The 127,402-nt window shown below is 37.8% G+C and overlaps 2 protein-coding genes across 5 annotated transcripts; one reads left to right on the top strand and one right to left on the bottom strand.

Annotated features, from left to right (window-relative positions):
* Positions 1–14,609: 14,609 nt before the first annotated feature.
* CEP63 (centrosomal protein 63) lies at positions 14,610–67,450 on the bottom strand. Of its 4 annotated transcripts, XM_027845218.1 has the most exons (15): positions 67,276–67,450; positions 61,377–61,445; positions 55,442–55,619; positions 45,323–45,418; positions 44,749–44,871; positions 41,965–42,078; positions 32,510–32,743; positions 31,283–31,425; positions 29,206–29,343; positions 25,627–25,741; positions 25,136–25,333; positions 24,022–24,108; positions 18,785–18,990; positions 17,860–18,148; positions 14,610–15,134 (listed from the first exon to the last, which is right to left on the bottom strand). In XM_027845218.1, the coding sequence occupies exons 1-15, from the start codon at positions 67,278–67,280 to the stop codon at positions 14,976–14,978; spliced, it is 2,154 nt and encodes a 717-aa protein (XP_027701019.1). In that variant the 5' UTR covers positions 67,281–67,450; the 3' UTR covers positions 14,610–14,975. The 4 variants fall into 4 exon arrangements, with proteins under 4 accessions (XP_027701019.1, XP_027701016.1, XP_027701017.1 ...); XM_027845215.1 differs by lacking the exons at positions 17,860–18,148; positions 18,785–18,990; XM_027845216.1 differs by lacking the exons at positions 17,860–18,148; positions 18,785–18,990; positions 67,276–67,450 and adding an exon at positions 67,158–67,243.
* Positions 67,451–67,547: 97 nt separating this feature from the next.
* On the top strand, positions 67,548–74,487 carry ANAPC13 (anaphase promoting complex subunit 13). The gene is made up of 3 exons (XM_027845219.1): positions 67,548–67,751; positions 68,897–69,058; positions 71,598–74,487. The coding sequence occupies exons 2-3, from the start codon at positions 68,960–68,962 to the stop codon at positions 71,721–71,723; spliced, it is 225 nt and encodes a 74-aa protein (XP_027701020.1). The 5' UTR covers positions 67,548–67,751; positions 68,897–68,959; the 3' UTR covers positions 71,724–74,487.
* The last annotated feature ends 52,915 nt before the right edge of the window (positions 74,488–127,402 follow it).

Here is a 127,402-nt window from a genome sequence, read left to right as displayed (position 1 = left end):
CCTTCCTTCCTTCCTTCCTTCCTTCCTTCCTTCCTTCCTTCCTTCCTCCCTTCCTCCCTCCCTTCCTCCCTTCCTCCCTCCCTTCCTCCCTTCCTCCCTTCCTCCCTTCCTTCCTTCCTTCCTCCCTTCCTTCTTCTGTCCACATGAGGAATCCACATTGTGCATTTACATGTGGGTACCCTGCCCAAAGTAAAGTGGATTTCTTGAAATATGGCTCTGGAAGAAATAGGCTTTGTTAAGACCCATAGAAATTCAAATGGAGCTACTTGAGTATTCCTAAAACTCAAATCACTCTGGCTCTCAATGACTGGCCAATAATAGGTCCTAGTCCAAGCCTCACTTGCTCATTGTTTGGGTTTTGATGGCTCAGATTAAGCGTAAATAGCAATTGTTTCTGTTCTGGCCAGAAACCCCGAGGGTCTTCTCCTAAGAGATTGATTTTTTTTTTAGTAGGTAAAAGAGGTGGTCTTTTGCCTCATTTCCTACTTAATCACTAAATTGGTGTTACCTCAGACAAAGTGAGACCTGAAAAGACCTTAACTTTAAAAAAAAAAAGACCCAGCTTTAAAAGGCCAAGGTCTCCCACTGCATCCAGTGCCATCTCCAGTCGTCCTGATCTATGTCTTGCTACTAGACCTGAAGAGGTTTACCTACAATTCCCAGAAAAACCTTAAAACTTTTAGCTTCCTTGTAGACTCACTTATCTCTCTTTGACAAAAAGAACCTGGCTTCAGTTTTGTTTACTGGTCCCAGGAAACCCTTAAAGTTTTAGAAACTGCCTTATTTCCCTTTGAAAGCAAACTTCCCCTCCCAGCTCCCTTCATTATCTATTCTCATCATCTGTTCAAATCACTCAGACATTCCAAGCTGGGGTCCACCTCCCCCATCAACTGGCTTTCCCATTGTTTTGCCTTCCTGGCCATTCCCACCCTTAATCCTAGCTAGGCCAGTGTTCCATTCACCCCAGCTTGCAGGCCACCCCCATCCAGATCTCCCTAGACTCCTCCTCCCCTCACCCCAAACTGCTTGGCCACTCCTCGGACCCCTCCTTCCACCACTCCAAGCTGCTTGGCCCCCTCCCCAGTCTGTACTAAAGGCTCACCTTTCCCCCATTCTGATGCTGAGTTGTTCTCAAGCTTAGAAGCTGAGACCCCTCGTGCCTGCCCTAATGGGCGTCACCCGGCCTGACCACCCTAGCCCCAGCCCCCACTCAGACGCTGAGCTTTCTAGACTGCCTCACGCTGCTCTTTCTTGTGAGCGTCACCTGACCACCTTGAACCCTATTTAGATCACTGATGTTTGGGTTCCTTTGGAGTCTGGCCTATTTACTTATCTTTAATAAACTTTTTCTCTGGCTGGAAGAAGATCTGAGTTGAATTCATTCAGGCAGATCCGCGCCGTGATTTGGGCTTTTCCCCACGATCTTGGGGTGCCTCTGTGCGTCTAAGAGCACCCCAAAACCCCCACCCTTTTCAGACCCAGATGACTCTGGAGGAGAGAGTGGGGCTGGTGACTTTGCACAGGTTAAATCCAATTCACTTGCAAGTCAAGACATCACCTTCCTGATGTCATTTTGTGTGTGTGTCTATGTATGTAGGTATATACATACCTACATACATGCATACATACATACATACATACATAGAGAGCATTTAAACCATCGCCACTTTTTAGGATGTTATTTAGCATTTCATAATGCCTAGATGACAGCCACCTTTGCTCTAGAATAGTATAACTGGAGGTCCTCAACCCAGGGATCCCCCTCTCTGTTGGTATGTGTAGGGACATGAGAGATGCCCACCCAAAGGTTAATAGTGATATACTCGTGAATCTAGAAACCCCTGAACCAGGGAACTCTGTAACTAACCAATTCCAAGGAAAGGCTGATGTCTTTTGAATGCTCTTTTCCTCTTTGTTCCACCTGCCTTTCAAATGAAGTTATTTCTCTGGGAAATGTAATCATATCAACCTTAACACTACTTATGGAAAGACTATTTACTGTTCCAGTCACAACCCCCAAGACTTCTCAGACCAAAACAGCCTTTTCTGGTTACTAATTCCCTTAAGTATGTTTTCCCCTAATTAAAATGTAAATTCCTTGAGGGCAAGAACTGTTTCACTTTTGAATTTTTATTCCTAGAATTTAGCGAAGTGCCTTGCATACACTAAGTGATTAACAACTGTTTTTTCACTTACTCATTCCTTCTGCATACATCCTGATATTCCTTTTTAAAAACAATTGCTAACATTTATATAGATTTACGGTTTGAAAAACTCTTTATGTACACTATCTCATTTGATCTTCATGAAACTCTGTGAGGTAGATACTATCATTATCCTCATTTTACAGATGTGGAAACTGAGGCTGAGAGAGTTTAAGTCAAATCAACAAGCATTTATTAAGTACCTACTATGTGCCAGTGCTAAATTTGGGGGATTAAAAAAATTCCCTGCTTTCTCAAGGAATTCACAGTCTAATTGGGGGAGGGGGGAGAATAATACAAACAACTATGTACAAATTTTATATATTACATATATATACATATATATGTAGTATTGGGGATAATCTTAGAGGAAAGGCATTGGCATTAACAATTAAGGGGAACTAGGAAAGCCATATTGTGGAAGGCAGGATTTTAGCTGGTACTTGAAGAAAGCTAGAAGATGGAGCTGAGGAGAGAATTTCAGACATAAGTGACAGCCAGTGAAAAAATCTGCAGTTGAGAGATGGAGTGAGTGTCAACAAGAAAAAGGGACCAATGTCACTAGACTGCACAGTAGTGGGCTAGTAAGGTGGAAAAAGACTAGAAAGGTAGGGACAGCCAGGGCCAACATCATACAACTAATGAGCATCTCAATCAGGCTTGGAACTTAGGTCTTTCCGACTGCAAGTCCAGAGCTCTATCCACAATTCCACCTCGCTGCAACTTGTTCTGATACTCTTGCAAAATCCTAAACTTAGCCAGCATTGTCTAGTAATCAACTCAACTACGTGAAGCTGGATACCTGTACTACAGACTGTAGAGAGCTTTTAGAGGGCATTGCCAAGAAAATGAGATTCCCTTAGTGCCCCAGAGGAAAGGGACCAGATCAGATAAGGTGCTAATGATGGACCCCTAAAAGGCCCTAGACTTTCCCTCATGGCCCAGGTCCCTGGGGTTCACCTGGGGCACCTGGCCCTTCCCAGTTAATAATCCTTTCAACTGTCCTTGCATTGTGGCTTTGACCCTGCCCCAATCTCCAATTCTCTGTTACCTCTAATTTAGCACAGCCTTTCATTGTCTGTTACCTCTGGATTGCTCACCTGGCCACTTCCTGCCCTTAATTCCCTCTAGACCCCTCCACGTGGCCCAGGTCCCTGGCATTCACCTGGAGCACCTCAACCTTCTCGGTTCTTCTCTGTCACCTCCCAGTCACCCCAGGCTACCAGGCTACTTACTCCTAGATCACATCCTGATCTGTATGTAAGTGTCCAGCTTGCCCCCATTAAAGATTTCTTCAGAGTATGGCCCAGTTGTCAATACAAGTCCCACAAATCTCAGATTCTTAAAATCTTGCCCACCTCAATCGGTGTTTTAATAAACCTTGTCTCTAACTGGAAGAAGGCCTGAGTCAAATTCATTCAAGGCAGGACCTGCATCTTTTGCCCTTGAATTTCTGGGTTCCCAGCACTCCTAGACCTCAACAGATTCAAATGGGAATTTTTATTTTTTTTTTATGAATTTCAGCTTTAGATATTGCTGAAAATAGGATTCTGCCTCACTTTCTGATCAATGAATGCCAATGCTCTGTAACTGCTTTGATAAGCTCAAGCCCCAGTGTAAAGCTTTTGGACACAAGCAAAGTAAAGCTGGTGAGATGTCATGTATGACTTCAGTGATTGCTTATGTGGCTAATATCCAAGAACTAGTCATCTATCAGGGTTCAGAGAGGCCCATCATCAAGGTGGCTGAAGCCTGAGACATCTCGACTACAATAACTCTCAAAAACTGTCTCCAAGCTCACGGACGTATTACAGTAAGGAGATGACATACTGCTGAAATTACAGATGCTTACAGAATTAAAAATATATATTCATACTTGACATCGTTCAATGGTATTACTCATGGGCTGTAGAAAGCTACTGAAATAACTAATCCAAGACTCTGGGTCCCTTTCATGCTATCTGCATATGAATTTGTACAGTATCAATCCTTATACCTCTCTGAGCTGTCTCAACTTCTTCCTGAATGAATGAATGAATGAAAAGTGGGGGGGGGGGGCCTAAATCACCTTCCTCTGTGAAAAGCAGAGATTGGGTTTGGTTTTCTCTAAGATTCTTTTCAGCTATTAAAGTCTATGACTATGACATAAAGAGTTCACATATCATTAACTCAAACAGACCTGAATTGTTGAAGAGTCTTAGCTCAAGCCAAAGGAGAAAACTTTCAGGATAAGAGTTATGAGATGTAATCATTCACAACCACCAGAAATGATTTAGGCATAGGCCTTTCTAGAGGAAGAGGGATCAAATCAATGATTTCTGAAGGTCTTTTACGTCCCTACTCTACAAAGAGAATGATCCCTATTCAACATTGCCACTACCCTCATTGAGACCCTCACCAGTTCTCACCCGGATTATTATTGTATTACCTCTTCACACAGATTCCAAAATCATCTTCCAAATGTGCAGATGTTACCATGGCACTCTGTATTGTCTAGGGGATTAAATAAAAATTCCTTTGTCTGACATTTAAAGCCCCCTGTAGTCTGGTTCCAACCTCTTTTTCCAGACTTATTTCACTCCATTGCCTTACCTTTTAGCCAGATTTTATTATTACCATATGTTTTCTGAACACAGGATTATAATGGACAGTGGTTCTATTAATAATGGAAAGAAGGGGTCTGTGATTCCCAGTGCTGCCCCTCCCAGTTAATGTAGTTACAAAATGTAGTTCCACATAATGAGGTTTTAATGTGTATACAAGATGTGTCTATCCTTGATCCTTTTAGGAGATGCAAATTCTTCTCTAAAATTGGTTCAGGTCCCAACCATTTAAAGTCCCCAGAGGTTTGAGAACCTGCTTTCTTAGCCAATCATTGTTTCCCTCATAGCCCAATCAAAGAAGTCTTAGTACCTCATAAAAGGATCAGAATATAGATGCATCTTGTTTAAAAATTAAAACTTCATGTGTGTAACTATATTCTGTGAACTTTCAACTGGGGAATGGGGAGAGTGAATAACATCCTCTTAAGCCTCTCCATGACATATTATTGATCTGTAAATAAGCTTTGTTGTTATTCAATAGTTTTCAGTCATGTCCAACTCTTCGTGACTGCATTTGGGGTTTTCTTGGCAAAGACAGTGGAGTGGTTTGCCATTTCCCTTTTCAGTTCATTTTACAGATGAGGAAACTGAGGCAAACAGGGTTAAGTGACTTGCCCAGGGTCACACAGCTATTAAGTGTCTGAGGGCAGATTTGAACTCAGGAAGATGAATCTTCCCGACTTTAGGTCCGTGCTTCATCTACTGTGCCACCTAAATAAGATAGAAAGGCCTAAATTCTTTTTTTTTTCCTGGTGAGGCAATCTGGGTTAAGTGACTTGCCTAGGGTCACATAGCTAGTAAGTGTCAAGTGTCTGAGGTTGAATTTGAACTCAGATCATCCTGATTCCAAGGCCAGAGCTCTATCCACTGCGCCACCTAGCTTCCTGAAAGGCCTAAATTCTGTAGGGACTGGGCACCTACTATACGACAGACAGATGTTTGCATTTGCTTTTGGCTTTTCTACTGAATTCTGTTTCATAGAAATTAACTTTTCTCAGTCTCTGGCTTTTCCTCTGGCCTTCCCCTAGTGGGAAAATGTAATTTCTCCTAGTCTACGGTTTACCTATTTTTCAAGGTCCTATAGTAAGGCCAGCAAAGTAGAATTTTATCTTAAAATAGTAATAAAACCCCAAGTCCAGGGTCCCAGTTTTCCTGTGGGAACTAGCCTCAGTGGGAAAAATAAACAAATAACTTTCAATACTTTACAACCTAGGCACTGAGCTATATAAAACTGTCCCCTAACAGAAGCAGATCTCAAACTATACTACAAAAGAGCAATCAATTGAAAAAAAAAAAGGGGGTACTGATTAAGAAATAGAGAAGTCAATCAACGGAATAGATTAGGCATATATTATATAGAAGCAAACTAGCTCAGTAGCCTAGTGTTTGATAAACCCAAAAATCTAGGATCTGGGGGTAAGAATTCACTATTAGACAAAAACTGCTGGGAAAAACAAAAAACAAAAACAAACAACTAAGGGCAGCTAGGTGACGTAGTGGGTAGAGCACCAGATCTGGAATCAGGAAGACCTAAATTCAAATCCAGCCTCAGATACTTAATAGCTATGTGACCCTGGGCAAGTTATTTAATCCTGTTTGCCTCAATTGCATCATCTGTAAAATGAGCTGGAAAAGGAATGGCAAACCACTCCAGTATCTTTGCCAAGAAAACCCCAAATGAGGTCACAGAGAATTGGACATGACTGAAATGACTGACCAACAAAACCAAGCTGGGAAAACTGGAAAGTCATCTGCTAAAAATGGGGTATAGGCCTTCTCAGGCCGACATCATATACCTAGGTAAGAGCCAAATTGATACATGTCTTAGACATAAAGGGTGACATCACAAACTATCTGGGGATAGAAAAAGAGTTAATGAACAAACACAGAAGAGACAGGATCATGGAAGACAACATGAATAATTTTGATTGTTTAAATTAAAAAATCTTTGCATAAACAAAACTAATGCATCTCAAATTAGAAGCAAAGCAGATAACTTGGGGAAACATCTTTTTAGTAAGTTTTTTGTTTTTCTTTTCAATAAAAGCCTCCTTTCCAAAATATATAGGGAACAGATTCAAATTTATAAGAATAAGATCCGGGGCAGCTAGGTGGAACAGTGGATAGAGCACTGGCCCTGGAGACAGGAGAACCTGAACTCAAATCTGACCTCAGACACATAACACTTACTAGCTGTGTGAGTCTGGGCAAGTCACTTAACCCCAATTGCCTTAAAAAAAAGAAAAAGAATAAGATCCATACTCCAATTGATAAATGGTCAAAGGATATGACCAGGCATTTTCAGAGGAAGAAATCCAATCTGTTGACCTAAGCATTTTCCATTTCCATGATTTTGCCCTGGCTGTCCCCATGCTCTCCCTTATCAACTCCACATCTTAAAGTTCCTAGTTTTCTGCAAGACCCTTTTCAAGCATCATCTTTTGCAGGAGTCCTTTCCCCGTCTTAACCTTAGGAGGTTAGATTTCAAAGAATCTATAAACTTGGATGGGAAAAAAAAATTACATCTTTATTTTCATTAATCTCTAATTTAAATTTTGAGAAGGGGTCCATAGGCTTCACCAGACTGCCAATGGAGACCATGGAGCAAGAAAGATTTAGAACCCCTGGCATAAGGGAAAAATCACTGGAAGCCTATCAAGTGGTCTGAATCTGAGTCTTTGCTTTACAATTTACCAGATGTGTAACTTTAGGTCATGTAATATTTAAGATTCACTTCCCTAGTCCTCAATATTTTGCTTGTATAGATAAAACTAAAAGCATTAGATACCTTATGGCTCTTCAAGACAATTTATAAAAAGTACCTCACAATAGTAAGGACTACATAAATGTGAACTATTATTATAATTATTGGTTCATTTTTAAAAAATGAGTCTATTGACTAATAAGCACTAGTTTCACAGAAAAGGGTGGATTACTTCATGTTAGAATGGCTAGTCAGATTAGAGATGAAGGTATTTTATCTGCCTATTTCCTATTACCAATGGAATGAAACAGAGTCCTGGTTTTATTCAATCAATTTTACTCAGTTATGCTTGTGGATATGAAGAACTTGGTTGCTAGTGTTAGAATACATTTTCAATGCTCAATTTCCACATTTCCACTTCGATGGATTGAAAGTTTCTCTTTAAAAAAAAAAAGTTCTTTAGCTACTCCTTCAAGACTTCCAGTATGGTACAGGAGAAAAAACCAAGGATTTGAAGTTAGAGGTCCTGGGTTCAAATCTCAGATACTGTGTGATCCTTCATGTCTCTGGGCTTCAGTTTCTCATCTGTAAAATGAGGGAGTTGGACCAGATGGCCACTAAGGTCCTTTCCATTTTCATATGTATAATATATATTTCCCTAATATTGATTTCAAAACATATGATTTCATTGATGTGGATACTTCTTCCTCTGATTCAGATAGTAACTCCCTCAATGTCTTAAGAAAACATATTCTGAGCTTAATGTGACAGCATTTGGGGGTGGAGGAGTGTCATAAAATCCAAACAGTTTATTTTACAGATGGGGAAACTGAGGCCCAGCAAGGTGAAATAATTTGCCCAAGATCTTCTAGCTAGTAAGTGTCTGAAGTGGGATTTGAACCCAGGACTTCCTGACTCCAATTTCAGTGCCTTTTTTGCCACACCGTGATGTCTTTATGAGTTGCTCTGGCCAAAACATCCACATCCTAATGGACAACTAAGCCTTTAGCTCAGCTGGTCCTTAAACAACAGACACACAATCCATCACCAGGTCCATTCTTGAACCCTTTCCAGCTTAGTAGGACCTGTCAGAGCACAAACTTCAAAAACTCAGGGTCACCTACACACCAAAAGAAATATGCAGCAGCTTTTGAATTCATTTTGCCATCAATCATCACAATATTGCTGGAAGCTCACTCCTATGTCACATGTCACAGAGCGAATTCCGCCAACAGTCCAAAACATTCCCGCAATAGTGATAATGCATTTAGGTATATTGGCAGTACTTCTAAAAAATATTTGCCTTTGGACAGGTGTTCACACAGAGTAGATGTCCTCTGAATATTTGTGACGTGAGTTTATTTTAAACAAGGAACTTTAAAATGGTGTTGTTTTTACAGAAAAAGATATAATCAGGGAACAAGCAAATGCAAGAATTCTCTCCATTCAGTTATGTAATAATGAGAATCAGTCAGCCATTTCCCTCTTCCCTCCCTGCCACAATGTTGAAAAAGGAGAACTCTTCAACAATCCCAACGGTTGGCAGGAGCTCCCAGCATCTAGATAGAATGTCTTATTCTATGGGAGATGTTGGAGTAAGAAGAAAACCACTTGATGGTGTTGACAGAATTATGGTGACAGACTGTTCTATTAATATTCAGCATAAATAAACACAGTCCTAATAGCTATGTGTTATCAGTACTCAGTGTGGGAGAAACTTGGGGTTTATCTGGTTGGTTGGCTTTTGTTTTTTTAGTTTTTTGGCAGTCAAAGATAGTTTTATTTTTGTTTGTTTTTTTTGAAGTTGGGTTGAAATTTTTTTTTATTTGTGGTGAGGCAGTTGGGGTTAAATGACTTGCCCATAGTCACACGCCTAGCAAGTGTTATGTGTCTGAGGCCAGATTTGAACTCAAGACCTCCTGACTCCAGGGCCAGTGCTCTATCCACTGGGCCACTTAGCTGCTTCAGGTTGAAATATTTTGAAGACCATGAAGCAAGGAGGCAGGACCTCTAATGAGGTAGCAGCTGTAGCTATGATTATAATGGTTAAGAGGACTGGACTTGGAGTCTTGAAAGACTTCAAATCCCACCTTTAATCCTTACTAGCTGTTTGACCCTGGTCAAGTCATAGTCTTTCTGAGCCTCAGTTCCTAATCACTAAAATTAGGTGGTTGGCAGAGGTATCAAACTCACTGGCAGCCTGGGGACCACAAAAGGCAGAGTACAGCTGAACCAGATTCAAATGTAATTGGGAACTATTTAAGAAAATAAAGACCCAATGTAATATAGGTAATGTTAATTTGTGGTTTTCTAAGTCAATATGTGACCCAGAGGGATCCATTTCTTTTTGCATTTGACACCAATAAACTATGACCTTTAAGGTCCCTTTTAGCTCTCATATCCTGTGATAAATAACAGTAATAAAATCCAACATATACACAGCAGTTCACAGAATACTTTTTAAAAAACAATCTAGAGAAGCATATTGTTGAAACATTCTGATCCTCATGTTCCTGAGGAAGAGGAAATTGGACTTCAGAAAAATAAAGGAACTCACCTCATATCAGAGTTAGTAAACTTGAAAGGCAGGATTAGAACTCAGGTTTCATGGCTTCCATGCTAGTACTCTTTCCTTTACTTTCTCAAATAGAATGGAAGAAATAGCAACAATCATCAGTTTTTCTAGATCCAAAAAATTCAAGAACTGTTGCTTAGGATGAATACATAGATGGAAGGGAGAGAGAAAAATGGGAGACCATGTGTTGCAGTGGAAAAAAAAAGCTGTACTTTAAACAAGGAGAAACTTGAGTTTGACTCCCACCCCTGCGTGATCATAAGCAGGTCTTATTAGCCTGACAGACGAGCAGATCAGTGGTTCTGGTTCAAATTACAAGGTGCTAGAAGTGACTTTCATGGAAGAAGGGCACGGCTAGAAATGTTAATGAATATTCAAGGATCAAGCGAAAATCAGAAGCCCTACAGTTCAGTCCCACCTCCCTTGATGTGGCAGCACTGTTTTAGTACACATATTCTATGGGGTTCCACTAGTCCAGAATTCAGGGTGAGAAATTAATTGCTTGCATCAAGGAAGAGGTTTTCCTACCCCAAAGAAGAGCTTGTTGGAAAAATACTAGCAAGTACACTTGTAACTTATTTCTAGGGACAATCTTGGGCAAGGTACCTCTAACGGGGGCAGAGAAATGGGAAAAACATGACATGAAGGATGAGTTATCTCTGGGAGGGATTTGAAAAAGCAGAGAATGAATGTGTGGCTCTGATGTTGTTAAACAGTCCATTGACCTCTAATTTTCAGCAGTCTTTGGTAACAAGTCACTCAATTTCTGAGTTTCAGTTTCTCCATTGGCAAATTGGGGATAACTATGCTTCTATAGCTATCTCACAGGGTTGTTGTGAGAACCAGCTGAGATAATTAATGTGTGTAAAGTGCTTTGTAAACCTTAAAGTACTGAATAAATTTCAGTATTAAATGTAACATCTAGACCAGGGCTTACCCTCCCAAACCCGATTAGATTATTAGATTGAGTCCCTAGAAAGTGGCTCCTACTTATCCCCCAGGACAACCCCTCCACCCCCCAAGAGTTGTGAGTTTTCAAATATTTAAACTTCTATCCACTGAGTTCCCCCCAATATCTCCCCACTATCAAGGTACAGCAAGGACTTAAAGTACAACATCCTGAAATGGGGGGTACTCTATCACATCAGTTCCTGGGGACAGTAGGCTCAAATTTAAAAGTGATTGCTAAAAAAAAGTTTCCCCCCATAAGGTTCAGTTCTCAGTGTGGCATAGCCAACGAATGAGTCACTGCCTTGTTTTCAGGTCGTAGGGTTTCAGCTGCCAGGTCATTCCTCAGGGCTGGCTCCTCCATGGACTTGGCTACTGATGCTACTGGCCCTTTTTGCTAAAGGGCATCCACGATTATGCTTCTACCTTTTAGAGGCTCCTAAGTTCATAACTGGGTTCATTTTGTCTGATATTCATTCACCTAAGATCAGGATAGAATACAACTCAATAGAAACAGATTGGCCATGTGTTCACAGCCACATGGCAGCTGGGTGGGGGTGCCCACAACAACCACTACTACCTCCCCTCCTGCCCCACTCCCACCTGGAAGTCCACAGCATTTCTCTTCTGTCCTCACTTGAAAGCTGCCAGCAAACAGAACAGTTCAACTGCTTGTGTCATTTGTAGGCACATTCAATTCTGTCTCAGCAGCAAGTAAAATGGTTTTTCATTATCACATAGTAAGCAGATAGAGGTTAGAGGATACCTGCACAGCAGGCCCACCAAGCCTCCCTGCAGATATCACAGCAGGCTGAACATAGAGCGAGTCCTCTCCAGATGCTCATTGGTCAATGTCCCCATTAAACAAGGAAGAATTATTCCATTTTCATCTTGCTTCTGTTTTCTCTACTAAGGAGAACATTCTCCAGACCAGGAAGGAAAGAACAAAAATGACTAATAAGTTGAAATTGATGAAAAACAATGAGATGATAGGGAAAAAAGTGGCTGTCAGTGAAGTCAGCCCACCAAGCCAGAGTGAATTGCATTCCAGGATGCTTAGAGAACTAGTCAATATGACTGCTGAGCCAACCACTGTCAGTGACCTTGGAAAAATCATGGAGGTTTACTAATGGGCTGAAGTCAACAACCTGATCTTTTGGTTTGTGGTTAATGATTAGTTCATAAAAATTTATGGACACCAGAATAATTTTTATGACCTCTTGTTTTATTTGTTCACTTTTCTTATTTTTTATGTTTTTACTTATATGTTCAATACTTGTATTTGTTGGTGAAAGTTAAAGTAAAATTGATAATGAAATGAAGAGGAGAACAAAGAAAAATAATGGAAAATAGGAGAGGTGCTGTCAAACTGGAGATAGGCAAATGTCCCAATTTTCCATCCCAATGGAAAAAAATAAATTCTTTAAGCTATATATCAGTGAGTTTGAGTTTGATTCCTGGCCAGATTCTAGAATATGTTATTAAGGAATGGTTTATGAGTATTTTTTAAAGTAAATACTATTCTATAAATCAGCATGGGTCATGCCAAATTAAATTTAAACTAGCATCACATACAATTATTTCCCCTACATAAAAGAAATGATAAAAAAACAAAAGGTTCTCAAACACATTTTGATAAAAGGTGTGCTTGTCTCTTTCTTCTTTCTTTTCAAAAAGAAATTTTGAAGAATTTTGAGGAATTTTCCTATTCACTGAAACTTCTTGGAATCTTAACCTCCACAAACTACATAACAAAGCAAAGCCCATCTACATATGTTTACTTCCTCCATTTAACACCATCTTATGTTAAATAATATCCCCTAACTGTAGGTCTTTCCCAAGTGTCCTAGGCCCTTTATTCCCTCTCAAGAGTCCTTGACCTGGGTGGGGGGGAAGGGGGACAATGAACCTAAAAAGAAAAAACTGAATTTTTTTTCAATATAATTGGTTTCCTTTGTAATCCATATATTTTATTTTATGCATTTAAAAACATCATTCTGAGTATGGGTTCATCAGCTTCACCAGTCAAAAGGATCCATCACATACACACACACCACACAGTTAAGAGAACCCCACACTCTATAATGTCTCTCAGTAACCTCATCAGATCTCATGGGTCTAACTATTATCTCTCTGCAGATAACTCCCAGATCTACATACACCCAGCTCCAAAGTCTACCCTGAACTTTAGTCCCTCATCGCCAATTGCCTATTAGACATTTCAAATAAGATGTCCCCTCTTCCAAACTCCCATATTTCTGCCAAAAGAACTACCACCCTTCTAGTCTCCCAGGTTTGTCATTTCAGCATTATTCTTGACTCCTCTCTCTTTCACTCCACAAATCCAATCAGTCTTTAAATCTTGCTATTCTTTATTTTCACATCTCACCTCTAACCCTTTCTCTACTCCCCATGACCACCTTTGTTCAGGCCCTCACCACCTCTCACCTAAATTATTGTCTTCCTGCCTCAAGTCTCTCACTATTCCCCAGTCCTTCCAAGTAATTTTCCTTAAGCAGAGTTCCGACCACATGACTATCCTACTCAACCAGCTCAAGTGGGCTTACTACTGCCTCCAGGATTAAATGTTAATCTCACACAACCTGCTCCCAATCTATTTTTCCAGCCTCACTGGACGTTCCCCTTCCCACGCTTATCTGAGCCAGCCAAATTGGGCTAATCTCCGTTACTCATTCTGGACACTCCATCTCCTATCTCTATGAGTTTGCACTGGCTGGGCCCTGTGCCTGGAATGCACTTCCTTGTTACTTCTGCCTCACAGAAGCCCTTTCTTTTAAGATACAGCTCAAGTACCATCTTCTTCATGAGGCCTTTTCTGATCCCACTAACTGATAATGTCCTCCCTCTCAAATTACTTTGTATTTAAATACTTTGCATATATTTGTATTTATTCATTAATCTTGTATTTATGCTGAATAAATTTTTATATGTACTCTTTGTCTCCCCCATTAGAATAAAAGCTCATATGGTACAGTAGGCAATTCATTCTTTGCACTTATATTTGCAGTACCTAGCACAGAACCTAGCATATAGCAGGTTCTTGTAAATAATTTTTATTAATTGATGATGTTCCATACCCATACTAATCATACTTGATTAGATACTTGATTTGCTTTTGTGTCCTACAGCCTTGGTATTTTCTAATTTTGGAAGCTATAAGATCACTGCAACATCAAAATAGAACTTTAGTCCAGTGGAAGCCTAAATCAAAGATTACTTACATGGGGCAGCTAGGTGGCGCAGTGGATAGAGCACTGGCCCTGAAGTCAGGAGGACCAGAGTTCAAATCTGGCTCAGACACATAACACTTACTAGCTGTGTGACCCTGGGCAAGTCACTTAACCCCAACTGCCAAAAAAAAAAAGATTGCTTATAGAAATATCTTAATTGCTACACAAGCAATATTTTGCCAATGGCATAGAAAAATAAGCTTTTCCAAATATTTTCTTCAAATACACTATATAAAATAACAGCAAAATTAGACTGGATCATTTCCTTGAACTCCCATAATACCTAACTTTCCATTTTTTTCTTAAAGAAAACATTTCCCTAAATAGAATATACATTATGAAATCTTTATTTTAAATTAACACACAGACATATTCACATTTGAATCAACACCTAGACAGCATCACAATCTCTGTGACAATAAATATACATGTGACAGAAAAGACTAGCAAAGAGGTCTAGCCTGGTGAGCAAATGCTATCAGAAGTCCTCCAGACAGAAAGCACACTCTAATCGTCAGTCCCAAAGGAGGGATCATCCTTTTCAGGAGAAGGGTTGTTTCTTCACTGCTTTCACTGGGGCAATCAGTCACTATCGTCTTCATGTGTTGTTCACATTTTGGGAAGCCCCACTAATGGAGAAGACATTCACTCTTCGGAGTCACGATATTTGGAGAATCCTGACATTACAAGTTACTTTAGATTTGTGAACTGTCTCACTGTCCTTTCACTCTCTCTTTTCAGCTCGGCGATGTGGGCATCAAGACGCTGCAGGATATGATGAGACCGTAGTTCCTCTTCTTCCAAAAATCTTGTAGCTATTGAACTAATGGGAGATGTTGGCAGGGGACGCTAAAAATGAAACAAAAACATTAATGTCAACTTTCGGATATAGGAATGAATTCCCAGTATGACCCATTCATCAGATTGAGTTTTAAAAAGAGTTGTCTTAGTATACAGTTTATTTTCTGAAGGCATACTTATTCCTCAATTTTTATCCAAAGAGTAAGAGAAATCAATAAAAAGTCTCTTCACCAAAAAGCAGAATAAGTCTCTCCTTACCCTGATGCTGAAAGATAATGGCTTTTACTATGGAAGCATAAAATTATTGGTCTGAAATGGACCTCAAAAGATTTAGCTGCATAACCTGCATACACGATTCATGTTGTTTCCCATCAGGAGTGTATTTTATGGCTACTGCCCTTTCAAAACCCTCAAAAGAAGAATAACAGTTATATTCATTTAAAAGTACAAAAACCCTCTGAATTGTAAAGCACAGATTAGATAAATTGAAAAATAGCCAGAATGGGGCAGCTAGATGGCATAGTGGATAGAGCTCCAGCCTTGGAGCCAGGAGGACCCGAGTTCAAATCCGATCTCAGACACATAAGACTTACTAGTTGTGTGACCCTGGGCAAGTCACTTAACCTCATTGCCTCATCAAAAAATAAATAAATAAATAAAAATTAAAGAAAAAAAAAAGAAAAACAGCCAGAAGTAGGGGCTAGAGGGTTGGCCTGAGAGCCAAAAAAATTCTGGGTTCAAGGCCTGCCTCTCCCATATACTAGCTCTGTGATCACTCAAGTCTCCTCGAGAGCAAGGTAACTCTCTGATAGTAAATTACAAATAAGTTAAGTTGCCAATCTGCATTCATAGAGGGAGCTGTCCACACTGGAAACTGTCCACAATGTTGAAATCACAAATCCATACTCAAAAAACAAAAACAAACCTTAGGCCAATGTTTTTCCTTCTTCAAAATACATCTCCACAAAACATCATGTGCCCTTTTTTGAAAACCAAAAGGGGATAAGCAAGCCAAAAATACATTCAGGGACTTCCTGACATATTAAAAAGTACAATGATTATTCTTTGAATTTTACATTTCTAAGATATGGTCTTCTGATCATCAACTAAGTCATAACATGGAGCAAAAGGAATCAAAAGGGCAAATGGAGGACAAGAAGTACATCTACTTGCCTCAAATATTACAAAGCCATAGTTTCTGCAATGTTATTTTTTCCCTAAAAATTTCAGCAGACATGCGAAAAAATCAGTTAGGTTGTAGTAACAGAAGCATACTATCCCAAGCCAGGGAGACAACAATCTTAACTATACTCTGCCCTACCCTGACCACATTTGGGTTAACGTATTCATTTTGGAAGCCATATCTTAGGAAGGCCATTGGCAAAATGAAACACATTAGGAGAAAAAGGAACAATCGGATGACAAGATTTGAAACATACAAAGACTAGATGGAAGAATGATATTTATCTTGGAAAAGACTTGAGGCTTGAAGAGGTACACATGATGACTAACTTCAAGCAGCTACAGGAAGGACTGTCAGGGAGAAAGATCAGACTAGTTTTACTTGGTCCCAGAGACTGGAACTAGGAGCATCTAGGAATAAGTTTGGGAGAAGTAGCAGATTTTAGCTCAACATGGCAGTTTAGTTGTATGTTATACAGTGCTGCACTTGAAATCAGAAAGATCTAGGTTCAGATCTCATTTTGGATACTTAGTAGCTGTCTGACTCTAGGCAAGTCACTTAGTATCTCCAAATCTCAGTTTCCTCATCTGTAATATGAGGATATTAATAGTACTTACCTCATAGAGTTGTTGTGAGAATCAAATGAGATACTCTATATAAAATGCTTTTGCAAAACCTTAAAGCACTAAATTAATGTAAACTATATTATTAATAAGTTATTAATGATAATAAAAAAGAAATTTCCCTAACATCTGATACAGCCCCAAGGCAGAATAGATCACCTTGGCAGGGAATGAGTTTCTTCTCATGAGTCTTCGAGTGAGGGCTACATGATAACTCATTAGGGATATTGTAAAGGGATTCTTGTTCAGATAGGGTTTGGCCTCTCAACTTAGATTCTGTGAAATAGATGGGCCCTGCTCAGTTATGATAAATTCTACATTAAGAGTAGTTAAACCGTGGCACTGGTGCCATAGATGGCATGTTAGATGTTCAAGACTAGTGCTTCCACCATTCCCTATGTGTGTTTTCTTTTCTCTCTTCTTCCTTTCTACCTTCTGCTTAGGCCTCAGTTTCCTCAACTATTAAAGGTGGAAAATAATACCTGTAGTGCTCCCTCACCTGATGGTTGTAAAACCAAAACAAGATAAGAGATGTAAAGTGTTAAGCAAACTTGAAAATATTATACAAACACTAGCTGTTATTACTACTGTTATTATTACTACTATTATCAGGTGCTCAGTGGCTTAACTTAAACCCATTCCTCAAATTCAAGGCCACCAACTTCTCTATACCTCCCAAAATCTGAAAGAGAAAAATGGTTTGAATCATTTATAGGAACTAGTACTCTGGTTTTAAAAGTTTGCCTTTTATTTTACCCCTTTATTGATCAATACTTCAATACAATAAAACACAAAAGAACTCTATGTTCTTTGTTTCACAGAGCTTAATAAAAGGCCATTTGTTCCAAGTAAGCAATTCAAATGTATCTAAAACTACAGCAATTTAACACTGTAAAGATCACTCTAATCCACCTCGACTATATCAGTTTCCATCTTTCAGTAGAAAGTTCATGGAAAGCTTCCATACCAAAGGTAAAAATTCTTCTTGATGACTTATAGCAGCATCTGACTCTGACATAGAATCAGAAAAGTTGGCCTCGTTTACATCTATTGCCATAGGCATAAAGAAGTCAGAGGTCAATGAGAAGGCAGAGCTGTAAGTGCTGATTTGGGGACTCAATCCAATAAGTGCACTGGACACATGGTTCATTCCGACAGACAGATGTGGAACGTTAAGAACTCCCAGCTCGCCCTTGTAGTGGTTCTGCAGTTTTTCAGTTTCTTCATGCTGACTATGCTGCAATTCCTGTGTTCTCCTGGATGGTGGATTAAAAAACACAATTGGGCATTACAGCAATTTTGCTCTTTTCTAATAAAACTTTAGTGGGCCCATTTTTTAAAACCTAACAAATCACCCAATTAGTCTGTAATTTATAAGAAGTGTAGCAATTCACACTGGGTATTATCATTATTTCTGTAAAGCAGAAATGAAATTAGGGGTTTTTCCATCACATACATGTCTTCTTATAGTGGTAGCCTACAATGAATTAGCCAGAGGCACAGGTTTTCTATAAAAAGCCTGCTCCTCATGGGAAAAGCAATGGATTTAGGAAGGGAGACCAGGGGAAGAGAAAATGGAAATGGTTGGCTGATAGTTCAGTTAATCTGCTGTGAACCCTACACTGTGGAATACTGTAGACATCATCATCAATCAGGATATGCTTTATTAAAAAGCACAGCACTGCTGCGAAATTTCCAAATAGTTAATGGGCTATATAACTTAATTTTAACATAAAAGTAAGTTTTCTACATATTGCAGAATAAAATGAAAAGCTGCATTTTAGTGTAAATTAAACTTCTAGGACTAAAAAAAAATGTTGCTGAAATGTAATTTTAAAATCTACTTTGGGGGGGTTGCTTTTAAAAAAAACTTTTTTAACAAATCACTTTACCTGTACTCTGAATTCCTGAGCTCAGGCAATATTCTGTGTGTCTCATTAAAAACACGCTCATAGTTATCTTGGCTCACATGAGCAGAGCCTTCCAGCCTAGACTTGGTCTCTATCAAGTCCCTCTTTAGCTGTTGGTTTTCAGTTGCTAAATTATTAATTGCCTTGATGTAACTATCTCGGATTTCTGTTAGAGGAATTTCCATCTCCTAATAAAATGACACAGGCAACAGTCATTTAGAATTTGTACTTTTTGGTATTTGAATAGAGTGCTAACGATTTATGTCTAGGCATAAATTTTTGGACTCGGCCAATGTGGGAATTTGTTTTGCTCAACTATGCATTTTGTTACAAAGGTTTCAACTTTTTCCCCCAGAGACAGAGAGGAGTTGGGAGAGAAAACAAATTTTTACTTAAAATTAAGTAAAGAAATAAAGTCAAAGAAATTGTGGAGGGGGGGATTGCATGATTATGACTGGGGAAATCCATCTTAGAATTTGTATCCATAATTCCAATGCTTCATTTTTAAAAATTCAAGGTTCTATTACAGCCCTTTTAAAAGACTAAAAGACAGTTGAGGGGAAAAAACCTTGCTTTGAACTGTGGAAATTGTCCCTCACATTCTGTAATTTAAACGTGATGACATACGTGAAAATACTTTCTATAACCTATAATACGCTGTATACGCCCAAACTATTACTAGATGAAGGATACCTCAAGTACAAGAAGATCTACTTCTACAGCCACAGTAATGCTATTCCCAAAATATTCCCACGTTCATAGAAAATTCCCATGGGAAGTCAGTGGCCCTATATATGCCTCTTGCTATGCCTGAAGGAAACCTATAAAGCCTGAACTTGAATAGAACTGAGATGAAAGGAAGTTAAATGATGAGAAGCAGAAATTGTGCAGGTGGGAAAACAGGAGCTAAAGAGTTATTTTATTTTTCAAGAAAGAGACTGAGGCACTAGATCAATGGACACTCAGCCTGTGGGAGAGAAGGGCTGAGTTAAACTCCTTATTCTAGAAAGAATGTACCCAAAGTTCTGTTCTTTGGACAAAATGAGATATTTCTGAAAGAATTCTCTGTTTTACAGGGAAGACCTTTGGATACACTATGACTTTTAAAATTCCTACATTAGTTTGAGGCCTACCCTTTCTATATGTAATCAATTGACACATTACTTCCATGACTACAAATTTCATTGTTCTTGAACTTTGGATACTGTGGTTAGGAAGTTTTCCTAACAATTTCTGATAATGAGCCAGGTATATCTTCCCTCTTCTCCCCCACCCCCCTGCAAAAAGACTGAATATTTTCTGTTCATAAATACCATGTTAAATTAGGGTAGTCCCTATTTGGTAACCTCATTTTACTGTGGGTTTTACTTTGGTATTTTCTATTTTTTGAACTAGAATTATATTTCAAAGGTGCACAGTGATCTTCTGGAGTCTAACTATGAGCAGATGGAAAATTAATCAAAACAAAAATGCTTTTCATTTTCTTTGATGCTTGTGAACTTTTAAAAATCTACCTGTGAACCACCTGCACATGCTAATGATGACAAGCCTCCATGATAAGTGATTCACTCAATGTCTTTCATCAAGTTGGCCATATGAAACATGTTCTCAAAGAAAAACATCTACTAGATAGGTGACATCTAGCTGTAGCAGAAAAGTTAACTGCAACTAGCTTTGGGAATTTTAGGATTACCCTGCTCCATCAAAGTTCTGAGTTTGACTATATACACAGCGATTTCGAATATCTCCGGTCTTGCTTGAGCTTTCTGCAGTTTCTGACACTGAATGTTCACCCAGGTCCCACCTACTAACCAGGGGTGCCTTACAGGGTTCAGTCCCGAGCCCTCTTCTCCTTCTATGCTACTTCACTTGGTGATCTCATCAGCTCCCACGGGTTCAATTATCAACTATAGGCAGATAATTCTAATAACATAAGATCTACTTATCCAGCCCTAACCTCTCTCTTGCCCTCCAGTCTTTCATCTCCAGTTGTCTACTGGACATCTTCAATTGGAAGTCCCCTGGACATCTTAAACACAACATATCCAAAACTGAGCTAATTTACCATTCTCTCTAATTTTCCTATTACTTTGGAGTAATTATCCATTATCCTCCCAGTCACCCAGGCTTACATTCTAGGCACGATCCTCTACTTTTCATCCCAATCACTTGTCGAGTCCTGTCAGTCCTAATTTTGTAACATCTCTAATAAACACTCCCCCCCGCCTCCCACCTCTCTGACATGTCACCACTCTGGTGCAGACCTCTATCACGCTCACACCTGGACCACTACACTGGACTTCTGGTTAGTTTCCTCACCTCAAGTCTTTCCCCACTCCAGTCTATCCTCCACTAAACTGTCAAATTGATCTTCCTAAAGTATAAGAATGACCATGTCACCCCTTTATTCAATAAACTCTAGTGGCTGCCTATCACTTCCAGGATCAAATAGAAAACCCTTCTACTTGGTGTTCAAAGCCCTTCACAACTCAGCACCTTCAATCCAATTCCCTTTCTAGCCTTCTTATACCTCACACCCACCTTCCCATGCACTGTGATCCAGTGGCACCGGCCCACGGGCTGCTCCTTGTACAAGACTCTCCATCTTCCAAGTCTTCATTTTCATGGGCTGTCTCCAACACTTGGAGTTCTCCCCCTCATCTTCTTCTGACTTCCTTGGCTTCCTTCAAGTCTCAGCTAAAATTCCACCTTCTATAAGAAGCTGTTTCCTGACTCCCTCATGCCCCCTCTAATGCTAGTACTAATGCTTAACGCTAATGCCCTCTGAAAGCATCTCCAAGTTATCCTGAACCCTTCTTGTTTGTACATAGTTACCTGTACGTTGTCTCCCCCATTAGACTGTGAGCTCCTAGAAAGCAGGGACAGGTTTTTGTCTTTCTTTGTATCCCCAGCTCTTAGCACAGTGTCTGACACATAGTAGGTGCTTAATAAATGATTGCCTTAACCTCACCAATTTAACTTTGTGTGTGTGTGTGTGTGTGTGTGTCTGGAGGTTGCATGATGACAGAAAGATAGCACTTTCTAACACTTCTTTCTGACAAGATTTATAGCTTAAATCATTTTACATTATGTTGTAGGGAAACCTACACTACTTGAATGATTTAGAGTAATTATTTTTCCTTCATCTCATCCTAGCACCCCATACATTGGATGCATAGAATGCAGAAACTGGGAGCCTGCATGACCATCTAAATCCAAAATTTTATAAGTAAAGAAATTTTACTTCTGCAGAAGTAAAATGATTTGTCTGATATGATACAGTGAAAGAATGTCAGAGGCAGGATGAAAACCCAGGTCTTCCAAGTTCTGATGCTGTGCTATGTCTACTGTACCATACTGCCTCAGGCTGGATCATCACTCCAAGGTCATGCTATAGGTAAAACTGCCACTATCTCAATTACTTTAGAGAACAAAGATTAAAAGCAAAATTATAATGATTTAATCCCCTTCCACAACTAAGCAGATAAAAATATGGGATAATCAATATATGTGTAAACATATACCATGCAGTCACTTAACTTCTGAAGATTAGATAGGCAAGAGCAACTAAATAGGCTTTAAGAATTTCATTTACAATCTAAACAGTTGCCAAATCTGATCGACTCTACTACATCCTCTCTTTCATTCATTCCTTTTCCTCCACGTACACGCACACTATCCTGGTTCAGGCTTTGTCACTCCAAAGAGCTGGCTAACACGATATTCCTAAAGCACAACGACCATGTCACTCTGCTGCTCAAACTCCAGTGGCTCCCCAGTACCTCCAGTATTAAATACAAATTCTTCTGTTTGGGCCTAAAGCCCTTCACAATGTGGCTCCATCCTGTGAGAGGCCGCACAGCCAAATGGACGGGGCGCAGGACTCGGAACCAGGAAGACCTAGGTTCAAGTGTCACCTTGGACACTTAATAGCTAGTCACCACCTCCCTAAGTCTCAGTTTCTTCATCCATAAAATGAATCTACGATACTGTGCCTTTTTAGATTATCTCTCCAGGGATCAGTGCACCCTAACGAGCCTCCTTACTGTTCCTTCCACATAACATTCCATTTCCCATCTTCATGCCTCGGCACAGGTGCTTTGCCAAGTCTGGAATGGCATCTCTCCGTACCACCACCTCTTAGAATTCCTAGTTTCCTTAAAAGCTCAGTTTAAATACCATCTCCTACAAAAGTTCTCTTCTGATTGCTCTAGCTGCTGTTAAGTGACCCTCCCCAACTATCTTGTATTTATTTGTATACATTTTGTATACCTATATGTTATTTGTATGCTTATATATAAATGTTGTTTCCTCCTACACAGTATCAGCTCATTAGGATGGGATTTACTGTTATCTTTAGATCCTCAGCTCCCAGCACAATGCCTGACATACAGCATAAAATTAAATACCTGTGGATTGACTGACACAAGAAAAGGTCAAAATCAGAATAAGCAATTTTATAAGAGTTAAAAGAAATTTCCACAGTCAGTGATGAGATATAGAAAGAAAGGATTTAACTAATTCTGATTTTTCAAGCATATTGTGGAATAGGGCTGAAACCCTCTCTGACAGCTCACTGAGTCAAGGTGATAGTTCTGACATTTTTAGGTCCTACAAGCAGAGTGCAACCCTGAGAAGTTTCTACCATGATGGAAAGACTTCAAGTATAGGACCAATGCCAGAGGGAGTGCCTGTTAAGGAAACTTGGAAGGGGTTTTGGTTGCAGCAACTCATGAAGACCATTTATGATATCTTTAGTAAACCTGTATCCACCAAAAGCATGCCCACACCAATGAAATCTCCAGTGAGGCATTGTAGGACAATTTTATACTTAATAATGTGAAATGGCTTATACTAGAAACTGTGAGCCTTTTGCATCACAGCATATGATAGTTTCTATGCAAGGATGAAGAACATTTTCCACTTTTACTACTGCTACTATTTTCTTATTGTTGAAAAAATTAAGTGTAAAATGCTAATTACATTGTTTTCCTCCCTATTTCCTGTCAGATGATTCCACATAGCTATTTTAAAACTTTAGAAAGTAAATACAAGGGGTAGCTAGGGGTCATTGTATATAGTGCTCCGGCCTTGGAGTCAGGAGGACCTAAGTTCAAATTCAGCCTCAGACTTAGTAGCTGTGTGACCCAGGGCAAGTCACTTAATCCCGATTGGCTCACAAAAAAAAAAAAAGTAAATATAAGTATTTATTTACATACCCCTATTGGACCAGATTCCATATTCACCAAGGTCTCAGAAAGTTGTTTATTTTCTAACCTAAGTGCTTCCAGTTGTATCAAAATATCCTAGGTGAAAGCAAAATAAATGAATCAATAAGGATACAAACAGAAAGTTCAAACCCACCATACCCCAAAATCAATTTTATGACACTATTCCTATGTGATGACTCTGGTCTACGAGAAATTTCAGAATGCTCTTTCTGCTGTTGGTGCTTTTGTGGGCAGCAAGCACGAATCTTTCCAAATTTTCCCCCTCCCATTGGGCTGCTAGGCATTACATAAGATTGGTTCCCTTACTAACTGCTGCATCACGCAAGCTTTTTAAACATGGGAACACAAAACCTATTTTCACAGAACTGGGTTTTAGAAAGTCATTTCAAAAAAATGAAATGTTTAAATGTAGCTATAAAGTGATTTATTCCTTAGTAACTATAACAAGGTCATACATAAGAAGGATTTAACTATAATGTAGAACCTCTGTAACTAATTTGGTAGGTAGGTAGGTAGCTTGGTAGTGGTTATTAAGGTGGCAAATTTCAGTTCAAGGTCACAAAGAAGTTAACAGGTACAGCTGGTCTAATAAGGGCATAGGCTATTCCTTGTGGCAGTGATTTCTTTGTTACTGGGAGTATTTAAACAATTAATGACTAGATGCAAGGAATGGCAAGGAATCCTACATGGGGAAGGAACTCTATCTAGGTTGAATGCTAGATACCCTCTAAACTTGCTTTCAACTCTGATTTTATTAACTGGATTTAAAGATGAAGAAATCTGTAAGTTCGACCAAAAAGTTGCACCTATGTAACATTGGTCAAAATAGAAACAATTCAGCTTTTCTGTCTCCTAACCCATTGTCAAAATGTTTTCTTTAAATGAAACAAAGATACTAGCTATTTAAAGATTTTATTTGCTTTTAGTAATGGGACCATTCAAGTAGTTCTTCATATGAAATGATTAGACTCATATCACCTGCAAAGGGTAAAATATACTACAGAAAACCTATTTAACGTAGAAAACGACGGTTTTTCTAGCTCCGACTTCAGGTAAAGGGACATAAATAGTCCCATGCAGAGAAAGATCACTGCAGGTTTACCCTGTGGTCCACAGCTTTGGTTTCTGCTTTTTCCAGCTCTGATCTGAGGGACTGTTCCACTTCAGAGCTAGATTCACTGACTGAAGCAATGGCTATGTCACGCTGATGCAACTCCCGTGTCAGTCTGGAGATTTCCATTTTCATTCCTTCTAAAGCACAGTTGTAAGTCTGTTCATTCTGTAACATCTGTTCTTTTAGCTACAAAGAAAAAAGTACTATAATTAAAAAAAAAGTTTAAGCAGGAATAAATGGCTAATGCAAATATTTATCCTGACTAAAAATAAACTTATAAACTTACATTTTCTAGATTTCTTCTGCAGAAATGATCAATTTTACTTAATTGCCTAGATAACCTGAGATCCCCTGAACGTCAGCTAACTAGAACTCTACTCAGGTCTGAGCTCTGCCATTTATTGGCTATGCGACCTCAATATCTCTGAGCCCATTAAATACAGATTGATTTTGCCACAGATAGATAAGTAGAGCATTACTTTTTTAATCTCCATCTTGTACTGGTTGTTAGAGTCTTCCATCACCTTTAGATCTCCGTATTTTTCTACTAGCTCTTGGCTCAGCTGTTTACATGTTGCACTCACAGATCCCAAGCTAGATGACAGGAGAAAAAAGAAAAAGAGTTCAAGTTTAGGAGCACTTGAATCTTGCTAGCAGCAAAATGGTTTTAACACTCTTGCTGAGGATGATTTCCAAATCCTCACCTCTACCCTTATCTGCTCACCCTCTTTCCAATTCACTAACCTTGAACTGACTCAAGAACGACTCTCTACTTGGATAGTCTATTGATAGAATTATTAAAAAATTAAAAGCCTTCAGTTCAGAATCCTCCCAGTAAAAAAAAAACAAAAAAAAAAAACTAGCACCTATTGCCAGTTTCTTTATTACCATCAAAGGCACCATCATTCTACCTAACCTCAAGGCTTAAAAACTCAAGTTATTTTTGATTCCTGTTTCTCCTTCATAAGAACTGCAAATCACCACCCAAAAAATCCAAACAATGTTTACAAGCCCCAATGTTTACAAGCTTCCTCTCTTTAGTCTCTTAAAAGTCATCCAATTCTCTCTAGTTGTCCACCTACTGCTCTGGTCTCAGTTCTTGTCACTTTACTACACATTAGCTTTCCAACTAACTAGTTAACAGAGGGGATAGAGCATTGTACCTAGAGTCAGGAAGGCATGACCAAGTTCATGAGCCCCAGGGTAAGAACCTCTTAGAGAAATATCAAATTTAACCATTCTTACTTAACACTCAAAATCTGAAATACTTCTGCAAGCTTCATTCATCATCCTTTTACATTATGAATTCTCTGACTCAAAGTGTGTGCTGACTGCCACGGACTTTCTAACTCCAACTTCTATTCTTTATATGTATCATTTTTCCCTTACCTAAAAGATGCTCACCCACCATCATCCATAATTCTCCCTTCAAGATACTCAAATCTTATTTCCCATCAGTAAGATTCCCCTAACTAATCTTTTTTCTTATGAACATTCACAAATTGGTGTGTGTGTATATATATACATTTATAAAAATAAAGTGTTGACCACATCATAACTGTAAGATTGGCTAACATGACTAAACAGGAAAATTATAAATGCTGGAGAAAATGTGGGGAAAAAATGGAACACTAATGCATTGTTGGTAGAGTTGTGAACTGATCCAATCATTCTGGAGAGCAATTTGGAACTATGCCCAAAGGGCTATAAAACTGCATACCCTTTGACCCAGCAATACCACTTCTAGGTCTGTATCCCAAAGAGATCATACAAATGGGAAAAGGACCCACATGCACAAAATCTTTGTAGCAGCTCCTTTTGTGGTGGCAAAAAATTGGAAATTGAGAGGATGCCTATCAGTTGGGGAATGGCTGAACAAGTTGTGGTATATGAATGTAATGGAATACCATTGTGCTGTAAGAAATGATGAGCAGGCAGACTTGAGAAAAATCTTGAAAGACTTGAATGAACTGATACTGAGTGAAGTGAGCAGAACCAGGAGAACATCGTACACAGTAACAGCCACAATGTGTGATGGCAAACTTTGACAGACTCATCTCTTCTTAGCAATGCAAGGACCCAAGACAACTTCAAAGGACTCATGATGAAAAATGCTGTCCACATCCAGAAAAAGAACTATGGAGTTTGAATGCAGATCAAAGCATATTATTTGCTCTCTCTCTCTTTTCTTTCTTTTGCTTGTTTGTTTCTTCTTTCTCGCAGTTTCTTTGATTGGTTCTAATAATTTTTTACAGCATGACTAATGTGAAAATAGGTTCAACATGAATGTATATGTAGAGCCTATATTAAACTGCATTCCATCTTGGGATGGGGGGAGGGGAGAGATGGAGAGAAAATTTGGAACTCAAAAGCTTATAGAAGTGAATGCTGAAAACTAAAAATACATAAATTTAAAAAAAGGAAAAGAAAAGGAAGTGGCAAACCTTAAAAAAATGGGATGAATTCTCAAATTGCTAAAATTTAAGAGGATGCAGTTATCCTTTTAAAAGCACCTGTCACCACAACATAGAGAGAATAATGTCAATTCGAATATGTTTAATTACTAATAGCTGAAGAAAAAAGTGTTTGATAAGTTTAAAACAACACCTACCTCTGTGATTTAAATTAGAGATGACATATCTGAATTTTAATTAAAATCAGACTTAAAGCCAATGGACAGCAAATAAAGCGAGTACGTCCCTGAGGCAGTTCCAAGTCTGCCTTCTAATCTATAAAATTTAGATAATAAATTAAACAAAGCAAAAAAAAAAGAGTGTTGTGTTTGTGTATTTGTAAACACATCATTAAGCTGATTATAACTATTCTCAAATGTTTCATATCTAAGTTTTGACTCATTCAACTATACTATAAACTTCTGAAGAAAAGTTATGACATCCAGTTCATATCCTCTTCTTACCTGTTTCATTTATGACTATACTCTAGGCTATATAACAAACACTAATCAACAAGATCCTTGGTGTCTACAGTGACCCAGCCAATTTCCAAGATAAATAATCATTCAAAATTGCTAGGTGTGCTCAATAAAATCAAGAGACTAATTCTAGAAAAACAGCAAATCTCTCAATTTCTTGACTTTTCTGAAGGTTTTATTTACAATCTTAATTAATTACCTAAACAAAACACCACTTAAATATTATGCCAAAAATGACTGCAAATACTTGTACTAGTAGATTCTTTATTTGCCTTTTGAATTTAAAAAAAAGTAAAATCATTATCATTTTTTATACTAACTTGTGCCACAACTAACAAATTGCCCATTTGTAACTATCCCTATCATAAAATCAAGTCTCAGGAACCTAATAAAAGTTTAATAAAATGAGGATTACAGACTAAAAGCAAAACCATTGAAGAAAGTATGACAAGATCTTAAATTTCAGCTTGAAGAGATTTTCTGTTTCATAAAAGGTAAACTGACAGATGCTTCAAAATAATTTGTGACCGAAGACTATCACAAATATTCCAAGACTAAAAAAGGAAAAGGAAAAATAGAGAAATTATATGGGAAATTAGAAATTGTATAAGATAGATTTATTAAAAATACTGATTACAATGAAATCCTATTATTGGATTTCTTATATACTCACACTATCCCTGACACTAACGATAATAATCCTCTAAGAGTAAATTATGTAAGCTTTTCAAGAAATTAAAAATTATCATGGACTACCATCTCCACTCAGAGACATTTGACTCTTTAAATATATGAAATATATTTAATTGCCCAAAGATTAAATTATAACTATTGTAGGGCAAACCCCAATCTACAATAGCTCCCTTTCTATTCATTCCTAACCAACAAACATGGCTCACTTGGCTCTCCCACTTCTTTATTATCTACTGACAATCAATTATCTCTTGTTTCTGGTTTCTATCTGTAATGATATTAACTCTATAAAGGATCTTACATGTTTTTAAAACAATTAACTATTTTGAGCTATGACTATCACAGCAGAGCTTACAAAAATCTAATGACTTAAAATATTTAATGTCAGTATGGACAAACTCGGTCAAACATTTTTCCATATAATTTCATCTACCTGCCTTCAAGACGAGATACCTCTGCCTGCAGAAGTTCTTCACTGGTCTGTGGAAAATCCAACTGTGAAAAAACATTCTCTAGGTCCATCTGGCCTTTACAGGACGAAACGTTTTCTTGAAGGCTGACCTCCAGTGACCTATACAAAAACACAGGATCATTCCAGAAGGCCTTTGCATACAAGCAAGGCACAACTTGGATAATTTAAAATATATATATCTATATCTATTTTTTTTTTGGTTAGGCAATGGGATTAAAAGTGACTTGCCCAGAGTCACACAGCTAGTAAATGGTATGTGTCTGAGGTCGGATTTGAACTCAGGTCCTCCTGAATCCAGGGCTGGTGCTCTATCCACTGAGCCACCCAGCTGCCCCCCAAATATTCATTTTTTGATGGTCAAAACTCTGTCTGGAACTTTGGACTTTCAGCTCTACAATTCCAATATTCCTAAAATGTACATTTGGTAAATTCTTTTTCACAATGCACTCCTTGCAACCCTGATAGGTTAAAATGAAATTTCAAAAAGTTAATAGTTTACTCACCTTTCCTTAGTGACTAGGTTTAATGTTTTTTAAGAGATTAAAAACAAACAAATAAATTGAGTGAGGACATCCTCTTTAATTAACACCTATTTTCTTTTTCTCCAAAAATCCTTCTATCCCCAAATGAGTTGTAAAAGAACAGAGTTCTCTACCAGGAAAATCACTTTTTAAAAACTGCATTTAAGTGAAGAAAAAGAGTAATCCCATTAGAAGCATCTAATAACTTTCTAGCAATATGTACCAGGACTAGTTTTCAGAATAAAAATGAATACGTAAAATTTTACCTACACATTGAGGTACTTATAAAGTAGGAATTATCTCGGTTTGCTTCAGACCACGCGTGATCTTTTGGCCATTCTGTAACAAACTAAAGGTAACCGCAAGGACCAGATGGACAAACAATGAGCACAGAAGCCTCTTCTTGCTGGGAACCAGGTTTGACTATCAAATTCATCATCTTTTATTGATCTGCCCCTCAAAAAACTGGAGGTCTAGTTCACTGTTTCAAACACCATTACTTATTAATCTCATAGCCTACTGTCTATACTATAACTACTTGCCACAGTGCTTCTTCCATCATTCCCTGCTCTGCATAATTAGATGCTAATTTCTATTTCTCATTCCCATGGTTATCTCCTATACTGAGCAAAGAGGAGGAAAAATTAATAGTTCAGACCACCTCAAACTCTTTTATATTTCTACTCCATTAGTTACATTACAGTTCATGTACGAGGTAGCATATGATCCCAAAGATCAAGCACAGGGACTAATTTCTCACTAGCCACTGTATCTCAGAGCCCATTGTTAATTTTCACTAATAGCCAATCAAGGTTAGGCCACATTCCAGCTACAGAGATGGTCTTATATGGGAGATTTAACTTCCCAAATGAAAGGCTCTTCCAATCACAGGCAGCCATTTTCAGCTACTTCCTGCTTCTGCTTCAAGAGCAAAGTCAACTCACACCTAGCTGAAGCAAAATGCTGTTAAGTACTTCCCCCACTCCATTCCTTGTTTTAGTTTTATTCCTTGATTAGTTTTTATTAATAACTCACATTTAAATGGGACTTCAAAATTGGCAAAGCATTTTCTTCACAATAACCCTGAGAGTGAGATAGCCCCATTTTATAGACAACCAAAACTGAGGCTCAGGAAAGTTAAATGACTTGTACAAGACTCTTCAGCTAGCCAGTGTCAAAGCCAAGACTTCAATTCAGCTCTCTTGCCTTCCAGTCCAGTGCTCTTTCCACTATACCACTCTGCAATATTGATTGTGCAGCTAACACTGTTATTTAGCTTCCATAAAACAGAAGCCAAACTATACTTGTTCCTTGGCTCAGGAGAAGAAGAACATATTTCCTGGTGTCTCTAATCCTAATCCTTTTACCTATGCTGGGTTTCATTTGTCCCTATCTCCCAGATGCCCTCCAGTGATCACCTACAACACACTAACTCACCTATTAAGGATGACTCTCAGGTGCTATAAATAACAGCCTACCACTGACAAATACTGAATCACTGAGATAATAAAATGTACCTGATAAAGTCTGTAGAATGTAAATTTTTAGCTACATTTGTAAGTTTATTCTGTAATTTCTCCTTCTGAATTATTGAACCATTGATGAAATCCTCTTGAGACTGAACAGTCACCTCCAACTCCCTTTTTTCTCCTTGTAGAACCTACAGAAAGAATAGTTATTAATTATACCAGAAAAGTCACCTAACTGGACATATTCTTTGACCCAGTGACATTGCTGGGCAAGTCAAAAACAAAGGGAAAGGTCCCATACGTATATCAAAATATTCATAATGGCACTTTTGTAGTAGCAAAGAAACTGGAAGAAAAGTGGGTGTCCATCACCTGGAGAATGTCTGAACAAACTGACATATAGTAATGGCATAGGAAATAATGAATACTTATAAACTTGGAAAGACTTATATGAATTCATTCAGAATAAGGTAAGCAGAATTAAAAGAATAATTTACATTATGACCACAACAACATAAAGGAAAATTACACTCAAAAACTTCAGAACTCTGATCAAAACAGTGATCAACTGTGACTTCAGAGGAAAGACAATGAAGCATGCCTCTTGCCACATGTCAGAGAGATGGTAGATTATAGGTGTAGGACAAGGCATACGTTGCTAGACATAGCTAATACGATAATTTGTTTTACTTAAGATTTATTACAAAGGAAGGTTCTGTTGTGGGAGCAGATAAGGGAAAATGGTAGAGTTACTGAGAAGTGACAGCAATGTTGAAAAACCCTCAAAAAACATTTAAAAACTGATATTATTTACACTGTCCCAAGTAATAGGTTTAGACAGTTTTATAACTCATCAAAAAAGATAGAAAAAATAAAACTACATGCAGTGGTGTTTAATTAAATATTTATTATCTTTCCTGGGGAAAAATGCATATATGACATATTTTAATATACATTATTAACATTTTCATCATCACTTTCTTAAGTCTGGACAATCAAAACAATAACTCAAGTAACGATTTGTAGGGTTTGCCAATTTCCGAGGTGTAAATGATCAGACTTAAAATTTAACAATCAGTTCTTATGAGCCAATTCAAGCAGGATCCAGTATATCCCGAGCTACACACCCATGCAGCAGGCATGGATTCAGTCACTTTATCAACAACAGGGTAGGGGAAGACAAAGAAGAGTTTTAAGAACTAAAGTATGACTTCTTTTTCCCTATTTACTGAAAACAAAGTTAAGTTATTGTCCAACTGCAGTAATTACACAGACCTTTAATAGTTTTTCAGTGTGCCTCAGTTCTTCTTCAAGTCGTTGCTGTTCCTTCAGTAGAGTCATGTTGCTTCCAACCAAATCATTTACCCTCATGTTGAGACGCTCTATTTCCAATTCATTGGCGCATATGGTATCATTGGCCCTTTCTAGCTTACTGGTTAAATGCTGAATTTCAGACTGGCTGGAAATCTCCACAGATTCCAGCTTCTGTTTCCGATTGGTGAGCTGAGCCTAGAAACATGGGACTATTGATGAGTAAAAGTGAAATAGTCAAAACCAAAATTCTAATATGAAGCTAGCCCACTCTCTGACAAAGAGGTGGCCCTTCTTGCTAAGGCCAACCCCTCTGGTTCCATCCCTTCCCTCTTCTCCAGCAGATTGTCCCAACTATTATCACCTCTTGTTCTCTACTCTTTAATCTCTATCTACTGGTTCCTTTCCGGTTGCCTATAAATATGCCCAAATTTCCCCTATTGATCAACCCTCACTAGATTTTACTTCCCGGCTACTATCCTCTTTGTTCTCTACATTTCCTCAACCAAACTCCTGGAAAAAGCTATCTATGCTCACAGCTTCCACTGCCTCTTTTCTATCTTCTAAATCTGCTCATTTATAAACCCCATTCAATTCAAACTGCTCTCCAATTTACCAAAGATCTCTTAATTGCCAATTCAGTTCAAAAAAACTTTTTAAAGCACCTTCTATGTGCCAGGCACTATGCTAAATCTCATGGCTTTTTCTTAATCCTCATTCTTTTCAACATCTCTCCAGAATTTGACACTGCTGACAACCCTTTCCTCTTGGATACTCACTCCTCTTTGGGTTTCTGGAATATAATTTTCTTGGCTCTCCTAACTACACGATTATTCCTTCTAAATTTTCTTTGTTGGTTCATTATTCATGTCATGCCTACTAACTATGGGTATACCCCAATTCTTTGTCCTGAGCCCTCTTCTCTTTTCTCTCTCCACTCTCTCACTTGGTGACTTCATCCGCTCCCATGGGTTCAATTATCATCACTATGCAGATGATTCCTAGATCTGTAGGAGCCCTCATCTTTCTCCCAAGATCCAGTCTGGCATCATCAACTGCCTTCTAGATATTTCATTTTGTTGTTGTTGTTGTTGTTGCTAGGCAATGGGGTTAAATGACTTGCCCAGGGTCACACATATAGTAAGTGTCTGAGGCCACATTTGAACTCGGGTCCTCCTGACTCCAGGGCTGGTGCTCTATCTACTGCGCCACCTAGCTGCCCTTAGATATTTCAAACTGGATATCCCATAGCCACCTCAAATTCAACATGTCCAAATAGGACTCATTCTTTTTCCATCCCAAACACAGCCCTCTTCTGAATTTCTCTATTACTATCAAGGGCACCATCATCCTCTCGGCCACCAAGGTACATAAACTCAGTATTGTCCTTGACTCTTCACTCTCTCTTCACCCAAAGTGAGAGACAATCAGTTATCAAATCTCGTCACTTCTCTCTCCTTATCATTTCCATATATGACCCCTTCTCTAATTCAGGGTATTTCTTCTTTGGATTATTGCGAAGGTCTCCTAATTGATCTCACTACCTCAAATCTCCAATCCATTCTTCACACAGCTACCAGTTACTTTCCTAACGTGCAGATTTAACCATGTTACCTGGCCCCATTCAATAAACTCCAGTGGCTCTCTGTTCCCTCTAGAATCAAATATAAACACCATTTTGCCTTTAAAGATCTTCATAATCACACTCAATCCTATCTTTCCAGCATTCTTACATCTTTCTCCCCTCCACACATTTTCCAGTTCAGTCAAACTGGCTTACTTACTGTTCTTCACATACATTTCACTTCCCATTTCCATGTCTTTGCACTACCCATTTCCCATGTCTGAAATACTTTCCTTCTTACTCTCCTCCCACCTCTTGAAATCCTTGGTGTCATTCACTCAGCTCAGGCACCACCTTCTCCATAAGGCCTTTCCTGCTCTCCTACCCCTAAGAGTTAATGTCTTCCCCTCCTGTATCTGTTATGCATAGGTTTTGTATATGCTGATATACAATGATAAACTGTATGTACACATACATACACACATACATACACACTCACATCTCACCCACTAGAATGTAAATTCTGTGAGAGAAAAGCCTTTCACTTTTGCCTTCTTAAAAAAAAAAATTCCTACTATGCCCAAAGGGCTATAAAACTGTGCATATCCTTTGACCCAGCAACACTACTTCTAGGTCTATATCCTAGAGATCATACAAATGGGAAAAGGACCCATATGTGCAACAATCTTTATAGTAGCTCTTTCTGTGATGGCAAAGCATTGGAAATTGAGAGGATGCCCATCAGTTGGGGAACAGCTAAACAAGTTGTGGTGTATGAATGTAATGATGAGCAGGCAGACTTCAGAAAAACCTGTAAAGACTTATATGGACTGACGATGAATGAAGTGAACAGAACCAGGAGAATGTTATACATAGTAATAGCAACATTGTGCGATGATCAATTATGATAATTAGCTCTTCTCAGTGATACAAGGATTTAAGACAATTCCAAAAGACTCATGACAGAAAATGCTATCCGTATCCAGAGAAAGAACTATGGAGTCTGAATGCAGATTGAAGCATACTATATTCACTTTTGTTTTTTCCTTCTCCTGGTTTTCCCTTTTGTTCTGATTCTTCTTTCACAACATGACCAATGTGGAAATATGTTTAACATGATTGTACAAGTATAACCTATATCACATTGTTTGCTGTCTTGGGGGGGAGTGGGAAGGGAGGGAGAAAAATCTGGAACTCAAATTTTTAAAAAAAAATGAATGTTGAAAATTATCTTTACATGTAAGTGGGAAAAAATGAAAGACTATTAAGTGGGAAAAAAAAGATCCTTAGCACATGGCACAGAGTTCTAATGCACAGTGCAGGGGCTCTTAACCTGGAGTCCATGAACTTTTAAAAAAACATTTTGATAACTGCTGTATTGTATGTTATGCATTTGAAAACATTCTGAGAAGGAATACGTGTACGTGTATATGAATATATTCAAATCTGCCATGAGATACTGTTTCAATTCAAACACATTCAAACACAAAATTCAAGTCAAACACATAATAGTTTTTTACCAAACGCACTTGCACAGTAGTAAGGGCTTTTGCGGTGACACATATGAGAGACTGAGCTAAATATAGCCTATCAAGATGGTGTTTTCCATGTACAACTGCCCTGAATTTAGTACCTATACAAGAAATCACATCATGTAAATACAGCAAAGCAAAGGAGAGTGTTGCACTTAAGTCTGGAAGACCTCGATACAAATCTTACTGCTGACCCCTCACTATGTGACCCTGAGGAAATTATGTGACTTCTACATTCTCCAGGCAACTTCTTAGGACTTATGTATTATATAACAGATGAATTTCAAAATGGAAGGAGCTCCAACAATAGAATTTCATCACAGTGAAGAAATAACATCCTTTGTAAATTCATGTTAAATAGGTCACATACTACTGTAGAAGCATTTAAACCAAATCTATACAAACTCACACTATTTATTTGGATTATATTGACTAAATTACTCAGCAATATAGGCTTTAGCTCCTGAAGATTTTATTGAATTACAAGTTCTTTGTGGGTTAGGACTGTTTCTAAAGGCCCAAATATTTGATAGCATTTTTGCTCTAAGGAACAGATCAGGCACCCACAAATTCTGCATAAAAGGATGAATTTAACATTCAAGTTAGTATGTGAAACTGTCATTCATGTATCAGTATGGTCTCTACTTATTTGCTTTATATTCTTGCTGCTTTGACTCTTGGTTTATCCTGATGATTCCTCAATATAACTTCTGTTCTTGGATACTGCATGTTGCCCTAATCGATTTTCTTGATGTTCTAACTTCCATCCTTTCCAATAGAAATGACACTTCACATGATCCTAGATCTGCCTGCAGCAGCCAGACAAAATAAATCTAAATGTGCTTCCACATGACAGACCTTCAAGTATTGGAAGATGGCTATTATGTCTTACCAAGTTTTTTTCTTTTCCTGGCTAACTACCTAACTGCCCCTTCAAATAATCTTCATATGACATAGTTTTAAGATGCCTCACCCACCTGGCTACTCACCAGTTAGTTAAGTAATGTTCTACTAAATATTGTGCCCAGAATAAACACCTAAGTCTAGCTAGGGTCTGAATAGAAAAGTCCAACGAAATAATTTCTCCCTTCATTTCTGGATACCATTCATCTATTAGCGTCCTTTATGACTTTTATGGTACCTACTCTGTACTGCTGACTCACATTTAACTTACAGTCAGTTATTATCTTGACATGATTCTTTATCTAGTCATGTCTCTCCTATTATGTATCTGATGTATCTGAATAGTTCTCTTTTCTACCTAAATTCAGGATTTTATGTTCATCCTTAATAAGTTTCATTTTGTTAAATTCTGACAGTTATTCCAGATGGCATATATTCTTAAGATTAAGTTACTAACACACTGATTTAACAGAAATGCTTAATTCTATTATCTTTCATTAGCACATTTAAAAATGAGAATGACACATAAAATGTTCAGTTCACTTTAAAAGTTAAACATTTACCACCAATAGACTTTTTTTTTAAACTAGAAATCAGAAATGTTATCTGTTGTCTGGCCAGCCTGTATGATATTGGCTTCAGAAGGGGATCGATTAAAAGAACACCTTTATAGCAGTATAACAATCAGAAGAGACAGTGACTTAAAGGAAGAGGAAAGCAGAAAAGTAAAACACAAGATGGGAGAAAAAGAGACAAAAGTTGAAGGTTGAGGAGCTAAAAGCAGCAAAGGAGGTAAGAGGGAGAATACAAGACGTGAGGCATTTTTTGTATTCTTTATTTTGTGTGGTCCCAAATGCACAAAAATGTGAAAGCTAGGTCATCAAGGGCACCATGACACAAGCAACAAGGACTTGCCTTAAGAGATTCCCAGTATAAATCAATGGCCCTTGCCAGCATCAACTCTTCACAAAGTCTCCATCAGTGTCAGCTCCAATTCCATCAGTACAAACTACCTCTTTGCAGGAGTTTCTACTCAGCAATAGCTTCAGGAACCCATTAACAGTAAAATTCTCAGCAAGAATCTGCCAGTGTCTGTTCTGATAAGAGTCAATATGAGCTACTACCAATATTGTAGTCACTTCAATTAACGCTATTACATTAATACTAACAAAATTAAAAAAAAATTTTTAAGTCAAAACTACTGCTTGATTCATTTCCAAATCTTAAAAGAAGGTTGTGATTTGAGTAAGATGCTTTTAAAATGCACACAATTAGCGATGAATTTAGAATTTGTTCCTGAATGGTTAAAAATGGCTTGTCAGCTAAGTATTTCAAAAGAAATGTTCTAAACTCTTTAATGTTCTAATTTTAGGAGGTAAAGATTTTGTGTTTTGTGGCAATGATCTTGGTTTTTAAAATATTTCTTAAATTTTCCCCAAATATTTCAATGTATAGTATTTGCATCCTTCTTATTCTCTCCCTACTACCATTTAGTTTACTGATTCAAACTGAACCTGTATTTTGGAATTGTCACCAATTTGAATGGAGTTTGTTTTATCTTAGACACAGGTAAAATGTCTGACGTAGTAACTGCTTAATAAATACTTGTGGATCAATTCTCATCAATTCAGGAAAATATTCACTTATAAAATACACACACACTTCTCAATTAACCATATTAATCAGAAAAACAGTGTGTTAAAAGTTATTCGTACATTTATATTTAGCTCAGAAAGTGAGATATTTGAATATAAGTAAAAACAAGGCTCCTTTTCCCACATTCCCTGCAAATACCCAATTTCCTGAGAGATAGGGAACATAAAAGGCTACAACTAATTACCCAGTATTTATTAATAGACAGTGGTCCAACTCTCTATACTGGAGCATTTGGCTGGACAACTGAAGGCAAATGCCCTTCATACATAAAGAATCTGCCCCTTATTCTCCAACCATGTATGTCTATGTCTGGACATATCCCTTTACTCACTTTTCAAATAGCCTATTACGAGCACATGATACTCTTCCTAATGTCTGCCCAAAGAAGGATATATAAGAAGATCCACTGGGCCCAGTTACAGTTGATTAGTTGAGTAGAGAACATATATCACACGTAATCATTCCCTGTTACTCAATTCCCTATCCTTAAAATGACAGTTTTAAATCTCAGATACTTTGGTTCTCTATAGTGCTGTGTATAGTGCTCTGTAGTGCTCTGTTTGCCTTACTGAAATGAATGAAACAATCACATTCTTCAGTGTGAGGTTGGGGACCTTAAAATAGACCTTTCTGGCCAAGAATCTCAAAGAAAATAATGAAAAATGTGGTAAGGAGAGAGGCCTAGCAGTACCAGATCTCAAACTATACTACAAAGCAGTAATTATTAAAATGATTTGGTACAGGTTTAAAAAACAGAGGTCAGTGAAACATACTAGATACACAATAGCTAAAAGCAAATGAACCTAGTAACATGACAAATCCAAAGACTCCAACTACTGGAATAAGGAGTCATTACTCAACAAAAACTTCTGGGAAAAAATGTTAACAGTCTGGCAGAAATCAGATATAAAGCAAGATCTCACACCATATACTAAGATAAGCTCCAAATAGATACATGACTTAGACATAAAAGATCCCATCACACACACACCAAAAAAAAAAAAAATAAGGTATGGAAGAATATGCTTTTCAAAACTACAGACAAGGGAAGAGTTCATGACCACCAAAGTAAGGGATAGAGAAGACTGGAGAAAATAAAATATTCAATTTTGATCACACAAGGTTTTAAAAAGTTTTTGCACAAACCAAACCAATGCAGTTAAAATTAGAAGGGTAACAGTTCACTGGAGGAAAACAATCTTTGTAGAAAGTTTTTCTGATAAAGGTCTCCTTTCCAAGACTTAGCAGAAACCGATTCAAATTTAAATGAACAAGAGCCATTTCCCAATTTGTAAATGAACAAGCAGTTTTCCAAAAAAATCCAACCTATCAACCATAAAGTGGAAAAAAAAATTCCAAATCACTTATGGCTAGTTAAATGGATATTTTAAAAACTCTGAGATTACACCTCATTCACCAGATTAGCAAAACTCACAAAAAAAGAAAATGACAAATGTGGGAAAAGCTGCAGGAAAACAGGCACATTAATGGACTGTTGGTGTAGCTGGGAATTATTCCAGGCATTTTGGAAAGCAATTTGGTGTTATACCCCCAAATTTAATAAATTGTACATGTTCTTTGACCCAGCAATCGAAAAAAAAATTATTTGGAAAAACAAAAAGAATATAGCAGCTATTTTTGAAATGGCAAATAACTGAAATCTAAAGGAGTACCCATTAGTTGGGAAATGGTTGAACAAATTATGGTATATCAATGTAACAGAATGTTACTGTACAAATGACAAGGGGATTTTTTTTGGAGAAATCTGAGAAGACTTGTATGAACTAACACAGAGAATTGAGCAATGAAACCGAAGAATAATTTATGCAATAACAATACCATAAAGACATACAACTTCGAAAGAGTTAAGAATTCTGATCAATGTAATGACCAACTGTAATTTCAAAGGACCAATGATGAACCACGCTACCTATCTCCTAAAAGAGAGGACCCCAAATGTAAAAGGAGATGTACATTTTTGCACATGGCCAATGTAGGAATTTGATTTGCTTGACTATGCATATTTGTTACACAGGTTTTCTTTTATTTTTCCTTTTAGAAGGAGAATCTGGAAGGAGGAGGAGGATGAGAGATAGGAATGCAGGAGGGAAGGAAGGAAAGAAGGAAATTAAAGCATTTTTAATGCAGAGAAGAGAACTGAAGGAAGATAAGAAGGAATCACAAACAAATAAGACAATTTTAAAAGTTCTGTGTTGACTTTATTATATACTTAAAATGAGAAGCGAGCTGTTCATAATAAGAGACTTATAGTTGCACAATCCTCTTTTTCTGTTCTATGTATATGGAAATGCTCACTTTATTTGGTGTTTGTTAAGTTCAGAATATAAAAATTAAAATAAAAAACCCATACCTTTCTGAGGAAGTAGAGATAAAAGAATATATAGTAGAAGATAAGAACAAGTATCTTTGAAATTTTTGAAATTAACAATATACCAGAACCCTGTATAAAGGTAATGCAATTGTAGCCCTAAATCAGAATTTTTTTTCCTACATTACATTTTTGGGAGCAGCAGAGAAATAACCCCTCCAAAAGCTAATATTCTGGAATTTTTTTTTTAACAACAACAACAATTTTTTAAAGGATTTGGCATCCACTCAGTCCAATTTTGTATAGCTGCAACATTTACAATATTATCCAATGTGAATTGACTTTACAATGATGACTCAGAAGCATCACTAAATTGCAAAAAGGTTCAATTAGGTTCAGATATTTACTAATTTTTGAAAGATTTAAAAAAGACACGAAACAAAGATTCTTCTAGTTTTGTAATATGAAATCACTTTTTGTAGGAAAATAATTAATTAGACTAGGCCTAAGTAGTACAAATCAAACCTTTTCATGTGGAGGTTTTGTTTATAAGTCTTTCTCTTCTCCTCCCCACTAGGGGCTATAGTAAACAAAGGTTTCATTTATATCAACAAAGTACTTAAGTGCAATTTCCAATCAATAATATAAATAATCTACTGATGAATGATGAAGAAATGACAGTAAAAACTGACCTCCACTAGAGTTCTACCATCCCATGAAAGGGAAAAGAATGTCTACTAAGCTATGGAGTTCCAGACAAAGGAAGGTAGCTTCAGTCATTTGGTTCAGAGGAATGTCTTCATTACTCCCAGTAAATGGAGTTACCCCACCATAGCTTGGCTCAATTGGACCTGTCTCTGCTATCCCTAGAAAATGTATCAGTCTTCAAAGATGTTTGCATTTCAAGCATGCTACAGAATGAAAACAGCTGAAAAGCACTACCTTAAAACACTGCTTTTCACACTTATTTTGAGCAGCCCTCCATAAAAAAAGTCCATAACATCTTTTAGATACAATCACTGATGTAGATTACAACCAGTTAAAACTGATTTGCCTGGTTTCTGTTTCAGTATTATAATGTACATTAAAATGCTGGAAAAGAGAGAAGGAATCTATACTACTAGGATTTCTCCACTTCCAAATGTGACACTGTACAAAACCTAATTACTTACTTGTGATAAAGAAGGAATAAAGTCATAGAAAAAGTTGATTCATCCTATTTTCTATTTTTCCCATTCTAGTAACTCAAGCTAGTAATAAGCAAAGTCTATGGGATAAGAGATAAAAAATGGAGAAAGGCTGACGCTCCTGTAGCCACTACATAAATATAACCGTCCAAAGTGGAAAAGCAGAATCTACTTTGGCATGTAGTTATGTACCAATTAAATGAAAATGACCCAAATGTTACATCACTTTTTAAATGTTTTAACCCTACCTGAATAATCTCTGACTGTTCAGCCAAAGCTTTCCTTTGTGCCTCCAGAGATGCCACCTGTTGCTGATAAATCATTCTCTGCTTCTCCCATTCTAGTGATTTCTGGCGGAACTCCTGCAAAGGCAACCAGGACAGTTGACTTGTAAATGCATTGCCTCTTGTCACTACTTCCAAGTTTACTCTTACTCTAATTATTACCCCCCACCCCCATCCCTTGACAGAGGTGGACCTTTTTCCACAGCAGGGATGCCATTATTCAGTCATCCGATGTAGTTATACAGTAATTCTCATCTCCTCATATACTGTGCCTCTGGATTTCTGTCTTCTCAAATTTAACACTCTATTTACTGCTGAAGCATATGATGTAGGGATGCTGAATGCTATTTGACTCATGTCTAGTTTTATAAATTTGCTGCCACCTAAGGGTTAATTGTCATAATTTTCTAGTTTTCAAGGAAAAGTTGTCAAGATAAAATTTACTAATTCTCTTTTGAACCAGTTATCAGTTATTTATGACTCAAATATTAAACAATACATGGAAAATGAGAATTCAACAGTAACTAAAATACCATGAAGGCAGCCAGCCTCTGGTGGTTATGGTTATGGGAGCAATTTGAAGCACCAAGTAAATTCACCTAACAGCCGTAACTTTCTCCAAGGTACCCTGAGTTTGCAAGTCTCATCTACTCTATGTCTCTACATTATAAGTTTATAGATGTTAGAAAGGTAAAGAGCAAAAATTCCAGGTACTAGTGATGAGTTCCTTAGCATTCTTAGTATTCCAGAAGCTGCTATAGCTAGGAGAATTTTTAAGTACCCATAATAAAGATGAAGAAGGAAGAAGGGAGTCACCAAGGAGCAGACAGTTCCAAATGAGTACAAATCTTAACAATGCTATAAGACATGTTCCTCTGTCTTTCATGTTCTTGCCAGTTAGTACAGTCACAGAGAGCTGGGTGACCCAAAGTAATCCTCCATTGGCAAAATAGTGAAAGAATATTTTTGAGCCTCAAAATTTTAAATTCATAAAATTTTACACTGAAGATCACTTAGAAGATCACTGAGTCCAACTTCCTCATTTTACAAAGAATGGTTCAAGTTACTTAAAAGTAATAATAATACAGTAGCTTACAATTACATAACATTTTCCTCATTTATAAAGTGCTTTCCAAAACCTGCCATTTGATCCTCACAAAAATCCTTGTATAATTACTGTTATTTCCACTTTAGGGATAAGGAAAGAGATTTAGGAGACAAAATGGCACGGCCAGGCCCAAGGTCAGAGCCAGGGCTCAAACTCAGGTCCTCTATGACCAAATCAGTCTGTTCCTCTTCCCCCTTACACTGCACTGCTGCCAAGCCAAACAGCAGTCAAATGGGGGCCAGAACCCAGGTTTTCTCATTCTCAGAGCAGTGATAAACTGCATAAGAGAAAGAAGAATCCCAGTCTGGTGCCTCTGTAAGAAGTTCTTCCTCTTGCTTGTCTGAGTAAGAACTGGCATCACAGAGGAAAAGCCTCGGAAACCAGAGATCCACCTGAAGTCCATATGACAGTTGACTAAATGAAATTAAAAGGGAAACTGTGAGACTCTGTGACCTTTACTTACCATGTTTTATGGAACAACCCAATCTCTGTCTGTACCAGTCTCCTCTTTTGTAAAACAGGGATAATAATGGCACCTACCTCTCAGGGTTGTTATAAAGATAAAATGAGAGAGTATTTCTAAAGCATCAAATAAATGCTACTACTATTATGTCTCCCTCACCATATATTCATATTAATTCTTTAATTCTTTTCTTCCCATTTTACATTTTCATAACTATCTATTTTCTATGTACAAAGCACAATTCTAGGTGTTGGGGATGTAAAAAGATTAAACAAAGGATATGGTCTCCACCTTCTTAGACTTTAAAAATCTAGTGGGGGTGAGGGAGACATGCCACATGCACAGCTATAATACAAATTAGTATATAGGTACATAAGACAGGGAGGATTTATGGTTCTGAGGACAACTGGCTGGGAGGAATAATTAATGACTGAGGAGGGAGTGTGAATCCAGGATTACTGGGAAATAAGCTTTGGAAGGTCAGGTAGTGCTAGATTGCCAAAGGCTTTGAATTCCAACCTAAGGTACCTGAATTACTGAAGTTTTGAGCAATGGAGTGATACGTTCATATGAATATATAAGGAAGATTGATCTGTCAGCAGTGCAATGACTGGATGGATCAGAGGAAGGAGAGAGTAGATTTTAGAAGTCTGGTAAGGAGGCTATTGCAATAGTCTAAGTGACTAGTAAATGAAAAACTCCAATCTCATCACCACCATGTTCTCCCCCCCACAGGCAATTCCACCTCTAAAAAGATCTCAGGGCTTTAGGTAAATTTTTTGAAGCTGTTTAAAAGCAATTATTTGGCCATCTTAATGGTTATGAGATCGATGTTCAAAAAATATTTTTCTAAAATTGAACTTTTTAAAAACAAAATAAAGGAAATGTGAAAATAGCTCCTCTTCCACAAAAGAAGCTTTAATAGACAAATATAATACTTTATAGTACATATATATACTTATATAATTATGACTGCATCCTAACCAATTGGTACAGTTACCTCCTGACCCCAGAGTGACCATATGGTGATAAAAGGTACAAAGTAACTTGCTCACTCTAAATTTTCTTACCTGTAAATAGAACTGATGATGAGAACTCAGTTTTAGGAAATATCACTTCTTCCCAAATTATTATCCTGTATGAAGATTAACAATCACTATGTACAAAATCATCATACCTCTATTTTTCCATTTAACCTCTCCATTTCAGATGGGTCTTCCCTGTGACTTTTGGTGCCACCTCTGGATTCTCTTATCTGCTTTTTCTGAAGCTTTTCATAGCCTTTCTTTAGTCTGGTTAGCTGTGAAGACAGTCAATTTCATTGCTTATTAAATGCCTAATCATTTAAACCAGGTCTAAGAATTTAAAAGTGGTACTAGCAGAATATATTAAATATGCCAGCATACACAGGTAATTATATCAAAAGAAGTTCAAATAGTTAATACTACCATTAAAGAAGTGTAGACCGTATGTCATAAATGCAAAGTTTGTTTCAATTAAATAAAGGAATACAAGGCATCAAAAAAAAGAACTTAATATTTCTGTTAAGACCCAAGAAACCTGCCAAGAAAATTAAAGTTTATTTTCTGTCCTTTAGGATGTACCGAACAACTGAGTAAAGGGAGGTGAAGGATAAAGGTTTTTAGCCCTACCTTCTAGATTACTTTAAAAAGTTCCCACAAGTAAATAATAAATAAATAAATCCATTAAATAATAAATAAATAAATCCAAATTAATGAATATTTATTCACCTCTTCCTGAAGTTTCTTCAATTCCTGTTTGTATTCGATGGCCATTTCTTGCTTGGTTTTATCGAGCTCTTCCATCTGCTGATGCAACATCCCAACCTAAAGAAAGAGATGGGTGGGGTTTTAATATTAAAAAACAAAAACAAAAACAAAAACTACAGAGCTACATAACAAAGGAAAGAGCCTACATATACAACAACTCATATATCTATATAACACCCCACTTATCAAAAAAATAAACTTCCAATACCATTAATAATTAAGATCAGAGCCATGAACCTAAAAGTAGATAGAGTTGGTGTCCACAGCAAAACAATCACAAAGTCCAAGAATTTTACTTCTAGGGTGGTCCCCACGCATATGTGATTTACTACAATAAAGTAAATTAGGAGGAAGTGATAACAAGAGGCAATAGATAGCCTAACAATAAGAGAGAAGAAAAAGAGAGAAAGAAAGAAAAAGAGAAGGAAGGAAAGAAAGAAGTAAGAAAGGAAGGAAGACTGTTAAACCACAAAAAAACAAAAACAAAACCCCAGCACATTTGAACCTACCCACTCCATCTTCCCTCTTCAGGCTATATATTACAAAACAAAGTTAGGACAATACATTGAAGCATTTGGTTCCACCTGAATGAGAAACTTTATCAGTGTTTAATTCTGAATTCCAAAACAATGTCCTGTACTGATGTTCTTTTTTACATCATTCTGACCAAAGGCCTAACCACTTTCCAGGAGGAAGTTTAAGAAGAAACTCTCTAAATTACCTGAAAATGGATTTAGGTCATAATTGTACTTAGAACAGAAATAGTTTATTCTAGAAATAGTTCATTCATTATCTCTATCCTTGACCAGACTGAATTACTAAGGAAAAGATTCCAGGGTGTACCAACAATTTAGTGAATCAAATCCATGAACTGAAATTTGACTTTAGTTTTGTAACTATATTTTATTTTATTTTATTTCATTATAGAATTTTGTCTTTGGGAATATCCTATATTATAACTTGACAATGGTTTATATAATAGAGAATTAAAGGCAGGATGGATTTCCTCTCTTTCTAATCAGAGACTAGAATTACAATGATTTGATTAATAGATTTATTTTTTGGCAAGCTACACCCAAAATGCAAGTATTGAATTTTTTTCTCTTCCACAGGAGCAAACCACTTCAGATGTCTCAACAGGCCTTGAAGGCACTGAATCATGCAATAGAATATAATAAGTGATGTTCATAATGATGGGAAATAGTTTAATTGTGCTTGGCAAATTCTGTTTAAGATAACATGTAATGCTACAAAGCACTTTAGAAATAGTTCCATCAAGTGATTATTATAATCATTGGTTTAAAACATACAACCTTCTATCTAGAAAATTAGGTTATGTGAAATGTTATAAAAATAATGTATTCATATATGCAAATATGCTCCTCCTCAATCTCCCACCCTATTACTAGATATCAGGAACATTAAAAGTTATTAAATGTTATATTCACATCCCTAAAGTCAGTTATACTTAAAAGAGTGGTGGTCCATGGGAATAAAGAGGTAGAGAAAAGAAGATCTAAATAACTAGAGAAATATTCATTGCTCATGGGTAGGCCAAGACATTATAATAAAAACGCAATGCTACTTAGGTTATAATAAAAATGTAATACTATCTAAATAAATTTACTTATTCAGTGTCATACCAATCAAACTACCAAAGGATTACATTTTAAGCTACAAAAAAACAAACAAACAAGAAAATAGTTAATTTAGAGGAATAAAAAGTCAAGAATCTCAAGGGAAATAATGGAAAAAAAAAGTGGGAAGAAAAGAGGCCTAGATTTCAAACTATACTACAAATCAGTAATATCAAAAAAAAGATTTGGTACTGGTTTAAAAAAGAGAGGTTAGTCAAGAGAACACAGTAAATCAGACAAAAGCAAATGAGCATAGTAACCAAGTATTTGACAAAAACCAAAGATCCCAGATACTGGGGTAAGAAATCACTATTTGACAAAAACTAATGGGAAGACTAGAAAGCAGTTTGGCAGAAACTAGGAGTAAACCAACATCTCAAATCACATATCAACATAAGCTCCAATTGGGTAATGACTTAGACATAAAGGGTGATTTCATAAACACATCAGAGGAGCAGAGAAGAAATTGCCTCTCCAATGTATGCATAGGAGAAAAATTCCTGACCAAAGACGGGAAAGAGAAGATCACAGAAGATAAAATAGATAATTTTGATTACATAAGATTTAAAAAGTTTGCATAAACAAAATCCCCTAATACTCCCAAGTACAGTTAAAACCAGATTAAAATATAACTGAGAAATATTTGACAAAACAAATAAAAATATAATAACACAAAGATAATGATAGTTTGAGGTTTTCTAAGTCAATATGCAGCTGGTAGGGACCCATTTCCACTTCAATTTGACGCTACCAGTGGTATCTCCTATCAAAAACAACTGAAAATAGGTCCTAAAGAAAAAATCTAAGAATCATGACAAAAAAATAAAAAAAAAGCCTAGAAATCATATGTGAAGACATGATGAATAAAAACTGCCCAGATCTATTAGGATCAGAGGGCCAAATGAAAAAGAGAAATAATCCATCAGTAACCTCACTTGAAAGAAACCCTAAAATTTAAACTCCCAGTAACAGTATCATAGCCAAAATCAAGACCTTCCAGGTCAAAGAAAAAAAAAAAAATACCGTAAGCAACCAGGAAAAAAAAAATGAGCTGAAGTACCAAGGTTCCAGAGTCCAGACGACAGAAAGCTTGTCAGCTACCATCATAAAGGAGAAGAGGATTTGAAATGCAATATCCCAAAAGGCTAAAAAGGCTTACAACCAAGAATAACTTAACTCAACAAAACTGACTTTAATCCAGGGGAAAAAAACACATCTTTAATGGGGAAAAAAAAAGACTTCTAAGTATTCTTGATATAGTAGTTTCAGTAGAAACTTTGAAATGCAAACAGAGATGTAAGTCTGTAATTCATTGCTTCACCTCCTAAAATACAGGTCTGACCTTTTTACCCCAACCCACCCCCATACACACTCAAATTCCAGTGGCTCCCTATCAGCTCCAGGATCAAATACTAAATCCTCTGTTTGGAGTTCAAAGCCCAGTCTTCTTCTACCTTACACATCTTCTTCCTCCCCATCCCCCCAGTTTCAATGGCCTCCTGGCTGTTCCTCCAACAAGACCACATCTCTTGACTCCAGGCATTTTCATATGTTGTCACCCATGCCTAGAATGCTCTCTCTCCTCATCCCACCTTCTTTCCAGCTTCCTTCAAGTTCCAACTAAAATTTCTCCCACTTTTCTGTAAGAAGCCTTTCCTGATTCCATTTAATCTTTATACCTTCCCTCTGTTGATTATTTCCAATTAATCCTGTATACAGCCTGCTTGTTCACACTTATTTGCATGGTAATTTCTCCATTAGACTGTGAATTCCTTAAGAGCAGGGTCTGTCTTTTACCTTTCTTTGTGAACTGAGTCCCAGGCATATAACAGACACTCAATAAATATTTACTATGACCTCCTATTCAAAGTTTCTTAAAGTCATTTGTCTGGATCTCTTCACATCATGATATACTTTGCATTGTATTTATCTGTATTCAAGTAATTTCCCCAATAGAAAGTAACCTCCTTAATGGTAGGGTTTATCATGGTATCGTACACATACCCTAAAAAATCAAGACTCTGTGATGTCCTGTGGGGAAGTCTCACTGAGATTAACTTCCTCCAGCAACACAGATCGACACCAAACATTGCATTGCCACTATGCTTTAAAAATAGGAGGTGCTTAATAAATCCCTGGTGCACTGATTTCAAGCCTTTGCTCATACAACTGCCTCTGCTTCAAATGCCCTTCTCCTTATCCTTATCTTTTCTTCCCAACAAAGCCAAGTAAAAGACCTCTTTCTAGAGGCCAGAGTAGGCATGGAAGATTTCAATAAGGTCATGAGTCTCAAATGACAAAACATAGAAAGTGCTCTGCAAACTTTCATGCATTAAACATCAGCTATTTTTATAGTAATGGCTCTATCTTCTAAAGCCACCCAGAATCTTGATAGCATTTTAGAGAGGAGGAAGGACCTGAAAAATAACTGTTTCACACAGGCTGAAAGCCACTGATCTAATCCAACCTTCATTTTATATTAATAGACAAGGTAATTGAACCCCAGATCTTTCAAGAGACTCACTTAAGTTCAGAATTCCATAAAATACTAGTAGTAATAAGGACTAGGTCACAGATTCCTGTTTTCCCAGCCCAGTATGTTCTACTAAATCATGTTGTCCATGCCTAAACTTGGGTGGTTATGGTGAGTGAAGAGGATGTGAGAGACCTGATGGAGGCAGAATCAACAAGACTTGGAAATTGATTGAATAGAGGACAAAGAACAGTGAAGAGTTGAAGATGACTCCTTGGCTGAAAATCTGGAAGACCAGAAGATAGTGCCATGACAGAAAAAGGAAAATGTCAAGAGGGGTAGATTTGGGGGAAGATGGATTTAACTTCGGTTATGTTGAGTTTGGGATGCCAATGGAATACATAGGTGGAATAGTCCAGCAAGCAGTTGGATGATTGGTTCTCAAGATCAAGAAAGGAATTATGGATGAATATATAAATTTGGCAATCATCTGTTTAAAAATAAGAACTAAACCCATGAGAGCTGATGAGATCACCAAGAAAGAATAGAGATGGTGAACAGAGGAGAGCTTAAGACAGAACCCTGGGGTATAATCATGCACAAGGGGCAGGACGTACATGATAAATTCTGAAAAGGTGACTGAGAAAGATAGTCTGACAGATAGGAAGAGAACCACAACAAGGCAATATCACAGAAACCTAGGGAGCAGAAAAGGAGTCAACAGTATCAAATGATGCAGAGAGGTAATGAAGGATGAGGACAAAAAAAGTCATTAGTTTGGCAATAATGAGATGATTAGTGACCTTCAAGAAAGCAACTTCATTCAGGTAATGAGAATAGAAGCCAGACTACAAGAAGTTGAGGAGTGAAAGGCAACTAGTACCATTTTTTCCCCAAAAGTCGGGCTATTAAAGCAAAAAGGGGACAATACGGTTGGATGAATGGACCATCTGGTAAATGACCAAGGCTTGTTTGTAGGCAACAGAAGAGCCTGTAGATAAGAAAAGATTTGAAATTAAGGAGAAAGAAGGGGCCAGGCATGGTGGTGCATTCCCTTCCTATGTGGAAGGCTGAGCTTAAGCTTGGGAGTTCTGAGCTACAGTGGGCCACACAGATCAAGTGTCCACATTAAATCTGGCATCAGTACGGTGAGCTCCAAGGAGTGGGAGGCCACGGTTTGCCTAAGAAGAAGTGAGAATCAGTCCGGCACGCAAAGCTCTCATGCCAATCAATAATGGGATCAGGCCTATGAGTAGTCACTGCACTTCCAACCTGAGCAGGATAGGAAGACCCAGGCTTTAAGAGGCCAAAAAAAAAAAAAAAAAGGAATGACTGAAAGAAAAGCTTCTGGAGGAAATGGTTCTAGAGGACCAGCCTATGGAATGCAAAGATCTTTATAAAATATACTTCTCCAGCAGTAAGCCATTTTACATCTTGTAGGAAAACCATTCAATGAATGTAGAATTCATTAAGTCCTTACTATTAGGGATGAAATAGATATCTCTAGTTTGGAGACCAATGCCTTAAATCAATTAAGTCATAATAACATTTAGATAACAGTTTCCACAGTGGGCGATACCACCCTTTGGGGGTGCTGGAACGATGGGGGCGGGGAAGGGCGGGTAGTAGTAGCCTTGAGTGCAATTGGGAGGGTTGAATAAAAATAAGGGGGCAGTGGAAGCATAAGGAAAGAAGACAAAAAAATTTTTTTAAACCATTCATACATGTTTCATCTGTTGTATAACAGAATTAAAGCACTAAGCACTGGGCTAAGAGCTGGTGATCGGCATCGGCTTCCCTGATCTTGCTTCCTGGTCACCTAAAAGCATAAAAAGTTCTAACCATGGGGTGTTCAGGCCTCTCAGATTTGGTGGATATAAGACCAGAAGAGATACTATACCCTGTCCTGATGACATGATGAGATGCCACCACATAAATCAAAGCTGAAGATAACTGCCACTGCAACGTTGTTGCATGTCACTGCTGCATTGGGGCAAAGTAAACCTCCTTTTTGTTAACTGTTGAATGACTTAAGAACAGTGGTATCAAACTCAAATAGAAAGGGATCCCTGCCAGCTGCATATTTACTTAGACTATCACAAATTAACACTATTTTTATTGCATTTTTATTTATTTTGTTAAACAATTCCCAATTACATTTTGATCTGGGTCTACCTATTCTTGGGAGCAGCTTGCTGCCTGCAGGCTGTGAGTTTGATACCTCTACTTATGAGTACATAATTTTGTCCCAAAATCAAACCAGAAATAAAAGTGCTGGTGTCAAGCTTGACTCTAACAGCATGATAATGGCTTTTACACAATTACTTTAGTGTTGTCATTGTTGTTCAGTTGTTTCAGTCATGTTGGACTCTTCATGACCCCATCTGGGGGTTTCTTGGCAAAGATACTGAAGTGGTTTGCCATTTCCTTTTCCAGTTCATTGCACAGATGAGGAAACTGTGGCAAACAGGGTTAAGTGACTTGACCAGGATCACACAACTAGTAAGTGTCTGAGGTTGAGTTTGAACTCATGAAGATGAATCTTCCTGATTCCAAGCCCAGTGCTCTATCCACTGTGCCACCTAGCTGCCCTTAATTACTTTAGTATTTAGTTGCAATACAGAAACACAAATATATTATCTTGATTTGTATCATCTACACTCAATTCTGTTACAGTTATCTCTTAAATCAGTGATCTTCAAACTTTTTTAATGACACATCTGCATTGGCAAAAAAAACTTTTGAGCATATATTCCTAATATATGTATATTTATAAGATACGTATCACATAGTTCTATGTTCAGTTTATTTCAATATTTGATTTAATGGCTATCATATCTGAAATAGATATCTCTAGTTTGGAGACCAATGCCTTAAATCAATTAAGTCATAATAACATTTAAATAAGGGCACAGTTTCCAAAGTGGGTGATACCACCCTTTGGGGGGTGCTGGAATGATGGGGGGGGCGGTACAATTGGGAGTGTTGAATAAAAATAAGGGATCAGCAGAAGCATTAAGAAAGAACACAAAAAAAATTTTTCAAACCGTTCATACATGTTTCATCTGTTGTTTAACAGAATTAAAGTCATAGGGATTATATCATTTTCCAAACAAACACACAAAACGCAAGTTATAACCCATCAGTGGTCAAGTCAAGTCTGCTGACAGGTCTTAATAAGCAAGTGTTGGCAGGTGAGCTTGTCATGCACTGTCAGGAAGTCCAGCACATATTGGCAGGAATATGTGCATATAATGATTTGTTTACAATATGATTCTATACAGCTACATAATGTAATATTGTGTCATCAAAATTTCAATACAGGAACCACAAATTTACAATAAAATTTACAATAAATTTTAAAATTTAAGGTACATCATTTTTTTACAAACATATTTTAGGTTTTTTGAAATGACAGAAATTAAAAAAAAAACATTAAAGAGTTAAAGAAAGTAGATTTCAAGGAGGGCATTGAGTAATTTTTTTTTAAAGGGGGCGGGAAGCCAAATAAGTTTGGTAACCTCTGGATAAGGGGCTTGGTTATAGTGAAATTTAGACTTCCTGTCCATTAATTAGGCAATCACTAAGAAGACAGAGGATAAGGATATCGTTGCATGGTGGGAGGAGGTGGTCAGAAGAGACAAGCTCAGGCACCTAGTGGTTATGTGATCAGAGGCAAGTCACTTAACCTCTTGGGGCCTTAACTTCTTCACTGGCAAAATGGTATCATTAATACTTGTATCAGCGATCTCACAGGGCCAGTGTCAGAGAAATATTTTGTAAACCTTAGGGTATCATTTAAATGTGAACTATTATTCATATACCAAGAATTAAGGTACTAATTTGTCAATGCTTTTTTTTCTTTTCCTCCTATTCAGTTCACTTTATACAACCCAGATTACTAGATTATGAGAAATCAAACACTTGTCTCAAGCTTGTCTTCAGAATTTTCCTCCAAGAATTCTAAGAAATTTTTAACCAAGATGGAAAAAGGGAATTTTTTTCTTTCATTTTTTTAATGCTAACAGCACTTTTCATTAAAATTTTTTCATGGATAATTGACAAATATTAACTAAGTAACTACTACAGGAAGAGCATAATGCCAAATACCACAGGGGATACAAAATATCTAATGGTAGCCTGAACCTTTAAGAAATTAAATCTGGAAACAATTGTGATATAAAAAGAAAAAAGCTTCATAAAACTTTTTTTTTTTAAAGATAAGGTTGGAATGGTAAGTTGAGGCCAGACAGTAGAAGGCCTTAAATATGAAGCTAAGATGTTTACTTTATCCTGTATACAACTGGAGATTCATTAAGGGTTTTTACCAGCAATATTACAAGGTCAAAGTGATGTTTTGGGAAGATTAATCTTGCAGTAAAGTGTTAGGTTGGAGGGAAGGAAAGCTGAACAAAGGGAGACATTATGAAGCTTTTCCTATTATATTGTCCAAATGAGTCCAGCCCAAGTTACAAGTGGGAGCAATAAAAATGGAAAGGAAAAGACAGATTAAAGAAACATCATAAAAGAAGAATCAAAAGGACTAGATTGGTGGGCATGGGAAGAAAATAGAGAGGGAAGAGTCAAATACTGAGCTTAGGTATCTGGAAAAATTATATTACCACTGACAGTAACAGGGATATGAGGAAGGGGAACTATTTGCAGGTAGTTTAATTTCACACGCATTGAGTCTTAGGAGGCACTGCCACATCCAAATGAAAAACGTCTAAGGACAATTGTAAATGAAGGATTGAACCTCAGGATATACTGATTTGAGAGTTATCCACAGAGTTATCCACAGCTGAGTCTATGGAAATAAATGAGAGCCTAGAGAGTCAAGGATTGAACCTTGGGAGTGTCCATATTTATGGAGCAGAAGGAAGAGGAACCAAAAAAAGTCAGAGGGAGGAGAAACAAGGCAATATAGTATCACAGAAGTCAATGAAGGAGATAAATGTTAAATGTTAAGAGACCAATGAGTTTAAAGACTAGGAAAAGGCCAATGGATATGGCACGTAGTTTATTATTAGTATCCTTCTATGGTTCAGATTCTGTTGAAGGCAAATGGAAACCAGATTACAGGTTGGTTTTAGTTTTATTTTATTTTTCTTTTTTCTTTACAGTGAAAAGATGGAGAAAAAAATAAACAATCAGGATTTTTGTGTTTGTATTTAAGATAGAAAAGACCCACACATCTTTTAAAACAAAATAATTACATAGGAAATTTGGTCATTATATGTACACCAAAATAAAAAAGGCATTTCAGAATTTAAAAATTCAAGTTAAACACCATTAACAGGGCTAGGTGCTATCAGGAAGGAAGAGAAAGGGATAAACATTTATATAGTGCCTACTACACGCCAGGCACTGTGCATTTTATAAATATTATCTCATTTGACCCTCACAATAATACTGAGAGGTAAATGCTGTTATCATCTCCATTTTACACTTGAGGAAACTGAGGCCAACAGAAGTTAAGTGACTTATGTAAAATCACACAGCTAATAAGTGTCTGAAGCTAGATTCAAACCCTGGTTTTGCAGACTCCAGGTCCAGCATTCTACCCACTGTGTCACCCAACTGCCCCATAAAATATATAGCTCAATTTCCCTACAGCATATCATTTTATTTTTTACACACTATCAATTAGAACAGTGATTCAATGACTATTTCTTATGCGTGCATTTTTCTCTTTAATATATGGTGTAACTTCAAAGCAACTACGGACATCCTCTTAAAACAGAATGAGTTTCAAAAACTTCATCTACACATAATTACAATCTGTATCCATCAAGGTACTCATGTTGATGAAATCAAAGTATTAAGGAAATAGGGCCAAATCTTTTCCAGTGGAAAGCCATCTCTATATTATAACCAAACTTAATAAGAAAAATGTGGTCAAAACATATGTAATGCATAAGCAAAGTTAAAGTGTAACACTAAATAAAGTAAGTGAATCCTGTGTTGTACCTCTTTATGTTTTTGATCCAATAAATCCCTAAGAGATTTAAGTTCCTGTTGTCGGATATCCAAGCAGGTTTCTAGAGCCTGGGTCTGCCCTTCCCACTCGGACTTCTTATGAGCCACCATTATGTCAATTTGTTTCATTAGCTCCTGTAGTTCTGCCTCACAAGATGTTAAAAAACCCCTGCAAATAAGAAGAAATCACTCAAATTATACAGCAGATGCTCACATTACTTCTTTTTCTTCACCTGTAAAAGAATATGGAAGTATGTGTTCATCCCTAAAAGTAACTGAATGAATTGAGCCATCATTATCACAATTTCACAAGAATGGTTCTTTCAAAGAGAATCACCAGAAGCAATCATATTCTCATACATACATACACACACACACACACATACACACTAAATGTGTGTATATAACATATAAGATGGATATACTCTCTCTCTTTATATATATATATGGGATAGATATACACACCTTTGTGTGTATGATCTGCATAGAGATAACACTTAAGCCCATGGGAGCTAATAAAATTACCAAGAGTATAGAAGAAGAAAGAATAAAGGACACAGCACAAAACCTTGGTAACACCAATAGTTAGAGATTCAGATGTGGATGAGCCAGCAATGGAAGATACAGTATTGCGAATTAGGAACAGAGAGAAAGCTAATCTGTCTAATTGCTTAAGCAGGAGGAGGAGTAATAGCTAATGAGGCAAAGGATTCTGTAAAGAAGTGATCAGATGGTTAGAGGGCAAGATACAGGAAAGCAGTGTTACCAAAAAAAAAATTTTTTTTAATTTAAAAAATTAAAAAAAAAAACAAAACAGTCGAGTTTCTGACCCCTCTTGCTTTTCAGACTCAGTCAACTTAGATGATGACACAGAACTATGTCTTTCATGAACTTGCATTTTTATATTTCTTCAATAGCTGACACAAAGACAAATCCATGGAAATACAAGCATGGCCTCACTATGGCATCACTCAGATCTGAGGAGTCGAATAAGGCCTCAAAGAAATAGATAACTTAAATATTGACAGACATCTGGTTAATATCATTTTGGAAAACTTGTAGGATGAGTCCAGTTTAGCTTAAATATCATATTCCTTATTAAATAAAAGTCAAGAAACTTATGGGAGTCAAGTGTCTAGCTAACACAGAAGTGAGAAAAAAAAATTTTTAAGTACTATACTCATCCTTGAGCCTCATTTAAGCCAACTATGATTCTTTCAGAAGATACTGAAATTTCACGTTATTCGATGTTCACTTGAAATATGATTTACTTCCAAGTTCAAGAAGTATTAGACATTATTGCTCCTATAGAGGAGATATACATATAATATAAAAATATATTTATAGCTATCTCTCTATATATAGTCACACACACACACACACACACACACACACACACACACACACACACACCACAAACACATCCTATAGAGGATTTTCAGAAACATGGTGCAGGGCAGAAAAATGGACCAGAAAGTTTCCACCCTGTCCTTGACTACTTAGGCAACCTTGGGCACAGCACTCTACCTTTGCAAGCCAGAATTTCTTTTTCCATAAAATGAGGTAATTAGACTAGAGATAAAGAGGACTTTTAAGGCCCCTTTCAGTGCTAACACTTTATGGCTCAATAAGCACCAGTATCAGCTATGAAAACAAAGAGAGGCAGGGTTACCATTTACCACTAAAAGCTCCAAAAAATTTGGGAGCAGATACTTAGTGCATTCAGATCAAATGGGAAAAGGTGGCAGCACAGAGCTGCTTGGCAATCTTTCTAAGAGACTGAAACTATCAAACTCCCCCATTAGGGTTTGAGGAGAAATCCCATCAATGGTTGGGTAAGAGCCGTATCCTCATCTGGGCCAATCATTTATCCGAATCCCCCACCATCCAGCCTATTACAGCTCCACACTGGCTGCCAATCTCCCCCTGCCTGCTCCCTTGTTCCCACTGCCCTCTCAACAACCCCCCCCTTCACGCCACATCCCACTTAATGTCTACCCACTACATCCTCTAAGCTCTCTGGAATGCCTACTCCTCAAGTAACAAACTTTCTTTCATCCTTAACCTTTTCCTTTCCCACTCCTTTTGTCTTCTTGCAGCCATTGAGACCTAGCTTCCTGGGACGACACAGATTTCCTAGTTTTCTTTCCAGCATTGTTGCATTTCCAGTCATTCTTTCCTCCCCCCCACCACCAGACTCAGTGGTCATCCTGGGGGGAGTCAGACTACTTCCTGATCTTCTATTGCCAATTCCAGATTCTCCCTCTACTCAGTAATCACTCAATAATTTCTCTTCCTTTGAGGTTCATTCAATCCATATTTAATCAGCTGATCAAGATTATGATAGCTGTTATCTACCAACTTCCAGGATATTTTCCTTCCTTACTCAATAAACTCAGTGCCTGCCTCACAGCCTCTCTCTCCTCCCCAACTCCTGTCCCGACTTTCACATACATTATTAATACTCCCTTAGATACCCCAATTTCCCAGTTCCCCATCTTACTCATTTTCCCATGACTTACTCATCCACACCACCTTAGCTGTACAGGGATGGATACACCCTTGACCTGTGTTCCACCTACATGTTTGTAAGCTCTGAAATTCCTTTATTTAATCATAATCTTTTATCATTCCACCCTTCCCTTTGACTTTTAACTCCAACCTTGTTTTTGATCTTCTATCATAACCTCTAATCCCTCCACTCCTTAAATCTTCCCAGTCCATCACTTCTAGAGTCCTATACTCTCCCTTCTCCATCCTGACTCCCAATGAACCAATTCAACTCTATATTATCTTCTTCTCTCAAGTCCATGGTTCCTTGATTGTATAACCAATCTTGCTTTGCCAAGCCTCAGCCTTGCATTACGCCTACCATTCACTGTTTTTGTGACTATTCACAAGCTGCTGAATGAAGATGGAGAAAAATCATAAAACCTCCTGACTGGGGCCACTACAAATATATATCATTTGTCACACAATCTCAACTGGCAAGGCAAACCTCTCACATTCCTCTAATCGATTCACTATTCCCACTCACCATAGAAGCTTTTCCAAACCTTTTCATTCCTCCTCAGACTTCTCAGGACTCCGCCATTCCCCATCTTCTCAGGTAAAAACCTTGCCTCCTATTTCATTGAAATAGTTCAGGCCATTCATGGAGAGTTCCATCTTCTCCCCTCCTCCTCATCTCATCTCATTTGTATGATTTCTACCACTATATTCTCCTTCACTATTATCTCACATGAAGAGGTAGCCCTTTTCTTTGCCAAGGAATACCCCTTTCCATGCACAATTGATTCCATTGCATCTTATCTTCCCCAGTAGATTACCTCCTCTATCATTCCCATTCTCACTAACCACCACATCTACTAGCTGCTTCTCTGTCCCATACAAACACATCTATATCTCCCCCATCCTCAAAAAACTCTTATCCATTCTTACTATTGTCCTATACCTCTCTTCCTTTTCATGGCTAAATTCCTTTAGAAAGCCATCTATAGTATGTGCTTCTACTTCCTTTCCTCTAACTCTCTGATTATCCAACCTAAACTGCCCTTGAGTCACCAATAATCTCTTCTTAATTGCCAAATCTAATTGGCCTTTTCTCATTCCTCATCCTTCCTAACTTCTCTGCAGCCTCTGATATTGTTGATCCCCCTCTTCATCTTGATCCTTTCTCCTCTCCAGGTTTTGGTGACACTGTTTTTTCCTCTTTACTGTATCATCATTCCTCTGTCTCCTCTGCTGGATCTTCATTCAGGTCACACCCATTAACCACAGGTATTCCCTCAAGATTCTGTCCTGGGCTCTTTGCCTTTCTCCCTTTATATTACTTCATCTAGTTCATCAGCTCTCCTGGATTCCTTCAAGTTTCAGCTAAAATCCTATCTTCTGCAAAACCCTATCCAGATCCCTGCTAATGCTAATCCCCTCTAAGATTACCTCAAATTTATCCTGTAAATATCTTGTTTGTTATATAGCTGTCTGCATGTTACCTCTCCTACTAAGATTGTGAACTACTTGATGGGGAAGGAATATTTTTGCCTCCTACCTTTTTTTTTTTAATCTGGCACAAAGAAGACACTTAATAAATGCTTAATGTCTTGATTTTAGAGGGGTTCCTAGGTAGAGTATGTTAACTGAGACAATAACAATTGTATTCACAGTTTTTGTTATATAATTTCTTCCATATTACTGGAACCCTGAAGGTTACATTGCTTACTTACTAATTGCCTAAATCCTGAATTTAGTTCCATTGACTCTATATTCTTGGTAGAGCAGTCATTTTGGCAAGGCAAGACCCATAACACAAATATACAACATATTAAACCTACTCTAGACATGTTTTTTACTCGGCACTTCTGCAATGCTCTGCCCCTTTTCTGGAATCTTATATTACTAAAAATTTCCATATTACTATTATTGAGAGTAGAGAGGCCCTATTCCCTGGCTACTGCAAAGGAAGCTTCCTTACTGTGACATGTGAGGTGGGAAACCAATCAAGTATGTCTGAGTGAGAATCCACCTCTCATACAACACATGGTTCTCAGTTGTTAGGCTGCCAGGTGTGAAGGATGGAACCTAGGTGTCCACATACAGATCTGAAGGTGATAAAAGCTTAGCATAATCTAGATATCCCAAGTCCTGAGGGCAACTACTTGAAGTATCATCACTATACCATTATTTCCTCACCACTCAACTCTGCATTCTGCCTTCTGATCTCATCATGCAACTGAAACTACCCTCCCCAAAGTTACAAATGACCTCTTAATTGCCAAATCTGAAAGTCTTTTCTCAGCCCTGATTTTTCTGAACCTGACTCAGTTGACAACTATTGACTACTTTTTCCTCCCATATGGATCATCCATAATGCTATTCTATGCACATTATGCATATAGTAAACATAAAGATAATAGGAAAAAGACCTGGTTTTTCTAAATTCCAGAAATTCAAACTTTTCAATTATATAAAATATTTCAGAAATTACATTTTAGACCTTTTTAAGGAAACATCAATTTTACTTCTTTATTTTAAAAAATAGTAAAGAGTAGACAAGTAGGTATCCTGGATAACCATTATCAATAATGTTGTAACTGAGAAAATTATTTTATAATTATATTTGAAATTAATAGAAATGTAGCCTCATGAATTAAAAAAAATATACAGTTAAAATATCACTAAGACACAGAAGATGGAAATACAAATGACTTATCTTCTTAATATGGGTAGAGTTAAGGACCACTCCCTAGTTCCTTACTAAGGAAGTTAGGAGCGAATGGGAAGGTTTCGGCTCAGGTCTGAACTGTACTGCATTACCTTGAGGTCTCTTCTTACTGAAAATCTATGAAATAAAAAAATTACTGACTAAAATGGCCAAAAGAAGACAAAGCAAAGAAGAAAAAAAAGGTAAGGCCTGAATAATTGCTAAAAGAATAAGAGAATTTTGAATTATTGAAGGTTGAGCATAAAAAACTTAACTATAAATAAGCCAAGAAATTTGAATTGTTGAGACTTTTGAAGCCCAGACAATAAGACTGCTTTGGTAAACTCACAAAGAAATCAATGGAGGCATTTATAATGGTAAGAAACTTAAGCAAGCTTTCCATTTCTTCAAAAAAAAAATTTTTTTTTCTTTTGCTAGAAAATCTCTCTAATTTTTCAATTGACTAGCACAGAAGCACAAATTTTCATAAAGGAAAGTGTTTACCTTCTAGTTAAGAAGAAAAACTCTTAAAATATAACATTGTCTACAAACATCACATTCTGCATTGTCAGAATTACATTAATTACCTTAACACAGAGTGCTATCATTTTTCACAATCACAACATAAATCGTTTAAAGTTCAGGATGAGCAAAGGAGCACTCAAGTACCAGTGCTAAGACAACATGGGCATTGGAAAGCAAAAACAAAAACAAAAACCTTACCCTCCTTGTCCCCGACTCTGTATTCCTTCCAACAAAGCCTCCATGACCAAATCACCTCTGTTTTGGTAGCTGGGAAGAGAAATAAACATAGGTCATAAAATGGCATTCTTTTCACATTCAAAATTGTCAATGGTCAGTTTAAGAATGTGAGCAGAAATGTGGCATTTTTCGGGAAGAATTTAGAGACAGGTAACAGCTTTGATTCTGGGCACTCTTTTGACCTACGATGCACTAAGTGCTGGAGATATGAAGACAAAAAAAAGAATAGTCTCTAATTTCAACTTCTGATTGGGCCCATATAAATTCATATCAGGTGCTTAATATATGATTGTTAAATGAATGAAAGAAAGGTTGCCAGAGAAGCTAAGCTGTCTGCACAGAGACAGACAGCCTGCTCCCTCATACCTACTCCAGCAAAAACCTAAAAATCAGGAGACCAAATAATGATCAAGAAATCCAATGAGAAATCATAGTAACTGATTTTACCAATCCCAGAACTACACAAAATATTGTCCAAGAACCCCTGGGCAATAGGAAAGGGGGTTGCTAGCTAAGCCAGCACCAGAATGTGCAATCAAGGGAGGAATTTTCCTATGTGACCAGAGATATTTATAACCTGAAAGACAGTGAGAGCTGAGGTTTCCTCACAAAGCCACCAGGAATAGCAATGAACAGTCTAAGCATGGTAGCACTCACATCACCTCACCCAAGGAAAGAGCACTCTAATCCAGGAGACCTAAGCCCTAAGGTAGACAGAGGTCAGTAAAGGAACTCATGTAAGCCACATTGAGACCAAGCAAGGCCAATCACCCAGGAGCAGGGCAGAGGCAGAACCTGACAGAAAGTACTAATTCAGCACTGAAGAACTGGAGAGATGAATACTGGAATACTGGAAAGAAGAGCAAGCAGAAAATATAGATAATTTTAAAGGATTAAATAAATCCAGAAATGTCAAAGAGCGAAGCCTAGGAGAAAGTAACACCATGATAACTGCAAGCGGAGACTCAAACCAAAAAAATCATGACTTTCCACAAGGACTACATGAATAACCAGAAAACGTGAACCAAGAGTTGTTGGTTTTCGTTTTCTTTTTCTTTTTATGAAATAAAAACTTCGGAGGAAAGAGTGACTCCAGTTATAAAAATTATTAAAATTGCTTCTGTCACAAATTCATCTTAACCTTAAAACCACTAAAATTATTCTGGAAGGAATCACTAATGATCTTTGTATTTCACGCTATTATTATCTTGACCTTAAAAAAAAAAAAACAACCAATGTGTCTTTTGGGGATTGAGTGATATAGTAAATAGTACAGTAAAGGGAAAGGGGAAAGGAACAAGCATTTATCAAATGCCTAGTATGTGCCAGTCACTCTGCTAAGCACTTTACAAATATTATTTCATTTTGACCCTCACAACAATCCTGTGAAGTATGTGATGTTATATTCTCCCATTTTACAGTTGAGGAAACCAAGGCAAACAGAGGTTAAGCAACTTGTCCAGAGTCACACAGCTAGTATCAGATGATAAATTCAAACTCAGGTCTTCCTGAATCCAGAACCAGAGCTTTATCCACTCACTATTCGAGCTAACTGCCCCTCCATCTGTAGTCAGAGAATTGAAGTTCAAATTCTGGCTTTAATATAACCATTTTGTGTTCCTAGCAAGTTACTTTTCTTTGTGCCTTGGTTTGCACATCTGCAAAATGAGGGGATTTGTTATCTTTAAGGTCCCTCCCAACTAAAAAAAAATATGATCCTACAATGAACAAAGTCAGTCAATAAATTAGAACAAAGTCTGTCCTTGGTAAATCATTTAACCTTTATAAGCCTCAGTTTCCTCAGCTGAAAATGAGGGGTATGGACTAGAAGACTTCCAAGATCCTTTCCCTGAAAATGCAGAGAACAGGCAAGTAACACAGCCACTAGATGGCAGTGGTGCATTCCCTTAAGAGAAATTAAATTTTTGGAAAAGTTCTATTTCTTGAGTTAAATACAAGTGGCCTCTGCTTCAAAATAATGATTTGTGTTCAGCCTCAAACAGCCTGTTAAACATAGGAGCTGAAAACATAATAACTAATTTCCCCCCTCAACCACCACTGGTATACATATATTTCATATAGACAGCAGCTTAAACAGATACATACATACATATATAGACATTTCTCTAGAAAAGATGTTTCTTGTCCACTTCAAATTTGCCTCAATAATTCTGATACATGTTATAAAGTGAAAAACATTCTAAAACTAATGAAGATAGGAAAGTTATAGCCCAAAACAGGAGCTAAAACACATAATACTAACAAAGCAGAGAAAGGACCTTCAAAACAGCTTCAGCAAATACCCCTCAGGCAACACTAGGTGATAAAACAAAGGGGAAGGGGATTAGCCAACCTGTGCCAACTAGGTTTCTTGGTCTTACTATCTACATCCCTTATTTCTCCAGCAATCTCAACGAACCACCCTGTGCACACACAACCCTCTTCCTAACAAATTCACAAGGCACAGGAGATACAAAAACAAAAAAAAAGAAACAGTCCCAGTCCTCAAGGACTTTACATTCTACTGGGGGAATACAATATACATAGCTAAGGAAACAAAAAGTATCTACAAAGTAAACAAGTAACAGAGAGAGAAAAAGAATAGAGCCAAGATGGCAAAAGCTGAGCAGGAAGGGCAGCTGTTCCCTCTCAAAACTCTAGAGAACACACCAGACTGAATTATGATAGGAAAATTCAAAAAAAGAAAAGAAAAGAAAAGAAAAGAAAGAAACCTCACAAAGATGTTAGTGAGTCATTTTGCCAGCCAGATAGGCAGACAGTGAAAATGGACACTGGGGCTAGGGTCTGACCAGGATTGGCCAGGTGGAACACTGGGGGGGGGGGGGGTGTTGGGTGTAGGAAAGCCTGTTCACTGTTACAAGAGGAGGCCCCACCATCAAGTCTGAAGTCAGGTAGCAGACTGGAAGAATAAGTAATTTTTTTCTTAAGTCACACCATAAAAATTATTTGGGAAACAAGAATGCTCAAGACACAACCCTAGAAGAAGAGAATGACTACCAAACATGCTACAAGCAAAGTCACCAAGAAAAACTTAGCTTAGACACAAACTCAACAAAAACTCCTGGAAGAGATGAAATGACAGCCCTCAAGGGGAAAAATTAAAAATAAATGCGAACTATGGAAAAAAGACTTGGAAACGGAATTAACAGCTTGACACTAGACAACCTTGCCCTAGCAACAAAACTCCCGGAAAATTAGAATGGACCAAATAGATGCCAATGACTCCATGAGACAATAAGAAATACTGAAACAAAGTCAAAAGATTAAAAAAAAAAAGGAATATATAAAATATGTCATAACATGAATGACTGACCTAGAAAACTGATGAAAGAGAAAAAATTTAAGAATCAATAGACTACCTGAAAGCCATGACCACCAAAAGAGCTAAGAAACCATATTTCAAGAAATCTTAAAAGAAAGCCTGCTCAGATCTCTTAGAACCAGTGGACAAAGTAGAAATAAAAAGAATACACCTGTTACTTCCTGAAACTCCCAGGAAAATCATAGTCAAAATCTACAGCTTCCAGGTCAGAGAAAAATATTGAAAGCAGTCAGAGAGAAAGAACTCAAGCACTGAGGGGCCACAGTCAGGATCACACACAATTTAGCAGCCACCATTATAACGGACAGGAAAGCTTGGAATATGGTTATTCCAGAAAGCAAAGGTTTATTGCCAAGAATAACTTTCCCAGCAAAACTGAGTAGTGGTGGGGGAGGGGGAGGAATGAACCTTTAATTAAATAAAGGACTTCCAAGCATTTCTGATGAAAAGACCAGAGCTGAGTAAAAACCATAAAGTTCTAACACAAGAATTAAGAGAAACATTAAGAGGTAAACTCAAATGATCATAAGGGACTAGATAAGGATAAACTGCTTACATTCAAATGAGGTGATACGTGTCTGCTATAAACCCTATCATCATCAGGTAATGGAGTCTAATTAGACAAGGCCTGGGAGTTCTGTTATGTCTTAATGATCTTAACAATGGAAAGCCAGACAGCATCTTGCCTTGTGATGCTTGAAGGTCTTAACCCTTTCTGTTTGGAGTCCTGGGAGACTTCAGTTAAAGTGCAGCTTTCCTTTTCAAAGAGGGTTAATCGGCCTCACTCTCTCTTCCAGAATGACTGAATTCCAGGGGCAAGACAAAAGTCAGTGTGATTGAGGACGGCCCAGTATGCAGTGGATGATCTTGGCTTCTTTGATGTCTGACAAACCTCTAAGCACTCCAGAGCACCTATGTGGCTCTTGGAACAAAATGCTCTGAACTGCTTGAGGAAGCCTGCACATAGATACCCCTCCCTAAAACTTACTAAAGGGCTTGAGGCCAGTGGGTTACCTTAACCCTGGTTTAGTGGGTTGTGACCACTGCGAATGCTACAGCTTCTTGGAGCCAAAGGTGAGAGTTGGGTGACAGGTGGACACCACAGGTGGATGAGCAGCCCTGAAAAGGGCTCAGCAAGCCCTCACACCAGAAGTGTTAGTCCTCCCTAAACACCACATACAACCGTGTTAATTAGAGGGGACACCTTCCCTAAATCATACTGGAAAGGCCCTTAGAAGTCTCAGAGTCATAAGATCATTTCATGGAACTAGAAAGAACTTCTGAGGCTAGCTGGTCTAATCCATTCCCATCTCCCACCCCCTCATTTTACAGATGAGGAAACTGAAGCCCAATGAAGTTAGACAACTTGCTCAATTCAACATTTATTAAACAACTGCTACGTGGGAAGGTACTGAGCTATGGGGATACAAAAAGAGGCTAAAGGTAGTGCCTGCCCTCAAAGATCTTACAATCTAACAGGGGAGACAAAATGCAAACATATACAAACTATCCATGTATCATCAGAGATGAATGCCTAAGAGACAGTGGCTTGCCCACAGTGACGGGTCTAAGTAGGAGCAAACTGAAGACCCTGTGGAATGGAGGGCTCCGGAAATCTTGAGATTCGTCCAGCTTTCTTTCTATCTCCAGCACCTTGGACAGTGCCCTCACTTAGTAGGTGCTTTCATGTCTGAACTGAATTGAACCTTGGACCAAGGTCTCCTGAGCGTTTGCTCCATTACACCAGTGCGACCCTCTCGGGAGTCTGGGGGTGAGTGCCCGGGGGGGGGGGGGGGGGGGCGGGGGGGGGGGGGGGGGGGGAAGGCGTAGGGTGGGGAGAGGGAGGAGGATACTCTCTCCACCTAATCATTCTAGCCCCGAGGCGCACACTCCGACTCCCTTTGAATCTCCCGCCGCCCAGCCGGGGGCACGTGGTTTCCACGGCCCGGGTCCCCGATCTCCACCGCCTCCTCCCCGACTCAGCCCCGGGAGTGAGGTCAAGGAACCCACTTCAGGCAGGGCCCAAGGCGAGCGAATGAATGAGCCCCGGCCGCCAGCCCTCGCCCTCGGTCCCGAGGATGGGAGGCGGGCACCTGCCGACGGGGCTGGCCGACGCGCCCGGCGGAGCCATCGTCCAGCCAGCGCCCACATCGGCCGGGGGCGGGGAGGGCGGGACGCGAAGCGAGACGAAGAGGACGCCGGGAGGAAAGTCGCTGATGCGATCACGCGCCTGCGGACTAAGGAGCAGCGGGTCGGGGCTGTTCAGCAGCCCCAGTCCCGCGACCACGCACGCCGTGCAGCCCGGCCTAGCGCGGCGTCCGCAGCCGCCACCGCCACCGCCAAGGGGCGCTACCGCTGCAGCGTCCGCCCCCGCCCCTTTCTCGTTCTCCCGCCGTTACCTCTCCCGGCCGCGCGCGTCGCCGACGTTTCTGCGCCGCCTCCTCGCTCTAACTCATTTCCCTCCGCCCTTTCCCCACTTTTAAAAAAACATTGTCCCCCTCCATCAATTGAACCAACCTCATCCTCCCCCTTTTCCTAATGAGGTCGAGTGGACTCCGCCAAGTACTCTCATTCGCTGGGCCTAAACGGAGGGAGGAAAGGAAGGGTTTTACGGATCACGTGACCCCAGCGAATTGGCTAGTGGAAGAGCAAAAGGCGCAGCAGTTGAAGCCGGAAGAGCGCCTGGGCTAAGCTCGCGCAGCACGCCTGCGCGTTGATCGCGGGAGGACCGAGAGCGAGACTAGAAACACGCGCATGCGCATCCCCTCCTCCCCTTTCCTTCCAAGTGTCCTGTTTGGGTACATTGCTGCTGCTGCTGCTGCTGCTGTGTGGTCGTGCCTTCTCTCTCCCCTGTGGTCACCTTCGGCTCTTTTCTTCCACCCTCCTGTCCCCTAAGGGGAAAGAGACTCTTGGAGAGTGTCGTTCCCTCCCTCTCCTTTCTCTTCTGGCCCCGCTGGTCCCAAGCTCTGAAGCGAGAACCCCCTGCCGCACAGGTAGGGTCGGGTCCGGCCACCAGCGTGGGTGCACGGGGTCAGCGCCTGCGGGATGGTCTGATTAACGGCATCTGCGGACCTGTTGTGATGCCTGAGGCCGCGGTTATTTCACCCTTTCCGTTCATAGTCCGGGGAGACCTCAGTTTTAACTGTAGACTTCTTGCAGAAGGGACTGTACATCAAACTACTCGACTTCTCTAAACACTTTACTGTGAGATTTTTGATCGGACCCTTTTCCAAGGAGACTAGGGGATACCTAAGGCACAGCACATTTGGTCAAGGTGAAGGGTAGAGAGAGGTCTGGACTGAGAGGGGGCAGGCCTCAAAATTGGTTCAAGTAAGGGTCTTGGGCAGTGAGATGAATGTGTGTGTGTGTTCTGTTATTTCATTTCTTATAGTATTTACAACTATCCATAAAGCCACACGGATTTATTAAGCATTATGTGCCATGCCCTCTGCTAATCCAGCAGGGTTTGTAAATTTCTGAAAGTGTGTAAATATCTGCCAAAATCTGGAAATGATCAGCCACCTATTGTGTGCTGCTTCTTCACCGATGACAAAACTATTTAAGTCACGGCCTCTGCTCTAAATGAGCTTCTGGTCTAATTGAGCCTTCAGGATATGAGTTCAATAGCCACATAAGATTGCAAATTCAAGCATTTTTTCACTGCTTTCTGCTGGAGGTACTGTGCCAGATAGGGATACAGAGGTGAAAATCAATGAAGTCCCCACCCTCAAGGAGCTTACAATCTATGTGGCAATTAAAAAGAACAGTTTAATTGGAGGTGACTTATAACTTAAATATTCTGATAAGAGGAATGGATAGATGACAAAGAAGGCAGCAAGCACCTTGAAGAAAATGAAAATAAAAAGAATGTTGGATACAAGAATTTAGATGAATACTAAAAAAAGAGTTTAGTTTAATGGATCCATGGTTTCATTGGTCTGGGTATAAACATTGAAAAAGAATCCTTTTTCTTTATTCTAGTAAAACCTTTTAAATAAGAATCAAAAACTTATTAGCCTGCTGTCATCCATTTGGGTTTGTTTTGAGCTCAGGCCGTGTTCACAGACATAAAGCAATTAAAAGTATGTTTGGACTAATTCAGAAAATTAACTGGTTGTGTGTGTTTTTAATTCACTAGCCACCAAATTTCTGGAGTATAACCAGTGGGCCAGAGGTCTAAGAAAATCAAAATCACGAAGGAATGGACAGTGAGGTACAAAGGGATGGAAGAATTTTAGATTTGATTGATGATGCTTGGAGAGAAGATAAGTTGCCCTATGAAGATGTTGCAATACCACTGGTAGGTAACATGTGCTATGAATGAGGGAATGGGTATGCCATTGTGAGCAACATATTGGCTGTTAGGGAAACCAGAGAAGAATTAAGGGGCAGATAAAGTATAAAGACAAAGAAATGGTAACAAATTGTGCAAAAGCGGAGAGGAGAAAGGGCACATGACACACAGTGGGAGCACTTTGCCAGACTTATCAAACATACTTCCCTAGTGGGCCTTAATCAGATTAAAATGTAATTGGGAAATGTTTTTGAAATAAATAAAAATATAATAGAACAAAAATAATGTTAATGTGTGGTTTTCTAATCAATGTATAGTCACAGGGATTCTTAGAGTTTAGTGGCTCTGTTTCTGTTTGAGTTTGACACTGATGATCCAGGTTCATAGTAATGAGGGCGTCTACCAGAGGAAGTGAAAATAGAGAGGAGGGGATGGATGTAAGAGATCATTTCTTCCAATCCTTTCAAAGCAAATCAGCGAAGGAATAGAAAGGTTAAGTAAATTGTTTACGATCATAAAACTAGTTAGTCACAGGTCTCCTGACTCTCATTCTAGTGCTTCTTTCAATGTACTGTAGCTGGAGATAAATCAAGAATAATTAAGAGTCAGAACCACTGAAATTAATGGGAAAAATAAAAAAGAACCAAGAACATACCTTAGAACAACTAAATAATATTCTCTTCTTCCTCTTACTTTCATTTGTCCTTGTTACTCTCTTTGTAAACCTCTATACTTTGATGCTAGACCTTTCCAAGATTTTCTGAGAGATCTCTCTTCTGCTCTTCACACCCACCAAGTTTCTGGAAAAAGCTTCTTAACAAACTTACATGCTTGTAGACTTCCGTAGACTTTTATGCTTAGTCCTATGTTTGTTTTTTTCCTGAGTTAAAACTGATTTAACAAATGATCATAAAACACTTTCCAGGATGAGTCTGGATAACCAGTTGGTAAAGATGTAGGGATAATTCACACTTCAGGGTCAAACTAAATAATTTCTAAGATTACTTCCAGAGACTATAATTCTATTATTTTTCACTTTAATGAAGGCTTATAGATCCTGAGATCTATCATAAGAACCTATCTGAAAGAGGAAAAGAAATTAGAAAAGAGGTGGAAAAATATTTTTCTGTTAAGAGGTGGGAGGATGGTAAAGGGAAATAGTCAAGGGTAATATGCAAGTAAAAAAACAACCTTAACTGTTTTCCAAAGAGCTATTCAGCATTCAGGTTACCTACTTTTAAAAATCAAGAACGGAAAATATAAAATTGTTCACTAACTGCAATAAATAACAAAGAGATATACCTTAATTAAGTTGAGTTCAAGGCCAAAGAGAGAAGAAAAGGTGAAAGGGACTGAGGACCTAAAAGAAAAACAAAAGGTTCAAAAATCACTTCAAAATAACATTTCTGCTTAACCCTTGAAACAAGGCAAAAACATCCATTGTGTAGGAGAAGGACCTGTATCCATCTCATAAACTTTCACATATGTACCCAGAATTTTAGAACACTTTCCTTAGGCCAACAGAAATCAACCAAGAGCAGATTGGGACCAATGAATCAGATATTTTCTCTCCATGATTTATAGATGGATTTGCTTTACACTTCTGTTGTTGGTGTTAATCTTTTATTTAAACTAAGCTTGTCTGCCTTTGTTAGAGCTTAGTAGTACATCCAGAATCCATCATTTCATAGGTGTGAATTCTTCCACCCCCTCCACCAAAGTAAGTCACAACTTCTCCATACTCTGTCTTCATGAGTCATTGGGTCTTAAAAAAATGTACCTCATTTGATGTCCAAACTTTCTTGTAATTAACATATCTGAACTTAAATGTACTAGGCCTTACCTGACAAAATACCCCGTGTGTTAGTTACCATCTCTGTACCCAGAGCCTTCGCTGCTTGGGAGAACCTGTCAAAATGTGTACTCATTAACATAACCTCTTAGAAACCAGGATCAGAAGAGGGTGTTAGTAGGCGATAGTTAGTAACGTTTAAAATTTTTTCAAGTACATTTAACTTTAACACAAAATTAGTATTTTCACTGACATTAACTGGACAAAAAAATCTTTAACACATAATTATCCTTTAAAACTATAAAGATAACACTGACTTAGGAAATTGCTAATTTTTCTTTCCTACTACAGCATTTTACCCTTGACATATATATGGTAAAGAAAAAGAAAAGAACTTCTCTTAAAGCAGCAAAAAAAGTAAAATGATCCAGTAATGACTCTCTTAAGTGTTTCTTTACTCACTTTCTATATGAGGCCTTAACTGACACCCCAACTGCTAGAGCTTTACCCCAGAAATTACTTTGTTTTTACTTTCTGTTGTATACTTTATATGTACTTATAGATGTTGTTTCTTATAGAATTCAAGCTCCTTGAGGGCAGGAATTTTTTCACTTTTTCTTTGTGTCCTCAGTGCTTGCCATATAGTAGACACTTAATAAATGCTTGTTGATTATTGGGTTAATTGCTGGCTTTTATTTAATGAAATGTTTGCTCCTTTGGAACATGTTATTCTGAGTTCTTTTACATTTTCAGAATGAACTTCCTGAACCAGAACAAGACAATGGTGGCACAACGGAATCTGTCAAAGAACAAGAGATGAAGTGGACAGACTTAGCCTTACAGTATCTACATGAGAACATTCCCCCAGCAGGAAACTAATTAAGTTCTTATCTTTCATGGACAGATTATTGTGTATCCAGAATGTTTTCTTATAGGTTTCCATGCGGAATCTTTAAGCTGTGAGCCCCTACTTTGAACAATTGATTCTTGTTGACAAAGTAGAATTTGAAAATATTTATTCATGAAGAGATAACGAATTTAGATTGCTTAATATTAGAGGATTTTAACAAATATTGTGTAAATCTCTTCATTAGCTTGTCTTAAATTTAAATATTCATCTATAACTTTGGTTGTCATAGGTTAGTACAATTTAAGTTACCTTTATATTTTCTTCAGCAGTAGAAAGAGTCAAATAGTAACTGGGAGAATGATGTCAAATTACTGTACTTTGCTTCTCTGTTCAATGTCATATCAAGGGGTAGGAAAAGAATGCAGTTGATCTTAGATATGAAAAGTTGATGAGGAGAAGAGAGCTCAATTTTATATTTTTACCTCAAGTGTGAAATAGGTAGGTAGGATGCTACCTCTACTTTAGTCATATATTTTGAGTTCATGTGTTTAGAATATTGATGCCATTAGTATGGAGATAACTTATTCACAAATGTATGGAATTAGTATTTTTTTTTGTTTTCTATTAAATTTAAGGTTTGTGGATAAAATTATTCTTTTGTGTACTTTTCAAACAAAAGTACATTGTGTAATTTTACAGGCTAAAAATATTAACAGGTTCAAGAAATGTTTAGACAAACTCATGGGTTATTCACAGAATCATAGTTATAGAACCTGAAGGGAGCTCAGAGGTCAATTAGTTTAATGATCTAATTTTACATATGAGGAATCTGCAGCCCAGGGACTTCCCCCGAGGTCATATAGGTAAGGAGTGGCAGAGCTGGGATTCTAACTCAGGTCCCATGATTCTTAGTTAATTGGTACAGTTCAGTGCTCTTATACATGATAATAGTCTTATCCAGCAGAGGTATGCAAGCATGGAGCCCATCACATTGTCTAGTAGTGCAATTTTTTGTGTTCATATTAGTGTACTTTGAAATATAACAGGAAAAAGGGGGGAGCCAAAGTTCTGTCATCATTTCTTCTCTATAAAGCCTTCCCTAGCTATTTCAGCCCTTACTGATTTAACTTCTAACTACCTCGGTCATAGCCTGTAATAGACAATGTAGCATGTAATTATGTATCAATTTATGTTGCTTTCTGTTAGTTATCTGCATGATAGATTCTTTTCCCCAAATTGACTGTTACCTCCTTGAGGATAAGGTAGTTAGTATAAGACCATATATTAGTATTTCTGTATCTACTGTACATGTATTATTAAATAAATACGTGGATTAATTGAGTATTACTCTTCAACCTTGATTAGTTAAAATATTGCCCCACAATTATTTTTTTAACCACATTTGACTTTTAGGAGAAAAAGACCTATCCCAATATAGCAAGCATATTTCTGAAATTTGTTTTAAAAAGTGTCTTCTAGGGTGTGTTCTGGCATCAAAATACAGCTCAATCTTTATACCTTCTATGTCTGTTGACCTATACAGTGATCATTGCTCTTCAAAATTTTGAACCTGAGGGAGTCTACTATCATAAATCATCAAAGATGATGTTCTTACTAAGGCTCAAAAGTGAACAAGTTATGTTTTAGAAAGCTTTTAAAATAGATTTTTAAAAGCATCCTTTTTTGTACCTTGTACATTATAGACAATATTGAATTCCTTTTCAGGTTAAACAAAATTAACTTAATAGTGTTACACCAAACCCTAAATTTTGTGGTTAATTGAGGCTTTCCTTTATTTCATCTTATGCGATGTGTTTACCAATTTCTAAGAACAAAAGCACAAACATCAAATATTATAGAAATGGAAGTCTTAAGATTTTGTTCAGATTTATTAATGTTTTGTGTAATGTTGTGATAGATTGAGTATATTATGATCAGACCACATCTGGAGTAATGTGTTGAGTTTGTAGCACCATCTTTTAGAGAGGATGAGAGGGCAGAACTAGGACCAGAAATTTAAAGTTACAGAGGTAAATTTCAGCTTGATACGAAGAAAACCTTCTCAAGTGGTATGAGCTGCCCTGGAAGCAATGAGTTACCCATCCTTCAGTTTATTAGTACCCATCCATAGAGATTTTCAATTGGAGGCTGGATAATCGCTTGCTAGGGATATTGTAGAAAGGATTTCTGCTTACTTGTGAGCTGGACCAGATGATCTGAGGTCATTTCCATTTCTGGGATTCTGTAATTACAGCTTGGCATGGTAAATGATCATCGGATTTGGACTTGAATTTGAATCCCAGATCTTTTCCTACTTTTAAATCCTTCAGCAAGTCATTTTCCTCCTTCAGGCTTCCATTTCCTCCTCTTTGAAATAAAGAGGATGAAATAAATGACCCTAAGATCCTTTGTATCTCTAAAACCCATCATCTTAATGTTTGATTATGGTCTTGACTCAAGTTGGCTCTAATTCCCATTTGTAGTATATTTTTTGGGACTCTTAATCATTTATCATCATAAATGTCTAATTCTATGTGCTATGGAACACAATAAAGAGGACTTGTTAAACCTTCTAAAACTTGGAATAAGAAACTAGAAGAAAAATGGTATATAGCTGCAAGGAATCTTCGGGATCCCTACTCAAAAACAGCATGAGCAATACTAAAATGAAGCAGAACTGTCAAGGTGATCATGCTTTAGATCGCAAAGAAGTTATAGATAAGGTCAGAAATGCAGAAATTTAAAATACATTTATGGATCACAATGTAATAAAATTAGTAATCAACAATGAAATATGGGTTAGGGTTTTTTTTTTAATGTTGGCTTATATGGAGATTAAAAGAATAACTTTATCATTAATGCCTGGATTCAAAACCAAGTTATAGAAAATACTTAATTTAAAAGTAACTACAGATGCAATATATTGAAATATAAGGGACTTGGCAAAAGCAGAGGCATATTTAAAACAACAAAAACTTATGGGATAAAAGAAAGTTTTAAGTTAAAGAAGTTAGAATGTGAACAAATTAATACACCAAAATCAAGTAGAAAGAAATGAATTTTTAAAATAATTCAATAAGAGAATAAAAGAACAATTGAATTGCTGGACTCAAGAGTCAGGAAGCCTAAAGGAAGACTTAGGCTCTTGGCCTACTTTATTAACTGATTGACCCTGGGCCAGGTACTTAGTCTCTCTGTGCTTCAGTTTCCTCATCTATGAAATAAGGTGGTTGGACTTTATGGCCTCTTAGGGTATTTTAGTTGTAAATCTGTGACCCTAATTATTATAGTTATTTTTGAAAATACTGTTAGAATTGACAACTCTATTCCAAAGAAAGAGAAAAAAAATCAGAAATTGGGAGAAATCACAGTGAATGCAAAAGAAATAAACCTATGAAATTTTATGCAGCTAATATGTCAACAAAACTGTTAACCTAAATGGATAGATACTTGTAAAATATAAAATAGCTAAGTAGCATAGGACAGAGAACGAAAGTGAAGTGAACAGCCATGGGAGTCAGATGTACCTAGCTTCAAATTCTTCCTCTCACAGATTCTAACTGTATAATACTAAACAAGTCACTCAACATCTCCGCCTGAGGCCTAGACGAAATTGAAGACGAAGGTGAAGAATGATTGATATGCATTAGCAGAGGGAAATTCCCCAAACCACTGTAGTCACAGGTCCAGAGCTTAAGGCCTACCCCTATTCCATAAAAAGCCCAACTGACAAAATGAGAAATAGATAATAAAAATAAACCAATTTCATAAGAAGTTTGTAGCAGCCTGTTAAGGAGGTACCAAATAAAAGGCACTAAATGAACACATAAAGAATGAGGGATTCCTATCCTACGTGAACTATTTTCCAAAATGAAAAGACTGTATTAAAGCAGAAAAATACAAGTGTAGATCAGTGTATAAAATATTAATATATGGATATTTTAACTCAAACATGAATAAACATTACCCTTTCCCCAAAAATCTTCCACTTTGAGGGAATGTGGGGGTAGTTTAAAATTAGGAAAATAATGGGCATTTCAAGCTTCACTGCATAACATTCCCCTTGCCCACTGATCCATCTGCCCTCTATCCCTCACACATGATACTCTTACCTCTATACCTTTGCACTGCCCTCTTACCTGGAGTTCACTGTCTCCTTACTTCTGTAACATAGAATCCCTCTTTCTGAAGGTAGCACAGGCACCACCTTCTACGTGAAGCATTTCCTTATCCTCACACCTCACCACCACCAACAGCTAGTGTCCTTCCTCCCAAACTACATTGCATTTAACTACTGTTATTTTTATATTTAGCCTGTGTATACTTATAAATGAATGTTTTCTTCCCATTAGAATGTAACTAAGCTCCTTGAGAGTGGGGATTGTTTCAGTATTTGTATTTGTATCCCACTATATAGCACAGTTCTTAGCCTGTAGTAAGCATTTAATAAATGGTTGATTGAATAAGTATAATCTGCCATAAAGATCATTATATCAATAGATGTATAAAAATGTTTGATAAAAAGTAACATCTATTTAAGTTAAAAATACTAAAAAGTATAGTAATCAAAGTGTTTATTTGAAACTACAAGCTATCTTTATAGGAAGAGTTTAATGGAAAAACATTAGCGATGTTCCCAAGAAGAATACTAAGAATTGTTAACTTTCATCTTTAGAATTTCATATGATTTTAGAAAATCTAGCTATAGCAGTGAATTGAGTGAAATAGGCACTAGAAAAAAATTCATCTATCTTTTTTAAATGCTGTAGAGCACTTATTTAGAAGAGCCAAGAGACCCAATTGAATATTAACTTTGATAATAAATGGCTTTAGTGTGATAGTAGACTATCACTCACAAACATCAGTGTTTCTAAATTTCACCAACAGAAACACAGAGAAATACCACTTAGTATAATGACAAAATATAGCAAATTCCTAGGCATTAAAACAATAAAGACACACCAAAACTATAAAAGTGGTTTTGTGATCTCATCAGTATTGGTACTCCGACATTATAAATTGCAACACATCTATTGTTTTGCATAGAGTTCTTGACTGTGTGCTTCCATAAACCTACCAAACATGGCTCCTTAATGGAGGAGACCTAAGATCTGTGGAAGAAAAGCCTTAGAATTCCACATTTCAGATTTCAAGGCTATCAGAAACATTTTGTGTATGTATTTACAAGCATTGCTGTTTGGAGGGAAATTCAAATGGCAGTAACTTCTGCTAATTTAAATTCTCAGACAAGGGCTTCATATATTTTATAGTATTCAAAAACAAGGACAAAATTCCACAGTCAATATTAAGCAAGGAAAAGAAACACAGTGATTGAAACACTTTGTAAAAAAAAAAAATTCACAGAAGGTCAGAAAGGATTGCAGATAAGCAGAACGGCTTTGAAAATTACATGTTGAATTTTTAAATACATTTTAAAAGAAAAGCAAGCTGGACATTAGTCATAGTTTTGTATAAATTCTGATCTACTGTATATGTGGAAATTACTTGGTGTTAAATTTTGAATTCAAAAAATTCAAAGATTAAACAAGTGTTTAGCATTTAGATAAAAGTATCTGATTTATCATACAGAAAAATAGTAAGTTTAAATGATTACGTACCCTAAAGAATCATTTCCCCAGTTGGGTCAAGGCATTAGAAAAGGAGGACTGCTTTTAACTGGATTATTCAAAGGGGTGTCATGAGCCCTTGTCCCATCACTACCAAGTACTGACAGGGTATATTTCATTCACATGAGTCCAAAGGCTTCAGAGTAGGAAACTGAGGGGAAAAAATGATTTCTTAATATCTCTAATGGAAGAAGCAGAGGGGCCGTTAGGGTGTTTCCATAGTTTAACATTCTTTGGGCGACAGTGCAGTACTTAGACTATATGTTTGTTATCCCTTGCTTTTACTGTATAACTTTAATTTCTGTCATACATTTTCTGGATGTCTGTTTTAATACTACTTACATGTAAATTATCTTTACTAATATTCTATAGTAGAGGTGTCAAACTCTATCCCAAGTATGACCTAAACCAAATTAAAATGTAATTGGGAAAGATTTAACAAAATAAAAGTGCCATACAACATAGATGTTAATTTGTGGGTTTTCCAAGTCAATCTGTGTCCTACAGGGTTCTATTTTTTTTTTTTGATTTTTTTTTCCTGACCCAACCTCATCTAAGCACACTTGTTATTGTTGCTGTTGTTACTGTTTGTCCTTTGTTTTTTCATTTTGTTTTTTTTTTTTTAAGGCAATTGGGGTTAAGTGACTTGCCCAGGGTCACACAGCTAGTAAGTGTCAGGTGCTTGGTCTGAGGTCGGATTTGAACTCAGGTCCTCCTGACTTCAGGACCGTGCTCTATCCACTGTGCCCCCTAGCTGCCCCCAGGGTTCTATTTCTGTTTGAGTTTGATACTCTTGTGCTACAGCCTACTCAGATCCACTATGTGTCTTTCCATTTCCCCATGTGTTCACCTGCAGTTTTCATTCTTCAAAAATTGTGGTGTTTCATGATCCATAGACATCTGGCACCGCTAAAAGAGTATTGTTACGAATTAATTTTTGTGTCAGCAGTTTGGAATCATTAAAAATCCTGTGTAGTTCTCCAAATACAGTTCAACCTATTCTCTATGTAGTTCTGGGCCCAGCTCATTTTCCATCTTAAGTGCCTCTCCAAGATAAGTATACTAATGGACTGACTTCCCAACTAGAAATTATTTTGGGTGGATCCCAGGCAGAAACCAGTGGGTTCCATTGTGCAGCCCTGCCAAAGTGGAAAAAAAAGAAGAGGATACTGAATGAATATGTTAGGGATTAGGGATTGACCTTCTTTGATATTAATTTATAAGGTTGTTATTCCCTCAGGATTCTCATGTCCTCCACAGCATCTCTTACATCTAACCCCTTTTATTCACACAGCTACCACAATAGTTGAAACACTCATCACCTCTTGCCTATGTAATTGCAATGGCCTAATTGATCTTCCTGCCTCATATTTCTTCCCCATTTCCCAGTCAGTCCTCCACACAGCTGGCAAAGTGATCTTCCTTAAGAGGGGATTTGCGCGTGTGATTACCCTACAGAACAAACTGCAATGAATCCTTGTCTCTATCAGTTTATAGTTCTCAGATTACGCCCAGCAGAAGACCCCCTTATAAACAATAAGAGCAACAACAAAGAAGCAAAAAAACAAAAAACATAAAGCAAAGAAAATAAAGTGAGGGGAGCCTGGATGAGTTCTATAGATACTATAACACAAGAATTGGTTAGAGGAAGGAGCTCCAGTTTTGTTCTGCAGAAGAAACCTTACATATATCATTAGGTACATGGACAAAATAAGTAACAAGTAAATGTGTAGCCTAAGAATGATGATAGAATCCAGAATAGCCTAGATAGAGACAAAAATAAGGACACAGTAAATGAACCCTTCTTGGAAGAGGGTCCATTAGCCAGACATAGTAGTACATGCTTGTAATCCCAGCTGCAGGGGAGACTAAGGCTGGTGGATCACCTAAGCTTAGCAGTTCTGAGTTAGAGTGTGCTTATGCAGGTTAGGTGTCAATTATGTTGAGTCCCTAGAAGCTGGAGGCCAGGGGAGGGTCAAACTGCCCAAAGTTGGAAAAATCAGGTCAGAGCTCCATGCCAATACTGGTGGGACTGGACCACAGACGGTCCCTGCATGTTCAGCCTGTGTGAGATAGACTCAATCTTAAAAATAAGAGATCCCCAAAGAACCCCCAAACAAGGTTAGATGGAGAGAGAGGGAGGATTTTGAACTATAAACTTAACTGGACAGAGAAAGGGAAAGGTCAAAATGGGATAAAAATAAGGAAGAAATCAACAAAGCAGACCTGCACAACTTGGCAGTAGGTAGGGCCCAAAATTAAAATTGGCTAAGCTCCTTTGGGCCACAGATAGGTTAAACTAGAGACAAACTGACTAGGGTTGATTGCCCAGGTCACGTGACAAACAGGAGAATGCGCAGTGGCAACCCTACATTTTTTGCAGGCCACTAGAAATACTTTGTCGGGCTGCAAGTGACCCACAGGCCATATATTGTGCAGGCCTGAATTAAAGTGTTAGCATTGGATTGATTAGGTGATCCTTGATCAATTGAGTCCCCACTTTGGATTTTGATTTGTCTATTTGGGATTTATAATTTAAAGATCAGAAGTAACAACATATTTGTCTGAGCGTGGATTACCTCTGTGCTGTTCTCTACCCATTTGTTGATATAGGCAAACAGGCAAATGAGAAGATATTGAGATTTTTAAAATGAGGGAACTGTACCTGGAGAAGGGTTGAGAAGGAAACCTATCAAAGATTTCAAAGAAGAAATCAGTTAACCTTTTTCCCTTAAGCCTCTTGGAGAGTACCTCAAAGTGAAAAAAGGGATTTCTCTCTTCTTCCCCCACCCCGTAAGCAATAACTTCTTGCAGCACATAGTAAGTGCTTAATATTGACTCACTGACTACAGCAGAAATACATGGCAATGGACAGTGGATGGGGTCTACCTGGAGAGCGAAGTCAAGAGACGTGAATGAGGCAAGAAAGAGTCTGAGGCCTGAAGCTGGGATCTTACATGGGATATGGCACACTCCAGAGCAAGGACTCCCTCTAGTCCTTGGACATGGGTTCTGGTTCCTTCCAAAAGTGTATAGCTGTATCCTAAACCAGAATACCAGCTGAACCCAAAGCTGAAGAGTACAACCAAGCTTCAAAGCTACATGTTCCAGTCAGGAGTGAACCTAGGAGTTTCAGCAGAGTGAGTCAGCTAATAGAGTTGCCATGCTCCGTGATGACTACTGTGTGGTCATGGGAGTGAAAGGGATGTTCAGCAGCACCTAAAGCTTAGGTTGCCTTGGCCACATGTTCTTTACAAGAGTGCCTGTCCACTTCCAAGCTCTGTGGATGCCCACTCCTCCTACCTCAAACTTTGTGTATTTGTGAAATAGAAAGTAGTATATGTGGAAGATTTTTTTTGTTACTATGGTATTTCAGTAAATTGCCTTGAGGTAATGTGTATTCTAGTAGACAACTGAAATCTAAAAAAACAAAAGAAAAGAATGACTGAATAGATAAGAAAACAAAATTCAACAATTTGTTGCATATAAGAAATATGTCAAAAAATAAATAACCAGAATTAAAATGAGAAGCTGGAATTTTTTTTAATTCAACTGGCAATTCTGAAAAAACAACTGTGTTATCTAACAAGGCAAAAATAAAAATAACTTAAAGAAAAAACAGGAAAATGATATTGTGCTTAAAGGCACAACCATCAACCAACAAGCATTTATTAAGTGTTTATTATATGCCAGGCACTGTGCTAGGTGCTGGGGATACAAATAAAAGAGAAGTGTTCCCTATGCTCAAGGAACTTAAGTTCCACTAGGGGAATGTAATATATACAGTGATTGCCAGGGAAGGAAACTGGTCCAGGCAGTCCCAGGATTATTAGGGGAGCAATGGGGCAATAGATTTTCATGCCCCTTTCATTAGCAATGGTAGTGTTGATTTGATTATTGTTCCTTGAGTAAGAGATAGAAAGTGGAAGGGGTTAGGGACAGTGAGAGAAAGGAACTCATATGGTAGTATATTAACAAAGAAACAATGTCATCATTAAATGTATTTGCATCAAATAGCATAGTATCTAAATCCATAAAGGCAAAACTTAAGTTGCTTACAAAAAGACAGATATTGTAAACAACTTTAGTCTTTCTGAGAACTGTGAATAAATCTAACCAAAAGATAAACAGAAAGAAAAGTTTAGGACTGAACACTGTTTGAAAAGTTATTTTGAAAGATACTTTCTGATTATACCTATGTACATTAAAAATTATACATATTCTTCAGCATCATTTTTGCAAAAAGTAGAACACAGAGAAACAATAATATGAGAAGGTAAAAATGTTAAACACATCCTTTGTGTACTATAGCAATTAAAAAAAGTAATTAATCACAAAAAATACATATGTAAAGGGAGGCCATATAATGACATCTTGAATGAGAAGTCAAAGAACACATCATAGAAACAATTAACAACTATGTAGAAGAATGTTATGTTACAGCTATGTTACAGTGAGAAAACACAAAAATGTTTGGGATGCAGCTAAAGCAGTCTTCAAAAGAAATCTTATATTTGAAAACATACATTAGCAAAACAGAAAGTCAAGTCAACAAGCATTTATTAAGGGCCTGCTATGTGCCAGGCACTGTGCTAAATGCTGAGAATGCAAAGAAAGGCAAAAAAACCAGTCCCTGCTCTCACGGAGCTCACCGTCTAAAGAGAGGAGTAATTAAAACATTAAAAAGCAACACATTTACAAACCCCAAATAAAACAAAAATCTTGAAAATTAGAGAGGACATAGATTAAACAAACAAACTAAAAAGGCTGTAGAAATGATAAACAAAACTAGGAACTGTTTTTTAAAGACTAACAAAAGCAGTAAACCCCTAGTTAACAGTTATTTTAAAAGAAAGGAATGTCAAATTACCAAAATAAAAAACAAAGTGAATTCACAACAGAGAGGAAATAAAAATAATCATCAGAACCTAAAATACGATACACACGCGTGTACTTTATATCTATGACCCTATAAAACAGTAATTAATATATATGATACAAAAATTACTCTTCATATTTCAGAAAGAAAGGATTTTACCAAACACCTTTTATGAGACAAATATGATCCCAATGCCTAAAAGAAGGTATAAAGCAGAAAAATGATAGTATAAAACAATATCACTTTTTAAAATACTGATACCAAAAAAAAAACCCAACCCAAAACAAAAAACAACTCCAACTTAGTGGAAAGGCACTGGGTCTGAAATCAAGAACCTGTTTTCAAATTCCAGCTCTATCATTTACTGTATCACCCTAGGGAAATCATTTCACCACTAGGAGCCTTGGCTTCCTCTTAGTAAAGTTTGCTAAAGGTCTTTTTCAGCTCCCAATCTATGATCATACCAAAAAGATTACAATAATATATCCAAAAAAATTATTCACTAAGATGAAATTGGATTTATACAAGCAGTGATTATTCAACATTAGGAAAATAATTAGCATAATTAATTTTATAGTAGCACCTGGGGGCACCCTCTCAGGTCACTAGGCAGAAGCCCCAGGGAAGAAATACTTAGGCTCAAGATGCTATGTGTATCTGCATCTCCTAAAACAATTATTTATGATTTCCTTATCCACATGCTTACCATTAACTATCAGACAGAGGACATCATTAGTTTAAAGCAAATGCATTTAATGAAATAATTAGTAAGAAAAGTACCAACAAAACATTTCTGTAAACTTGGGACATAATATCCCACAAAAACATACATTAGTGGGATGAGTGAGTACTCATGGAGATGAACACACAGAAGGAACAGGTACATAGAGCATATCTCTGGAGGGGTATGTGTGCATGTGTGTATGTGTGTGTGTGTGTGTGTGTGTAAATGTATGTAAATGTGTATGTATATGTTACATATATGCTTACAGCATATACCTATAAGGACAACTTAATCCTCTGATGAAGCAAAGCCACTCAAATCTAGAGATGCTATCATACTGCTCCCTCTCGTTTGTGAGAAATGATTATTTATTAATACCTAGTTATTGTAGTAGAACCAAGCTTTTCCCCTTTTTCTACTTCCTCATCCAGAAACCAACCAGTATAGGAAATCTTAGGCAGAGATTTACCTGGGCCAGAATCTAATCAGACAGTAAAAAAAATCCCAAGTTTGGGTTAATGAGTGCATTCCTGCTCATTGTGTTTGCTCAGACAGGTCTGGGAAGTGTTGATTCTCCCTTTTGTCAGACAGGTGATATGGAAATTGATAAGTCCCTTTGACCAAGATTTGGGTGACTCAAGTCACATACCTCAAAAACTCTCATTGTAATATAGTCCAGCCCCTCGTTGTAATATCCATTTTCTCATTAATTGTTAACCAATCAGAGTTGTTGTCTACTTTTCCAAGAACGTAAAAACTCTGAGACCACCATCTTGAGAGGTCTTTGGTCTAAGAGAGATGATCAAATGACCATCCTTTTATTAACAAAATGGTTAAATTACCCAGGAATTATGTCTCTCAACCTTTTTAATGGCTACACACCAATCTGCTCTCCATAAGCTCCACAGTTTCAGCTGGACAGGTCTCTTCATCTCCGTTGGTTGCTACTTAGTTGGATACATAATCTCTACCAATCTACTCTACTCTACTCCCTGTCAGACATTCCTATATTGGACTCTGTTTTGCTGAACTTCCATCTCAAATGAAATCCTTGGCTATTTCTTCAACAGAAAAGTAGGTGCTGCTTCCTTATATTTTTCAATCTTGAGCCATAGGCTTTTTTTTTTACTCTTTTAAGGAAAAAACTTTGCAAAAAAAAAATAGCCTTAAAGAAGTCTTGACAAGAAGGGGTTCTAGCAGTACCAGATGTTAAACAATACTACATAGTTATTGTTATTGTCATTATTCAGTCATGTCCAACTTCTTGTAAGCCCATTTGGGGTTTTCTTGGGAAGGATACTGGAAAGGTAGTGCAGTGGATAGAGTAACAGCCCTGGAGTCACAGGGATCTGAGTTCAAATCTTGCCTAAGATACTTGACACTTACTAGTTGTGTGATCCAGGACAAGTCATTTAACCCCAATTGCCTCACCAAAAAAAAAAAAAAAAACCCTCCCAAAGATACTACTCAAATGGTTTGCCATTTCCTTCTCATTTTACAGATGGGGAAACTGAGGTAAACAGAGTTGAGTGACTTGCCAGGGTCACACAGCTAGTGTCTGACACCAGATTTGAACTCACAAATATGACTCTTCCTGACTCCAGCCAGGTACTCTATCCACTGCACCACCTAGCTGCCCAATACTACAAAGTAGTAATTATCAAAACAATTTGGTACTGGTTAATAAATAGAAAAGCTGATCAATGGAGCAAATTAGGTACAGAAGATGCTACAGCAATTGAACATAATAGAATAGGGTTTGATAAACCCAAAGATACCAACTATGTAGGAAGAACTCATTATTTGACAAAAAATGCTGGGAAAAAATTGGAAAGCAATCAGGGAGAAATTATACTTAGAGCAGAATTGCACACCATATACCACAAGAAGTCCCAAATGGATATAAGGCCTAGATTTAAAAAGTAATATAAACAAATTAGAGGAGAAGGGAAGGATACGCCTTTCAAAACTATGGACAGGGAAAAGGTCTTGAGCAAACCAAGAATAGAAACAATCATAGGAGCTAAACTGGACAATTTTGATTACATAAAATTGAAAGGCTTTTCCAAAAACAAGATCAATGAAATTAGAACTGGAAAGGAAATAGTTAACTGAGGGGGAAATCTTTGTAACAAATTTCCCTGAGAAGGCTCTGATATCCCAAATGTATTGGGAATTTGGTATAAATATATAAGAACAAAGCCATTCCCTAATATATAAATGGTCAAAGAATGTGAACAGGCAATTCTCAAAAGAAAAAATCCGAGGCGTCAACAGTCATTCGAAAAAACATGCCAAATTACTAGTAATAAGAAAAGTATAAATTAAAACAACTCTGAGGCTCCACCTCACACACTGATCAGACTGGCAAAGACAACATAAAAAGGAAAAGGAAAATTATTAGAAAGATTATGGAAGGACTGGAATGTTGATGCACTTCTAGTGGAGTTGTGAAGTGGATCCAAACTCCTGAAAAGAAAGTAGGAACTATATCCAGCCTGAGTGGGAGCATTTATACCCTAGAAATTGCCAACTACTACAAATCAGGATTTGCTTTATTGTTTTTCTGATTGGCTAGAGTTAAGAAGGTGTTAATAATGCTCATTAAACTTAAGTGTGCACTTGCTTTTTTTTTTTTTTACATGGAAAGCCATTGTTAAACATTTATTAGGTCACTCCTATGATGTATAAACATTGCTTGAGTTAAACAGGAGTGCAGTAGAAAGCTCAGGAAAGAGTCATCACCAGATTGGAGGCCTGGTGACTGAAGGGTGACTATTAATAATTATAACAATAACAATAATAATAACTAGAATTTACAGAGCTTTCAGGTTTGCAAAGTGCTTCACATCCATTATCTCTTTGAGTCTTAAAACACTCCTGATTATACCCCCAAAGTCATTGAATTGTGCATATCCTTTGAACCAGTGATAGCACTATTAAGTTTATAATTCCAAAAGATCAAAGACCAATATGAATACACAGGGAACTCAACCAACTTAAATTTTAAAAAGAAACATACAGAAAATCAAAGCAAGGCCACAGAAGATCAATATAAGAGCATTGCATTGCCTTGCAATAATATTGTCAAGAATGCTAAAACTCAGAATGAGCTAAGAACAACAAAAAAAGGTGTAGTGTTTGGGGGTTTTTTTTAACCAATTTTGCGAGAAAGGGAAGGCTCAAAGATGGAATAGGAGCTTTGCTTGGGTTAAATGCGATAATAACTGACAACAGAAATAAAGCAATACTGCCTGATTTTAATTTTGTTCCTGTTTTCTCTTCAGATAATAATGACCTTTACACTGCCCCTAGCTTTCTCCTGAAACTGTGAGAGTAATAGCTGAGCAGGAATTGGACTATGAGGAAAGCTAAGTGGTGTAGAATATGCAGAATTGATGCTTTCCAATTGTGGTTCTGGAGAAGACTTTTGAGTCCCTTGGACAGCAAAGAGGTCAAATCAGTCAATAAATAAATTAATTCAGGTTATTATCTGGAAGGTCAAATCCTGAAAATGACTCTGAAATATTTTGGCTACATAATGAGAAGACAAGACTCATTAGAAAATGCCCTGATGTTGGGAAAGATTGAAGGCAAAAGGAAAAGGGGATTAGCAGAGCATGAGATGGCTAGAGAGTGTCCTGGAAACAATAAACATGAATTTGGACAGAGTACCAGAGATAGTGGAGGATAGAAGGACCTGGTGTGCTGTGGTCCATAAGGTCATGAAGAGTCTGACATGACTGATCAGCTGAACAGTAACAATAACACTAGTGGAGTACTCTAACTCTATACCCATAATCCCTCACTCTCACTACGTGACCAGTCCATCTTCTCTTTCTCTCATAGAGTTCCTCAATGACATCCTTTACTCCTATTCTTCAGTTCCTTGTTGGTTGTATATTGCAGTCTATTCACACCCACCATTCACCTTTCCATTTACCCTCTGGATTCCTCTCCCAGGAGTCAAGATGCCAGAGTAAGAAGTAAGTCACTCTTACCATCTCTTATTAACTTCTGAAAGCCCAGAAAATATCACCCCAGGAAAAACCCTGGAATAGATAAACCATCAGAAAGATGAGGTGCAGCAGTCCAGTAGCCCAAGAAGCTTGAGGGATTAACAGGAAAGGCCCCTTTTTCCCTGGGGTAAGGGGAGCAGTACAGAACGGGAGGCATCCCAGTAAGCTAGCAGAAAGCCCCACCTCAGCATACCAGGGGTAGATCCTGAAACCCAGGTGGTAGAGCAGGTAAACACCAACACCAGGAGCCCAGGTGCCTCAGTACAGGCAGAGGAACCAGTGGAAACCAGCTTGGAAAACTACCACATGCCAAGGTGTTCTAAGGCAGCCAAGTCTCCCAGTGTCTCAGCAAAACTCTGGGAAGTGCAGCTCCAAAGATGAAAGCCCCAGGTGGAGAAACATCCACCTGAAAGGAGCAAAAGAAAGGCAAAGGAAAGGCGGGAGTGAGCAGGCAACTTTCAGGGGCCAGACTACCTAATCCTACCCCTAGAGTTCCAGTGTTGCTGATTCCAGCCCCACACCAGGTAAGCTGCCAGAACCCTGTAGCCTCCAACTGCCAGCATCAGAGGCCTCAGCACACAAAGCCAGTGACCAGGCCCCAGGCTCCCAACACAAGAAGCTTGGGTTAGTGCCCCCTGCTCCCCAGCAGGAGAACTCAATCTTTTTAAAGGCCAGGAAATAAGCAAACTCCATGAGCAAAAAGAAACATAGTATAGATTCTTATTATGGGAACAGTGAAGATCAAGGCAGAAATTCTGAAGAGGACAACATTGTCAACAAACCCACATCTGGAACCTCAAAAGGGAAGATGAATTGGTCTAAAGCCCAAAAAGCCTTCTTGAAAGAGCTCAAGAAGGATTTTAAAAGTCAAATAAGAGAGGTAGAAGAAAAATTGGGAAAAGAAATGAGAAGTATGCAAGAGAGAGTTAATAGCTTGGAAAAGGAAGGACAAAAACTAATCGAAGAAAACAACTACTTAAAAAGCAGAATTGGCCAAATGGAAAAGGAGACACAAAAACTCACTAAGGAGAAGAATTTCTTAAAAAATAAAATGGGCCAAGTGGAAAATGAGGTTCAAAATCTAATAGAAGAAAACAATTTGTTAAAAATTAGAATTGGGCAAATGGAAGCTAGTGGCTGTGAGAGAGCGAGACTCAGTCAAACAGAAACAAAAGAATGAAAAAATGGATGAAAACATAAAATACCTCATTGGTAAAACAACTGACCTAGAAAATAGATCCAGGAGAAACAATTCAAAAATTATTGGTCTACCTGAAAATCATGATGAAAAAAAGAATCTGGACAGCATCTTTCAGGAAATCCTCAAGGAAAACTGCCCTGAGGTCCTAGAAGCAGAGGGTAAAATAGCCATAGAAAGAATCCACTGACCACCTCCTGAAAGAGATCCCAAATGGAAAACACCAAGGAATATAGTAGCCAAATTCCAGGTCAAAAAGAAAATACTGCAAGCAGCCAGAAAGAAACAATTTAAATATCACGGAACCACAGTCAGGATTACACAGGACTTTCCAGTTTCTACATTAAAAGATCATAGTGTGTGGAATATGATATTCTGTAAGGCAAAGAAGCTTAGATTACAACCAAGGATCAATTACCCAGCGAAAATCAGCATAATCTTTCAGGGGAGGGGATGGACATTCAATGAAATAGGGGACTTTCAAACCTTCCAGAGCTCAACAGGAAATTTGATCTTCAAATACAAGACTCAAGAGAGACATAAAAAAGTAAACAGGACAGAAAAAAACAACAACATGTTATTAATAAGGGCAAACTGTTTACATCCCTACTGAAGAAGATGACACTTGTAACTCTTGAGAACTGTATTGTTATTACACCATGTTAAAGGGGTATACATAGAGGGAGTGGGTATAAGTTGACTTTGTTGTAATGATTAAAAAAAAAAATCTGATCAAGTGGGTTATATGGATCAAAGTAAGTGCATTAATCTGATCTAACTAAGGAGAAGAGGAAAAGAGTAGGCAGACAAGGGTAAACTGCTTTACAGGAAAAGGCACAAAAACCTATTACAGTAGAGGGAAAGAAGGGAGGGAGATGAGCATTGTTTGAACCTTACTCTCATCAGATTTGGCTCAAGGAGGGAATAACATAATCAATTAGGTGTAGAAAACTAACTTGCCCTACAAGCAGTAGGAGGGAAAAGGGGAAAGAAAAGGGAGGGTGAATAGAAGGGAGGGAAGAAGTAGTAAGGGTAAAGGGGAAGAAAAGGGAGGGGATTAATAGAAGGGAGGCAGAGTCAAAAGCAAAACACTAATGAGGAGGGAAAGGGAGAAAGGAGAAAGAAAAGCATAAACAGGGGGGAAATAGGATGGAGAGAAAGACAGATAGTAATCGTAATTGTGAATGTGAATGGGATGAACTCTCCCATAAAATGGAAACAGATAGCACAATGGATTAAAAACCATAATCCTACAATATGTTGTTTACAGGAAACACATTTGAAACAGAGAGACACACACAGGGTAAAGGTGAAAAGCTGGAGTAGAATATATTATGCTTCAGCTGAAGTAAAAAAAGCAGGGGTAGCAATCCTGATTTCAGACAAAACAAAAGCAAAAATAGATCTTATCAAAAGAGATAAGGAAGGAAACTACATCCTGCTAAAAGACACCATAGCGAATGAAGTAATATCATTACTAAACATATATGGATCAAATGGTATAGCATCCAAATTCTTAGAGGAGAAGTTCAGGGAGTTATAGGAAGAAACAGATAGAAAAACTATGTTAGTGGGGGACCTCAACCTCCGCCTCTCTGAACTAGATAAATCTAACCACAAAATAAACAAGAAAGAAGTTAAGGAGATGAATAGAATTTTAGAAAAGTTAGGTATGGTAGACCTCTGGAGAAAATTGAATGGAGATAGAAAGGAATATACTTCTTCTTGGTGGTACATGGCACCTACACAAAAATTAACCATGTACTAGGGCATAAAAACCTCACAATCCAATGTAGAATGGCAGAAATATTAAATGCATCCTTTTCAGATCATGATGCAATAAAAATTATATGTAATAAAGGGCCATGGAAAGATAGACTAAAAATAATTGGAAACTAAATAATCTAATCCTAAAAAATGAATGGACCAAACAACAAATCTTAGAAACAATCAATAACTTCATTCAAGAGAATGACAATAATGAGAGAACATACCAAAACTTATGGGATGCAGTGAAAGTAGTTCTTAGGGGAAGTTTTATATCTGCATTTACCCTCTGTATGATGGGGTGTGTGTGTGTGTGTGTGTGTGTGTGTGTGTGTGTGAGTGAGTGTGTGTGTGTACAGACACCTCCCTTTTTCTATATGACATTTTTCCTGAGTCTTGTGGAAATGATTAGGAACAGGATAGACAATCCCAAAAATGTATCACTAAACTCTACCTCACTGATGTCTAAAGCAGAAGCAAGACAGGAGCAGGGACTAGAGCAGTGACTATGGATTGCAACCTAAAATGTGGCTACAACATATTACACTTAGTAAATCTTTTCTAAGGGGGACTGAGTTGTTTTCTAAATATTGCAGGCTAGAGAAAATGTAGGAGACAATTTTTAAAAATATACTAATTTTTTATAGTAAAAAAAAATTTTAACTTTACGAACTGGTTTAGGGATTAAAATTTTGTATCCAAAACTCACCCATGCTGCAAGGCCCTGCTCAAATCATGTCCCTGTTGCAAATCTTTCCCTGACTATGCTATTTCCAGCAGTTAGGTGGTGCTAGTGGATGGAGCATTGCACTTGGAGTAGGAAGTCTGGAGTTCAAATAGAACCTGGGATGTTTACTAGTCTGCCTTAGTTTTCTCACATTTAAAATGTGAATGGATAGTATAGTAGCACATTCCTTTTATGGTTGTTGTAATGATAAAATGAAATAACATTTGTAAACTATTTTGCAAAGTTTAAAGCGCTATATAAATGCTATTATTATTATCTCATAAGAAGTTCTCTCTATATATATATATACACACACATACAACTTCAAAGCTAAACCTTGTTTCAAAAATCTTTTGATTTTACAATTTATTATAAGGGTTAGGAACCCATTTCAATGTAGAAAAAAGGCATAATTTGTCAACACATCCCATAAAATTATCAGAAAGTTTTGTATGTTTTACTCTTTTTCTCTGGACTTTCTTAAGAGTTAGATATCTCAGATATATGTTAATTCAGATTTGTTCTTTATTGATTCAATCAGATTTTAGTGCATGGGAATGATCTATTCCATTATTTCTAGATAGATTACCCTGAGGTATAAGATGGCAGTTGGAGCATCTTATTTTCAATGCTGCCTAATGTCCAGAAGGGGGTGCTCAATCGTCTTTAGAGTTTAGCAAGTCCCCAAACCAGGAAAATTTTGCCCACCATTCAGGAGACAATCTGATTTAGTCAAGATAACCAAAACTGTTATTTGTTTAACTGTTAACCACTGGTTCTTAGTTGCAGCTGCCCAAGTTTCTTGTCATGTACTGTGTGTGGAGTGGTCAAGCTTTCCTGAAGTTATCTTGGGCCATGATCCCTATGTAATTTGCACCCATTAGACATCTCACAGTATTACTATTATAATTTTTAAAAATACTTTAATGGTAATCAGTAGAAATAAAAAATCTGGAGCTACCTTTGTTGTGCTGGGGATTCTTGCCTATAAGAAAATGCAGTTAGAATCAAACATGAATGTGATTTATCTCAGAAAATAACCCTGACCTTGACCCTTAAGCCTGTGGATGCTTCCCAGAATCAATATTTTCTGCATGTGTTAGGTTACTTAGATAAATTATTCATCATTCTGATTTTATTGGACATGACTGAACAATAGGACTCTTGCCTCATTGGTGGAGAACCTACAGTTCTTTGCCCACTCCTTTTCTTGCTGTCTTCCTGGAGCATCGTGTAGATCTTAGGAGGTCATTTTCTAGTCCAACACTTCCCCTCCTTGAAGAAGTGTAGTTGCATGTTAATCTTCAGGATAACTCCCTTAAGTCCACTAGGCCTAAGGGCTGCTTCTTAGCTCTGCTCACATGTGAATCACTTCCATTGCATTGCAATTCAACTCTGGCATTCTCGTGAGAACCTCACAGGCTTTTATGTAACTACAATACTTGGAACTCACATTCACACAAATACAGACAACTCTGCCTCCTCTCTACCCTTCTCCGTCTCTTGGAAGACTTCCCCAAACCTCCAACATCACTCCCCTTGGGAAGGCAGCAGTCTCCCGAGAAGGAGGCTCCCAAGTGACCTCCGGGCAAAGTGCATCACTAGGATTGTCCTACTCTTTTAAACAGCAAAGATAAGGCAATCTGTCAGCTTTTGAATGTTGAAAGAACTTCCTGGTCTGATAATTAGTAAATGAACACCTCTAAGGTTACAAAGTTCACCTCTGAAGCTATAGCCCTTCCTTTGTACTTTTGCAAAACTTTCAGAATTCTATAAGAAAGACAAAAAAACCTATTTAATAAAGATTTTTTAAGTTTGAAAAATAAAACATTGGAAGAACCCTTTCCCAGTTAAGATATGATTGTTTTAGCTCCCGAGAGAATTGATGAGAAATTGAAAGGGCAATTGCAACTTTGTGGTGTGTCCACCATCCACATGAACAACAAACAGGGTATGCCAAGATCAGTTTATTTCCAATTCATACGCTCTACTATTTTAACAAGCCAATTAATATTAATTAAGCAGTTGTGTGCATCGTGTTTTGGTAGAGACAAGTAATTTGAAAAGCTCTTTGAGGGCAGGAACTCTTTGGGTGGTGGTTGTTTTGTCTTGGTATCATCACCACCACTTAGCACAATGTCAAACACATAGTAGGTGCTTAATAAGTGCTTATTGATCAACTAACTGATTGACTGGGGATACAATACAAATACACACAAAATGCTTGAGTAAAAATAGAATGTGGTGTAGTCAGAGGTATACTGATAGATGTTTAACAACTGGCTCTCAGGAGGTGGAAAATGTACCCCCTTTTAAGTTTAATCTGCATTATTAACATTTTTTCTACCCTTTTCTTAAATATAAGGCAGCTAGTGGGTGCAATGGATAGAGTGCCAGGCCCTGAATCAGGAAGACTCATCTTTTTGAGTTCAAATCTGGCCTCAGACACTTACTAGTTGTATGAACTTGAGCAAGTCACTTAACCCTGTTTGCCTCAGTTTCCTCATCTGTAAAATGAGCTGGAAAAGGAAATAGCAAACCACTCCAGTACTGTTGCCAAGAAAACCCCTAATGGACTCATGAAGACTTGAACATGACTGAATAGTTTCTTAAATGTAGTCAATGAACAAAATAAATTAAGCTCTGATTTGTAGCTTTTGCTGATTTCTAATGGGATCTGGTCAGAGCTGGTTCCAGCATACCACAAAGTATAGTGGAAAAAAAACACTAGATCTGGAGTCAGGAGACCTTGGGTTCAAATCTCAACTGTTAATAGTCGTGTGATCTTGAGTAAATTATTTTCTTTTTCTGGAAGTTTCCTTAACTATATAAATTAGAAATTTAGTCTAAATCATCTCAAAGGATCCTTCTATACACCTAAATCCTATGCCCAAGGTGGTATGTGATTGTGTCAAAATGAATTATAATAGATAATAAATGCTTTAAGAAAGATATTTTTAAAAAGGGATATCAATATTGAAATACCAGTGTGGCCTGGAATGGTCAGCAAAGGGAAGAAGTAAGAATTGAGTAAAATAAATAATAACAAATAAATACCTTAGGACGAGCATTGGTACTTTTTTTTTTCTTTTTGCTTAGGCAATTGGGGTTAAGTGACTTGCCCAAGGTCACACAGCTTACTAAGTGTCAAGTATCTGAGGTCAGATTTGAACTCAGGTCCTCCTGACTCCAAGGCAAGAGCTCTATTCACTATGCCCTACCTGCCCCCATACTTTTTTTTTTTAAGGTTATCATTATTGAAACATCAATGTGTACTGAAATGGTCAGGAAAGGACCAGAGCTATTTCTATCCCTCTTTCTTCATCTGACTTTCTTCCTCTTGCCTCTCCCTACCTTGTGTTTTATTGTTTGTTTTCCTCCCCTTGCTTATCCTATCTCTTTGCCCATTCCTGTTTCTCCAATCCCTTCTCTTTTTCTCCCTTTCTTCTCTGTCTTTCTTTTCTCCCTCTTCTTCCTACTCCCCTTTAAATTCTTTCTCCTTTATTTGTACACAAAATGAAACAGAACACTTTATTATTGATTTCATTTATTTAACTTTCATGTTCTTTATTCTTAATTTTAAAAGGAAATGAGTTTAACTTGTTTTTTTCTTTAAAAACAAAATATAAAGCAAAAAAAAAATTGATCAAGTTACTTTTTACTTATATTTGACCCTTGATTGATTTTTTTCCTCTTTGTGTAGCCCCCAATAAAATCAAGATTCCTCACCTGTGTCCTAAATAAAGGATTTGAAAAACAGCCAGGCGACAAGTGCCTTGAGAGAAGGGAATAATAAGAAGAAAATCAAATTAGTCAAGTTTTCAAGAATTTTGCAAAACATCTCATTCTACCTACTCTGTGTCTGTGTTTTCATTTTCTATTTTTTTATATTGTAAATACTTAGAAGGCATATAAAACTATTCAAGTACTTTGCTTTATACAACAGGTACTTTCTTTAAAAGATGTGCATAAGTCAACTTTTTTTTTTTTGCAAGTGAAGTCATTTTAAAAACACTAGGGAAGCTATTTTTAAAGAAACCTTGAATCTTTTTGTGAAGCACAGAATCCTTTCGTAATGAAAATAATCATCCCCTAATATATCTGCTTTATAAGTTCAAGTTTTGATATGTGTTCTTTTCTCCAAAGTATGTACTTTTAAAAAAATCTCCTAGTACAAGTGGTACTTTAAGAAATAATACTAGGTGGTTATTCTAGACATGAGAAATATGTTATGAACTAGTCAAGCTGACTGGTTTTGACAAAGCATTTAGAATAAGGACTAAAATATCACTATCAGATATAAATTTTAATTTCCCATAACTTCAAACCCATATTTAGAACAAAATTTTAGACCCAAAATGTGCAGTTATAACAGGCTTGGAGTTTTTGTTTTTATTTTAATTTTTAAAATTTTAACTCTGGTTAGGCTCTGCAAGGCCCTGGCACAACTTCAAGTAAAGCTAAAAGTCCATTCTTCTTTTCAAAATTGTCTCAAAGGTTGTGTTCCAAGTTAAATTAAGATATACATTTTCCTTTTAAACAATTCATTGATAGTTTTTGCTTTTATGTCACATTTATTTCTGCATAGCACAGTGCATGGAACATAGCAGGCATTTAGTAAATGTTTATTGATTAATTGATTGATTGAATATGTTCCTCTATCCTCTCCTACCCAAATAGCCATCCCTTGTAACAAAAAATAAAAGAGAAAAGTAGTTAACCAAAACAAATTAATATATCAAGTGAGTCTGACAATAGGTGCAATGTTCCACACCTATAGGTCCCCTACCTCTGCAAAAAAGGGAGGGAAGTACATTTTCTCTTCTTAGGGGTCAAGCTTGTTCATTATTATTATAATAACATTCAGCTTCATTATTTTCTTGCTTTCATTTACATTGTTTTAATCTTTGTGTATATTGAATCGATATTCCTGATTCTGCTTACTTTACACTGCATCAAATCAAATTAGTCTTCCTATGCTTCTCTGAATTCTTCACTTTCATAATATTCTGCTTCATTCATAAACCACAATAAAATGTAAATTTCCAATATACATTATAAATATCTCTACACATAAGAGCAATGGGGCAAGGTGAGAGACATCTACCTTATTTCTTATCAGCTTTTTCAGAACTAATGCTTTGTTCTTAGTATGCCCTAAGAGGCACCACGGAATGGTGGAAAGGGGTTTTGTGTTGGAAAGGGTGGGTTCCCCCTCCTGGTTCTGCCATTGACTTTCACCTGCGTGACCATGGGCAAGTAATTTATTTTCTCCAACCCTTAAGCTTCCTCATCTACAAAATGAGGGGATTGCACTCTCTGACCTCCAAGATCCCTTCCAGTTCTAAATCTATGATCCTATGATTCCTTCTAAAAAAAGTGTCATGTTTAGTAGCTACTAGTGCTACCATAGCAATAAGTACCAAGTATGCACCTCTAACATTTACCCAGTTACTTATTGCTCATTCAACTCAATGGGGCAAGTGGGGAGCAACATGGATGAATTTCTTCCAACTACCTGAATTCTAACTCCCCCCATAAGAAGGGCTGAGGGTCAGTGGTCACTTGCCCTGTACTTTAGTGGAAGGGAAACCTCCAACTGTAGTTATTTTCCAAATTCACATCTGAATCACCCAGGGAGACACAGCATCATCACTGAAGAAACCACCCAGGGCTGCTGCCCACATTTCCACCCACAGAAGAAGAACCATTTCCATTGCCAAAATACAGCTTTTGGAAAATTCCATAGGGGAATAAGGGTAGCCTATGAAGAGAATAAAGAGTTGCAGAGAGATGTGTTTAGTTATCTGTTTACCCTCTCATGCTGAGATATACCCAACACTCCCAACTCCAATCAGTAAGGCCTTATGTTGCCTTTTAGTTTCGAGATAGCAGTTTGGGAATGGAAAAAAAATTACTTGGAATTTTAATGAGAACCATCTGGAGTGTTTGCTAATGTTGTAATGTTAGCACAACGTGGTAATTCCTCAGCTCAGGCAAGAAAGCCAGTACCCAAGGAGCCTGCATGATGCTTGTATATTTCATTCACCCTAAAAAGCAACATAACAAAAGCCCAATTACACTACACAAATTACGTTGATAATAAAGGAGACTGTGAGTGTGTGTGTGTGTGTGTGTGTGTGTGTAGGAGAAAGAAAACTAGAGGGAGTGAAGAAACAGCATGTATTTTTTCCTCTCCTCCTTCTGGTTTTTTTCAGCGAAGAGGAATTTTTTCCCCCCTTTTCCAAGGAGACTTTGAGGTATGGGGTTGTGTTAGGCACTAGGCCAGCCTGCCTGGAATCTGGGTCACCATGGAAACTGGCCACGAAGATAACAACAAACAGAGGCAGAAGAATTTTAGGATTCTCAGCCAGGCCTCACTGGACTAGGAAAAGCTCCCTAAAAAAGCAGGAGTGGAGAGGGTGGCGGGGGGGGGGGGGGGGAGGGAAGGGGAACACAAGGAGGGAAAACACATGTAGGGGGCAGCAATGTTCCAAATGAAATATTCCTCAAGAATGCCTGAGGAATAAGAAGAAAGAATATTCTTTCGGATCATCTACAATCTCCCCCCCCACACCACCACCCCATAATGAGCAACCAACTCAAGTATTCTTTGTAGGAGGTTCATCTGCTAAAAAAACAAAAGTGGGGGGAAAGGGGGGCAAACATCTTGAAGTTGGATTTTCACCTCTTGCCAAACACTAAGATCTTCTTAAAATTACCCTTTCCAAAAAGTATTTCCTGTATCAATAAATTTGAATTCTTGACTTCAAGAATCAAGATGATTAACATTAATGATTTCCTCTTTGTTATTAATAACAGTCATTTTTAATCCTTTAGAGATTATTTCACTGCCATCGACAATACTAATAGAATCTTGGTATTAAAAATATGGACCTTTGTTTCCATGGAAACTTTGAGAAAAAAAAAAGAGGTTTGTAATTTCTGGAAAGCTCCTCTTCCTGTTTAAATTTGGTTCCAGCTCCTCCATCTTGTACTGTCTATCTCAGGTATGCATCCTGATAGACAAACTCTCTAGGCACCACCTTATAGTCTGGATATGGAAGAGAATGGAATGTCTTATGGTGGATATTAACAAATTGCAACATGAAACCCATAAGGAACTTTGGAAAAGAACAGGCATAAAAGATGTTATTAAGGAAATGGATGAGAGGAAGAGAAGATGGGCTGGTCATGTGTGGTCATACAGGCCAGTCATAAAGGTGAGGGATGACAGGTAGACAGCTAGAATGCCCCACTGGTACCCTCTTATTGTGAGGACAAAATAAGACCTCCAGCATGTCAACTGGACCCCCTGTGGCAAACTTATAGGAGGGCATACATGGACCAGAGTCACACAAGATGGGAGGCATGGATTCCAAAGTGAGGAGACCAAAGATCCACTTGAGGAGTAACCATAGCTTACAATTTCCATAGTGCTTTATGGCTACAAAGTCTTTTCATATCTAGTTTTTTCTATGATCCTTACAATCTGGGAGGTGGTGAAGTATTATTATCCTCATTTTAGAATGTGTCTCAGAGATGTTAAATACTTCCCCCCTCCCAATCACAGAACTAGTAAGTAACAAAGCCAGAACTCAAAACTATGTCATAGCATCATAGATTTAGAGCTAGAAGAGATCTCAGAGGCCATTTAGACCAGCCCCCTCATTTTTCAGATTGGGAAATGAGACCCATAGAGGCTGTGTCTTGTACAAGATCACACAAGTAGTAAGTAGCAGAGCCAGAACTTGTAGCCATTCCTCTGACTCCAAATCCACGACAGTGGGTAGAAGGCTAGACCTGGAGTTAGAAAGACCTGAGTTCAAATCCTGCCTTACACACTTACTAGTTGTGTGACCCTGGGCAAATTATTTAACTTCTGTCTCTTGGTTTTCTCAATTGTAAAATGAAATTCATACTAGTACCTACTATTATCATAATATAATCATATTAGCACTACTTCACAAGGTTGTTGTGAGGATCAAGTGAGATAACAATTTTTCAGTTGTTTTAGTCATGTCTGATTCTTCATGACCTCATTTGGGGTTTTCTTGGCAAAGATATTAGAGTTGTTTTCCATTTCCTTCTTCAGCTCATTTTACAGATGAGGAAACTGAGGCAAATAGGGTTAAGTGACTTGCCCAGGGTCACACAGCTAGTAAGTGTCTGAGGCTGAATTTGACCTCAGGAATAATTATTATTAATATATTATTAATAATATAATTATCATAATATAATATTATTAATATTATTATTATTACTATGCTTCCTTTTTCAAACTCCATGTATAGTGTTCTTTCCACTAGACTAGAGATCATTATAATACCCTGAAGGTAACAAATATTAAAACCACTAGAACTATTAATGATAACACTAAGAAAAACATGAACATATTCATCTTCACCTGTGCCCTTTCATAAATAAATCATAATGAGAGGGAGTTGACATCTGTTCCTATGATTAATCTCACTTCTCAATTTAACTCGGATTTCATGTTATTGATTTTTTTTTCACAAACATGGTAGCTAGTGAGTCGTGCCCCATTTTCATCAGAGATAGGATAATAGACAATAGGCTTTGATTGCTGCAAAAGGGATTTAAATGAAATACGAGGAAGAACACAACAATAAGGGTCATTAGATAAGGAATTAAGTTGAAGAGAGAGTTACCAACAAGGTGTCTGTTCTCCATTTGTTAATAGAACATAAGATTTCATGATCAATGCAACTTCAGAGATGAATTAGTTCAATAATCCTATGATTATCCATATCAAATGGTTATAAGACAGGGAGCCATATGCTTGCCAAAGTTTGACATTTTTATAGAGTATGTCCTTCAAATGGACACAAGATTTCCTATAGATTATAAGATTCTCTAGAGGCCCGTATTTGCTGATGGTATCAAGCTTTGGAACATTACAGTGAAATCCATGGCCCTTCTAGAGAGATCAGCTTAACAATCAACACAGGAAAAACCAAATGGATGAAAACTACACATTACTTAGATTATGAACTTCAGTTACAACAATAGGCAGAGTTACACCATCAGTATATATACATATACATGTACGTGCATGTAAAGATGTGTATATATACACACATGTGCATGTATGTATATGTATGTACATGTATATGTGTATATGTGTATATATATACACATATATATTCAATAGTCATTGTAGAAGAATACTGAGCTTGCCCTAAAATTGAATAGGAAGAGAAAAGTTTCAAGAGTACTGGGAAGATTTATGGAAAGATATAGATAAGAATAGCCCAAAATGAGAAGGCATGGATGGATTGTAACCTATGCCAAAACATGCACCAAAGAGATCATGGAGCTATTTAGGTATTAAATTATGAGGAATAATTTTTAGCAACAAAGGTTATAAGGCACGAGAAGTTATCACCTCTAGAGTTCTCTTTTTTGAAACTCTGTGACATAATATAGCCCTCTGCCCCCATCTGCCTAAATGGTTGAGGATTAATCTTGCCTTGAATGGGAGGACATTGTACTATGCCTGAAAAGCCTTTTAAATTTGAGAAATCAAATAAAATTAGGACTGGAAAAGAATCTTATCCAGACACTAATCCAACCCTCTGATTTTATAGATAAGAGAAAAGGCCTAGAGAATTACATTATCATATAAGAACCTGTCTTGCCACTCACCACCCATGTGACTTTGAGTAATTCACACTTGAATTAACCTCTCTGGCCCACAGCTTCCTCATCTATAACATGAAGAGAGTTGTATTAGATGAACTTAGACAACCTTTTCAGCTCTAAATCTATGATTCTAATTTCACATACTTTATCTTTGGCAGGGCTGGGGCTAGAATTCAGGTCTATGACTCCATTTTTGACACCACCACACTATCTCTTCTCTGAATCCATATTCTAACATATTTGAAGGAATCTCAAGAGTGGGCATAAGCTGAAGCCTGGCAAATATTTTATTAGTGAAACATGGACATAGATATTGTAAGTGGGATAAAAATCAAAGGTCCATTAACTTTGGAGGGTTTTCTTTTTCCTCTTAACTTTGGAATAAGGAGGGGAATAGATTTATTTGATTTCATCTACCTCACCTTAAATTCATCTTATATATTTTCCTGTGTTATTGATAAAACTAGCTGAGAAAAAGCTTTTATACTGAGAAGAGTAGAAGCTCTAATAAGTTAAGAAATTTCTGGAGAAGAGCTTTTCAAAATCAATGAAGTTACATAATTGTCTAACTACTCCAAGAAATCATCCCAAAACTTCATTGACAAAAATTGCTCCAACTTGGATAGCTGCATAACAGGAAATAAGAATTGCAGGGAGTTTCTGGAAATGAGAGACTTCTAAAAAAGGAAAAAGGAAATCCTGACCCACATAAAGATAGGGTTTCAGTAAAGTCTAACTGGACTAAGGAACACCACATAGGACAATTAGAAATCAAATAAGTGTTTGAAACCTGAGACTCTTGGCTTGATTCAGGCAAACAAATAGCAAATGTTGCTAAAAATGGAGTATTGACCCTTCTCCAATGTTGCATTGAAAAACAAAGTTAATTTACAAACTTTTCTTATTCAATACTGAGAAAATTCAGGATTTTAGTCTGTAGTTAACACTCTGAGAGAGATTACTATTTGCTTTGAATTCCTTGAAATTTTATTCCATGTACTCCTAGAACTCTACTGATGCCACCTTAAACATATGCTTGTTATCTAAACTCAGTACCCTATTGGTGTATCCAGAATATGCTAAGATGTGGTATTTGCTGTGAAGCTATGAATTTGTTGATAAAAATTAATTTTTCTCTCTCTAAAGTGCCAAGGGTTTCATGCAAGCAAGGAGAGTCACAGTTCACTTCTCATCAATCTCCTTGGTTCAGGATTCCTAACTTAAATTCCTACATATGGCCTTACATCGAGGTAAAAAATGTGTGGACTCACAAGAGATTTGCAAGCATAGATATGAATGTAAGTCTGCTCATGGGAAAGTATGTGTGGGAAGGAAGGAGTTTAAAAGATGGCCCTAAGGAAAAAAGCTGTATCTGCAAACCAGAAACTATTCTAGGCACATCATTGGAAGCATGTGTGTGTGTGTGTGTGTGTGTGTGTGTGTGTGTGTGTGTGTGTGTATGGGGTGGCAGTGAAAGGTGGAAGAGAAGGACGGGGCCAGAAGAGGAGGCGGTGGATAGGGAGAAAAGGGAAGAAGCCAAGCCAATATGTTTCAAAGAATCTTTCTTTTAACCCCAGCACACTACCTTGAAAAGAAAAAAGGGAGAAAAAAATCTCTTAGGGCATATTGTCATTACTCTTCTTCCCTATGAAATGAGGAACTAATTCTAAGGTGAAATGGGAATTGGGATCCAAAGCCCCGGTGGTTGTAGCCAAACCATTATATGGCTTTGTTTCCGAAATGGATATGAAGCTTACCACGACTGCTCCAAAAATCAAAGTTGCAAGTTTCCCCAAAGACAACACTTGCCATGGAAACGTTCTATAAACATATTCTAATTCACTTACTGGCCTCTCAGCTGAAAAAGCTCATGATTTTTCCAGTTCCATTTCAAAAGCTTATTTTCCAACTGAAAAAATGCCCTAGCTACCACAGTAATCAAGGTATACCATCATGGGAAAGTTATTTATTCTAGAAATATAAAATGCTATATTCATCCATCCATCCATCCATCCATCCATCCATCCATCCATCCATCCATTAATTCAACAAATACTTGTTGAGACCCAGTACGTGTGAGTCACTGTGCTTGGTACAAGTAAATATGACATGGAGGAGATGGAGCTTCTCAGCAATTCTGGTGAAAAAGACTTGGAATTTTTTAGTTGACTACAACATCAATTTAATTTAATCAGTATTAAAAATTTATTGTGTGCAAATCACTATGCTAGGTAGTAGGAGAGATACAAAGATAAATAAGATCTGGTTGGTACTCTAAGGAAATAGGTTATTTAGCATACAAATCACTATAATACAACAAAGAATAAATACCTGTTTGAGAAAAGCATAAACAAGATTCTCTGAAAATTTTTAGGTCTGAAAGATCATAGGAAAGCAAAGAGTTTTCAGAGATTCTAGGATTTTGTAGCTGGAACCTTAGAAAAGACCCTAGAAATAATTTAGTCCAACTTCTTCATTTTGAAAATAAAGAAACTGAGGCCAAGACAGGTAAAAAGACTTGCCCCAGATCACATAGACAGTATGTGGCAGTGGCATCTGAACTAGGCCTTATGAGTAAGATTTCAATATATAGGATTGAGAATTCATTGTTGTTGATTATCGAAGAGGACCAATGACATCACCGGATGATGTCTTGACTTGCAGGTGAATTGGATTTATGTGAGGCAGAGTTGCACAAAGTCATTAGTCTCACTCTCTATTCCAGAGTCATTGAAGTCCAGTGGGAAGACAAAAGTTGGAATGACTGGTGATGGCCTGGGATGCAGTGAATGGCCTTGATGTCTTCAAAGTCTGACCAAGCTCTAAGCACTCCACAGAGTCTGTTTCAGGCAATTTCATGACCGTTGGAACAAATTGTTCTCAACCACCCATTCCACTGGGGAATGTTTTCACATTCTTGGAGTAGTCACTCTCTAACTCACTGTTGGGTTTAAAGCCTATCAGTTACACTTAACCTGATTTAGATAGTCTGCTGAGACAGTTTACTGCGGTGTGACCGCTGTACATGCTACAGCTTCTTGAAGCCACAGGTGAGAGTTGGGTGACAGGTGGATACCAAAGGTAGATGAGCAGCTCTGAAAAGGTCTCAGCAAGCCCTCACACTAGAGGCGCTAATTTTCCCTGAGTACCCCATACACCGTAGCTAAATTCATAATGAACAGGTTAAAAAGAGCAAAAAAAGTTCAGGCCTTCAATGAAGTGAAACAAAAAAACATCCACCTTATCCAAGCACCCCTTGAAGGCAAAGGAAAACAACTGAAAGAAAAAAATGCTGCTCAAATTAAAACAGGATGTGGACATGGATGATGATTCTTAGAAATCTCAAAATGTTCTGCAACCATGAGTTTTATCTCTCCAGAAAATATCTTGCAGAGCCTTGGAATTCTTGCATTTTGTTTATTTGTTCATTAGTTTGTTCATTCATTCATTTGTTTGTTTGTTTTCAGTTTTCAACACTTGCTTTTATAAGATTTTGAGTTCTAAATTTTTCCTCCTCTCCAAGATGGCATGCAATCTGATATAGGCTATTTTTGTACATTATTGATGTATTTTTCATATTAGTTCAGTAAAATGAAAGGTGGCTAAATATACATCTCTTCCACATTGTTATCTGTAAACTATCCAATTGTGGGAATATTAGAGGGTCAAAGTTAAAGCTACATTAAATGGCTACTCTTCTGTATTAAAATAAAATTTTTATTGGTGAACAATTGGAGTTAAGTGACTTGCCCAGGGTCACACTGCTAGTAAGTGTTAAGTGTCTGAGGCTGGATTTGAACGCAGGTCCTCCTGACTCCAAGGCCGGAGCTCTATCCACTGTGCCACCCAGAAGCCTCCTAAAAAAATTTTTTTTAAGAATTCTAATTGACCTTGTGACCAAGCTGTGTTTTTTCTTTGGGGTTTTGCTTATAGGTATTTGATACTTATTCTCCCCCTTTGGGTCTCTGTCTTCGGTGTCCTTGGCATCATAACAATAAAAGTATCTTTTTCTTGTTTCTTTCCAGATTGAAACTTTAGGTTAGAACCAGGCTCTGTGCATTTCCGGCTGTCCTGTTGTGATCTTATTTCGTCCTGACTTGTCTTATGTGGGGTCCTGCCTCTGTGTTATTTAGGTATCGATTGCCATAATCTTCAAGAATCATAATGGTGACTCCAGCCAGAGAAGTAACTTTCAGTGAGTCCTATGCAGTCAGATTGAGGATATGGTCTGATCACCGCCCTCCTGGGCTTTCTAGGTTTTAGTCTAGGCACCACAGTTGAAGACTTGCTCCTGGTTGGTGCTCAAGAAGACATTAATTGTCTACAGCTCCTTCCAGCCAGTTGCAAGGCTCAGCAGGTTCAGAACAACTATGCTACTGGCTTAGACCTTCTGGGCCCAGGCCTGAGTCCCTGACCTGCTCTTGGGTTGCTATTTGCCTGTCCCTATTCAGGGCCTAGGGCTGAGACCTGGAGAAGGCAATGACAAACCTTCTTAGCCAAAAACAAAACAAAACAACAACAACAACAAAAAACAACCAAATAGGGTCACAAAGAGCTGGACGTGACTGAATTGACTGAACAACAACACAGAAGGACTGAGACCACAATCTGCTCTATGGAGACACGGTGCTGCTGACACAAATCTGTTCCAGGCCCAGAGCTAAATCCAGCATCTGCTCTGAGCAATTCCACATTGCTGGCCTCTCTGGGAGATCTGAGGACTGAATCTACACTCCTTACCTCTCCGGGAGACGCCATGCTTCTATAGCTGACCAAGCTCTAAGCACTCCATGGCACCTGCTTCCTCTGCCCTCATGGCCATTGAAACAAATTGTTTTCATCCACCCATGCTGCCAGGGAAGTCTTCGGATGCTTGGGATAGCCATCCCTCTAACTCACTGATGGGTTTGAGGCCTGTTGGTTCCCTTTAACCTGGTTTAGCCCACTTTGCTGGGGTGTGGCTGCCATGCACGCTACTGCTTCTGCGAGCCACAGGTGATGGCTGGGTGAAAGGTGAATACCAAAGATGGAGGAGCAGGACCTGAAAAGGTCTCAACAAGCCCTCACACCAGAGGTGCTAGGCCTCTCTGAACATCTCATATGCCCTGATTGGAACTAGGCAGAGGATAGCTGTATATACTTTGTATAACTCACCAAGGAAGGCAAATTTGAGCCTGCCTCCTCTTTTACATTCTCTCTCCTCTTCCCCCTCATTAAATATTTATTATCCTCAACAAATCGACTCAAATGCATTTTGAACTCATTGTCCATATCCCCAATCCACAAAAAGTTCTCTAGGATCTTAGAGAGGCTCAAACACTGTCCTTTCAGTTGCCTTTCCCAGTACCTTGTCCTAAAGAGTCTCAGAGATGTCTACCTGACACAGATCTCATACAGTGGAAAGGGCAGGCAATTTAGAGTTAGAAGGTATGGATTCAAATTTGAGGTCTGCCACTTACTGCCTGTGTTACCTTTGGCAAGTCAGTTAACCTTTGGGTCTCAGCTGAAAGGGTTAGACTTGTTAATATATAAGGTCCCTTCCAGCTCTAGTTTCACAAGCCTGTCCAGGTAGAAATTACAATCATCCCAAATACAAAGTTATGCAGATACAACAAGCACTTGATAAAGCTTGTAAAAGGTTACTGCCTGCCTAATATTTATAAAAGTCTTCTGGTGATATTTGCAAAGAAAACAAAACAAACAAAAAACTTTCAACCCAAGCAAATAGAAAGGAAAAAAAATTAAATTTGGCATAAAATAACAGAGAGAGATAGAGAGGAAAAACTTAATTTCCCCTATTAGAGAAAGAAACTTGCATTTCCACTGAGTTCCCAGATCATGTGGGGCTCTCCCCAAAGGGAATAGGAATATTGAGTCAACAGGCAGTCACTCCCTTACCCTCAGTTAAGAAACTTTGTCTTGATGCTTGTGCAAAAATGCCACTCTACTTGCACCAGGAAGGGCTGGAGTACCTGCTTACTCTCTTACTCTCTGACCGAAAGCCCTGTCTGCATTGGGCTCAGTCAAATACCAAAAACTACAAATTGGTGCTAGTTCTAGAGGAAGGAAACCTGGGACATTTGTTTTCTTCCTCTTCCATTAAGTGGTGCCTCTATTGAGGGGTGTGACTAGACAACTTCCAGGAGTCCTTCCAACCCAGAGATTCTATGATACTTTGACGCTAGATGGAAATCTTAGAAAAATTTTAGATGGCAAAAAGTAGTGACAAATGAACTAGACAGTAGTACACTAAAAGACAAAATCAAAATGATAACAGACTTTGACACTGGGCTAATGAAACAAAACAAGATGAACTTTAAACACAAACAGTTAGTGGTTATGTAAGTAACGTCCTTCTTGGAGAATCAGAGATTTGGACCCAGGAAAGACTTTAGAAGCTACCTAACCCAATCTCTTCAGTTTACAAATGAGGAAAGTGAAGATAAGAGAGGTTGAAAGACTTGTATCCTACATGTAGCAAACAAGTCAGACTTGGCATCACAGCAGTTTCTATAAAATAAATTGGATAGGTAGATAGTGGTGATAGAGAATGAGGCTAGTGGTCTACCAGCTCAAATTGAAGTTATAGCGTGAAATGTTCACTTTTTTAAAAAAGGGAATTACAGTTTGTATTTATAAAAATATGATGTATTTTTATTTTCTACACTGATCAGACCACATTTATAATAGTGGATTTGGTTCCTATTGCCATGTTTTAAGTGGTAAATTGGCTAACTGGAACTTGACCAGAGGACAGCAACTAGAAGAGCAAAGGGTATGGAAAACTTAATTAAGTTTTTTTTTAAACAGTTATAATTTAATTTAATTTTTTCCACTTAATAATATTTTATTTTTTTAATTACATGTAAAGATAGTTTTCAACAATCACTTTTATAAGATTTTGAGTTCCAAATTTTTTTCTCCCTCCTTTCCTCCCTTCCTCCTCCCCAAGATGGCAAGCAACCTGATATAGGCTATACATGTACAATCATATTAAACATATTTCCACATCAGTCATGTTGTGAAAGAAGAATCAAAACAAAAGGAAAAACTACAAGAAAGAAAAAAGAGAGAGAAAAAATATGCTTCCATCTGCATTCAGACTCCATAATTCTTTCTTTGGCTATAGATAGCGTTCTCTACCATGAGTCTTTTGGAATTGTCTTAGATCATTGTATTGCTGAGAAGACCTAAGTCTATCTAAGTTGGTCATTGCATGATGTTGCTATTACTGTGTACAATGTTATCCTGGTTCTACTCACTTCACTCAGCATCAGTTCATGTAAGTTTTTCCAGGTTTTTCTGAAATCCAATTGCTCATCATTTCTTATAGAACAATAGTATTCCATTCCATTCACATACCACAACTTGCTCAGCCATTCCCCAATTGATGGGCATCCCCTCAGTTTCCAGTTCTTTGCTACCACAAAAGAGCTACCATAAATATTTTTGTGCATGTGGGTCCTTTTCCCTTTTTTATGATCTCTTTGGAATACAGACTTAGTAATGGTATTACTGAATCAAAGAGTATGCATAGTTTTACAGCCCTTTGGGTCTAGTTCCAAATTGCTCTCAAGAATGGTTGGATCAGTTTACAACTCCACCAACAATACATCGGTGTCCTAATTTTCCTAAATCTTTTCCAACATTTGTTATTTTCCTTTTTTTGTCATATTAACCAATCTGATAGGAAATTAAGCTTTATATAAAGCGTTTAGATTAAGAACTGTTTCAATAGTGATCATTAAAGGTCTGCTGATGAGTGAAATAAGCAGAACCAGGATAACCTTGTACATGGGAACAACAATGTTGTGTGATGATTAGCTATGATTGATTTAGCTCTTTTCAGCAATACAATTATCCAAGACGATTACAAAAGACTCATGACAGAGAATGTTATCCATATCCAGAGAAAGAACTGATGGAGTCTGAATGCAGATCAAAGCATACTATTTTTACTTTTTTATTTTTTCATAGTTTTTTTCTTTTTGTTCTGTTTCTTCTTTAACAACATGCCTAATATGGAAATATGTTTTACATGATTACACATATATAACCTATATTAAATTGCTTACTGTCTTAGAGAGGATGGAGAGGAAGAAAGGAGAGAAAATTTTGTAACTTAAAATCTTATTTAAAAAATGAATGTTAAATAAAATAAAATAGAAAAAAATTGAATTTGTACAATAAAACGTCTACTGAGTGAATGAATAAATGAATGGGTGAACAAACTGTTGAAGGGACTGAGTATATTTACCCCAATGAAGAGAAGACTTATAAGAAATATAATTATTTTCCAATAATTGAAGGGCTAGCCTGTGAATGAGGCACATTCTCTATAGCTCTCAGAAAGCAGAAGTAGAACAAATGGAAGAATGGGAGTTAGTGGAAAGAAGATTTCAATTCAGTATAAGGAAGGACTTTCTAATGTAGATTCTTTGGTTCCTTTGAGAAGCACTGATTAATTAAGAATCAGAGCTGTCCAAATTAAAAAAGGCTACCTTTGGAGGAAGTGAGTTTCCTGTCACTGGAAATATTCAAGCAGATGACTATCTGTCTGGGGTATTGTAGCAGTGGCTTGTGCTCTAGGTAGAACCTTGAAGTAGATGTCTTTACCCTTTGGGTTCCCTTTTGTAAAATGAAGGGATTAGAATAAACGATCTGTAAGGGCTCTGCCTGCTCTGGAGTGCCATGATTTATGATCTGTGACCACTAAGGTCCCTTCCAACTCCAAAATTCCATGATTCCATGAAATTGCTATGGGGAATGAAATGAGTAATCAACATGGAGAACAGGTCTGCAAAATCGTTCCCAAGGGAAGCCTTGACAACACAACTAGTTTTTTCTGAGTTTTCCTACTCTGACTCAATTGGCAGCCAGCATTTAGCCCTCTGGATCTAAAGAAAGAGAATAAAAGAAAAAAAAAACACACCCATACATATATACACACATATATGTGTATAGATACATAGATATAGATAGGAAAAATTCCCCATCCCATGTGCATGGAATGGCTTTTGATCTTGTTTACAAGTTGATTCTTGTTTTCAGTATTTTGTGTTGAATCAAGAAATGATTATCAGGTGGATTCTGGAGTATGTTTGGAATGCTTGCCCCTAGAGGCCTGTGATATATGATGGCTGTCCTTGTGTGAAAAGAACTGTCTGTTTATCTTATAAAATTCTCCTTTAATTGAACAAGTCTCTTTAAGTGACTAATGATAAGGAAGAATGCTGAACCTGACCCTGGAGTCAAACCTGCTCAGTGGATATGTCTAAAACACCCCATGAGAGGGATCTGATTTTAAAACATAATGAAGACATTTGCTTAGCTTTTGTCTGGGTTCTGTCTGGAAGTTCATCCCTGGGTCTAATCCCTGGGATGGTCCTAGCTACGTTTTGAGTCCATTTCCTCTCCTTTGGCTCTCAATTAAGATAAAGACCTGACAGCTAGCTTCTTCCTTTCTCCACTTTACCCATGGAACTCAAGAATAATCTTTTCAACTTAATTGTGGTTATCTATTTTTATTTCCTTCAAAGGGGTTCCCAAATCACCGACTACCAATAGCAATTAATGGGAGGTGGTAGTAATAGATGTGAGTTTTGTTTTATTTCATTAACTAGTTATTGGTAGAAGCCTAGGCGGAAAGAAAAATGGGTGATTTAAAAACTTATCTGAAAGACTATATCTCTTCCTTCCTCGAAATTATTCAATTCAACTTTATGCAAAGGATCCTCCCATTTACGTTTTCCAAAAGGAAATTTCTTTGGGTGGCGTAGGAAGAACAAGGCAGCAACTATGTAAATTGGGGAAAAGGTGAAGATGGCAGGAGGGAGAAAAGAGAAGCCATAGCATGCTCACTTTGGAATGTCCTCACACTGGCTTATCTAGAATTAGGAGTAACCTCAGGATAACCTAAACATTCTGAATACCAACGCAGGCACAACTGGCTTCTGAAGCTGCTTGGGGAGGAGGTGGTAAAGAGATGTGGGAGATCAGAATGTCTTAACTTCCTAAAGGAATGAAATAAACAATCTTGAATTTGTGAAGGATGGCTAATGATAGAAACAAATCCACATGGTAAAATAGTAGGACTAAAGGGACTATTATTGTCAGATGTTACAAGGTATGTATTTGTATAAGTACACTTTCTACTAAAGCTCTAAAATATGAGATAGGAAAAAGGACTGGACCTGGGATTTAATTAGTACCTAAGGAATGCCTGGATGGAGAAATTCCCTCTGCCATGCAGACTAGCACATCCTCTGCAACTCAGTTTGAGAGAGTTGCCTAGAGAAGGAGGGTCAGGAGCCACATGCCTCCCAAACACTCTAGAGTGGGGCCTAAACCAGATTAACATTAATTGGAAAATTGAGAAATATTTAGCAAAATAAATAAAAATATAATAAAACATAGATAAAATTAATGCCATTTTCTAATTCAATATACTGCACAAGTAGAGTTTGGGAGAGAAATGATTTGACAGTAATTTACATAAAAGAGATTTTGGTGCAGGGGTGGGCGAGGGAAGAGAGCTATAAGTTCATCTCTGAAGTGGGATAAGAGAACAAAGAAGGGAAATGACTAAACACAGACCTAGAGTTGGGAGGGACTTCTGAGACCATCTAACCCAACTCCCTCATTTTATAGATAAAGAACAGGAAGACTTGCCCATGACCACAAAGGTAATAAATATTGAAAGCTGAATTTGAGCTCAGGCCCCCTGACTTCAGAGCCTGAGCCCATGTGTACCATAACGCCATGGTTGTAGAATCTTAGAGTTGGAAGAAATGTCAGTTTAGCCCCCAACCTCCAGAAAAAATCTTGGATACAACCTGTCCAATGAGCAGCCATCTTGCCTCTGCTGGAAGAATTCCAGCAATGGGGAACCTGCCAACGGCATTACTTCAGGAGACAGAGAACTGATTATGGATTCACCCCACTTCCTCCTGAAGCAGAGAAGGAGACAGACCAAGGAAAAAGAAAAAAAAAAAAGAAAAGAAAAAGAAAAAGGAACCACTATTTGTGGTAAAGAGGACATCGGACACGAGGTACAGAGACCTAAGATTTCATTCCATTTGCCATTGACTATGTGACTTCAGATTAAGTCACTCTGCCTCACTTTGTGTCCCGCATACACTAGGTACTAGCAAACTAGAACTCAGCCTCTTCACTGGTCAAACAAGGAGGTTGAACTCTGTGATCGATAAAGTCGCTTCCAGGCATAGCCCAAAGAAAATGAATTCCTTGTTGGCTCACCTGCTTTTCTACTTAATTGTCCTGGCAGAACGTGGTCCCCTTTCCACTCCTCCCCAGGTCTTGGGCCCTCCAGTACCTGGGGCCAGCACCAGCAACATTTTCCCTTCTCCTTTGTGAGTCTATCTGAATGCATGTTTCCATTTCTTCAGCCATGGATTCCTTTCACAATGCATGCTATTGTTGGTGTTCGCATGTTTGGTTCATTTCCACCCCTCCCCCGACCTTGACACGTAGCCAGGGTAATGGTTTAGGTTCACCCTGAAATGAGACACAGACAGCCGAATTCAGAATACCGTCGTCCGCAGAAGACAGCTGGGATTTGGGGCATAACACAGGACAGGCAGGGCTATTGTGTTCCTTGTTTTCAACAGCACTGAGTGCATTGTCAGTGCTCAAGAAGTGTTCAATAAAATTGCTATGTGGACAGCTGGGGCCTTGGGTAAAGAAGGGCCAGAAGGCATAACACAAATAAACACCAAAAGGAGAAGCATGGATGAAGGGAAGGCGTGTGACCTCGAGAGTGCTGGCGCCCAATGCAAACACAGAACACACTGCATGTCAAACGCAGAAAGGGGAGAGAAGGAGATCGTCCACCTTCCCCAAACATAGCCTGACCCACAGAATTAGGAGCTCCGCCATGAATCTCCTTTTATTTACTATAATGAAAACCCAGCCATCTGTCTTAATAAAGTTTATCTGTGCTCTGTTTGACTGAGTTTGCAGACACATTGAAGCAGTATCTAAAAACGTGCCTGCTCCTCACTCTTCTTATCTTAAAAGGGATTTTTTAAAAAGAAAATTCTATTGTTATCTTTTGCTTTTACATCTCTTTAATTTCTCCCTGTATCTCTTTCCTTCCCACTTTTCAGAGGCACATTCTTTTTTTTTTAAAAAAAAAGACTTTAAAAAAAAGAAGATTTTTAAAAGCAAAACCAATCAATTCATTAAAAGAAAAAGAACCTGACAGTATATGCAACATCCCACACCCTGAACCATCCCCTCCACACCTCTGTAAAGGAGGTGCTTTCTCATATCTTTTCTTTGGGGCCAAGCTTGTTCTTTGTGATTTTGAAACATTCATTTTCAATTGTTTTGTGATTCCAGGTTTTTCCATTTACCTGGTTGCAGTCATACAAGGATATTGGGCTTAGTGATATATAAATGAGCCATTGCATATTTTATTTTCTGGTTCTGCTTACTTCACTTTTCTTCAGTTAATGTAAGTCTTTCCACGAACAGATTTTTTGTATTTTTTTAACCTGAAATAATATGGTTTGGGATCCAATAATAAAAAAAACTAATAAAGATAAAACTATTTCAAAAATGCTTTAAAGACAGTCTTAAATCTGTGCATTTTAAAATGGAATTCGAAACAGTCACTTTAGTGGTAAATCTAGCCTTCCTACTTGATAGCTCTCTCTGTCTGAGAACCTTGAAACATTTAACTCCATCATCTTCCCCCAGAAGTCCCATTTGCCATAATAACACAGGATTTTACTCAGGCTTTTCAAACCATGTGCACACAGCAGTGCCCTATTTGAAAAAATTAGCTGTAGTCAAGAAAAATAAAAGAGAGAATCATGCCAAAATTCTTGGAAAATTATGAAAATATTCCTTGTAACCTATTAGCAAAGACAATGGTAATACAAGTTGCTCAAGTCCCACTAAGCCACATTTGTCTCATGTTGTTTTTTTCTATCTTCAATTGCATGTCACCACCCACTCTTTAATTTTATTCTGTATGCCTTAGGATAATTTCTTCAGAGTGCCAAACTTCTCTTTAAAAGTTACATTTCAACAGTTTGCATATAACAACTCCTCCATTCCCACCCACCAAAAGAGCCATCATTTTCAAAACAGGCCTGTAAGGCAGATATGGCTCTTATTATGGGGATAGTGAGGTCCATCTACCCTACAATTTTCTGATCTTTGACACAAAAAATAAGGGATCAATGACAACCTTGTTCCTAAGAGCCGTGAACCTGCATTCGTATAATCACAGAATGGCAGAAAAAGGAAATATAAATCATCTGGTCTAGTATTTTCTATGTTATTTTTGCCACCGAGCAATCAGAGTCTTGAAATATGTGAACAGAAACTAGCTTATCTAGGAAGTCTGAAATGTATGAAGTAGACCTGGGATGGGGGAAGGGGAAGTCAAAGGAATTTTAGAGCAAAATCAAGGCAAGTTTCATTCTGGCACAGATGTGACCTTGGGTTCTCAAAGGCAATATCAGCAGAGCACCAGATCTGGCAAGGTCCTATGCTATGCTGGAATGGCTTAGAGTAAGGTCCTGGCAACAGACTCCAAACGACTAACCTAGTTAGATATGGAGAGGCTTATCATCAGTAGGTTATCATCCTTGACAACTCACTCTCACTTCCCTATATTCAATCTATTGCCAAGTTCTGTTGACTCTACCTTTGTCATATCTTCAATATACATCTCCTTCTCTTCTGTAACACAGTCCCCACCCTAGTATGGGTCCTCATCACCTCACACCTAGATTATTTCTATAGCCTAAAGCCTGGGCTCTCTGCTCCCAGGCTTTACCTAATCTAGTCCATCCTCCACTCAACTATCAAAATGATCTTCCTAAACTGCAGGTATGACCATGTCACACATCCCTCAGTCATCCTTTCCTCAATAAACTCCAGTGGCTCCCTACTACCTCAGGGATCACATATAAAATCCTTTGTTTGGCTTTCAGATCTCTTCATAATCTGACCCTTTCCTACTTTTCTGTTTTTTGTACATTTGACTCCCTTCCACATAATCCATGATCCAGTGATAATGTTGTTGTAGCTGTTTGTCCTTTGTTCTCAAAGAGGAAGATATGACCTCCTTGATAACCAAATCACTCCATCTCCTGACTCAATCTGCATTTTCACTGGCTGTACCTAATACCTGCAATGCTCTCCCTTCTCACCTCTGCCCTCTAGCTACCCTGACTTCTTTCAAGACTCAGCTTAAAACCTAACTTCTGTAAGCTTTTCCCTAGCTCTCCCCACTGCTAGTGGGGGCTTCCCTCTCCAATCCCACAGTTATGCCTTCATTTTGTTGTTATTGTTCAGTCATGTCTAACTCCTCATGATCCCATTTGGGGTTTTCTAGGCAGAGGTACTGGAGTGGTTTGACATTTCCTTCTCCAGCTTGACAGAAGAGGGAACTGAGGCAAATAAGGTTAAGTGTCTTGCCCGAGGTTACACAGCTATTAAGTATAAAGTTTCTGAGGCCAGATTTGAACTCAGGGAGATGAGTCTTTCTGACTCAGACCTGGTGCTCTATCCACTGTACCACCTAGCTGCTTTTTCAGGAGCTCTTCCTGGTGAGAATCCCCATGAGCTCAAAAGTATTAGGGAAGTCAATTCTTTCTTTAAAATTGCTTATCTTTCTTAAGCAGACATTCCCAGGGCCATCACACCAAACAAGACTGAAGACAGACACACATAAATTCCAGTGATTCACTGTGTCCCCTACAAGAACATCACTCTATCTTTCAGCCTTCAATGCTGTTTTACCCACATTGTCCTTGTTTTGTAAACATCTCTTAATGTTAAGTATCTGATGTAACCACAGTTTTATCTTGTACCATTGTATAGCATCCTTGGACTATGAGGACCCATTGAATGCCATCCAACCTCTCTTAGATAGATTTAATACTGAATTTGGTGGGTTCTTCTAGGATCAGATAAACCATCCCAGCTGGATGAGCTTCAGTCCTTTTCCTAAAGATCTTCAAGGGAGGACGTTTGGACTGAAATACAGCATGATGCAAAATAGAAATAAATTCTTTTGGAGGAAAAAAAGATCTAGAACACCAAGGGAAACAATGATAAAATGCATGAATGAAAGAGAAATAGAACATTCAGAATCTCAAACTATGCTATAAAACAGCAGTCATCAGAATCATTTGGTACTGGCTAAAAAAAATAGAAAAGAAGATTGATGAAACTGCCTAGATGAAGAAGAATAATAAAGAACCAAACTCAATAACCCAAGGTTCAATAAACCCGAAAACATATATTATTCAGGAAAGAACTCTTTATTTGATAAGAACTGCTGGGAAAATAGGAGAGTAGTCAATTAGAAATTAGGTTTAAACCAACATCTTAACCCATACTCTACAATAAATTAAAAATGAGTGTGTGACCTGAAAATTAAAGATCATAACATAAGACATAATAAGAGACATAGATCATATATTTTTCACAGCTATAGATATGGAGAAAATTTTTAGTCAAACAAGGGAAAGAGACAATTACAAATGATAAAATATGTCATTTTCATCACATGAAATTGAAAAGCTTTTTCATGAACAAAATTATTGCAACTTAAACAAGAAGGAAAGCTGCCAAATGGGAAAAGAATCTTTATATCAAATATCTTTGATGAGTCTGATATCCAAGACATATAGATAACTAACCAAAATATGTAAGTTCAAAAGCCGAATCTATCCCAATGAATAAGAGATCAAAGGATGTGAGAAAACGTTCTCAAAAGAATTGCAAATTATTAGTAATCATATGCAACAATGCTCCAACTCACTAATTATAAGAAAATAGCAAATCAAAACAACCCTGAGGTATCAACTCACACCCAGAAAAGTGGCAAAGAGGACAAAAGAAGGGAATAATTAATATTGGGGGGTTGTGGAAAGATAGGCACATCAGTGTATTGTTGGGAGAGCTGTGACCTAGGACAACCATTCTGGAAAGCAATCTGGAATTACATGTAACACCCCTATCTACTCAGGTTGGGTAGTTTGCTCTAAAGGACAGCCTTGTTATCATTCTGTTCTGGGGGGGAGGGAGCAGGAAGGAATAGAGGAGGTTACTTCTGATTGGTTGACAATGCTGAACTATGATGCTACATATATACAAGTGGGAGATGGTATTTCTTTAAAAATGGTTGGAGAATTTTGAAAGAGGCAGTCAGGAGAGGCAAGTACAGATTTTTGAATGGTTGCCAGGAACCCTCAGAGCTATAGATACATAAGGAATTCTAGGCCCTCATCTTGTTCCTTTATTTCCAGTGCTTACAACCCCACAGACTGCCTCTCTCAAATCTTCCAGCCATCTTTAGAGAAGTAACTTCTCTCCAGGGGTGTGCTGATAAATGTTTAACAACTAGCTCTATGATAAAAAATGTATACACAACACACTTGTAAGTTTAATCCTCATTACTTTTTTCCCCATTGCTTTAAGTCTAGACAATCAATAAAACAAGCCCCGATTTGAAGTATTTGATGATTTTAAAGGTATAAATAAATGCTTATACTGAAAATTGGTTCTTGAAAACTGGTTTGAGCAATCTCCAACACATCCCTTGCTTCTTCCTCACACAGATATGAAGTGTCAGCATTATGACTCAGTATTCTCTCATCCAATCAGGAATCATTTCCCCATATACATACTAAAGTACTGCAAGGTAACAGGGCTGTACTTCATGGCAAACAATCTCACCTGAATGAGTGGAGCTAGAAAGTAACTAAAATGTTCATACCCTGTGACTCAGAGGTTTCACTGCTCAGCATACGCCCCAAGGAAATTAATGACAAAAGCCCTATCTATATACACCAAAATATTCATAGCAATATTTTTGCAAAGAATGAGAAACAAAGCATATGCCTATCTATTGGGGAATGTCTAAACACATTGTGGTACAAGAATATAATGGAATATAATTATAATGTAAGAAATGATGAATACAGAGAAGCATGTAAAGAATTTTATGAACTAATACAAAGCAGCAGAACCCAGAAAACAATAGACTCAATGATAACAATAATATATTTTTAAAAAAATACAAAAAAAATCAAAAGTGAATCCTGCAAAATTATAAATGATCAAGCTCAACCCCAAAAAAGACATATGAGAAGAAAGCTCCTCTCTATTCCTTTGCAGAAGTCAGGAATCATAGGTCCCTGGGATACTGAACCTAGGGATTCCTGGGATACTGGACCACGGAATACTGAAAATAACATCAAACATTTTATGTAGTTTCATTTTGCAGGATGCTTTTCTTTCTTCCCTTTTATAAGATATCATAATAGGAGTTTGAAAATTGAATGTCATCTTAGGATTTGTAGTTCTCAGGGATAAGTATTTCCCTCTCAACCCCGAAAACAATTTGAAACTATTGCTATTTTGGAGACAAGAAGATGGAACTGAGTTATGTGGAGTGTTTAAAGGGACTCAGGTAGACTGTGAGCCATAGACAGAGAAGAGGTCATGGGAACCTGGTGGATAAGTAGTAGATGAGTAGCTGCCCTAGTGGGAATCACACTCCTTACCCCCTCCCAGAACTTAACAAGCTAGGAATCCAAGCACTGAGGCAACAAGCAAAAAGGGAAAGTAAAAGGAGGGACGTTAGTTCCCTCTTCCAGGTATCTCACAGTACAAAACTCAAGCTGAAGCTGCCAGCTGTACCCTCCTTTTCAAGGACTGAAAGAATCTTTCCCCAACTTTCTCTCCCCATGCATGTCCAGTAACACTCTAATATACTCCATAAGCTTCTTCTACTTAAACATTTCCTTGTCCTGGTTTTTTGTTTCAGATATAAAGAGACCAAGGTTTAAATATAAATTTAAGAGATAAAGATGAGATAAATAGATATAATAGATAAATATAAATTTAAATGAGGGCAGAGAGCAAATGACTAAATTCTCATAACTTAGAGTTCTGAGTCACTGTAGTTGAATTACTAAGTTTTCATCTTATACGTACTCCAAAGAGCAGTGGAAGACAGGACCCCAGGGGCCAGAATAAGCGGAAAGAAAAAAAAAGCTAATGGTAATAGTGCTGGTGAAATCTCCAGAGACAATATGGTAGAAGCACGCAGTAATGATTATTGGCCAACTGTACCTTCCAACAGAACACTCAAAATTCATGGTGCAACAATAGTTTATAGTAAAGGATGGATGGCCTTCTGGGTGAGGGAAGGGAAAAGACAGTAGAAAATATAATAAACAATGCAAAAACTTACAGCAGCTAGGTGGCCAATAGAGCACTGGCCCTAGACTCAATAGGACCTGAGTTCAAATCCAGCTTGGTACACTTACTGGCTGTGTGACCCTGGGCAAGTCACTTAACCCTGTTTGCCTCAGTTTCCTCATCTGTAAAATGAGCTAAGGAAATGGTAAACCACTCTAGTATCTTTGTCAAGATAACTCCAAATGGGGTCATTGAGAGTCAAATATGACTGAAACAACTTGACAATTAAAAACAAAAGATAATTTTTAAAAAATTTTAAAGCATTACATCACAGAAAGAGTCCTAGACTTGAAGTCAGAAAACTTGCATTTGAATTACAGCTCTGTCAGTTACTACCTGTGTGACATAGAAACAAATTATTCATTTCTCTGAGCCTCAGTTTCTTCATCTGTGAAATAGGGATGAGAACACTTTTTTGACGGCATAAAAGATAGAAAGTAGTCATCAGAAGCAGAAAGATCTGAGTTCCAGTCCTTCCAACAACATATAATGGCAGACAGTATGTGACCCTGGGTAAGTCACTTAACCTTTGAGTACACCAGGCAATTTAAATACTGATTTGCATGGTAAAAAAGAGTTTCCTAGTCAGGAATAGAGTTTTCTACCAATGAATAACCAAAAAAACTTTATACCACCTATTTCATAGGTAACTGCAAGGCGAGTGCTTTGGAAATATCAAAATGTTTCCACATACAGGTTTAAAAAAAAATTATTCACTGCTTAGCAAACCTTTTTGTCCAGAAGTTCTTTCTTGAATCTAACCTAAGTTTTGCTTTATGAAAAAAAAAATTATTGCTTAAAAGAATGTATTCAGTGTTCCTATTAGTCAGTGAATTAAGTTATTTTTCAGTGTCTGGGAGATAAGGTAACATCAGTATTAACCAGCTAAACAGAGAAGGAAACTGATACTTAGCTCTAAGGAAAGCAAATTTCATTGTCCCAGATAGCTTTCATTTATCTTCTACTACTTCAAAAGACAATTTTAACAGCGTTTGTACTCTATCCATCCATAAAGAGCACATATTCTCTACTCCTTAGGGCATGGGTTCTTAATTTCCTTTGTGTCATGGCCTCCTTTGGCAGTCTGGTGAGACCCTATGGGACCTTTAGAATAATGCTTTTAAATACGTACATTAAAGCATAATTTTACAAAGGAAACCACTTATCTTCAAAATATTAAAAAAAAAAAGTTCAAAGACCCCAGGTTAATAATCCTTGCTTGAGGGATAATCTTCTTGCTCTAGCCAAAATAATAATGAAAATCATAATAATGATTAGTAATAATAATAATAATTCAGTAGTCAACCTTCTGATGACAAGCCTTTCTGACCTCAGCAAGCCTGATCCTTAGAAGATGACTTCAGAGACAATTATCTGGCTGGACCTAGAAGCCTTTCCATCTTGGTAGGAATAGAGATTGTACACTATTGTCACCTAGAAAGCCTAGGGCCACCTTCATGCTATGATAAGGCATAAAAGCAGAGCTTCAGAGAAGGTGTCATTATGCCATAGAGAAACAACAAGATTACATGGGGACCCTTCCTAAACACTCATGTCTTATGGTGGTTCCTATAATCCTTAAGAGCCTCCTGAGATGAAAGTAAATTAAAGTTAATTGAACAGTCAAGCTCCTTTTGTTACAAAACCCAGAGAGAGAAAGAGAGTTTCTGGGTAATTAATAATTTATTAATTAGGCTAGCTAATAATCAATAAAATTATGATCAGTGGTTTCTCTAGGTAACCAAAGATGTCCAATGGAGACTCTGAAAGTTTTAAGTAACCCTTGAAAAGTGAAAATTAACTCTGATTGATAGACATTTAGTGAGATGGGCTAAAAGTCTTCAGCTCTCCCTGTTGAGAGTGTGGTTTGATCATGAGATTCATCCACTTTCAGCAATCTGGACAGGGGAATCTATCTCCATCCAGACCTCGCTGGTTGATTTTTCTCCTTCATGAGCTGGGTCACCCTAAACTCTAATGGAGCCATACAAGGACAGGGGCTTCTTTCCCCAAGGTAAAAACTTGCCCAGACTGGATTCTGTTTATACTCTAAATAGAAGTTTGGTCTTCTAGTTGGGTGGAGTCCCACCCAAGATTGAAGAGCATGGTCTTTGAGGACAAAGAGTAATCTTATCAATGAGTTATGTCCTTCTGAGACTGACTTTAACAAGAACTGGGCCTTTATGATGAACTAGCAAAGAGAAAATCCTGGATCCCAATTTAATAATTGGCTATTAATATAATAAATAATACAATAATAATTTCTCTCACTTTGTTGTAGAGAGGAATCATTTTTCAGTTATGGGTTAGAGTCTAATGAAATCTCTACCAGAATGTCCTTATGGTAATTTCACCAATAGTTTTCTCTGACTAAATCTCCAAGTTTTGACTAAATATCAAGAGCTCTCTTTTCATTCATTGCAGTAACAATTCCCCTCTTTCCTTCTCCCTCTCATCTGCCAAACCCTTTGTCCCAAGTATTCTTTTTTTATGGGTAACATAGCTTGATCTCATGACTCCCTCTGAACCAGTTCTCTCTTCCTTCCCTTCCTCTGCCTTCTTTCCTACCCTTGTTCTCTAAAGTGTCCATCATTGCCTATTTCTTCCCCTCTCCAGATACTCCTAACAGTCTCTATTCCCTTGTCCCTGCTCTCTCCATTCTAGCTTAAATCTAAAATCTTGCCTCACGCCAAACACCATACATACCAACAGCCACAACTGATCCTGCTTTAAGGAAAAACAAAGACCCTGAATCTGTGTAAATGGAAGCCCACATTTACAAAGCTGGACATCAGTACTGTTATGAAATGGAGATTGAAGTTGTGCCACGTATTTGGATACTTTACTGTCCCCAGGCTTAAAATACATGCCACTGGACTCACTTTCTCTAGCATGGTAGCTACATCACACCTCACAGACTAAACAATTGTTCCACTCATACTCATTCTCCATCCACATTTATCATAGGTAGCCTACTTGCATCATTAATGAGCCAGCTTCATTCTCATTATCTGGTTCCCTTAAATGATTTAGTAGAAGCCCTAGTACAATCAGCCTCCACTTATTTGGACCCAAAAAATGGTGCCTAGGGAATCAGAGAACAACCAGCATGAGAGGACCCAGCACCTGGCCAGGAAAGAATTATTTGAGCAAATACTGAGGGAAACTAAAGAAATATTTCACCATCTTAATTATTTTGAGTTGGAACCAATAGCCTAGTCTGATGGCAAGTAAAAAAGCTAGTGGGCTCTTAGGCTGCAAGAGTAGAATGATATCTTGGATGGATCACACTTGCAGTATTGTATCACATTCTGTAATCTGTCCAGAGGAAAGCAGCCATGTTGCTCTACAGAATCATGTCACATAAGAATCAGTGAAAGGAAATAGAAATGCTGAATAGGAGGAAGAGGCATAGAGCTGTCTTCAAATATCTGAAGGCCTGTCCTGTGAGGATTTATTTTATATAGCACAAGAGGGCAGAACAAGAACAATTGGTGGAAATTTCAGGAAGGCAGATTTCAATTCAGTACAAAGAAGAACTTCCGAACAATCAGAGAGATTCATAAATGGAAGGTTTTCTCTGGAAAAAAAAAGCACTCATCTCCTCATGATTCAAGTGTTAAATCAAAATTTAGATGATTTCCTCTCAAGGGTATTGCAATTCATTATGAAAAAGAATTCTTATCTGGGGTGAGAAATTGGGCTAAATCTATGATCTCTAAAGTCCATACACACACACACATATACATATGTATGTATATAAATATATATGTGCATGTGTGTGGGTATGTATGTGTACCTATACACATACATATGTATACATATATGTACACACACATATATATGTATATATTTTTAGCTATGAGGCTTTGCCTCCCTTAAAATATGAGTTCAGTTCCCATTTCCCTCCCTGTCCTTGCTATCTTTCTCTGTCTCTCTTCTCATTGTTCTCCAGGCCTTACTCCCAATCTTCTCTACCTCATGCCTCAAGAAACCTCTTCAGCCTGGGAGCTTACTCCAGCCCTGGAATTCACACTTTGGGAGTACTGTCTTTGGAAGTACCTCGGCTCCTGGGATCCCTCCCTCTGATTGGACGACTCCTCCCAGAATCCCCGTTTAAGGAGGGTGTCCAGGCCAACCAACTGGCTCTCTCCTGACTACATTCCAGACTCTCTCCTTTCACACCCTAGGGCCCTGAACTTCAGTTCCTGTTCTGTCCTTCTCGACCTCATTTTAAGCTTCCTTTTCTGCAGTTGTCTTAATTCATTAGAACATAAGCCCCTTGAGGCCAGAGACTTTCTTTCTGCTTATACCTGTATTCCCAGCACTTAGCACAGTGCCTGGCATATAGTAAGAGCTTAATAAATGCTTGTTCACTGATTCCTTAAGCCTTGCCTCCCACTGTCACACTTTTTCTCACTTTTTGTTGCTCTTTCGTTTCAGTTGTGTCCAATTTTTTGTGACCCCATTTGGGCTTTTCTTAGCAAAGATTCTGCAGCTCAGCTGACAGATGAGGAAACTGAGGTCAAAAAGGTGAAGTCACTTGCCCAGGGTCCCACAGCTAGTAAGTGTGTAAGGCCAGATTTGAACTCTGGTCTTCCTGCCTCCAGGCCTGAGCTCTATCCACTATGCCACCTAGCTGCTCCTTAGGCTCAGAATCCTTAACTTCCTTCAAAGGTTCAATTCAGGTGTCACATCCCTTCAGAAAACTCTTCCCAATCCCCTTAATTGTTAAGTGTTCATCTACTTCTCAAATTGGGTTGTATTTATGTATCAATTTAAATATTGAATTCTCCTCACTCTCACTCCCCTTTAGAATATAAGCCCCTTAAGGTTAGAGACTGATTTCATCTTGACTTAGTATTTTCAGTATTTAACACTGTGCAGTGCACACAGTAAGCTTTTAATGAATGCTAGTTGTTTGAATGAATCAAAGTCTTCTAATAGTGTTCATATGAAATAGGCTGTATCCTAGCAGGCATGCCTATCTTCTAAAATTATTTTCCTAACTAACCCTTCATGAATAGAATTTTCAGCATATTGGTGAATGAAATTTTAAAGGTCATTAATAAATGGTGAAGAAATCCCTGAGTTCTACCCACATCTAAATAGAAACACCTCTATTTCACCTGGCTGAACTCCTCTCACATCTACCAGACATCTGCTGCCTATATATCATCTTATGTGTGCCCTATAATTTATCTTGATATAATCAAGCCATCTGTCACCTTCCAACCTTAACCACTGCACACCTGCACCAAAGTGAGCCTTCTTTTCTTCAAAGGCCACTAATCTCTTCAAAAGAATCCCTTTTGATAACTATAACCAACATTCTGTAATCAGAGAAGTGTGGTTCCCCATTTATTCAAATTGGCTTTATTCTTTAAAACAGTGGTTCTCAAAAGGTGATTGGGGACAAGTTGGGTTTCCCAAAACCTTTTCAGGGAGTCTCTGTTCATAATAATACTCAGATGTTTTCATTTCTAATATGACAAATATAGATAGATATAACCCACATAAACAAAACCTCTTTGAGGGGTCCTTGATCATTTTTAAGAGTATTAAAGGGACCCTGAGACCAAAAACTTTGAGAATTGCTCCTTTAGAGAATTATAATGGGCTTTAATAGTCCGAGGACTCCTCACTTAGCTTTCTTTAAAAAGATCCTTATGGACTCATGGGAAACCACTGAGAAAATCCGGAAAAAGTTCACTGCCAACCCACCCATCTAGGGGTTTGCTTTTACACATAGAGAAATTGTCACAAGATGGACTTTTCATTGACTCCAGGTGGATAATAAATCTAACTTTTTTTCTACTCTACAGTCAGTGTTCACATAAAACCTTTTTTTGACTGAATTCACTTGAGTTCAGACATCCTGTACCTTCTAGCATTCCCTCTGGACTTATCACCATTTTGTTCTGTGGCTAGATTTGGGTGCCTAAAAGCATATAACACACATATATGCATGTACGTACATATATGTATGTAGATGCACACATATGTATGTGAATGTATACACACAGACTTAGCTGAAACCAAGCCTAAAACAGGGTCCCTCCCCTTTAGGAACTTAAAAGCTGATGGAGGAGGGAAAGGCAGATGTAAATAAGTCACAGGAACATGAGTATGAGTGTTTATGTGAATATATATAAGATATGCACGTCCATGTATATGTCATGAATACATGTGTATGTATTCATACTTACAAGTATATAAACATCTATGTATATACATATGAGTATATTCTGTATATATACTCATGAATACATAAATATAACATGTACATATATAAATTCATATATATACCTGTATCTTGTTATTTACATTTGTCTTCCTCCACCCTGAAAGGGTAGGGACCGTACTTTATACTTCCTTTTAGAGTTCCTCTCTGATCCCCTCTCTAGGCTTAAGTGTACCTTCATTGTTTGGGGGGTTTCGAGAGGATTCTCTCTAGGTTTTTCATACTCTGCTTCAAGAGTGACAGAATTCAGTGTAAAAAAACTGAGAGTCGTCCAACTTTTTCTGGGGTTACATAGTTAGCACAATAAGATTTAGAAATATATGTGATCCAGAGCACATCTTGAAAAGTAATCTTCACATTCCCACCCTTTGAAAACTGTCTTTTTAAAAGCCTATCAGAGTTGCCTCCTCCATGAAGCCTTCATGGATTCCTCCAGACAGAAATAACTCTTTCACCTCCAGTTTCTCATCCCTCTGCTTCAGCTCTCCTACGAACCACTTTCAGCTTCATTTTTATCACAGATATTTGTGTATATGTCAAAAAGGACAAGATGGCTCAGGGGAAAGAATACTGAACTTGGAGTCATGTGACCTGGTTTTGAATCCTGAATTAGTCACTTACTACTATCTGTGTTACCTTGGCCAAGTCACATTAACTTCTTTGGGCCTCACTTAGTTTTCTCACCTCTAAAATGAGGGGATTGGACTTGAAGACTTCTAAGGTCCCTTCCAGCTCAAAATCTATTATCCTGTGATCTTATTCCCTTATTAGATTGAAAATCTGAAAGCGAGAATTGTGCCATTTTCATCTTTATGTGCCCAGATCCTAGAAGAGGGGCTCATAGATTTTAAGTATTTAATGCACTTGTTTAGTAAAATAAAATTATTTAATAGTTTTGTGTCCCTGTTCTTGAGTTAAAAATTGTATGAGTAAAACACTGTATATTTGTCTAAAAAAAAATCCCAAACACTAAAATAAGTAATTTTTTTTCATTGCTATTTCTTATGTGACATTCAGTTTATTTTTCCTGTGGGCCTCTGGCCCCTAATAGGAAAACAGATTCCCCACCTCTGCTTTATGATATCCTGTCCCAACAACCATTTTATGTTATAGTAGCCTACATATCATTTTAATTTCTGATGTGATGAGAGAATTGGCTAAGGAATTTGCCAAAGGCCTTCCCCAATAAAGTAAGATTCCAAATCTGAAGCAGCTATTATAAATCTCTCCTGTTGGCTCACTTCCCTAAACATCAGTATGTGAAGCAGACCTTCCCAGCAGTTTGATTCGCTAAATTCTTCAAGTCTCAAAGAGTATATTCTTTGACAGCTTTCTAAAACAGAAGAGGTACTTGGTTATTGATTTTTTTTTTAAAGTCTATTGCTTCCTCCATTCTTAGAGTCAGACCATATTTCTCTTCTTTCCTCATTGTTTTTTCAATCATGAGCTGATCTTGTGCTCATTCATTCATTGAACAAACGTTCCCTGAAAGTCTACTCTGAGAGTAGCGGTGTGCCAAGAATTGTGGGGGTTGTTGTTACTCAGTTGTTTTTTAGTCATGTCTGACTCTTCGTCCATGTCGGGTTTTCTTGGCAAAGATACTGGAATAGTTTGCCATTTCCTTCCCTGTTCATTTGACAAATGAGGAAACTGAGGCAAACAGGGTGAAGTGACTTTCCCAGGGTCCCACAACTAGTAAGTATCTGAGGCCAGATTTGAACTCAGAAAGATGAGTCTTCTTGACTTCAAACCCGGCACTCTATCTACTGTGCCATCTGACTGCTTGATATTGTGGGGGATACAAAGAAGTAATAAGTTTGAACACTTACAGGAGCTTACACTCTAGTAAATTTCAAAAGAGAGCATACGATTTATTGTTTTTAGTTTTTCTTAAATTCAGGAGATAACACAAGACAGGATAGACAAAGAGCCAAATGAGGACAGTGCTAAGGTCAATGAAATGGTTTTGAATGCCTTGGTTTGTGTAGTGAAAGACTTTAGTACCAGGTTCATTTTCCTGGCTCTATCACTTACTAACTCTGTGACCTTGGGTAAGAACTCCCCCTCTCTGAGTTTTTCTTTCCTAACTATAAGATGAAGGAGTTGGACACGTTCAGGGTTTCTTAGCTTTTTGCCTGAACTAGACAGGAAGTCTGGTGAAGCCTACGGACTCCTCAGAAGAACATTGTCCAGTAATTAAAAGAAATGCAAAATTTCAGAGATTAGTTAGTTAGAGATTAGTAGTTAGTTATAAATTATAATTATACTTATAAATTAATTAGTTAGAGATTAGTAAAAATAAATATGTATTTTTTTCTTCCCATCTAAGTTCATGAGTTGATTTCTAAGACTTCTTTGTTTCTTTCTGTCTTTCTCTCTTCTTTTTCTTTCTTCCTTTTTTCTTCTTTCTTTCCTTCCTTTCTTTTTCTTTCTTTCTTTCTTTCCTCTTTTCCTTCTTCCTTCCTTTCTCTTTCCTTCTCCCTTTCTTTTCTTCTTTCCTTTCTTCCTTTTCTTTCTTTCTTCCCTTTTCTTTCCTCCTTCCATCCTCCCTTCCTTCTCTCTCTCTCTCTCTCTCTCTCTCTCTCTCTCTCTCTCTCTCTCT

The sequence above is a fragment of the Vombatus ursinus genome, unplaced genomic scaffold (assembly GCF_900497805.2).
Source record: "Vombatus ursinus unplaced genomic scaffold, bare-nosed wombat genome assembly UNPS02014959.1, whole genome shotgun sequence".
In the NCBI taxonomy this organism is placed as follows: Eukaryota; Metazoa; Chordata; class Mammalia; order Diprotodontia; family Vombatidae; genus Vombatus; species Vombatus ursinus.
Note: the sequence above shows the minus strand (reverse complement) of the source record. Positions and strands in the feature narration are given on the sequence as shown.

Excerpts from the sequence above, each read along its gene's own strand:
- CEP63 (XM_027845218.1), bottom strand. Across the intron at positions 25,742-29,205 it reads GTATCTCGTCTTGAAGGCAG|CTTGGGATCTGTGAGTGCAA; the intron begins GTAGATGAAATT and ends CCTGTCATCTAG. Across the intron at positions 18,991-24,021 it reads TGGAATCTGGTCCAATAGGG|GAGATGGAAATTCCTCTAAC; the intron begins GTATGTAAATAA and ends TCATTTTATTAG.
- ANAPC13 (XM_027845219.1), top strand. The coding sequence starts at position 68,960 with ATGGACAGTGAGGTACAAAGGGATGGAAGAATTTTAGATTTGATTGAT. Across the intron at positions 69,059-71,597 it reads AAGATGTTGCAATACCACTG|AATGAACTTCCTGAACCAGA; the intron begins GTAGGTAACATG and ends TTACATTTTCAG.